Source organism: Lathamus discolor, chromosome W (genome assembly GCF_037157495.1).
Source record: "Lathamus discolor isolate bLatDis1 chromosome W, bLatDis1.hap1, whole genome shotgun sequence".
NCBI lineage: Eukaryota > Metazoa > Chordata > Aves > Psittaciformes > Psittacidae > Lathamus > Lathamus discolor.
The window spans coordinates 24,595,238-24,732,429 of NC_088908.1; the positions used below are offsets into that span (position 1 = coordinate 24,595,238).

The 137,192-nt window shown below is 43.5% G+C and overlaps 1 protein-coding gene and 1 non-coding gene across 5 annotated transcripts; one reads left to right on the plus strand and one right to left on the minus strand.

Annotated features, from left to right (window-relative positions):
* Nucleotides 1–22,933: 22,933 nt before the first annotated feature.
* Nucleotides 22,934–109,386, minus strand: LOC136004311 (sphingomyelin phosphodiesterase 3-like). 4 transcript variants are annotated; one of them, XM_065660693.1, is made up of 10 exons: nucleotides 109,078–109,380; nucleotides 93,019–93,177; nucleotides 77,816–77,949; nucleotides 74,990–76,616; nucleotides 54,844–54,919; nucleotides 41,182–41,337; nucleotides 37,887–37,976; nucleotides 35,740–35,803; nucleotides 28,865–29,027; nucleotides 22,934–27,466 (listed from the first exon to the last, which is right to left on the minus strand). In XM_065660693.1, exons 4-10 carry the CDS (start codon nucleotides 76,325–76,327, stop codon nucleotides 27,365–27,367), a joined length of 1,989 nt encoding a protein of 662 aa, XP_065516765.1. In that variant the 5' UTR covers nucleotides 76,328–76,616; nucleotides 77,816–77,949; nucleotides 93,019–93,177; nucleotides 109,078–109,380; the 3' UTR covers nucleotides 22,934–27,364. The 4 variants fall into 4 exon arrangements, 3 of the variants coding, with proteins under 3 accessions (XP_065516765.1, XP_065516767.1, XP_065516766.1); XM_065660695.1 differs by lacking the exon at nucleotides 77,816–77,949; XM_065660694.1 differs by lacking the exons at nucleotides 77,816–77,949; nucleotides 93,019–93,177.
* TRNAL-CAG (transfer RNA leucine (anticodon CAG)) lies at nucleotides 41,987–42,070 on the plus strand. Its single transcript has one exon. It is a non-coding gene; the product is annotated as a tRNA-Leu (tRNA).
* Nucleotides 109,387–137,192: the final 27,806 nt, after the last annotated feature.

A 137,192-nucleotide genomic window follows, 5' to 3' on the forward strand; every position in this document is an offset into this window, starting at 1 on the left:
ACAACTCCAGGGCTCTAGTCAGGGCTGTTATTTATGCCTTTTGTGCTGAGGTGTTAGAGGGTAATGGTTTAGCTTCTATTGCCTTTGAAGATGTAGTTATGGCATATCCTGCTCTTCGTTTACTGTCTTTAACAAAGCTGCTACCATTGGTGAACCAGGAATCTGCACCCTCCAGAGGCTCCTTCTTCAGGTCTGGTCGGCTTGATTATATTGTCTCTATAGTGGCCAAGCAATCATGACCTAATGATTCAGTAGGGGTTTCCTAAAGGAAAGATGCTGGATTCACAACATTAGTGATCACAATTTTCACATCATCCACTTGGATGACTTGATACTTCAAGAAACGTGATGGCGCAAGTCTTTTTGTTCTAGGACTGTTGATACTGCGTGTGTGTCGTGGTTTAAACCCAACCACAAAAGCTCGTTCACTCACTCCCCCCCCCCGCTTTTCTCTTTCTCCCTCTTTCTTTCCTTCCCCACTGCCCCGATCATCCCCGCTCCTGGAGGGATGGGGAGGAGAATCAAGAGAATGTAACTCCCACGGGTTGAGATAAGAACAGCCCAGTAACTAAGGTATAACACAAATCACTACTGCTACCACCAATGATAATATTGATAAGAGAAAATAACAAGAGAATACGATACCACCGCCGAACGAGTTCGACCCCCCCCGAAGAGAGACCGTGCCCTTCCAGGTAACTCCCAGTTACCTCCCTGGGCATGACGTGCTGTGGTATGGAATACCTCTTCGGCTAGTTTGGGTCAGGTGTCCTGTCTCTGCTTCCTCCCAGCCTCCCCTCGTCCCCAGCAGAGCATGAGACTCACAAAGTCCTTGGCCAGAATAAACATTACTTAACAACAACTAAAAACAATCGGTATTATCAGCTGTCTTCCCAGGCTGGAAGTCAAAACACAGAGCTTGCACCAGTTACTAAGAAGGAGCAAAACGGCTCCTGGTAAACCCAGGACAGTGTGACGCTAACACAGTGATCTTCTGTTGCACTGGAAATTTTCGGGCCTCTTGGATGTTTATGATAACTGCTGCCACTGCTCTCAAGCATCCAGGCCAGCCTTTACTTGGTTCATCCAGCTGTTTTGAAAAACACGCCATTGCTCTTTTATAAGGTCCCAATCTTTGAGCCAAAACCCCTGTTTCTCGTAGAAATATAGCCAAAAGTTTTTTGTTATGTCCAGGAGCCTCAGAGCTGGAGCTCTCATGAGTTCTGTCTTTAAACTTTTAAATGCTTCTTCAGCTTGATCTATCCATTTTATAAAGGCTGGAATTTCTTTTAGCAGCTCATATATGGGTCTTACCAAAACACCATAATCATGGATCCAGAGTCTACACCATCCTGTCATTCCCAGAAACGTACAGAGATATTTAACCATGGATGGTTGTGGTGCTTGACAGATTGCTTCCTTCTGAGCTGCTCCAAGTTCTTGTCCACCTGTTATTTTGTATCCTAAATAAGATACCTGAGTTTGAATTATTTGAGCCTTCGATTTTGATATCTGGTATGCATTTAACCCTAGAAAGTTTAACAATTCTACAGTCCATTGAACACATTCTTTTTCAGCTTCAGTAGTAATTAACAGCTCGTCAACATATTGTAGTAAAGTACCTGTCTGTGTGGGTGCTTCCCAGGATTCTAATTCTCTTGCCAGTTGATTTCTGAAAATGGTCAGACAGTTTTTAAATCCCTGAGGTAAAACAGTGTCGTGGTTTAAACCCAGCTGGCAACACAGAACCACGCAGCCGCTCACTCGCTCCCCCCCCCCCCCCCCTCCGCTCCCAGAGGGATGGGGAGGAGAACTGAAAGAATGTAACTCCCATGGGTTGAGATAAAAGCAGTCCAGTAACTAAGGCATAACACAAAACCACTACTGCTACCAGCAATAATAATAATGATAAGGGAAATAACAAGGGTAGAGAATACAACTGCTCAACACTCACCGACCGATACCCAGCCCGACCTGAGCAGTGATCTAGCCCTTCCGGGTAACTCTTCCCAGTTTACATAATGGGCATGATGTGCTGTGGTATGGAATACCCTTTTGGTTAGTTTGGGTCAGGTGTCCTGTCTCTGCTTTCTCCCGGTTTCTCCTCCTACCTGGCATAGCATGGGACTCAGAAAGTCCTTGGTCAGAGTAAGCATTACTGAGCAAAAACTAAAAACATCAGTGTTATCAGCATTGTTCCCAGGCTGAAAGTCAAACCCACAGCACAGCACCAGCTACTAAGAAGGAGAAAAATGACTGCTACTGTTCAACCCAGGAGAGTATCCATCCCTTACTTCATACCATTCACATCATGTGCAGATCCCACATTTTTCAATATACTATCACTCTTGTCTCATATATATATATATACATCCACACACAGACAGAGATCATGCTTAGTGCATGGACCAATCCCTATAAAGCTGCTGAGTTCATCTGGTCCATGGTGTTGAGCTTCATCTCTTGTAACAGTCTTTCAGAGCAGGAGAGATGGTGTGCAGTGTTGGATTATTTCCTGCTGATGACACCACGGAACTCATCTGGTCACTGCTGAGATTGCCTAGTTTTGTCAAAGTTCATTCTTTGTTGGAATGATGGTTGGAGGGAAGTCAGGGCCAGTCGCTGGTGACCTGAAGACATCTAGTTGGTGGGCTATAAAAGTGCTACATAGCAGGCAACAGCATACAATTGAGTTCATTGGCTCTTTTCCCCTAAAAGCAAATTCCCTTGAGGTATACATCAGACTTCCCCATCTTCCCACATTACCCACCAAGTATATCCGGGTCCCTGAGCAAAAGCAATCCCACGAGTGGGTTTGCCTTTACCTGAAGCAGGAATAACCCAGACTGTCTTCCCCAGCAGATTCTTTATGTGTGCCACAGGAACTTTATCCCCTTCTACAGTATGTAAAAGTCCTGACTGGGCTGGGCCAGCCCAGTTGGCAGATCCTCTGGTGTTGATTAACCAGGTGGCCTTTGGTAAATGTGTATCCCAATGCTTGAATATCTCACCACCCATTGTTCTCAGTGCAGTTTTTAACAACCCATTGTACTGTTCCATTTTCCCAGAGGATGGTGCATGGCAGGGGATGTGATATGCTCAGTCATGAGACAAGGGGGGCACAAAATCACAAAATGGAATAGATATAAACCTTTAGAATTAGTTTTGAGTAATGTTAAGTTTAATGGCTTTGTAACAGTAGCAGTGGAAAATTACTGAGGTGCAGGATACATAGAGAAAAAATAGAGTACAACTAGAGAACACACTGAGAATTCTCTCACAAGATAAATCGTTATAGTTGACATAGTTTTAAGAAAAACAGTCCAGAAAAACAGGACATAGGGATAAGGAGTATCTGGGAACACCAGGTGTCCAGGATGGGCTACAGCTAAACTAACTGATAAGTAGGAGGATAGGAGTCTCTGGTGCTAACAAACCAATTAAACTGGTATAAACATCTACTGCGCATGCTTCAAAGGCTGCCAGAAGTGATGAAGATTGTTGGAAGAAGTAAACGACCCTCAGAGACCACCACCACAATTCTGTACGCATGCGGGGAGCTTTCTGGAAAATGACGTAATGTATGTATGCCCAGGGACTATATAAGGACAGCTTGTGTAGCAACAGGGAGACACACGTTAGGAGGAGCTATCCCCCGTGTCTCCTGGCACCGCAATAAAGAATACCTGCTTGTCAGCTTGAAAACTTTGTTGGCAAGTTTGTTCCTGGAGTTTTCTCCGAATCAATCTGGCGACCCAGATGGGACCCTCTCTGCTCGGCTGCAAGACCCGCTGAGGACAGGGCTCCCTAGGGCCCTTGGGAATTTTTCCCGGAGGGACCCCTTGACTCATTCGGATCACTGCAGGAGCAGACAAGGACCATCGTCATAAAAGGTATTCTTTTCTTTTGTATAGTCTGTAAGGTGCAGGGGGCATCTTGCATAAAGACTAAATTGGTAATTGGGTTGGTTTGGTAAGCGTACGCAAGGTTTGGAAGCCTTCCGTAAATCGAGATAGGAAATCTCGTAGGTAAAGGCGTATACCTGGCTGCTAGCGTCCGTTTGGTATACACCCACAAGAAGCAAGAAATGGTTTTGGATCTTGTGGGTATTTGATTTATTTTGTGGCTTGTTACATTAAGGGTTTTGGTCGTGTGATTTGGTATTGGTGACAGGATGCTATAACTGTGTTATTAACTGTTGTTTGTTTGATAGAATTTTAGTCTCTGTCTCCAGTGTTGTAACTGTGTACAGTGTGTCTGTGGGATCCCATGTGTGTGTGTGAATGTGAGACTGATAATGGAAAGTCAGCAGAGTGAAGAGATCTTGAAAAAGAGTCTTTTAGGGTGCATTTTAGCACACTGGAAGGAACTTGGAGGGTCTCCTGAGGGCTCGGTAAATAAGAAAACATTGTAAAATATTGTAACCGATGGTGGCCTTTGTATATTTTGGAAAATCAGGGAAAATGGCCTAAAAATGGAACTCTGAACTATAATACATTGTTACAATTAATGTTGTTTTGAGGTGGCAAGGAAAATGGGATGAAGTAATGTATGCAGATAGATATGTTTTTCACTTTAAAAAACCACGTGAAGTGACAGACTGAATGCAAAATTAATATAGCTCCGCCAGATCCCTTAATTTTCGCTTTGGAAAAGGACAGGGAAGAACTGAAAGTTAAGATGGAGAGATGCTGTTCAGCCTGTGGTATTGGGGAAAGATGTTTAAAGTTAAAAAACAGTAATCAGGAAGATAGTTTGGAAAATTATGTGTCACAGGTACCTCTGAGAGGAGCACCCTCTGCACCTGTCCTATCTGATATTGATAAGGAGGAAGAGATTGCTGTCACTGGCAAAAAGCGGCAGATTCACATTCAGAGTTAAGAAAGGGTTAAAGCAGAAGTGCTGTTGCAGAGGCAGGCATCTGCAGCCCCTGCAGAGCAGGGTGAGCAACTGTGAGAAAAAAAAAAAGGGAAAACCAAGGGGGAAAGGAAGGGAGCTCGAGCAGCTCCTGTGTTTGAGCCTGGGCTCTTCTTCTGTGGAAGCGGATCGGTGTGCGTGGTATGGGGAGTTTGGACATTGGAAGTGAAACTGCCCTGGGGGGGGGGGGGGGGGGGAGCAGTGCCATGGGGTGGCTCCGGTGACTGAATTACAACTAGACTGACGGGGACCTGGGGAATCTACCCTACCAGATCCACTGGTTAAATTAAAACTAGGGACTAGAGGAAATAAAGTGGAATTTTAGTGGTTACAGGAGTGTCCTGGGTTGAGCAGCAGCAGTCATTTTTCTCCTTCTTAGTAGCTAGTGCAGTGCTATGTTTTCATTTTTTGGCCTGGGAACAGTGCTGGTAACGCCGATGTTTTTAGTTGCTGCTCAAATGTTTAGTCTGGCCAAAGACTTTCTGAGCCTCATGCTCTGGCAAGGAGGAGGGAAAGCTGGGAGGAAGCAGAGACAGGACACCTGACCTAAGCTAGCCAAAGAGGTATTCCATACCACAGCACGTCATGCCCAGGATGTAACGGGGAGTTACCTGGAAGGGCTAAGAGGACTGCAGGGTTGGACGAGGTATCTGTCGGTGCTCGGCTGGGGGGAGTGGGGCGAGTTATCAGTCGGCTGGTGTTGAGGTGTTGTATTCTTTCCTCTTGTTATTTCCTTTAGCACTATTATTGGTGATAGCAGTAGTGATTTGTGTTATACCTTAGTTACTAAACTGTTCTTATCTCAACCTGTGGGAGTTGCATTCTTTTCGATTCTCCTCTCCATCCGTCCAGGAGCAGGGGGAGGGCAAGAAGTGGAGGGAGTGAGTGAACGAGGTTTGTGGTTGGGTTTAAACCACGACAAGGAGCAAGTTATTTGGTATTAAATCAGAGAGAAAAGAATTCGTTACAGATATGGGAGCCAATGGCCACCAGGAAAAAAAAAAAAAAAAAAAAAAAGAAGAGAGGCATTCTTTCTGAAGCCTTTAAAGTACAAATTGGGAAAATAAATAGGAATGCATAAATTTTTAATCATGCCAAATTCTCTAAAATTTTTATTAGGGTGAGAAGCAACATTTAAAGAAGGCAAAATGGAATTTAGAGTTAAAAATAATCAATTAATTGCAGTTTTGAGTTTATCTTTAATTCAGCAGAAAAGCAAACAGGAGGACCTCCCTGAAATAGAAGAAAACCTTAATCAGGTATATCTGGGAGTATGGGCATCTGAAGTTCCAGGTAAGGCGAAAAATGCTTTGCCTCTTAAAGTGTAAATAAAAAAGGGAGCTTGCTCAATTAGAATGAAACAATATCCCTTAAAATTAGAAGATCAAAGGGAATCAACAATAATTGACAAATTTTAAAATATAGATTATTAATTGAATGTGAATTGGAATATAACACTCCTATCTGGACAGTAAAGGAATATGATGGGAAAAGTTGCAGATTGGTTCAAGATCTCAGGGCAATCAACAAAACAGCAGAGGATATTTGTCCAGTAGTAGCTAATTTGTATGACTTATTGACTAAATTGAATAATAATCAGAAATGGTTTGCCGTCCTGAATTTAAAGAACGCTTTCTTTTGCTTACCATTGGCCAAAGAAAGCCAAAGTTATTTGCTTTTGAATGGGAAAATCCTGACACAGGAAGGGAAACTCAATTAACTTGGACAGTATTATCTAAAGGGTTTAAAACAGTCCAGCAATTTTTGGAAATCAGCTAGCATGAGAACTAGAATTATGGAAGCCACCTACTCAGACGGTGGATGACCAATTAATTGCTACAGAAACAAAGGAAGAATGCATCCAGTGGACAGTGGAATTATTAAATTTTCTGGGACTGAATGGTTATTGGGTATCCAAATGAAAGGCCCAACTAATCCAAACCTGAGTTTCCTACCTAGGATTTGAAATAGCAGGAGGACAGACAGAACTTGGAGCTGCTAGAAAAGAAGCCATTTGTCAGACTCTATGATTGTCCACCACCAAGGAGCTCCGGACATTCCTGGGAATGACCAGATGGGTGCAGACTTTGGATCCATGATTATGGTGTTCTGGTAAGACCACTATATGAACTGTTGAAAGGAAACCCTCCCTCTTTAAAATGGACTGATACAGCAGAGGGGCTTTTTAGAAATTTAAAAAGAGAGCTAATGAGAGCTGCAACTCTGTGACTTCCGGATGTGACTAAATCCTTTAGGCTATATTTCTATGAAGAAGAACAGAGAGTAGCTTTGGGGGTCTTTTCTCAGAAACTAGGACCCTATAAGAGGGCAGTGGCGTATTTTTCAAAACAGCTGGATGAAGCGAGCAAAGGATGGCCCGGATGCCTAAGGGCTGTGGCGGCGGTTGTCATGAATATTGAAGATGCTCACAAATTCACCTTGGGACAGAAGATTACTGCGCTAGTGTCCCATGTGGTATCAGCAGTCCTGGAAAAGGAAGGAGCCCACTGGTTATCTCCTTCACGTTTTTTAAAATACCAGGCCACCCTTGTGGAACGGGATGATATAGAAATTGTGGTCACTAATGTTGTGAATCCAGCATCCTTTTTGCAGGAACAACTGACAGAACTACTAACACACAACTGCTTGGCCACCATAGAGACTGTGTATTTGAGCTGACCAGACTTGAAAGAAAAACCTCTGGAAGGTGCTGATTCTTGGTTTACTGATGGTAGTAGCTTCATGAACGAAAGCAGGTGAACGAAAGGCAGGATATGCCATTACCACCACTTCACAGGTAATAGAAGCTAAACCTTTACCAGCAAACACCTCTGCCCAGAAAGCAGAAATAATAACATTAACGAGAGCCCTGGAACTGGCTGAAGATAAAAGGATAAATATTTGGACTAATTCTAAATACGCATTTGGTGTGGTCCATGCAAATGGTGCTATCTGGAAAGAGCAAGGACTTTTGAACACACAAGGGAAACAGATTTAACATGCTGCAGAAATTCTACAATTACTAGAAGCTGTTCAGCTACCTGAAGAAGTAGCTATTATGTACTGTAAAGGAAATCAACAAGGTGACTCTGATCAGGAAATTAGAAATAATTTGGCTGATTTTGAAGCCAAACGAGCAGCTGCACAATCTCAAATCATGTCCTTAATCCGTGACGACAAATTAATAATTGAAAAATCTAAACCTAGATATTCAAAAGAGGATAGAAAATTGATTGAGGATCTAAAGGGTCAGGAAAATAAAGAGGGTTGGGTTGAAATACCTGATGGGCAAATTGTAATCCCCTATAACCAACTCTGGAAGTTAGTTTAGGAAGAACATAATAAAACTCATTGGGGTAGCAACTCTTTGCATAAATATATAGACAAATAAATTGTAGGAAGGAATCTATACACCACAGTTCAATTAGTAACAAAACAATGTCAGCTATGTCTTAAGAATAATCCTAAAACTGAAAATAGAAATCAAATTTGGACAATTGGGAAAGGAAGTTATACGGGACAGCAGTGGCAAATAGATTTTTCTGAATTACCAAGAAAAGAGGGCTATTGATATTTGTTGGTGTTAACGGATACTTTTTCAGGCTGGCCAGAAGCATTCCCTTGTAGGATAAATAATGGAAGACAGGTGATTAAGACATTATTAAATGAAATAATACCTCATTTTGGAATACCAGCGACAATTTCTTCAGACCAAGGTTCACACTTTAGTGCAAAATTGTTACAACAAATTAGCAAAAAATTAGAAATTGATTGGCAACTACATGTTCCATACAGGCCTAAGGCCTGTGTGCAAGTAGAAAAGATGAACCATCTGATTAAACAGCAGATTAGTAAATATGTCAAGAAACAAATTTATATTGGTACCAGGCATTACCACTGGCTCTATTAAGAATTCGAACTAAACCTCGGTCTAAAGAAGAGGTTAGCCCATTTGAGATTTTGTATGGAAGACCATATCAGTCCCAGTTTAAAGGAGAAAGTCTTCAGGAAGTAGGGGAAGGCTATCTCCAACAGTTTCTGATCCATCTGGGAAAACAGTTGGAGGAGATAAATAAGAGAATAGTAGGGACAAGAGCAAGACGTTTGGATTATCTGATTCACCCTTTCAGATCTGGAGACTGGGTTTACGTTCAGAATTTTTCAGGAGATCCTCTACAGGAGAAGTGGAGCGGACCATACTAGGGATTACTGACCACCTTTACAGCAGTGAAGATAAAGGAACAACCTGCTTGAATACATTAAAGAATGTACCATAGTCAGAGATGACATGGCAGGTCAAACTTTCAGGACCCTTGCGTATGAAATCTCATAATTTGGACTCATATGATAACTGGTGCACAAGCTTGGGACCAGAATTTATACCTGAAATTAGTGCAGAATGTCACTAAGGTTTTCAATCGTAGTGACTGTTGGGTGCATGCACAATTGCCTAAATCAGGAGAAAGCCTGTATCTCCCATTAATTGGAGTTCCAATTCCTAACACTGTCTCATGGACAAATTTGTGGGTGAACACTAGCAATCTGTATTCAAAGGAAAGGTTAAAATTTGGAATAGTTAATCCTAATGCAGGTAATAAATATTACACCTGTGCACAAAGATGTATTACACCGGGAACCAGGGTAGGAGATCATGCTTGTTTAAATGCCACAGATGTAGATCACCATTCAAATTGCAATCACACTATTAATATAGATGGTATCGTAGTTCAGTGGTGGCCCGTTCCTAAAGGGAAAGGATGGTATTGGTTATGTGGAGAAAATGCTTATAAGACTCTAGCCCCCAACTAGAAGGGGGCATGCACCTTAGGTGCTGTAATACCCGATTTCACTATTGACAGGCATCCTTCCGGGACCTCAATTAGTAGTTTTGCTAAACAGATTAAGCAAGGGTTTAACCCTATTATTGAACAGCACACTGCATTTCATAGTTTTTTAAGAGGGCTAATTCCATCTTTGGGAATAAGTGAATTAGAGAAGGCAATTATAAATATCTCAGCAACCATAGAGGAAATGGAAAGTAAAAACATTGATATAATCCAGGCAGAACGAGAGATAACTAGCCTATCTAAGGTGGTATTACAAAACCGAATGACTCTAGACATGTTATTGACATCACAAGGAGGGGTTTGTTCCATAATCAATGAAAGTTGTTGCTCCTATATAGACCAAAGTGGCAGAATTGAAACAGATCTGGATGAAATTTGGAAACAAACTAAGATATTTCATGAAATGGCCATGAATGACATCTCCTGGGGTTTTGAAAAAAATATGGAAAAAGTTAACTTCATGGTTACCTGATCTCTCCTGGTTGAGGCAACTGGTTGCAGGTATATTGGTGTTAATTATTTTAATATTGATTACTCGTGGTATGATACAATGTTTCCTCTGGTGTTTTAAATGATCTATGATGAAGACTGGAAAAGGAATGAAATTAAGCACCAAGTAGAAATGGGAAATAATTTCAAAAAGACTTTTGATGGCAATGGTAATATATAAAATGTTGCAAAAAATTTGCAAACGGACAGAAAAAGGGGGGCTTTGAGACAAGGGGGGCACAAAATCACAAAATGGAATAGATATAAACCTTTAGAATTAGTTTTGAGTAATGTTAAGTTTAATGGCTTTGTAACAGTAGCAGTGGAAAATTACTGAGGTGCAGGATACATAGAGAAAAAATAGAGTACAACTAGAGAACACACTGAGAATTCTCTCACAAGATAAATCGTTATAGTTGACATAGTTTTAAGAAAAACAGTCCAGAAAAACAGGACATAGGGATAAGGAGTATCTGGGAACGCCAGGTGTCCAGGATGGGCTACAGCTAAACTAACTGATAAGTAGGAGGATAGGAGTCTCTGGTGCTAACGAACCAATTAAACTGGTATAAACATCTACTGCGCATGCTTCAAAGGCTGCCAGAAGTGATGAAGATTGTTGGAAGAAGTAAACGACCCTCAGAGACCACCACCACAATTCTGTACGCATGCGGGGAGCTTTCTGGAAAATGACGTAATGTATGTATGCCCAGGGACTATATAAGGACAGCTTGTGTAGCAACAGGGAGACACACGTTAGGAGGAGCTATCCCCCGTGTCTCCCGGTGCCGCAATAAAGAATACCTGCTTGTCAGCTTGAAAACTTTGTTGGCAAGTTTGTTCCTGGAGTTTTCTCCGAATCAGTCAACTCCATGCTCTTTTGCTCAAATTTGTTCTGCAAATGTGTGGGTGATAAGATTTGCATGGAAAAGAGTTTGAGAATGAGCCCTGAGGCCTTCGTTCTTGACAAGCCCTGGGGAGATGAGTTGGAACCTTGAAGGACAGGAAAGGTAAAGAAGCAAGCCTTGGGAGGATGGGCCAGCATGTAGTTGTGGTGGGAATCTCAGTTGGAGGCCAGAGGATGTGGGGCTTGTGAGAGGGTCTCCAACATTGTGATTGGACTATTTACCTGGAGAGTTTTACAGTGGCCAATGAAATTGAAAGTTGTATGTATGTGCAGGTTGGGAAAGTACTGAGCAAGGGGATAAAAAGGGCTTGGTAATAAACGAGGATTTGAGTCTCTGCATCAACTTGAGTCTGTGTCGTGAAATGCCACAGAAATGAGTCTCATTGTCTGACTCATTTCTTTCTGGGGTGCCGTGTCACCACAAAATCTATTTCTCAAGGGCCAGGACAATGCGCGTGGGGCACTGCATAAATTTCCAGCCATCCAGTGTTTGCTTCCACCATGGTAAGCATATGGCGCTTGCCTTGGTGGGTTGGTGGGAATGTGCTATAATCAATCTGCCAGGCCTCCCCATATTTGTACTTCAGCCACCATCTTCCATACCAAAAAGGCTTTAACTGCTTGGCTTGTTTAATTGCAGCACATGTTTCACACTCATGAATAACCTGGGCAATAGTGTCCATTGTTAAGTCCACCCCTGGATCATGAGCCCATCTGTATGTTGCATCTCTGCCTTGAAGGCCTGAAGCGTTATGGGCCCACCGGGCCAAAAATGATTCACCTTTATGTTGCCAATCTAAGTCCATCTGAGCCACTTCAATCCTAGCAGCTTTATCCACTTGTTGGTTCTGGTGTTCCTCAGTGGCCCGACTCCTGGGTACATGAGCATCTACATGGCGTACCTTCACCACCAGGTTCTGCACCCAGGCAGCGATATCTTGCCACAGTGCAGCAGCCCAGATGGGTTTACCTCTGTGTTGCTAGTTGCTCTGCTTCCATTTTTGCAACCACCTCCACAGGGCATTTGCCACCATCCATGAGTCAGTACAGAAATAAAATACTGGCCACTTTTCTCATTCAGCAATGTCCAGGGCTAGCTGGATGGCTTTCACCTCAGCAAACTGACTTGATATACTCTCTCTTTCAGCAGTTTCTGCAACTTGTTGTCGGGGACTCCATACAGCTGCCTTCCATCTCCGACGCTTCCAAAGCACTGCAGGGACCCACTGGACTAGATACTTGCCCATACTGTCCCACATACCCTGCCACTCATGGCTGTCCATCCTTAGGAAAATCTCTTGGTGGTCCACATATATCTTCGTTTAATCCTAGACAAGAATTAAGCCGGACCCTGCTTAGCTTCCACGATCGGACAAGATCGGGCGTTCTCAGAGTGGTCACACCATAGGCAAAATATAGAACGCATATGCAGCAACATGCTGCTTCCCATCAAGAGGAGCAGGGTGATTTCAAGGGCACTGAAAGGATATTCAAGATCTTTAAATCTTCCGGAATATACTCCCACAGTAAATAGTCTGGTGGGGGAGCAGAGGGTGTGAGGGAATGTCTCCTTCATAGGCTGAAAACACAAGGAGGAAAAAAAAAGATGTGTAATTGCTAAACACTTCCGTTATATACCTCTCAAAGTGTAGAGGTGATGACCACACTGGGAACACATACCAGCCCAGATTCATTATCAATGAGCCTATGGCATTACAAGTCATTGCCATGAAGTACAGCAAAACTTGATCACAGATCACAGAATCCCAAGGGTTGGAAGGGACCTCAAAAGATCATCTAGTCCAACCCCCCTGCAAGAGCAGGGTAACCTACAGTACATCACACAGGAACTTGTCCAGGTGGGCCTTGAATATCTCCAGTGTAGGAGACTCCACAATCTCCCTGGGCAACCTGTTCCAGTGCTCTGTCACTCTTACAGTAAAGAAGTTCTTCCTGATGTTAACGTGGAACTTCCTATGCTCCATTTTACACCCATTGCCCCTTGTCCTATCACTGGATATCACTGAAAAAAGCCTAGCTCCATCATCCTGACACCTACCCTTTACATATTTGTAAACATTGATGAGGTCACCCCTCAGTCTCCTCTTCTCCAAGCTAAAGAGACCCAGCTCCCTCAGCCTCTCCTCATAAGGGAGATGTTCCACTCCCTTAATCATCTTTGTGGCTCTGCGCTGGACTCCTTCAAGCAATTCCCTGTCCTTCTTGAACAGAGGGGCCCAGAACTGGACGCAATATTCCAGATGCGGCCTCACCAAGGCTGAGTAGAGGGGGAGGAGAACCTCTCTTGACCTACTAACCACACCCTTTCTAATGCACCCTAAGATGCCATTTGCCTTCTTGGCCGCAAGAGCACATTGCTGGCTCATGGTCATCCTCCTATCCACCAGGACCCCCAGGTCCCTTTCCCCTTCGCTACCTTCCAGCAGGTCACCCCCCAACCTGTACTGGTACATGGGGTTGTTCTTCCCCAGATGAAAGACTCTACACTTGCCCTTGTTAAATTTCATCAAGTTTCTCCCCGCCCAACTCTCCAGCCTGTCCAGGTCTCGCTGAATGGCAGCACAGTCTTCTGGTGTGTCAGCCACTCCTCCCAGTTTTGTGTCATCACCAAACTTGCTGAGAGTATACTCAGTTCCCTCATCCAGGTCATTGATGAAAATATTAAACAGCACCGGTCCCAGCACCGACCCCTGAGGGACTCCACTAGTCACAGACCTCCAGCTAGATTCTGCGCCATTGACCACAACTCTCTGCCTTCTTCCTTTCAACCAGTTCTCGATCCACCTCACTACTTGATCGTCAAGCCCACACTTCCTTAGCTTATCTATGAGGATGCTGTGGGAGACAGTATCAAATGCCTTACTGAAATCAAGAAAAACTACATCTACCGCTCTACCATCATCCCTCCACCTAGTCACTTCCCTAGCCCAGGCCCCTCAGCTGATAAACACTAAAACAGCAAATACCAACTGTAAGGTACAACATGCTGAAACCCCGAGATCAAGAGTAACAACTTTGAGAGCCAATAAATCAGCATCGTGACAAGTAGCAATTAACCTGAAAACAATGAGTGCTTATCACAAATACGATTAGACACACTCCGGTCATATCTGTCATTATCTCAACCCTTCATAACCCACGTTGGGCACCACAAAGGACTGTTGTGGTCTAAGCTCAGCCGGCAACCCAGAACCACGCAGCCGATCGCTCACTCCCCCCCATCCTCCTCCCACTCTCGGAGGGATGGGGAGAAGAATCGAAAGAATGTAACTCCCACAGGTGGAGACAAGAGCAGTCCAGGAACTAAGGTATAACACAAAACCATTACTGCTACCACCAATAATAATAATGATAAGGGAAATAACAAGGGAAGAGAATACAACTGCTCACCACCCGCTGACTGATACCCAGCCCGACCCGCACAGTGATCTATCCTTTCTGGGTAACTCCCCCCAGTTTATATACTGGGCATGACATGCTGTGGTATGGAATACCTCTTTGGCTAGTGTCCTGGGTTTACCAGGAGCCGTTTTGCTCCTTCTTAGTAACTGGTGCAAGCTCTGTGTTTTGACTTCCATCCTGGGCAGAGAGCTGATAACACTGATTGTTTTTAATTGCTGTTAAGTAGTGTTTGTTCTGGCCAAGGACTTTATGAGTCTCATGCTCTGCTGGGGACGAGGGGAGGCCAGGAGGAAGCAGAGACAGGACACCTGACCCAAACTAGCCAAAGAGGTATTCCATACCACAGCACGTCATGCCCAGGGAGGTAACTGGGAGTTACCCGGAAGGGCACACTCTCTCTGCAGGGGGGTCAAACTCGTTCGGCGGTGGTATCGTATTCTCTTGTTATTTTCTCTTATCAATATTATCATTGGTGGTAGCAGTAGTGATTTGTGTTATACCTTAGTTACTGGGCTGTTCTTATCTCAACCCATGGGAGTTACATTCTCTTGATTCTCCTCCCCATCCCTGCGGGAGCAGGGATGGTCGGGGGGGGGAAGTGAGTGTACGAGCTGTGTGGATTGGTTTAAACCATGACAGTTCATTTTGGCGCCCAACGTGGGGCACGAAGGGTTGAGATAACAACAGATCTGACCGGATTAATAGTCACTCGTCACAATGCTGATTTATTGGCTCTCAAAGCTGGTCCTCTTGATCTCACAGGTTCAGAACTCTGTACATTACATACAGCCGGTATTTGCTGTGGTACTGTTTTTCAAGTGTGGGGCTTGGGCTAAGGTTTTTGTCTCATTGTACTTTATTATAATGAGTTGTAATACAATAGAATCATTGATCATGAAACTGATCGGTCTTATGTTCCCAGTGTGGTCACCACCTTTATACTTTGGGAGGTATATAATAAAGGTGCTTAGCAATTTCACATCTTTTTTTCTCCTTCTCGGGTGGTCAACCTGTGAAGGAAACATTCTTTTACCCTCCTAGCCCCCTTCTCAGACCAGCTACAGCATCATTTGAGAGTTTTGAAGTTCTTGAATGGCCTTTAAATATTGTTGAGACCTGTTTGCTGATTGTGATGGGGATTTCCATGTTGGCACGCTTACGGAGTGTGTTTTGCCCACAAACATCTCATCTGATTTCAAGAGTTAAGCAGAGTCAGGTTTGGGCCTTGTCTGGGGTTAAACGACGATATAGGAGGACCAAGAGATTTTCCCTGAGGCTGGACAGCCATGAGTGGCAGGGTGTGTGGGATACTATGGGCAAGTATCTAGGTCAGTGGGCCCCTCCAGTACTTTGGAATTTCACCACCGAACAAGTGCAAAATCCAGAAGAATTAGTAAAACACTTAAATGAGGTGTGTGGTCAGTCTGGCCATAGCAGAGACGGACAAATCATGGCAACGTTCTGGGGCTTGGCCTATGCTTACAGGCCCTTGTTCAACACTATCCAGCACCTTCAAAAGGAAAAAAATGCCCCTGCATCAGAGGGCAAAGCAACAGTCAGCGCAGCTACTCCAGCTCCAAGCACAGGAGCTACAATACCCCCAGCGACAAGTACAGTCGCTACCCAAACTCTGGCTGCAACAGACAGGATGGCTACCCCAGCTCCAAGCACAGCAGCTACACCACCCCCAGCGACAAGTACAATTGCTACTCAAACCACAGTGATAATCACTGCAGCTAAACCAGAAGACCAATTTGTTCCAATATCGGTTGCCCCTGTACACAACAGAAAAAGCAAAAAGGAGGCAAGAAGGGTGAAGCAAGATGAAGAAACAATGAATTCACCACCTGGTCCAGTATCTGAGGAGGAGTCATCATCGCATGATGACAAAGAAGAAGAAGAGGTGACTTCTCAACCTCGGACCTCAACCGAGCTACGGAATATGCGAAAAGATTTTACCCGTCAACCAGGGGAGCACATCATCACCTGGTTGCTCCGACAATGCTGGGACAATGGGGCCGATGTTCACGAACTAGAAGGTAGTGAAGCCAAGCAGCTGGGATCACTTGCTAGAGAAGGGGGAATTGACAAAGCAATTGCAAGAGAGAAAAAGTCCCTCAGTCTTTGGAGGCGGCTCTTGGCAGCTGTGAAAGAAAGGTTTCCATACAAGGACGATGTTATGATTCGTTCGGCCAAGTGGACTACTTTAGACAAAGGCCACCTGGTTGGTTAACACTAGAGGATCTGCCAACAGAGCTGGCCCAGCCCAGTCAGAACTTTTACATATTGTAGAGGGGGACAAAGTTCCTGTGGTGCACATGAAGACTTTGCTGGGGAAGACAGTTTGGGTTATTCCTGCTTCAGGTAAAGGCAAACCCACTCGTGGGATTGCTTTTGCTCAGGGACCCGGATATACTTGGTGAATAATGTGGGAAGATGGGGAATTCCGATGTATACCTCAAGGGGATTTGATTTTAGGGGAAAACAGCCACTGAACTTAATTGTATGCTGTTGCCTGCTGTGTTATACTTTTATAGCCCATCAATTAGATGTCTTCAGGTCACCAGCGATTGGCCCTGACTTCCCTCCAACCTTCATCCCAACAGCGAATGAATTCTGATAGAACCTGACAAGTTCTGCAGTGAAGGAACAATCAGCATCAGCAGGCAACGATCCAACACTGCACACAGCCTTTCCTGTCCTGAAAGACTGTTACAAGGGATGGAACCTGACATCATGGACCGAATAGACTTGACAGCATTATAGGGATTGGTCCATGCACTGAGAAATTATTTCTTTGTCTCTGTGTGTATGTGGATGTATATATATGTAAGAGAGATGGTATATTGAAAATGTGGGATCTGAGCACGGCGTGAATGGAATGGAATAAGGGGTGGATACTCTCCTGGGTTTACCAGGAGCCGTTTTGCTCCTTCTTGGTAACTAGTGCAAGCTCTGTGTTTTGACTTCCAGCCTGGGAAGACAGCTGATAACACCGATTTTTTTTAATTGTTGTTAAGTAGTGTTTGTTCTGGCCAAGGACTTTGTGAGTCTCATGCTCTGCTGGGGACGAGGGGAGGCCAGGAGGAAGCAGAGACAGGACACCTGACCCAAACTAGCCAAAGAGGTATTCCATATCACAGCATGTCATGCCCAGGGAGGTAACTGGGAGTTACCCGGAAGGGCACACTCTCTCTTCAGGGGGGTTGAACTCGTTCGGCGGTGGTATCGTATTCTCTTGTTATTTTCTCTTATCAATATTGTCATTGGTGGTAGCAGTAGTGATTTGTGTTATACCTTAGTTACTGGGCTGTTCTTATCTCAACCCGTGGGAGTTAAATTCTCTTGATTCTCCTCCCCATCCCTCCGGGAGCGGGGATGGTCGGGGGGGGGTGTTGAGTGGACGAGCCGTATGGATCGGTTTCAACCACGACAGCTAGCTTGGGTCAGATGTCCTGTCTCTGCTTCCTCCCAGCTTCCCCTCCTTCCTGACAGAGCACGAGACTCATAAAGTTCTTGGTCAGAGTAAACATTACTGAGCAACAACTAAATACATCGGTATTATCAGCGCTGTTCCCAGGCTAAAAGTCAAAGCCACAGCACTGCACCAGCTACTAAGAAGGAGAAAAATTACTGCTACTGCTGAACCTAGGACAAGTGAGCTGTGTCCTTCTTCCTGTTTCAGGGTTTTCCCATTCAAAAGCAAATAAATTTTGACTTTCTTTGGCCAGGGTTAGACATAAAAATGCATCCTTTAAGTCCAGAATGGTAAACCACTTCTGATTATTATTCAATTTAGTCAATAAAGTATACGGATTAGCTACTACTGGATGAATATCCTCCACAATTTTGTTTATTGCTCTGAGATTTTGAACTAAACTATAACTTTTCCCATTTGATTTCTTTACTGGCAAGAAAAGAGTATTATATTCCCATTCACATTCAATTAATAATCCATATTTTAAAAATTTATCCATGATTTCTTTGATTCCTTTCCAATTCTCCAATTTTAAGGGATATTGTTTTATTCTAACTGGGCATGCCTCCCTTTTTATTTCTACTTTAATAGGCAAATCATTTTTTGCCTTACCTGGAATTTCAGATGCCCATACCCCCAGATATACCTGGTTAAAGATTTCTGTTTCAGGAAGTTTCTCATTAATTTTCTGATGGATTAGAAGTAAGCTCTGAATTTTAATCAGCTGATCATTTTCTACCTTCAATTCAATTTCTCCTTCTTTAAATGTTATTATTTCCTCCAAATGTTCTAATAAGTCTTGTCCCAATAAGGATTTCAGTGAATTTGGCATATATAAGAATTTATGCACACCAGTCTGTTTTCCCAATTTATATATTAACGGTCTCAGAAAGAATGCTTTTTCCTGGCTGCCAGTAGCTCCCACAACTGTAACAAATTCTTTTCTAACTGGAGTTAAATTTTGATTTAGTACCGAATAAGTCGCCCCTGTATCTATAAGGAATTCTATCTCCTTTTTTCCTTCCCTTAGCTTTAATTTAGCCAGTGGATCCGCTAGGGTAGATTCCCCAGGTCCCCGTCAATCTAACTTTAGTTCAGTCACTGGTTTTTCCTGTTGTTTCCGTTGAGGACAGTCTCACTTCCAGTGTCTGAATTCCTTGCATTTTAGACACTGATTCAGTTCTACACTGGGAGAGAAATTTGCTCTCTCCCCTTGTCATGGTTTAAGCCCAGGCTGTAAATCAGAACCATGCAGCCCTCTCGCTCACTCCCCCACCTTCTTCCCCCCCCAGCTCCTGGAGGGATGGGGAGGACGAAAGAATGCAACTCCCACGGGTTGAGATAAGAACAGTCCACAAACTAAGGTATAACACAAACCACTACTGCTACCACCAATAACAATAATGATAAGGGAAATAACTAAAAACATCGGTGTTATAAGCGCTGTTCCCAGGCTGAAAGTCAAAAACCACAGCACTGCACCAGCTACTAAGAAGGAGAAAAAAATGACTGCTATTGCTGAACCCAGGACACCCCTTTACTGAACATATCGCCTCTGCCTCTAACTGCCCCATCCTCTGCTTCCCCTGCAGGTCCTTGCGTGCCCTAAAGCAGCTGCTGTAGCAGTTGGTATCATTCTTCCTAGCTTTTTCTCTTTTATCTGTTCCCAATTTCTATAAACTTTCCATGCCTCATCTACTAATTTTTCTATATTTTGACTGTCAGGTCCTGATAATTTCTGAAGCTTTCTTCTAATATCTTCTGTTGTCTGTCCTAGAAATGAGTTAGCAATTTGTAATTTCCCTTCGGTAGAAGAAGAGTCTAAGGTAGTATATTTTTGCATTGCTTCTCTTAATTTTCTAGGAATTTGGTCGGTGTTTCTTTTGGTCCTTGTTTTATTTCAAATAGAACCGACCAATACGGCTTTTGGTATCGCATTTTCTAGCCCAAATTTAATCAGATTCTGATATGGCTTTAAAGCAGCATAATCTGCTGGATCGCAGCCATAGTCCCAGTCTGGTATAGTCAAAGGAACATGTTCTTCCATTCTTCCTGCTAATGCACCAGTGATTATTTGGGCATTAATCTGAGCACAAGCTGTTTTTATCACCAGTTGCTTTTCAGTTAATGCATCTAATATTAAGTCTATATCTCTCCAGTCAGGATCCTGACTTTTGACAATCAATTCGAATTGTTTTGCTACTCCTATTGGATTGTTTCGATAATTTTTTGCACTCTGTTTTCAAGCATCTGAGTCTCCCATTGAAATATTTACTCTTATTCTGGTTTGTCCCTCTGGTCCCATTGCTTCCCTTAAAGGTGCCTGTGTCACGGGTCCTGTTTTACTACAGACACGAGCAGTGATCGGGGTACCTTTACATTCTTTTCTGCTATTATCATTACTATTCATTCCTTCCTCCTCATCAGAATCAGGAGGACTTGCAGCAGGGGTTACCAGATTTATTGGACCTTGCAGGTTTTGTGTCGCAGATCTCGGGGAGACATAATCTTCTATCCTATCTTCCTCCCTTTTTCTCAATTTCAGATACATTTCACCTATGTCACATCCTGAACAACATCTTTCTAATTTGGGTTTCAGTCTTTTTCTGTCCTTTTCTAAGGCTAGCAGATGGTGCTCTATTTATTCCACATTCTTTCTGCCACTCTGGATGACAATGTGAAAAACATATCTGCATACATTATTTCATCCCATTTTCCTTGCCACCTTAAAAATATCATTAATTGCAACAACATATTATAATTCTAAGTCCCATTTTTGCGCCATTTTTCCTGATCCTCTAAGGTCTATAATGGCCACCACTGGTTACAATATTTAATTAAAGTCTTGTTATTTACTGAGCCCCTGGGGGATCCTCCTAATTCTTTCCAGGGAGCCAGAATACATCCCAAAGGGCTCTTTTCTATTATTTCTCTGCTCTGTCGATTTCCCATTATTTTCTTATACACACTATACACATACACACTCACACGGGATCAAAAATATTCCACTCGCTCACAATTTTGAAAACAAAGAAAAAACATACATGAAGTACACAAATAATAATTAGCAGCACAATGAAACAAAAGCAAAAACATATGTCAAGTATATAAATACTAATTATCAGCATGATAAAAGTAAAAACGGTTCGCCATTCATTCATTACTCAAGCATAGCATCAAATACCAGTTTACAGAAATTGGGTCAGATACCCGAAAAATACAACCGCATTCCCGCATATGACATCTCCTATGCCTTACAGAACAATTCAGAATGTATACCTGTTGTCGTGGTTTAAACCCAACCACAAACCTCTTTTACTCACTCCCCCCCCCTTCTTGCCCTCCCCCTGCTTCTGGAGGGACGGAGAGGAGAATCAAAAAGAATGCAACTCCCACGGGTTGAGATAAGAACAGCCCAGTAACTAAGGTATAACACAAATCACTACTGCTACCACCAATAATAATAGTGCTAAAGGAAATAACAAGAGGAAAGAATACAACACCTCAACACCAGCCGACCAATAACTCACCCCACTCCCCCCAGCCGAGCACCGACCGATACCTCCTCCAACCCTGCAGTCCCTCTACCCCTTCCGGGTCCTTCTAAGTTACATCCTGGGCATGACGTGCTGTGGTATGGAATACCTCTTTGGCTAGTTTGGGTCAGGTGTCCTGTCTCTGCTTCCTCCCAGCCTCCCCTCCTCCCTGGCAGAGCATGAGGCTCAGAAAGTCCTTGGCCAGACCAAACATTCGAGCAGCAACTGAAAACATCAGCGTTATCACCACTGTTCCAAGGCCAAAAGATCAAAACACAGCACTGTACTAGCTCCTAAGAAGGAGAAAAATGACTGCTGCTGCTCAACCCAGGACACCTGTATACCAAACAGACGCTAGCAGCTGGGTATACGCCTTTACCTACAAGATTTTTCTATCACAATTTATGGAAGGCTTTCTTATTCCTGTGTACACCTTATGGAATATTAACCATGTTCCTGCATTCCTGTGTTGGACGTCTCCTATGCCTTATGGAACACTAATCGGTGTTCCTGCATAGGACGTCTCATATGCCTTACGGAATACCATAAAATAAAACAACCAAAAGAATACCTTTACAATGATGGTAATGGTCCTTGTCTGCTCCCGCAGGGATACGAATGAGTCAAGGGGTCTCTCCGGGGAAATTTTTCCTGGGGGCCCTAGGGAGCCCTGCCCTCAGCAGGTCCTGCAGCTGAGTAGAGAGTGTCCCACCTGGGTCACCAAATTGATTCAGAGAAATCTCCAGGTGCTTGCCAACAAAGTTTAAGTTGACAAACAGGTATTCTTTATTGCAGCGCCAGGAGACACAGGGGATAGCTCCTTCAAGTGTGTCTCATCCGAGCATCAACCAGGCTGTGATTATATTGTCCTTAAACATACACGTTCATTAGCTTACATACATCATACTTCTAGAGAATCCCTCCCACATGCGCACTAAAATGTGGTAGTGGGCTTTGGGACCCCTGGTGGTTACTTCATCACATTGTTTTAGGATTGTTGTCATATCAGTAACCACCAGGTGGTTCTGGCAAAGCTTATCTTAGTCATTTCCTTTTCTCTACAGTTGCTAACAAAGCCTAATGTCCTTGAAGTTACATATTTACAACCCTATTCTTGAATCAACCCCATTCTTCAATCCGCCCTATTCTTCAATCAACCCCATTCTTCAACAGTGTAACGATAAAAACCTGCTCTCATTAGTTCAGGGACTAAGTAACTGTTGAGATGTCAAGATGTACAACAATAAAAGACAAAAAGCCCTCCCTATTGTTCAAAATACCTTGGGTTTATCAGGTCTGAAGTTGTGGTTTTCTTGCAGGTAAAGAAACCAATGAAAATATATTTCTTTATTTATTTTTTTTATACATGTATAACAAAATGTCAGAAGGTGTGTGCTTACCATATAAAACCATTAGGTTCCAGAAAGATACAATACCAAAAAATCATTGAAATAAAAAAGGTTATTAGTAGTATAGGATTTCTAAACCTCAGCAATAATACAAGTCTTTTAAAGCATCAAGATTATATTTAAAACAAGATGGCATGGAAAAATGAGACCTTCAGTAACAATTTGAGCCTCATTGCAATGGATGATAAAATTGGGAGTTTTTCAAAGTGCTTGAACTTTATTTCTGTTCTCCTGTAGTGTCAAAAGAATGTAAAAATGCTTAATTTCTGAGCTGATGATATGTGCTGACATTGATGTGCTGATGCGTGATCCCAGGGTAGCTCAGAGACCAAACTGGGGACAGCCAATTGGCTTAATCGGGAACACCAAACAAAAGCCATTAAAAAACAAACAAAAAAAACCACAACAAAAAAACCAAATAGGTCTGAGGGTCTAGTCAGGCTGGCTGAATGCTTCCTGGACAAAACCTTGTCATACTACTAGCACAAGACAGATAAACTCATTATACCAGGCAGATTTCTACAGAGTTTCTCTACAGCAGGCCACAGCTCAGTGGGCTGCATGTTGGAGCCAGTCTGTGGCACAGTTTGGTTGTTTAATACAGCTGCTATTAAGCATCCAGTTTGTGATGGAATAAAACTAGCTGGCCACCACTTGAATTGGTTATAGTGATGTAGTACACTAGGTATTACTACTGGTCCTCAGTGACTGCAAAGCAGGTGGATCACATGTTCCTCAGACAAACGGTGAACAGATTAACTGGATCTGGATGTGACCAAGAGTCTATGTTCTGTAGGGTGTGTTTTTGAAGTGACTGAAAGGTACTGACTTTGTAAGGACCTGACATCCTTGAAAGTTCTGGGAGTTCTTTGGTTTTGGCAATCCTTTTTTGTGTATTCTGTTCACTTGTTCTAGCAGTGTTGTTGTAAAATGCAAATGGAACATGAGAAACATGTTATCTAGCTTTTATAAAAACAGATGACGCTTCATCTACAGTATCCCTGTTGAGTGGCAGCTATTAAACCAAGAAGAGTGTTATCACCCACTTCTTGAAGATACCTGAAATTCCTGTACAAAGTGGAACCAGCATAGTTGAGTAAGCCTAATTCAAACTTCTAATAAATAACATCCTACTAATAACTTGGGTCATGCTATCCTTAAGCAAGGTGGGATTTACATCTGAAAAAGCTATCCAGGGTTTGATTTCCTGGGCATGTTCTCCTTGACACTTCACACACACACCCTTTTTTTTCCTGTTTTTTTTTTTTTTTTAATGTAGATATTCTATTACATAGTATTTGTCTAAGGCTTGTAATGATCGATACCTGCTGGTACAGGCATTGTCTGAGTTATTCTCTGCCAGTCAGTCTACGGAACTCTGGTAGTAGTGATGTAGGCAAACTTGCTTTTCTCCAGGAGGCTGCTCCCCTGGAATGGAAAGCCTGTTTGTTACAGTTTAGCAGTACATATGCTCTCTGACTCCTTGAAGCATACCAAGGCATCAGAAGGCACAGGACTGATGCAAAAAAGCAAGGAGCATCTGTACAGTGGTGCCCCAATGCTGTACCTCCCAGCATCATGCTCTTGCAAGGCTGATCCTTAAGACAGTAAATTAGTAAGAACTACCTACACTGATTAAATGTACATGTATTGTATCGAGAGAACATTTTACAACTATCCATTTCATGATCACTGAGAAACTAAGAACATCAAAATCTAAAACATAGTTCAAATTTGAAAAAGTATTTCCCAGCATATCTCAAAAAGCTGACAAAAGTGCCTGGTTTTTAGTCAGTACAAAGCCACAGAACTGATTTTGAAGTAATTTAGACCATGTTAGTTTTACCGTAAATAACATAACATTGTTTGCAGTAGTTTTAGGATTATATCCTATGCAGTGTCAAATTCAACTCCTGCAACTGATACTTAGAGAAGTGGATATCAAATTGCAATTTACATTGATAGGAAAGCTATTAAAAATACTGCACCTTACATTTAATTACATTAAATTACATTTAATCTTACTATTGAGAAATAGCTGCTGGACAGCACACAAATTGCTACGGATACTGTTTGTTTTTTTAAAAAGGTTAATAAAACACAAGCAAGGTAGAAAATAGGGTTAAAAGCATTATTTTAGGTACAAGTTTTCCTGAATTGGGTGGGGAGATAAGAAACCGGAAAAAAACATTGCACATATGTGCACTCTCTGTATAAAGAGAAACATACAAAGTGGGAAACTGGTGGTGCACTGGGACAGTACATTTGAGTCTCTGATGCTGTAAACTTGAATTCCTAATTTTATCAAAAAGGGGAATTTGGTCTGGTTTCATTTTGGAGTCCCCATGGTTATGCTTGCAGACTACCCCATGGTTTGGCACAGTATACTGTTTAGTCAGTCTCTGCTGAAGGGATGCTGGGACTGGAAAAAAAAGGCATAAAACATTTTGAGACCAGGTGCTGTGGGAGTGTGTGAGCAGTGGTCTACTATCTACTTGGGATTAGGTAGTACTGTCAGTCCAGTACTCTCATGACTGTTAAAGAGTTTCTCTACTTGCAAAATCAGACTGACCTAAATGAAAGTTCCACTGTTTACTGCAGCTAATTAAGCCAGTATCAGAGGCTGCACAGACTGGGATTTCTAATTTAAATCTGTTCTGATTTACCTCAAGATGATTCCTGGCAGGTGTAATCTAAACCAAAACAAGAGTATCCTCATGAGTTTGTGGCCAGCATAACTAGAACAGTTTATTTAATGGAGTAAGTCTAATAGATTAACTCTTCTCTTTTTAGCTCAGGGTATTTATAATGTAAGAGGAAATAACACTAAAACTGAACAGGAAGTAGGCAGAATAAACTAAGTATCGGTGGAAACACAAGGGGTCTCCTTGTTCTCCCAGCAACACAAACCTTTCTGAATTTAAATCCCTAAAGAAACACCAAGTCTCACCATGGACCTGATCCTTAGCTCTTCTTTTTTTTTTTTTTTTGGTTAATGTTACAGAGGCTGGGTAGGTCAGGTCATAGGGATAAGATGGCAGAGGGGAAAGAACATACAAATTAGCTGGCAAATACCCCTATTAAAGCCTGTGAGTGCATGACATATGGAGAACTCTGTCTCACAGACAGAAACAAACCCTCTGCTCCTAGGCAGTAGTTACCTAAGGGTGAGAGTCACAATCCTATTCTCTACTCTCTAGTTAGTCATGCTACATTTTCCTTTTAAGTGCCCTGATTGATTCCTTTAAAAAACTGTTAGGTTATCCTGCCTTATCAGTCATACACACTTCTACATTAAAAAAAAATAAAATTTATTTTAACTCTACATCTAGCACGCATTTTACAAGCTATTTCCCACTTAACTCTTTCTAGCTAAGGCAGAAGGTTGGCTCCGGTGTTACCAAGGGTATTACACGAATCTATTCACTCTACTGTAACATACATATCATCCCATACCATAATTCAGAACCATCCCATGTATGGGGAAGAAAGAAAAGACATTACAAGGGAACTGTATCCCTTTTTAAGGGAATAACTTGCACTTAGAAAGCTAAAGGTCCAATTCTGGAGTAGTTTTCCATACAAAACACTTAATAATTTCAGTGGGAACACAGCTGGACTAAGGGTAGAACTGGGTTCTTAACATCTTAATTGCAAATCTTTTAAGTATCCTTAAATAGGACAGGAAGATACTGGTCTGCAAACTGAATACAGGTTCTGTTTATTTGCTTTAAGGTCTATCTGTAAAGACAGAAGGGTTTGCCAGTCCCAGAATGCCTTGCTTTGGCTGGTATCTTTTTTTAACTCACTTCCATTCTGATATTCCCCATGGTATCTTACTGACTTTTATCTCAAAGCGGCATGCAGTGTGGGCACATGCTACTGATGCAAGCATGCTACTACAACTTTTAACAGGCTAAAAAAAAAAAAAAAGCTTTAGCTTATTAGTTATACAAGGAAATGATGCAAAAAAAAAAAAACATTCAGCAGCACTAACTCACAGACTAATTATAAACTAAATTATGCTATATATTAACATAAAAACATGTTTTAGTGAGAATGGCACTGATTCAGAAGGAATTGGGACTTCCATCTCGGTTCCGTTTGGTCCACAGTGAAAGCATTGTAGTACAGGCCTGTCCTGTTGCCTGAGCAACTTGTGACAGTGGATTTTGGCCACAACCCCTTATATTTCTTCCCTTTTTATATCCGCCTTTGTTTGTACATTCTGGAAATAGCCCAGGTCAGGTCTGCTCATCTTTCGTAACGTGGCACCAGAACAGTTTGTTCTTATCCTGTGATACTTTCTTAATATCGTTAACATTTCCCTCTTCTGATCTCTCAAAGCTGGTCAGTTTTTAAGGGTCATCTTCTCCTGTAGAAACCATGAGACGCATTGCTACTGGTAGGTGGTCTGTCAAGCTTGCTAACTGGGTAATAAAGCTGAACTCTTCCACTTCCTGCAGAGGAAAAACAAAAGAAAGAAGAAATTGGAAAACTGATCTGGTATAGCACACACTGTACTTGGGGTTTATGCCTCTCTCTAGTTTACTTTGAACTTCCTTTCTGCATTAGTAGATGTATGGGACCGGCCTAGACTGGCTGGGCTCATGGTAAACTATCTTCCACACAGGGCACGTCAGTGTGGTGCAGTTGATGAGGTGAACCATTTATATGATACCAGTTAAGCTAGTCTGGATGGAATCTGTTGCAACTTTTCTTTCCATTACAGCTGTGCTGTTTCAGACACTGATCTACAGTGCTGCAGTAGGCGATCCATGTGCATAAGGAGGGGCTGGCTGTACCGTACTAGCCATGGCATGCAGCTAAAAAGGAAGCCTGTCTTCCAGACTGAGGTGTTGAATTTCCTGGGGACTTGAGGAAATGAGGAACCCTGCTTCTCATGTCTCCAAATTCCAGACTTTGTTCTGGTAACATTGTATAAGAACAAATTGAAGTTCTGTAGGAAATACTGTGTGGTTCCCAGCTTCTAAAAGCTGGATGGAGCCATACTAATGCTCACCTGATGCAATGCAGCTGACCCCTTCTGCCAGCTAGGTACTTATACTTCACCAGTACTTTGGGAATTGCTTGCAGGAAGCATGTACATTTTAGTTGTGCTGCCAGCATGAACCTTATCAATGACTTAATCTGGGTCAAAACTATTCAAATATTGGCTTTATTGATGTTTGTGCAAAATGTAAGATGGGTTTATCATACAGATGTACCATAGGCATTTTGTGTGTCTGAAAAGAATTTAACTGCTAAGCTGCCATGTCCACAGAGTGCACACAGAGCATAGGGAGATTGAGGTACTGTGCACTAAGCTATAATGAACTGCTCTTTTGCCTGCTCTTCTGCAGAAGCTACAGCAGGGTATGGTAGATAAATATGAACTAGTGTCTCTTTTTCATCATGGAATTCTGTATAAGCTAAAGTCCTACACCAGGAAGCAGACAGTGCACTGCAAGGTCTTGCTCTAATTAGCTCATGTCAATGTCTGCCCGTGTATCACACGCTTGTAACTTAGGTAGGTTTTAATAATCATAATAAAAGAGCATCCAAATGCTTGAAAAGATGAAAAAACATTCAGATTGCTGGCATCGCCAAAACACCTAGTCTGGCAAGACTTTGAAACAAGGTTTTTTGTTTGTTTTTGAGGAGCAGGATATCTACCAGTGCTACTACTCCTCTCAAATTTGTTTACAAACTCTATACTTGCTTGCAGAAGTAGAAAATAACAAAGCAGTAGGTTCCCCTTGACATATGAATTTGAACCCAAGCAGAACAGGCTGCAGTACCATCCAGACAAGTTTTCTGTGCAAGTTACAGCTCTTTTTGTCAGCTCTGAAACTCACCACTTTCCATTCCAGGTAGAGACCTTCTTCTGTATAGAGCATGTAGTCAATCCTCCTCCCGTTTCCTTTCAAGGATGCCTTCCTCCCCTTCTGACTGGAACTGTGGTTCTTGCTGGTGGGGTAGACCAAGTATCCTTTCCTTCCTTCTTCAGTTTCCAGCACCCTATTTCATTAAAAACCAAAACAAGTGCTTTAAATGTTTGCTTGTTCTATCCCTTCATGCATTGCACTAGATTTTCTCCAAATCCCCAGTAAGGATAATGCCTGTCCAAAAAGATCGTTAAACTTGTAGAGCACATCTTCCACATGTGTTTTCCTGTATGAGGCTGTGCTAATTGCTAACAGTGCTCTTAAAGCTTCATGGTGGTTTTGGCATCACTGGTGGACCTACCCTTGTAGCCAGAAACACAGACACCTGTGAGGAGGACCCTGTCTGCCTGTCTGTTATCTGTAGTATATTGCAGTCCACAGCCCCTCTGTTGATTCCCAGCACTGCTGAGTCTAGCAGAGGAGGAAACTTTTTCATGGGTTACTTCAGAATAAACCTGAGTACTTCAATGCAAACCTCTCCATTCTGACCAGAGCAACTCTTTCTGGGATTTACAGACAGGATGTGGATGAGGAATGGCTTTCTGGAGCACACACCTGGGCAGGTGGTAGCTGGTTTTGAGCAAGCCTCAGCATCAGATTACTGTGTCTTGGACCTCAAGCTCTTACTTCATTAGTAACGGCAGCCTAATCTACTTGATTCCTGTATGTGACACTCTCCAAACTCCTCTACAGAGACTGACTTACTCAGTAGGTGTGTTAGTCCTGCCCCCATCTTGCAAGGAGAAGCACTCAAAATTAAGAATCAGTTGTCTAGGTACCAGTTCTGTGTTCAGGCAAAGCTGCAGCTCTCCCATTAAAACTTTTATTTTGTGTGCTTAAACCTTAACAGTGGGTTTTATACAGAAGACTATTGAGGCCCTGAGCAACTTGATCTAGCTTTTGAAATTAGCCCTGCTTTGAACATGCTACCACAACAGTCCCTGTCACTCTATTTTACAGTAATTTTATGTTGCTGTGCTGTTCTGTATTATTTTGCTGTTGTCTTGGATTTAAAAGGAAACTTGGTTTCCCTTGTGTTCTGTTTAAAAGATCTGCCAACAACTGACACAACTGTGCATGCTCCACTCAATAACTGCCTGTGTAGGGTATTATGCAGACAATTGATATCAAGTACAGTTGCAGCTGGTTTGAGTGATAACTATGCATGCAGAGAGGGACAGGTTAGGCTGTGGTTTTGCTCTCTTACTCAAAACACAAACTACTTTCCAAACCACCTCCTTGAAAATCATTTTCCTTTACTTACCTGCCAAAACCTGAGATCAAAGTTCTGTGGTTTCCCTTTTAAGAGTTGATTACGCCATTAAGCTACATGAACTGTCGCAGGAGAAACACTGAGCCATGAACTTGGGTCCTAGCAGGTAAAAAGCCTTTAATTTCACCTCGGGGGGGGGGGGGGGGGGATAAAGTATTTTTGATCATCTGATTTTTAAGACTTGACTTTGGATGGATTTTATGGGGTTGGGTTTAGGAGTTTTTTTAATGCATGCATGTGAGAGTACAGAATGAAGAAAAAACATGAGACAAACGCCAGACTCTCATGATGTGTTTTAATGGTTGAGATTTAAATGGTTTCTTTGTCAAATTTTGTCTCTTTGGAGGAATCTGAATGGTGGCACAGGGGACACAGCACTTGCTGGAGTTGATTAGGTCTCAGTAGTGTTATAGTCTGTATATTTGGGTCTGTTGAGACATACAAAAAGTACTACATGTGTCCTCAAATATAACAATGACAAAATTCTGGTCATATACTTATTTAATCACAACATTTAACCCCCTTTGGACGTGATGAGGTATTGAAGGTTCTTGGAGTTTATTGTAACCAGTTTATGAAAGTAAGCTTCCTTTTATGTATTATTCTCTTAGCCCATCAACTAATAACTTACATTAAATTAGCTTGCTGTCTGCACGCCATTTGCAAGCTGATCCTACAGAGAGCTACTGCAAATGATTCACTTACTGTAATTCTTTTTCTAGGTTCAAGAAAGCAAGCTCTTTGATGGGACTGACCTCTTTCAAAAATTGTGCTTATATTTGGCAAAGCTAATTAAGTAACAAAGTAGAAGAAACTGCTGATTAGCACTGCAGTGCTACTGCCAAAAATCTTATTTGCATTAATTTAAAAGATGAGTTTGTTTTAGCTTCAGTTATGTCCTTTCAAAACTCTCTAAATGATGGGTATTCACTCAACCTGCACAACTGCTCATGGAAGGGAAATGTTAATTTTAAATACATGACAAAACCAAACTGTAAATGTGCATGCATCTGCTTCTGCCTAAAATTCATAGCACTTCATACACAGTGGTTTTCTGTTTGTCTCTGCAGGAAGCAGACACCAGTACTGGACATCTGGCATGTGCTGTGAAACATTTACATGCTAACAATTTAAGTGAATGTAACTAATTATGACCAAGTTGCACAACTAAACCCGAATTTTGTCAGAGTAATTGGCTTAATTCATTGACACAAAGAAAGGGAGGATAGAAAATAATTGGAAATTCACTTTTTTTTTCTTGAAAGACTTTCAGTGCCAAATAACCTTGAAGTTTAAGTATGAACATTCTGTCAGGCAGCTTTCTGGCTTCTGGCTGGTTGGTAGTGCTGACTGTAGCTGCAGTGAACACAGGAGGAGTGTGAAGAGCAGTGTATGCAAGGGAGACTTAAAGCAGAACTCCCTCATCATAAAGCTTGAGGGACCATCCCTCATTCAGGCAAGAAGCACCTGAATTAAGGAGGACTTTTCTTACTGGTGCTGCAGCCTGTCACCCAGAAGTGTGAGCAACTGTCCAGCAGCGGAGACTGGAAAAAATATTTAAATCTTGTTTTTTATCTGTGCTCTCCTGTGCTCCAGTCAGAGCTTGGAGATGAAAATGGCCTTACTCCAGTGCTTTGCTCTAAGGCCACAATCATATGTGTGAGATGAGATTGTGTGCCTTTCATGAAGCCTTGCTGAGCAGAAGCTTGTGCAGCTTCCAGCACTGAGGCAGGGCCCAGACTGTGACATCTAGTTTATTAATTGTAATAATTACAGCCACATACAATTACTGTTCCACAATTGTGACTGGTTTATTATTTGTACCACGTATGTTCTTCTAGTCCAATGTTGTATGCATGCTGTACTTAACATGAAAGAGATACTTAAGAACTAGTTGTTCTACTGATTTTATGGCCTAATTAGTTTAGTAATGTGAAGTACTTTATTTATAAACTAGAGAAGAGTGCTGATGAACTAATTTTCTAGATAGCTTATGCTGCCAATTTAAATGTCTGTTTGAACAGTCTGTAAAGCTTGATCAAGGTTTATTATTGAAAAACTTGAGAACAGATCAATTTTAGGCTGTACCCTGTTTTGCTGTGTAGATGAACAATGCTTGTTAGATACACGGCGTTCCACAGCTTCTGTGCTATTTAGCATTTAAACATCTTTAAATCTCAGATTCCATTAGTGGCTTTAAATTTTACTGAATTTATTGGCAATTTTTATGTTTACCAGTCCCTTGCAGAGATGGGAGGACAGGCTTGCCTGGCCTCTTGTGGAACTGGTTTCTCCAGTATCTACATAAGTTACTTCTACATAAGGTACACATGCAGATCCCTGCTTCCCTGCACATCTGCATAAAAAAAAATAGTGGAAACTGAGGTCGAAGAGAGGGGGTTTTCATGTGATTAAGAGAATAATAACATATTGCAGAAAACAAAACCACACTGAGTAGGCAAAAGGTGTCATGTGTATTCTGTTGCCAGCACTCAGGAAAATCTTCCAGTTATCTCAAACTGAGGTGCTGTATGTACACATAGCTAGTGAAGGAATACTCTTAAATCATTATTGATCATTTCATGGCTTTTATCTATCAGTCATGTATTTGTCAGTGGAACTTTACTACTGAATGCAAGGAACTCTTCAGGTGAGCAGTTTACAGAGAGTTTGTGGGTCAGGGTTAAAGGGAAAACAGCCGTTGGAGACATTACTGTGGGGATCTGTTACAGGCCGCCTGATCAAGGAGAACCAGACCAGTCAGTCTCACATCTGTGCCTGGTAAAATCTTGGAGCACATTCTCCTGGAGGGCATGCTAAGGCACATGAAAAACAACAAGGTGCTTGGTGGCAGCCAGCATGGCTTCACTAAGGGGAAATCCTGCCTGACCAATTTGGTGGCCTTCTATGATGGGGCTACAGAATTGATGGATAAGGGTAAAGCAGTTGATGTCATCTACATGGACTTGTGCAAAGCGTTTGACACTGTCCCTCACGACATCCTTCTCTCTAAATTGGAGAGATATCAATTTGATGGATGGACCACTCGGTGGATAAAGAACTGACTGGATGGCCTCACACAAAGAGTTGTGGTCAATGGCTTGATGTCCGGCTGGAGACCAGTAACGAGTGGTGTCTCTCAGGGATCGGTGTTGGGACCGGTCTTGTTTAACATCTTCATCACTGACATGGACAGTGGGATTGATTGCGCCCTCAGAAAGTTTGCCGATGACACCAAGCTGTGTGGTTCGGTTGATATGCTGGAGCGAAAGAATGCCATCCAGAGGAACACTGACACACTTGCGAAGTGGGCCAAGCCCAACCTTATGAAGTTTAACCATGCCAAGTGCAAGGTCCTTCACCTGGGTCGGAGCAATCCCAGGCACAGCTACAGATTGGGCAAAGAAGTGATTCAGAGTGGCCTTGCAGAGAAGGACTTGGGGGTGCTGGTCGATGAGAAAATGAACATGAGCTGGCAGTTTGCGCTCGCAGCCCAGAAAGCCAACCGTATCCTGGGCTGCATCAAAAGGAGCGTGACCAACAGGTCGAAGGAGGTGATCCTGCCCCTCTACTCTGCTCTCGTGAGACCTCACCTGGAGTATTGTGTGCAGTTCTGGTGTCCTCAACATAAAAAGGACATGGAACTGCTGGAACAAGTCCAGAGGAGGGCCACGAGGATGATCAGGGGACTGGAGCACCTCCCGTATGAAGACAGGCTGAGAAAGTGGGGGCTGTTCAGCCTGGAGAAGAGAAGGCTGCGTGGAGACCTAATAGCAGCCTTCCAGTACTTGAAGGGGGCCTATAGGGATGCTGGGGAGGGACTCTTTGTCAGGGACTGTAGTGACAGGACAAGGGGTAACGGGTTAAAACTTAAACAGGGGAAGTTTAGACTGGATATAAGAAGGAAATTCTTTCCTGTTAGGGTGGTGAGGCACTGGAATGGGTTGCCCAGGGGGGTTGTGAGTGCTCCATCCCTGGCAGTGTTCAAGGCCAGGTTGGCTGAAGCCTTGGGTGGGATGGTTTAGTGTGAGGTGTCCCTACCTATGGCAGGGGGGTTGGAACTAGATGATCTTGAGGTCCTTTCCAACCCTAACTATTCTATGAATCTATGATTCTATGAGTAAAACAAAATATCCTAAAGGTAATTTGGTTGCAGGTTGCCTGCTCCTGGAACCATAAAATAGATTGTTACACCCACATACAGATTTGCATTTGCAAACTTGATTGTGGGGCCAAATTGCCTTACTTTTGCTTTCCAGAAATCTCTTTCACATGTACCTAGTTCATGTCTTCAACATGTGAATAGAAATGGCTGGAAACTTTGCAGGCTCTTGAATGCACAAAGCATGACTTGCTGTAACAAACCCTTGTTTTGAATATCAACTAAACCCAGACCTTATGTCTAGAATTCAATTTCTTTGTTCAAAACTGATACAAAGATGACTTCAAGGGGTAGCATCACCTAAATACATTCAACTAAGTGTCCATCTATACCATAACATGTTCTGTACTTGGTGATTAAAAAGAAACTGCCTATGTAATGTGCCATTTCCTTTATGTGTGTTAACTGAAGCATCTGCACAAATGCATTAATTTTAATAACTTTACCTCTTCAGGATATTTTGGTAATGAACAGCTACGGCATCTTTATAGTTAGAATAATAATGTAGTTAGTCTATTAATCTAGCCTTCAAGATAGAGAAGGTTCAAAAAGGATTATCACATGTACAAAGCTTATTAATATCTCTCCACTAGCATATTATTTGACAAGCAGCACAAGTATTCAAGAGATTTATCTGAAGACTTCTGCAAATTAAGGGGGTTTTGTATTTCTCATAAGTCTACTAGCTCAAACCAAAGATACCTGTTTCTCAATATCAAACACTCCTTAAAAGTGGTAATGCTGCAATAGTATCACTGATAGATCTTAAGCTGTGGCTGATGTGCTATTTAATTCCTCTCTATTTGTGAGCTTGCTTTGTTAGGTATATCAAATTCTGTAAGCTTTCTAGAATAGGTAATTAGTTGTTGGGTTGGGGTGGTGTTTTAAACTTTACAGGGTTTTTTATTTGAGGAAAATAACATTTCCTTCTGTTGCTGCCCTTTACAGAGCCATGACCACAGAGCTGGCTTCCTGCAGAAGCACTTCCAGACAAGCTGTTCATGTACCCTTTTTGGTAGTGCTTGGAGTTTCTTGTCCTATGGGGCTGTCCAGGTAGGACCAACTTTAGAGACATAAAAACACTAACTGCAGTTGCTCTCATCTTCTCACCCACTGAAGCCAATTCTGTTAAGACTTAGGGAAGCAGTCCTTTTCCCTTTTCTCCCTCTTCCCCAAGTATCACTGTGTAAAAGCGATTGGTTTGTTGGATTTTGGTAGTGGGTGTTTATTTTATGTTTTATTTTGCAGTCTATAAAACACCCCTCAATATGTGAAATGTTAAATAGCAAGCAATGAAATGGCTTTTGAAGGAATTGTCTAAAGCATGTGGGAGAATTAGTAATTGCATACGTCTGTAGGTTATCTGGAGTGCACACTTCTTCATCATACAGTCCTTCAGGATCCAACAAGGTACCTGTGAAGAGAAAGGAAGATGTGACTGTCCCAGGACACCTCCTGTGACCTGCCTTGGGAAGCTTTTGGGGGCAGAGGTGTGTGAAGACAGCATGTGTGGGGAGAGGGGACTGCACTGCGAGCACATTGTGTTCACTGTTCCTCTATCCAGACCTCCCTGCTGCCTGCCACCTTCCAAAACACTGCCCTTCCAGCATTGGGGCAGTTTCTCAGACCCAGTGTCTGATTTTTTATTTTTTATTTGTTGCTTGTTTTCCTGCTATAACAGAGTAAAGCCATGATAGGGCTACAGAACTGATGGACAAAGGTAAAGCAGCTGATGTCATCCACCTGGACTTGTGCAAAGTGTTTGACACCGTCCCACACAACATCCTTCTCTCTAAATCGGAGAGATATCAATTTGATGGATGGACCACTCGGTGGATAAAGAACTGACTGGATGGCCTCACACAAAGAGTTGTGGTCAATGGCTCAATGTCCGGCTGGAGACCAGTAATGAGTGGTGTCCCACAGGGATCGGTGTTGGGACCGGTCTTGTTTAACATCTTCATTGCTGACATGGACAGTGAGATTGAGTGCGCCCTCAGCAAGTTTGCCGATGACACCAAGATGTGTGGTCTGGTTGATAAGCTGGAGGGAAGGGATGCCATCCAGAGGGACCTTGACACGCTTGTAAGGTGGGCTGATGCCAACCTTATGAAGTTCAGCCATGACAAGTGCAAGGTCCTACACCTGGGTCGGAGCAATCCCAGGCACGGCTACAGATTGGGCAAAGAAGAGATTCAGAGCAGCCCTGCAGAGAAGGACTTGGGGCTGCTGGTAGATGAGAAAATGAACATGAGCAGGCAGTGTGCGCTTGCAGCCCAGAAAGCCAACCGTATCCTGGGCTGCATCAAAAGGAGCGTGACCAACAGGTCGAAGGAGGTGATCCTGCCCCTCTACTCTGCTCTCGTGAGACCTCACCTGGAGTATTGTGTGCAGTTCTGGTGTCCTCAACATAAAAAGGACATGGAACTGTTGGAACAAGTCCAGAGAAGGGCCACGAGGATGATCAGGGGACTGGAGCACCTCCCGTATGAAGACAGGCTGAGAAAGTTAGGGCTGTTCAGCCTGGAGAAGAGAAGGCTGTGTGGAGACCTCATAGTAGCCTTCCAGTACTTGAAGGGGGCCTATAGGGATGCTGGGGAGGGACTCTTTGTCAGGGACTGTAGTGACAGGACAAGGGGTAACGGGTTAAAACTTAAACAGGGGAAGTTTAGATTGGATATAAGGAGGAAATTCTTTCCTGTTAGGGTGGTGAGGCACTGGAATAGGTTGTCCATGGAGGTTGTGAGTGCTCCATCCCTGGCAGTGTTCAAGGCCAGGTTGGACCAAGCCTTGGGTGGGATGGTTTAGTGTGAGGTGTCCCTGCCCATGGCAGGGGGGTTGGAACTAGATGATCTTGAGGTCCTTTCCAACCCTAGCTATTCTATGATTCTATTAAACAGTTCCACATTCTTACCTTTAGTATCTTCACAGTTTTATACTTGCTCCTCTAGAGAATGTCTAATTCCTGAACTAAAGCTTTACCAAGTTCAACTGAGTTTCACCAGGTACGAATAGCTCACAGTTCCATGAAACCTTTTATAAGATGAATCCTACAAGTTCATAGTGTTGTTGAACTGCTTTGTTCCATCCGTGCTTACAGTATTTATGGAACACCAAATGGAACATTCTGATCAAAAGCTGCAGGCTTTCACTGCATGCAGAAAGTCATGCAGAAAGTACAGAAACAATAATTTAGCTCCTCCCCACGTAATCTGGAAATTATTTTATAAGTAGAATAGGTGTGGGAAGGCATTGAAGGAATTTGATGCTTAAGTTCTAGAATGTGGACTGAAGTTTGAGATCTCTGTTTGGTTCTTAATTATAATTCAACAAGACAGTTAAGGCTTATAAAATACATGTTACAGAAAAAAACCTTTGTAAATATTTGTTCTCCATCAAATTCTTACTTGCAGTTAGCTCAGCTATCTGCTGCTTATATATGTTGTGTCAGTGAGATAAAGAAATGTTCATACACTTATGGTTAGAGAAGGTCTTACCTATTGCCCATGGTTTATCCTCCCCAGGACCAATTCGGCATGGGTCTTTGTATTGTATAAACAGAGGATGCTGTTGCTCCAGCTTGTCCTCTGCAGGGAAAGCACAAGCCCAAAAGGCACATCAGCTATGTGTGGTGAACCTTGGACAACCACGTGTCCTGCCACAACAAAGGCAAGTCCTCCTTCCTGCTCAATACACATACACATGGTTGATTTGAACCAGTTCAATAGCAGCTGTACTGCACAACAGTCTTGTCTTGATCAGAAATCCCAGCAAATGCTTGCTAGTAACAGTGCTTTCCTACAAAGTCTTTCATAGAAAAACATTTTCAGTAGTGTCTAGCAGTAAACTGAAGTGAGTTTTCCAGCGCATTTCATCTCCCTGCCATTGACACTGCATGACTTACACTGGGACAAAACTTTAGCTGAGATATATCATCCCATGGAGGATTGGACCGACTCCACAGTGGCAATGTGAATGGCTGTTGTGGGTGTATATACACATCTTGGTAAGTTCGAAGGTAAAAGCTTGTGCTTTACTTGCTTCAGAAAAATTCACTGAATGTTTTCCAAGCTATAACAGATAAGAGAAAGGGCAGACAATTGATAATTTGCTTGGAATATCTACAGCATTAAAGTAATTCTAAACATAATCAGCATGACCTATCAACTTTAAACTAATTTCTTTCTAATTGCTGCTGTGCTCCTTGCATTAAGCACACCAAGTTCCTAGGATTACTTAGTAACAGATCCTACAAAAATGTATATAGCAGAATTTCAGACACTGAACAAATAAGCAAGTTCTAGTTCCATGCATGCTGTTTGACATACTAGGGAAACAAGTACAACCAGAACTTAGACACACCAGCTGCTACAATTCCATTTGTGTTAAATGGCAAAGAAACTGGCAACAAGTCCTGTTAACTTTCTTGCAGCACTAACACCTTTTACAAGGTTAAAACTTCTTAGCAACACTTGAAGGTTTTCTCTTGGGACCAACAGAATATTCACCTGTGTTTGGAGCTGCTGCTGTAACATGTTGCTGTCTATTGCCAAGACAATAGCATATGTAAGTACACATGAAAATAGACTCCTCTGAAGTGGGAAACTAAACTGTGAGCTGTGTATCTTGGCCAGAATGCAGCTCACACAATGCAGGAATCACATTAGATCTCCTTGTGTGAAATGCTATTCTTGCCAAAACAGCTCTTGACCTCTCCCTGTTAAGAGGGAAGCAGAGCACAAATGTGGAGTGCAGTAGTACTGCATCCATAGCTGTAGGCATGTTTGCCATTTTCTTACTAGTAGTTATTAATAGAGCTGACTGTTCTTCAGTTACTGCATTCACACCAGCTGATCTATCTCACTACATGCTTCTAGCTTCCCCCCACCTCCTCTAATTATCTCATGACCTTGAGAACATCCTCATAATCACAGGGAGATTGAAAAATTAAGATGGCAGGTGTCGTGGTTTAAGCCCAGCTGGCAACCCAGAATCACGCAGCCGCTCGTTCACTCCCCCCTCTTCCTCTCCCCGCTCCCGGAGGGATGGGGAGGAGAATCAAAAGAATGTAACTCCCATGGGTTCAGATAAGAACAGTCCAGTAACTAAGGTATAACACAAAACCACTACTGCTGCAACCAATAATAATAATGATAAGGGAAATAACAAGGGAAGAGAATACAACTGCTCACCACCCTCCAACTGATACCCAGCCCAACCTGAGCAGTGATCTAGCTCTTCCGGGTAACTGCCCCTAGTTTATATTGTGGGCATGATGTGCTGTGGTATTGAATACCTCTTTGGCTAGTTTGGGTCAGATGTCCTGTCTCTGCTTCCTCCCGACTTCCCCTCCTCCCTGGAAGAGCATGAGGCTCAGAAAGTCCTTGGTCAGAGTAAACGTTACTTAGCAACAACTGAAAACATAGGTGTTATCAGTGTTGTTCCCAGGCTGAAAGTCAAAACCACAGCACTGCACCAGCTACTAAGAAGGAGAAAAATGACTGCTACTGCTGAACCCAGGACAGTTAGAGTGCTAGAACTTCCTGGGTGGAGAACGCTGGCCATATGTTCTGCCTCTCGGTTTCACTCCCATCTCTTTCCTTATGCTGCACAGTCCTATTCACTTTCCATTTGCCATCTGGCTAGGCAGTCTCCCCCTTGCTATGCAGCAGGTTGTTTATTTCCTTGATGGACACCTTTGCCTCCAGGCCACTCCATCCACATTACTGCAAGCGCAACAGCCACATCACAGATTTGACAGCAGATCTGGCCATTTGTATCCCCCAGATTCTGTCTCCCTTCACCAGCACTGCTCCAGTTGCCTCCTCAGCCTGTCCGTATAGCAGTTTGGCTAGCTCAAGGCCTCTTACTGAGCACATTTCTTCCTGCCTTCCCTAAGAAACCTCACTATTACAGCTGCCATTCTATTTTGTCCTAATACGTGTTAGTTTAACTACAGTATTCTGTAGCCATTACCACTTACTGTTCACCTCCACAGTGCATAATGGGTTTTTCTACCATTCAGAGCACTTGCCAGCACCTTGTTGGACCATTCTGAGTTTACTTTGGATCATACAGTTGTGACCCATTTAATTTTTGGTACATACAAGCTAGAAATGAACACCAGAAGGGCTGTGTTTTGGGTTGATGATATTTTCTACCCTGTTAAATGTTTCTCCAACTGTGCTAAAGTCTTCTGTTACAAGTGTCCACCATCTCCAAGACATTGTGTAAGGCCAGCAAGGAGCTCTGCTGGCTGCCTGAGCTGTACTGAGCAGGAAAGCAGAAGGGATACACAATGATCTGCACTCTATATTGGCAATTTAACTGTTAGCAAAATGTAATATTTATGTTTGGAAAAGGCTACCATCTCTGTGAACTAACCACCCATTAATTATGGCTTTGTGGAATTCTTTTTTCTGGTACCCTTAGCATCCAAATATAGAAAAAAAAAAATAAAATTTAAAAACTCCCAGAAGTACACAGCATAAGTTAATTTTTTCCAAGACTGATTCAGCAATGTTTAGTTCTCTCTGCAGCATTAATCTCCTGTCTGTGTATTTGCACTATGAAATTATTTTTAACTGCATGAATTTACTTTTATCTCCACAAAAAATCCCATAACATCCATGTCTCAGACTCAAGGCTAGTACCTATTTTAGAAGTATATGTAGCAATTAAGTCTTTCCTTGCAAAAGGCAGTCACAAGTTCAGATACTGCTGTAGCCCACAGGAACTTTCCTGTTTCTTTTTGGAATAGTCAGACACCAGGAAAACAAAACCTTGTCTTACCAGAGGAGCAGTTATCAAAGTTGAGATCTCCACAGATGACATCAAAAGCCACCAGCTCCTCTGGATTGGCTGTACTGGAGGAGGAGGTAGATTTTCTGAATTCAGACAGCCAATCTTGAAGCATATCCAGTTGCTCACACTGAACAGTAGTATCTCCTGTAGCAAATAAATAAACAACCAAATAACCAAACCAAGAAGCAAGACCTCCTGTTAGCAGGTTACTCAGCCACATGTTAGTTACTAAGCTATTGCTAGACATCTTGAGAGAAAGGGTGCAAGATAAAAATGGTGTGGTTAATAGGATACTTAGCACGTGGTGTGTAGCCCCTTATGGAGTTCATTAGGAACTATTGGGAATCTGAGGAGGATATTGACCGTTTGACCCACACTCTACCATCCCTGAGAGTAGCAAGCCAACTACCCAAAACAAAAGAACTTCAGGATCCCCTACCTCCTTGCCATCAGGCAGATGGAAGGAACCTAGGAAACAAGGGAGGTTGGAAATGGGTTACTCCTCAGACTAGACAGTGTATTACCCCCCATCTCATGTCACCTTCTTAAGTACCACTTTACAGTAGATTCGAGATCCTGATACTTCAGGATCAGAAAAGTGGGGAAGATGATGATGATAAGGGATCATGCAGGTTAGAAGAGTTCCCACAGAAAAGTTGGGGAACACCTTGTTTTTATGACCAGCTGTGCTAGAAAAAAAGAGTGGTGGTAATTGGTGACTCCACCCTAAGGGGAACAGAGGGACCCATATGTTGGCCTGACCAGACTTTCAGAGAAGTCTGCTACGTTGTAAGTCAGGATGGCCGAGCGGTCTAAGGCGCTGCGTTCAGGTCGCAGTCTCCTCCTGGAGGTGTGGGTTTGAATCCCACTTCTGACAATTGTGTTTGAGGCCTTGTGTGGGATGGTTTAGTGTGAGGTGTCCCTGCCCATGGTAGGGGGGTTGGAACTAGATGATTTTGAGGTCCTTTCCAACCCTAACTATTCTATGATTCTATGACATGACCTCCCTGGGGCCAGGGTAAGGGACTTGACCAGAAAATTCACTCACCTGGTATGGCCCTGAGACTACTGTCCTTTATTAATCTTCCAGGTGGGCAATGAGGAAATCTCTTCAAGAAGCCTGAGGGGACTCAAGAAGGACTTCAGGGCCTTGGGGCAACTGGTTCAGGGTTTGGGAGTGCAAGCAGTGTTCTCGTCCCTCCTGACAGTCACAAACAATGTCAATGATAACATCAGAAAAGTCTCATTAATTAATTCTTGGCTCTGTGACTGGTGTCAGCATCAGAATTTTGTGGGGTTTGACCATGGGTCAGTTTATACAGCACCAGGCCTGCTGGTGGCAGATGGGGTACAGCTGTCCCAAAGGGGGAAAAGGATTCTAACCTAGGAACTAGCAGGGCTTGTAGAGAGGGCTTTAAACTAGGTTTCAGGGGGTAAGGGGATAACACCAGGCTTGCCAGACATGAGCCATGGGGTAGCATGCTGCTGTTGGAGTCCAGATCCACAGGGCAACTTAAATGCATCTATGCCAATGCCTGCAGCATGGGCAACAAATAAGAGGAGCTGGAAGCCATTGTGCATCAGGGAAATCATGACATAATCACCATCACAGAAATGTGGTGGAATCATTTGCATGATTGGAGTGCTGGAGTGGCTGGCTACAGGCTTTTCAGAAGGGATAGACAAGGAAAAAGAGGTGGTGGAGTTGCATTGTATGTCAGGGAGTGCATCGACTGTCTTGAACTTAGTGTTGTGAGTAAGAAGGCTGAATGTTTGTGGGTAAAGATCAGGGGTAAGGCCAACCAAACTGATATCATGGTAGGAGTCTGTTCTAGACCACCCAGCCAGGATGAATCTACAGATGAAGTGTTCTTCAAACAACTGGGAGAAGTTTCACGATTGCTTGCCCTTGTTCTCGTGGGGGACTTCAACCTACTAGATGTCTGCTGGAAGTACAACACAGCAGAAAAGAAACAGTCCAGGAGGTTCTTGGAGGCTGTGGAAGATAACTTCTTAACCTAGCTGGTTAGCGAGCCAACTAGGGGAGATGTCTGGCTAGATGACAGAATTTTCAGTCCTTGGAGAAGTCAGGAAGAAGATGAGCAAAACCTCTACCTTAGACTTCCGGAGGGCCGACTTTGTTCTGTTTAGGACACTGATTGGCAGAATTCTTTGGGAAACATTACTGAAGGACAAAGGAGTCCAGGAAGGCTGGACACTCTTCAAGAATAATATCCTTAAGGCACAGGAGGAGGTGGTCCCCATGTGCCGAAAATCAAACTGGTTGGGAGCAGACGAGTTGAACTGGGAGACTTTGCTAGAACTCAGGAAAAAAAAAATAAAAAAATTTAGCACCTGTGGAAGAAGGGACAGTTACCCCATGAAAAGTACAAGGATGTTGTTAACTTATGTAGAGAGAAAGTTGGAAAGGCAAAGGCACAGATAGAACTAGAATCAGAATAGTTAGGGTTGGAAGAGACCTTAGGATCATCTAGCTCCAACCCCCCTGCCATGGGCAGTGGCACCTCGCAATAAACCATGTCACACAAGACTCCATCCAACCTGGCCTTGAACAGTGCCAGGGATGGAGAATTCACAACTTTGTTCGGCAACCCATTCCAGTGCCTCACCACCCTCACAGTAAAGAACTTCTTCCTTATACCTAACCAAAGATTCCCCTGTTTAAATTAGAACCTCTTGTCCTATTGCTATAGACCCTGATGAACAGTCCCTCTCCAGCATCCTTACCGGCCCCCTTCAGATACTGGAAGGCTGCTATGAGGTCTCCACACAGCCTTCTCTTCTCCAGGCTAAACAGGCCCAACTTCCTCAGCCTATCTTCATACGGGAGGTGCTCCAGTCCCCTGATCATCCTCGTGGCCCTCCTCTGGACTTGTTCCAACAGTTCCATGTCCTTTTTATGTTGAGGACACCAGAACTGCACACAATACTCCAGGTGAGGTATCATGAGAGCAGAGTAGAGGGGCAGGATCACCTCCTCGACCTGCTGGTAACGCTTCTTTTGATGCAGCCCAGTGTTGGCTTTCTGGGCTGCGAGTGCACACTGAAGCTGGCTCATGTTCATTTTCTCATCGACCAGCACCCCGAAGTCCTTCTCCACAGGGCTGCTCTGAACCTTTTCTCCACCCAACCTGTAGCTGTGCCTGGGATTGCTCCGAGCCAGGTGTAGGACTTCGCACTTGGCGTGGTTGAACTTCATAAGGTTGGCATCAGCCCACCTTATAAGTGTGTCAAAGTCTCTCTGGATGGCACTCCTCCCTCCAGTGTATCAACCGAACCACACAGCTTGGTGTTGTCAGCAAACTTGTTGAGGACGCACTCAATCCCACTGTCCATGTCACCGACAAAGATCTTGAACAAGATCGGTCCCAACACCAATCCCTGAGGGACACCATTTGTTACTGGTTTCCAGCTGTTGACCACAACTCTGCATTCACCCATCCAGCCAGTTCTTTATCCACCAAGTGGTCCATCCATCAAATTGATGTCTCTCCAATTTAGAGACAAGGACGTCTCTAAACAAGGTTACAAGATAGCATCCAGCATGCTACATCATCTACACATGGGCTGGAATAGCTGGAGGCTTGCTCTGTTTTGATGGTTTGGCAGGGTATCTGAAAGGCATGACTCCAAGGGAGGCAGGTGGATTTTGGGCAGCAAAACCTGTCCAAAACATTAATCACTGACTAATTGAAAGACATAAAAGAGCCATGTAAACTTAACAGCCCCTTGGAAAATAATTATATTCAAGCCTCATTAAAGGATCCCTTCATTTGTCACTGAAATGCAGCTATTTCCACAGTGGAAATGAAAAGCCGCTTCATCACAGCATTCAGTAATGGGTAGAGAACTGAGAGGATAAGCTACATTTTATTCTCAAATTTTATTGAAAAAGGTGAATGTCAGATCTGAAAACACAGTAATTGCTCAGAACACAGATGAGCCAGCACATCTCTTGAGAAAAGCATTAGTAGTTCATCTCTAACCATAATTGCTGAGGTGAGTAGCTCGAGAGAGGACGCCTTTAACACCAGAGCGGGGGAGAGATCAGCGTCCAGGAGCCTCAACTCAGAGCAGCCAGAGCTACCGAGGGAGCTTCAAGTCCTCGACAGGACCTGCCCAGGAGCCGGCAGCTCTGCGGACACGAGCCACTGACTCACAGGGGGCGGAGCCAGGAGCAGCAGCGCCAACCCTGAGTGGTTAAAAACTTGCCCCAGGGAGCGCGAGCGACCAGGAGCGTGGCGAACAGAGCGGGCAAACAGAGCGGGCAAACAGAGCGGGACGAGGCAGTTCGCGCGGGCAGGCGAGCGGGATGGTGAGCACCCGTCGTATGGCCAGGGCCCGCTCAGGGAGCTCTGCTCTGGCTGCCCCGGCGGTGGCCAGCATAGGCACCCAGAACAGAGCAGATGACAGGGTAGGCTGCAGTGCAGAGCTCGGAGTGTAGAGGGTGCTTGCACTGGTCTTGTGAGGGAAAGGTGCATGATGGGCAGGGCTGCGCTCGGTGCTCCCTGGTGGAGGCCCTCCTGCAGCAGGTGGCTGAGCTGTGGAATGCTATTAGCAGGCTTCAAGATGTCAGGGTAGCTGAGAGGAAGCAGGGCTGCTTGCTCCAGCCCCATACTGTGCGGGGGCCTCAAGCTTCCCCTCCAGCTCATGAGGGAAAGAAGGAGGCCACCAACCCGGGAAATTGGGAATTAGTGACAAAGAAAAATAACAAAAGAAGGAGGAAAAGGACAATTAAAAGCAAGGAGCTTCCTCCTAAATCTGTTGTCCCCACGCAGAACCGATTTACTGTCCTGCAGGAGACTAACGAGGAAACGCACTTGCACCACAAACAGCCAGATTATGCATGGGTAAAGATCTCTACTGGCACTACAAAGAAAAAGCGGCGGGTCGTAGTAATAGGGGACTCTACTTTGAAAGGGACGGAAGCACTCGTCTGTCGGCCTGACCCCATCTCGAGGGAGGTGTGCTGCCTACCAGGGGCACGGATCAGGGATGTTACAGAGAGGCTGCCTGCTCTAGTAAGTTCCATGGACTATTACCCGCTCCTGGTGATCCATGTGGGTGCTAGGGATATAGGTAGTAGTAGACTGGGGACCATAAAGAAAGACTACAGAGCCCTGGGAGAGGTGGTTAGGGGCTCCGGTGCTCAGATAGTCTTTTCGTCAATTCTCCAGGACACAGGGGAGGACCAAGAAAAAGCTAGGAGGATTGGCCAGGTTAATAAATGGTTAAAAGGGTGGTGTCATAGTCAGGGGTTTGGGTGTCTTGAACATGGGACTGAAGTTAGTAGGCCAGGTCTACTGGGGGCTGGTGGAGCTGCTCTGGTAAAGAAGGGGAAGAACAGTTTTGGTAGGAGGCTTGCCAGACTGGTCAAGGAGGCTTTAAACTAGATGTGTTGGGGGAGTGGGGCATCATTCCATCCCAACACACCCAGTCAGTTGTCAACACCTATAATAAATGCTCGGAACAATGTAGAGATATTCCAGCTGCTCCAGCCAACGAGCCGGCTTCAATTGGAGCTCAGCTCAGATGCCTCTATACAAACGCCCGTAGCATAGGGAACAAACAAGAGGAATTAGAGATGTGTGCATATCTACGGAGTATGATATAATAGGCATCACAGAAACATGGTGGGATGGCTCCTATGACTGGAGTGTTGGAATGGAAGGTTACAGGCTCTTTAGAAAAGACAGGCCTGGCAGGCGGGGAGGGGGAGTTGCCCTTTATGTTAGGGATAGGCTGGAGAGTATGGAACTCGGTCTGGGGACAGGTGAGTAGTTTACAGAGAGTTTGCGGGTCAGGGTTAAAGGGAAAACAGTTGTGGGAGACACTATTGTGGGAATCTGTTACAGGCTGCCTGATCAAGGAGAACCTGTGGATGAAGCACTCTACAGACAGATAGGAAAAGCCTCACTCTCGCAGGCCCTTGTTCTCATGGGGGATTTCAACCACCCTGACATCTGCTGGAACGATGGCACTGCACGGCACAAGCAATCCAGGAGGTTCCTCGATTGTGTGGAAGACAACTTCCTTCTGCAAGTAATAGAGGAGCCAACAAGGAGAGGTGCCATGCTTGACCTTGTGCTCACCAACAGGGAAGGGCTTGTTGAGAATGTGGTACTCCAGGGCAGACTTGGATGCAGCGATCGCGAGATGGTCGAATTTGAGATCCCCAGGACAGTGAGAAGAGCGTGCAGCAAGCTCACTGCCCTGGACTTCAAAAGAGCAGACTTTGGCCTCTTCAGGAGCCTGCTTAGTAAGGTTCCATGGGATATAGCCCTGGAGGGCAGGGGGGCCCAAGACTGTTGGTTGATATTCAAGGATCACCTGCTACAAGCTCAGGAGTGCTGCATCCCAACTAGAAGGAAGAGCAGCAGGAGGGCCAGGAGACCTCCTTGGATGGATAAGGAGCTGCTGAGGAAAAATCAAAGGAAAAAAGAGGCTTATAAAAAATGGAAGCAAGGACAGGCAGCCTGGGTAGAGTACAGGGATGTTGTCCGGGAAGCTAGGGACCAGGTTAGGAAGGCTAAGGCCCAGCTAGAATTAAACCTAGCCAGGGATGTTAAGGATAATAGGAAGGGATTCTACAGGTACATAGCAAAGAAAAAACAGACTAGGGACAAAATAGGCCCCCTGAGGAAGCTTTCGGGAGAACTGGCTACTCTGCATTTGGAGAAGGCTGAGGTTCTGAATGACTTCTTTGCTTCGGTCTTCACTGGCAAAGGCTCTGACTGCACCACCCAGTTCTTAGAAGGAAGACGCGGGGACTGTGAGAATGAAGACCTTGGGCCCACTGTAGGGGAGGATCTGGTTCGAGACCATCTTCAAAATCTGAACGCTCGTAAGACTGTGGGACCTGATGAAATCCATCCTCAGGTCCTGAAGGAGCTGGCGAATGAAGTTGCTAAGCCACTGGCCATCATATTTGAAAAATCATGGCAGTCAGGTGAAGTTCCCGATGACTGGAAAAAGGGAAATATAACCCCCATTTTCAAGAAGGGGAAAATGGAAGACCCGGGGAATTACAGACCAGTCAGTCTCACCTCTGTGCCTGGTAAAATCTTGGAGCAGATTCTCCTGGAGGGCATGCTAAGGCACATGAAAAACAACAAGGTGCTTGGTGGCAGCCAGCATGGCTTCACTAAGGGGAAATCCTGCCTGACCAATTTGGTAGCCTTCTATGATGGGGCTACAGAACTGATGGACAGGAGTAGAGCAGTTCATGTCATCTACCTGGACTTGTGCAAAGCGTTTGACACTGTCCCGCACGCCATCCTTCTCTCTAAATTGTTGAGATATCAATTTGATGGATGGCCCACTCGGTGGATAAAGAACTGGCTGGATGGCTGCACACAAAGAGTTGTGGTCAATGGCTCAATGTCTGGCTGGAGACCGGTAACGAGTGGTATCCCTCAGGGATCAGTGTTGGGACCGGTCTTGTTTAGCATCTTCGTTGCTGATATGGACAGTGGGATTGAGTGCGCCCTTAGCAAGTTTGCCGATGACACCAAGCTGTGTGGTCCGGTTGATATGCTGGAGGGAAGGGATGCCATCCAGAGGGACCTTGACACGCTTGTGAGGTGGGCTGATGCCAACCTTATGAAGTTCAACCACAACAAGTGCAAGGTCCTACACCTGGGTCGGAGCAATCCCAGGCACAGCTACAGACTGGGCAAAGAAGAGATTCAGAGCGGCCCTGCAGAGAAGGACTTGGGGGTGCTGGTAGATGAGAAAATGAACATGAGCTGGCAGTGTGCGCTCCCAGCCCAGGAAGCTAACTGTATCCTGGGCTGCATCAAAAGGAGCGTGACCAACAGGTCGAAGGAGGTGATCCTGCCCCTCTACTCTGCTCTTGTGAGACCTCACCTGGAGTATTGTGTGCAGTTCTGGTGTCCTCAACATAAAAAGGACATGGAACTGTTGGAACAAGTCCAGAGGAGGGCCACGAGGATGATCAGGGGACTGAAGCACCTTCCGTATGAAGACAGGCTGAGGAAGTTGGGGCTTTTCAGCCTGGAGAAGAGAAGGCTGCATGGAGACCTCATAGCAGCCTTCCAATATCTAAAGGGGGCCTATAGGGATGCTGGGGAGGGACTCTTCGTCAGGGACTGTAGTGACAGGACGAGGAGTAACGGGTTAAAACTTAAACAGGGAAAGTTTAGATTGGCTATAAGGAGGAAATTCTTTCCTGTTAGGGTGGTGAGACACTGGAATCGGTTGCCCAGGGAGGTTTTGAGTTCTCCATCCCTGGCAGTGTTCAAGGCCAGGTTGGCTGAAGCCTTGTGTGGCATGGTTTAGTGTGAGGTGTTCCTGTCCATGGCAGGGGGGTTGGAACTAGAACCAGGGGCGCCGCGGAGAAAGCGGGGTCTGGGGCCGTCTGGGCTAGACCACCGCCATATGTGCCCCAAGATGGCGTCGAGCAGAAAGGCGGAGGGCGGGGTGAAGATGCCCGAGGCGGGAAAAAGGAGGAAGTGCTAGCATTACCATGCGCATGCATACAGGAAGGGGAGGAGAATGGGAAGGAGAGAATTGGTGCGGGAATCCGGAAAAAGGAGGAGAGTTTGAGTGAAGGTAAGAAAACCAATCGGAGCAGCCACCTGAAGCAATGTCCCTGCAGAGCAAACACCCTGCCGAGTAGAGGGCGGGGCGAACCAAGAGGGAGGGAACGGCCCGCCTGCAAGGAAAGTGATTCGGAGAAAACTCCAGGAACAAACTTGCCAACAAAGTTTTCAAGCTGACAAGCAGGCATTCTTTATTGCGGTGCCGAGAGACACGGGGGATAGCTCCTCCTAACGTGTGTCTCTCTCTGTTGCTCCACAAGCCGTCCTTATATAGTCCCTGGGCATACATACATTACGGCATTTTCCAGAAAGTTCTGCGCATGCGTACAGAATTGTGGTGGTGGTCTCTGAGGGTTGTTTACTTCTTCCAACAATCTTCATCACTTCTGGCAGCCTTTGCAGCACGCGCAGTAGATGCTTATACCAGTTTAATTGGTTCGTTAGCACAGGAGACATAATAATCCTCCTATCCTCCTACTTATCAGTTAGTTTAACTGTAGCCCATCCTGGACACCTGCCATTCCCAGATACTCCTTATCCCTGTGTCCTGTTCTTCTAGCCTGTTTTTCTTAAAACTCTGTCAACTATAAAAATTTATCTTGTACAAGAATGCTCAGTGTGTTCTCTAGCTGCACTCTATTTTTTTTTCGATGTATCATGCACTTCAGTAATTTTCCATTGCTACTGTTACAAAGCCATCAAACTTAGCATTACTTAAAACTGATTCTAAAGGTTTTTATATTCCATTTTGTGATTTTCTGTCCCCCTTGTTTCAAATGCGGGCGGGGCCGGAGCCCGACAAAAAAACCGGAAGTAACCAGTCAGTCGAGCTCTGACTCTGAATCAGACACCAGCTGGGATGAGTGGTTCACAACCAATCCAAGCTTAGAGGCGGAGGAAACGAAGACGGACAAAGGGGGAGAACTCCCCCTCATGGACTGGAGGAAAATAAAGATTGCGTGTGTCGACTGGACTCCATCAGCCAAACTAGCGTTCCCGGTCTGGGTGACAGATGGGGGACAGAGGGTCCACTTGCCAATAAACCCTAAGGATATACAAGCGATTGTTAAGGCAATCGCGGACAAAGGGCTTAATTCTGCCATGGTCTCCACTCTCATAGATGGTGTTTTTGGGGGAGATGATATGCTCCCATTCGATATAAAACAAACTTGTAGAATGATCTTTGACAGGGCGAGGGTATGTTGCAGTTAAAAAGGATGGTAGAGTTAAGTGGTGTCCACTTAAGTCCATTAAATCAGACATCCAAAATAAAGCTAACGAAAATTGTGAGGTTTTATCTGCAGGATCTCATCATCGGCTGCCCCTGTAACCCGTATTTCCCGTTGGCAAGAAAGAACGACAGCTTGACAGAATCCAGAGAAGGGCAATGTGCCAGGACATGGGATGATTTGGGGACCTCCCGGTTGAAACGACTTCAAGGTTCTGGACAGAAAATAAGTACGAACCAGGTTGCTTTGGGACAGGGAAGGAAGCTATACCCTTTCCGGTGTGTCCTGATTATTTTGTTTTTGGTGTCATCACGAACAGGGGGCGAAATAAGTCACCAGGCTCACCAGCCATTTAAATGGACATTATATCAAGGAGAAAGTATTAAGGTTGTATAAACTATCATAACTCCAGGGGCTCTCAGTTTTACAGCCACTCTGTGCCAGCTAGCACCTATAGAGCCATGTCTAAACTTAATAGGCTACTATATGTGCCCTGCTTCCAACCCTGGAAAAGGATATTGCAACCATCTAAATCACTACTATTGTGCTTATTGGGGTTGTGAAACAATTGCCTCCTCATGGTCTCCTTTGATGAAAGATAAGTTCATAAAAACAAGTTGGGGACCTGATGGATGTAAGTTGCCTAAACATGATTCTCTTGGAGGCGTCCTGAATAGTAATTGTCGGCATATAAGACTTGACATTTTGCAGCCTGAGGATCCAGGATGGTCAATAGGTAGAGTCTGGGGCCTTAGGTATTGGGAACCAGGAGCGGATAGAGGTGGATTATTTCTTATTAAAAAGGAAATGGTTCCAAATGATCCATTACCAGTAGGCCCCAACCTAGTATTGACTGATGATTTAGTCGAAGAGATATCAGATGATGTAACAATAGTTTCTGAAATGACTGATACCAAAAATATCCCCACCCCCACTCAAAACTAATATCTTGGGCGTAATTCCCTTTGGAAATTGATGCAAGCCAGTTATCTGGTATGGAATAGAACTAACCCAAATCTTACTGAACATTGCTGGTTGTGTTATGGAATAAGACTGCCCTTTTATGAGGCTGTAGGAGTCATTAAAAAACCCAGACTCTCAAATGCCACTAATCCAGCGCAGTGTACATGGGGTTTAGAAAAACAAGGACTTACATTAACTCAAGTGACAGGAAGAGGTATGTGTGTAGGGAAAGTTCCTGAACACAAAAGACATTTGTGTGTCAATAAGGAAAAGAGACCATTGCCATCTAAAAGACCAGCAAGATGGTTATTACCGGCTAGTGATACCAAGTGGGTTTGTTCCACCATAGGAGTCACACCTTGTTTGTCATTGAAACTTTTTAATGAATCTTCAGATTATTGTATACAAGTGGCAATAGTTCCTAGAATTTTCTATCATTCTGAAGAGTTTGTTTACCACTCACAGATTACTTCAGAACATCATTTATCCAAACGAGAACCTTTTACAGCACTAACAGTAGCTACATTAATGATCTTAGGAGGTGTGGGAGTAGGTACAGGAGTAACCTCATTAGTGCAGCAGAGCAAAGAATTTAAAGCACTAAGGATGGCTGTAGATGAGGATCTGGTAAGAATTGAGCAATCAATAACTGCTTTAGAAAAATCCATCAGAGCACTGTCCGAAGTAGTGCTGCAAAACCGGAGAGGATTAGATTTAATGTATTTACAGCAAGGAGGGGTGTGTGTAGCGCTTAGAGAGGAATGTTGCATATATGCAGATCACACTGGAGTCGTCAGAGATACCATGACTAAACTTAGAGAAGGTCTAGAAAAAAGAAAAAGGGATGGAGAACCTCAACAAGGGTGGTATGAAACATGGTTTAATCATTCACCATGGTTGAACACCCTGATATCTACCCTGGTGGGGCCTAATGTAATGATCGTGATGGCACTGATTTTTGGACCCTGTGTCCTGAACAAGCTTATGTCGTTTGTCAAGAGCCGGCTAGAACGAGTAGACATTATGTTGGTAGAACGCCGACAACTGCTTTAAAAATATTCTTATTTGAAGTCTTTTTTCACCATCTTCAATTATACCTCACTGATCCTAGTTACCCTCAGGGTACTTCTTGCTCTATGTGTCTTATGTTTTATATTTAAGTTTGTCTGTGATACATACCTCAAGATAAGTAGATAATGATATACCTCCTCTAGAACTTATTAGATTTTAGTTAATTTTATTGTTATTATGAAATTATGGTGCATGCTTTTATACTTTTATATTTTGGCTTATTTAGTTGAGCATAGGGAGGGGGGAAATGTGGTAGTTAGGGTTCGGCGGTCGGAAGATGTCGTGTTGTACTGAAAGATAAAGAGATAAGGCCCCTCTCTCTAGAGCCAATAACATTTGGTTTGTGGTGTAAGTAGACGGAAGTGGCGTTGTAAATTCAGGGTATATAACGCTGTGTCACCTATCATTAAACGCCATTTGCCGTTCACCACATTGGTGTCTGTGAGCAGATGGACCGAGTGGGCTGGGGTTGGTCGCCGTGCCGTTCCTGAGATAGGTCGCTACGCCACCCAAAGGCAACAGACACCACTCGTCACTGGTCTCCAGCCTGACATCGAGCCATTGACCACAACTCTTTGTGTGCAGCCATCCAGCCAGTTATTTATCCACCGAGTGGTCCATCCATCAAATTGATATCTCTCCAATTTAGAGAGAAGGATGTCGTGCGGGACAGTGTCAAATGCTTTGCACAAGTCCAGGTAGATGACATCAACTGCTTTACCCTTGTCCATCAGTTCTATAGCCCCATCATAGAAGGCCACCAAATTGGTCAGGCAGGATTTCCCCTTAGTGAAGCCATGCTGGCTGTCACCAAGCACCTTGTTGTTTTTCATGTGCCTTAGCATGCCCTCCAGGAGAATCTGCTCCAAGATTTTACCAGGCACAGAGGTGAGACTGACTGGTCTGTAATTCCCCGGGTCTTCCATTTTCCCCTTCTTGAAAATGGGGGTTATATTTCCCTTTTTCCAGTCATTGGGAACTTCACCTGACCGCCATGATTTTTCAAATATGATGGCCAGTGGCTTAGCAACTTCATTCGCCAGCTCCTTCAGGACCTGCGGATGGATTTCATCAGGTCCCACAGTCTTACGAGCGTTCAGATTTTGAAGATGGTCTCGAACCAGATCCTCTCCTACAGTGGGCCCAAGGTCTTCATTCTCACAGTCCCCGCATCTACCTTCTAAGACCTGGGTGGTGCAGTCAGAGCCTTTGCCAGTGAAGACCGAGGCAAATGACCTTAGAAAATACTTTTTCATGAAACAAATGGGATATAGCATGCTGTGACGTGCTGTAGTAAATGTTACAGTGGGATTGCTTTTAAACATGACCAGCAGAATTTTTCAATGAATGTATTAACTTGCTCACCATTTATGTATGAAATTTACAGGTCAAAACCCAGAGAATGTGGGCTTATTCCAGCTTCTGATTTCTGCTGTCCCAACTTGTATCTTCTGATAATTCCCTAGTTACATACAAATAAATGTTTTTATATTGATACTCACAGTATGGGCTGTTAAATGCTATTGAGTAATGATGATAGTAGTGTATATGCTAAAATAACAGTATTTGGTTAAGAGGGAGCAAAGAGAAGGAAACCTCTCAAGGGATATTTTTTGTTTGTGTCCTATAATACTTAACTACTCCAGTAGTGGAAAGGGGAAGATTTGAGGATATACTTGTCTACCCTTCTTCACTATTTCACTATTTGCAATGCAGACTGCACTGTGTCAGAAATACTGGAGGAGCAAGAACACCACCACTAGGAATAGTGAACAAGTAGGATATGCAATGTAGGACAGTACCTTCAATATCTTGCAAGTGAGTGCAGGAAATGTATCCCACAATTCTTTGGTCCTGAGGTGTACTTCCCACTTGCACCTGGGAGGGAAGGAAGAAATAAAAAAGTGATTAACGGAAGAGTTCATACAAATCCACTTCCACCCCAGCCATGCAGCCTCTGTACATGGTATTGTCTTTTTTCCATGTCTTTCCATCTTGGCTCCATTTTGAAAACACACACACATGAAAGTCCACTGGAGACACACACTGGGGCTTCCTCAGTCCCACTGCCACTAGCACACTGCCTCCCTCATGATCACCACTACATGAACCTTTCCATTTTGATCTGTGACACATGCAAAATGTGACAACTCTTTGCAACCCCACTGGTTCTCTGTCCCAGTTGCACTGCCACCCTTTTGTATCCCAGCTCTTGTTCACGTGCAGGATTCAGGCCCACCACTGAAGTGCCACGTAATACTGATATTATCAGCAGTCTAATTTTTGCTCACTGTGTAAGACCAGAATGCAGAAGGAAAAAATGCCAGGGGAGGCTGGGGAAAAGGATGAAATATGAAATAAATACTGGTTTTGACCATGTTTTCTTCATTCTACAGAAAGATTTGGATTTTGATGGATTTTTTTCCATTCTTCTACAAAGGTGCTAGGGATTTTTGCTATGTCTCAGCAAAGTGTTTACATTCTTCAGCACCCAGCAGCAGCCCCCATGTCTGTCAACCAGATGAAAACAAAGTGTGCTGCTGCTCTTACTCACAGAAGAGGCAGGGCTTCCAGGGAAGTTGGAACAGTCCTCATCTATATCATGTGCTACAGTCTTTTAAAAATGTATTTGCTGGTGAACACACAACCAAATCAGAATCAAGTTCTGGTTTAGGTTTTTAACTCTATTGAAGGGTTTGGCAGTTCAGGGCTTGACTTGCAAATCAGAAGTCACAATGATTTGAGGATCAAGATTTGGTTTGAGACAAGAAACAAGCTTGAGCATATGGTTTTCCTGTTGTCAGTTAATATGGCAGCACTGTATGGACTACTAAAGGAAATGCCCATGGAGGAAAGTTGAACCCACGGCTCAGAAAGCAAAACCACAGATTACTCTCCTTCGCAAGGCTTAGTGCAGATTTCATCTGACACCTCTAAATAACAAGCAGAGCTCCATTTTATACAGACAGTTTTGTCAGCTTCATTGGTTTTCTTGTTTTTCAGTTATCCAAGAACCATACAAATCATTTTATAACTGGAAAGTCAGCTCTGCAGTGAGAGAATTTGGAAGTCATTTGTACTCTACAATACCCTGTTAACTTTCAGATTTTATTCCAGCTAGCAGAGTATGTAATAAACAACTTGCATTATTCTGTCCTCAGCCTGTTCAGTCCTTTTTTAGACAGCTTTCCAAAGGGATCCTGATGGTGTTATTTTCTGTGCCCATACAGTTCACCTGCTCCAGGGAGTGTGAAGGCAGAGGAAGACAAAGAAAATACACATAGTCACTAGGGGATCTACCCGTAAGCCAGAGGATTCTCCTGAACTTACAAGACTTTAGAAGAGTTGCAGAGGACATCCTGATCTGCTGGATGGCTGCTAGTGACTACTGCAGAAGCTTCACTACGCAGACCTCTTTCTTCCACCCCCATAGAATCATATAATAGTCAGGGTTAGAAAGCACCTTAGGATCATAGACTAGTTAGGGTTGGAAAGGACCTCAAGATCATCTAGTTCCAACCCCCCGCCATGGGCAGGGACACCTCAAACTAAACCATCCCACCCAAGGCTTCATCCAACCTGGCCTTGAACACCGCCAGGGATGGAGCACTCACAATCTCCCTGGGCAACCCATTCCAGTGCCTCACCACCCTAACAGGAAAGAATTTCCTCCTTATATCCAGTCTAAACTTCCCCTGTTTAAGTTTAACCCGTTACCCCTCGTCCTGTCACTACAGTCCCTGACGAAGAGTCCCTCCCCAGCATCCCTATAGGCCCCCTTCAGGTACTGGAAGGCTGCTATTAGGTCTCCACGCAGCCTTCTCTTCTCCAGGCTGAACAGCCCCAACTTCCTCAGCCTATCTTCATACGGGAGGTGCTCCAGTCCCCTGATCATCCTCATGGCCCTCCTCTGGACGTGTTCCAGCAGTTCCATGTCCTTTTTATGTTGAGGACACCAGAACTGTACACAATACTTCAAGTGAGATCTCACGAGAGCAGAGTAGAGGGGCAGAATCATCTCCTTCGAACTGCTAGTCAAGCTCCTTTTGATGCAGCCCAGGACACGGCTGGCTTCCTGGGCTGCGAGCGCACGCAGCCAGCTCATGTTAAGTTTCTCATCGACCAACACCCCCAAGTCCTTCTCCACAGGGCTGCTCTCAATCTCTTCTTTCCCCAAACTGTAGCTGTGCATGGGATTGCTCCGACCCAGGTGCAGGACTTTGCATGGCTGAACTTCATAAGGTTGGCATCAGCCCACCTTACAAGCGTGTCAAGGTCCCTCTGGATGGCATTCCTTCCCTCCAGCCTATCAACCGAACCACACAGCTTGGTGTCATCAGCAAACTTGTTGAGGACACACTCAATCCCACTCTCCATGTCAGCGATGAAGATGTTAAACAAGACCGGTCCCAACACCGATCCCTGAGGGACACCACCTTGTTGTTCTTCATGTGCCTTAGCATGCCCTCCAGGAGAATCTGCTCCAAGATTTTACCAGGCACAGAGGTGAGACTGACTGGTCTGTAATTCCCCGGGTCTCCCATTTTCCCCTTCTTGAAAATGGGGGTTATATTTCCCTTTTTCCAGTCGTCGGGAACTTCACCTGACTGCCATGATTTTTCAAATATGATGGCCAGTGGCTTAGCAACTTCATTCGCCAGCTCCTTCAGGACCCGCCGATGGATTTCATCAGGTCCCATGGACTTGTGTGTGTTCAGATTCTTAAGATGGTCTAGAACCAGATCCTCTCCTACAGTGGGCCCAAGGTCTTCATTCTCACAGTCCCTGCATCTACCTTCTAAGACTTGGGTGGTGCAGTCAGAGCCTTTGCCAGTGAAGACCGAGGCACAGAAGTCATTCAGAACCTCAGCCTTCTCCAAATGCAGAGTAGCCAGTTCTCCCCATAGCTTCCGGAGGGGGCCTACATTGTCCCTAGTCTGTCTTTTATTCACTATGTACCTATAGAATCCCTTTCTGTTACCCTTAACATCCCTAGTCAAGTTTAATTCTAACTGGGCCTTAGCCTTCCTAACCTGGTCCCTAGCTTCCCGGACAACATCCCTGTACTCTTCCAGTCCACCTGTCCTTGCTTCCACTTTTTATAAGACTCTTTTTTAATTTGAATTTTCCTCAGCAGCTCCTTATCCATCCAAGGAGGTCTCTTGGCCCTCCTGCTGCACTTCCTTCTAGTTGGGATGCTTGTAGCAGGTGATCCTTGCATATCAACCAACAGTCTTAGGGCCCCCTGCCCTCCAGGGATATCCCATGGAACCTTACTAAGCAGGTTCCTGAAGAGGCTGTCCTGGGTTGAGCAGCAGCAGTCATTTTTCTCCTTCTTAGGAGCTAGTACAGTGCTGTGTTTTGATCTTTTGGCCTTGGAACAGTGGTGATAACGCCGATGTTTTCAGTTGCTGCTCGAATGTTTGGTCTGGCCAAGGACTTTCTGAGCCTCATGCTCTGCCAGGGAGGAGGGGAGGCCGGGAGGAAGCAGAGACAGGACACCTGACCCAAACTAGCCAAAGAGGTATTCCATACCACAGCACGTCATGCCCAGGAGGTAACTTAGAGTGACCCGGAAGGGGTAGAGGGACTGCAGGGTTGGAGGAGGTATCGGTCGGTGCTTGGCTGGGGGGAGTGGGGTGAGTTATTGGTCGGCTGGTGTTGAGGTGTTGTATTCTTTCCTCTTGTTATTTCCTTTATCATTATTATTATTGGTGGTAGCAGTAGTGATCTGTGTTATACCTTACTTACTAAACTGTTCTTATCTCAACCTGTGGGAGTTGCATTCTTTTCGATTCTCCTCTCCGTCCCTCCAGGAGCAGGGGGAGGGCAAGAAGGGGGGGAGTGAGTAAACGAGGTTTGTGGTTGGGTTTAAACCACGACAGAGGCCAAAGTCTGCTCTCTTGAAGTCCAGGGCAGTGAGCTTGCTACAAGCTCTTCTCACTGTCCTGAGGATCTCGAATTCAACCATCTCGTGATCACTGCATCCAAGGCTGCCTTGGAGCATCACATTTCCAACAAGCCCTTCCCTGTTGGGAAGCAAAAGGTCAAGCTCGGCACCTCTCCTTGTTGGCTCCTCTATTACTTGCTGAAGGAAGTTGTCTTCCACAAAATCGAGGAACCTCCTGGATTGCTTGTGCTTTCCCGTACCTTCCTTCCAGTATATCAGGGTAGTTGAAGTCCCCCATGAGAATAAGGGCCTGCGATTGTGAGTCTTTTCCTATCTGTCTGTAGTGTGCTTCATCCACAGATTCCTCTTGATCAGGCGATCTGTAACAGATCCCCACCGTAACGTCTCTTCCCTTCCCAACCTGTAGATGTGCCTGGGATTGCTCTGACTCACGTGTAGGACCTTGCACTTGGCATTTTTTTTCATGTTTTTTTGCTCAGGCTGACTTGGTCTGAAAAATGACTGCAACAGGTGAATTGAAAGAGGTGTTATCTCCAACTTTTTCTGCAGTATATGCCTTTCCAATATAAAAGTAAGAAACCAGTAGTTTATATCCTCTCCTATCTAGGGGAGGCAGGTTTAGCAATTATATTTTCTAAACTTAGTAACTCAGAATCAGATTTCTCTTCAACACTGAAAACTACATATTGTAATGTCTTTGCTAGTTTACAAATGTGCAGTGTCTCCTGCCACAGAGAAAAGTGTGTATTTTATGTCTTTCCATGCCACCTACTGTAACCACACTGAAAAGAAAATACTGCACGTAGTTTCCTGCCTTAAAGCAAGAATGTGCTGCTTTTAATCCTCTTATTAAAAACAGCAGATGGAATAATATTCAGTGTCTCTATCCAAAAAACATAAAATATTTAAGTCTAAAAGCTGAACATCTGAACATAGGTTATAATCAGTTGAGAATAAGAAGTCAACTCAAATTGAGACCTGGACAGGCTGGAGAGTTGGGCGGGGAGAAACTTGATGAAATTTAACAAGGGCAAGTGTAGAGTCTTGCATCTGGGGAAGAACAACCCCATGTACCAGTACAGGTTGGAGGTTGACCTGCTGGAAAGTAGTGAAGGGGAAAGGGACCTGGGGGTCCTGGTGGATAAGAGGATGACCATGAGCCAGCAATGTGCTCTTGCGGCCAAGAAGGCAAATGGCATCTTAGGATGCATTAGAAAGGGAGTGGTTAGTAGGTCAAGAGAGGTTCTCCTCCCCCTCTACTCAGCCTTGGTGAGGCCGCATCTGGAATATTGCGTCCAGTTCTGGGCCCCTCTGTTCAAGAAGGACAGGGAATTGCTTGAAGGAGTCCAGCGCAGAGCCACAAAGATGATTAAGGGAGTGGAACATCTCCCTTATGAGGAGAGGCTGAGGGAGCTGGGTCTCTTTAGCTTGGAGAAGAGGAGACTGAGGGGTGACCTCATCAATGTTTACAAATATGTAAAGGGTAGGTGTCAGGATGATGGAGCTAGGCTTTTTTCAGTGATATCCAGTGATAGGACAAGGGGCAATGGGTGTAAACTGGAGCATAGGAAGTTCCACGTTAACATCAGGAAGAACTTCTTTACTGTAAGAGTGACAGAGCACTGGAACAGGTTGCCCAGGGGGGTTGTGGAGTCTCCTACACTGGAGATATTCAAGGCCCGCCTGGACAAGTTCCTGTGTGATGTACTGTAGGTTACCCTGATCTTGCAGGGGGGTTGGACTAGATGATCTTTTGAGGTCCCTTCCAACCCTTGGGATTCTGTGATTCTGTGATTCTGTGACTTTAGAATTTAGAATTTAGTGCAGCCTTAATGGAGTGCCTGACAAGGCCTGTAACAATTTACTTTAACAGGTATATAGAAAGTGGTGTTCTCTCCAACTTTTTGAATGATACTCTTCAGCTTATTAACGCATAGGATCATCCTCATTTGCATTAAGCATAAATAAATACATAGCGTGCAGTGTCCCTGTGTGCACAGATCTATACTGAAATGGTCTTGGGAAATTTCACTCTCAAAGCATGACAAGAAAAGGCCTAGAAGAAAAGACTGATTTCAGCTACAGGCAGCTGGGTGACTTCAACAAATGCCCCTTTGGGTTACTACCACCAAGGAACAGTGTCCCAGGTCTCTGCATTTGCTGGGAACAAGGGCTGCTTTACACACCCCCTGTGGGGGAAAAGGAGAGGGCCTTTCCTAAGGACTCTGATAATTAAAAAAACTGAGACAACTCAAAAGCAAGAGCTGAAGGCATTAGAATAATTAGAATTTCCTTGGAAATGACAGTATGGAAGTACATCCAAAACAGCTTGACTCACACATTTCACATTTCCTCCAATGTTTTTGACTTCTGGTGTGGGGTTTTTTTATTGTTTATTTTGAGTGTCACTATTGATGTAAACCACCAAGCAGAGTCCTTTTGAGTATAATCACAATGGAGGCAAATATTTGTGACAACTACCAGGAGAGAAAAAAAAAAATATCCTCACAGCCTCTTAGTCAATTCCTACCTACAGCAGAAGCACTAGTGAATTAAATATGGTCTGAAATAAAATAGTAAGGAAAATGTGATTATGCAGCCTAATTTGGTATTTCACAGATGGACTACTCTTCATTGGGGACTGTAGTGATAGGACAAGGGGTAATGGGTTCAAACTTAAACAGAGGAATTTAAGGTTAGATATAAGGAAGAAGTTCTCTACTGTGAGGGCGATGAGGCACTGGAATAGGTTGCCCAAGGAAGTTGTGAATGCTCCATCCCTGGCAGTGTTCAAAGCCAGGTTTGATGGAGTGTTAGGTGACATGGTTTAGTGTGTGATGTCCCTGCCCATGGCAGGGGGGCTGGAACTAGATGATCTTAAGGTCCTTTTCAACCCTAACTATTCTATGATTCTATGATTCTATGACAAGGACTATGGGATGTGCAGTCAGGAAAACTACTTGATCTCTGGAATATTACAATCCCTGTATTTCTGCATAAAACCATTCCTTTGTGTGGCCAAGGAGTATAGCTACTTTTAGACTGTTCCATATTCAAGGGCATATTATATTGTTGTGACTCGGCCCGAGCAGCTACATAGCAGTCTTGCAGAATGGCAACACTGAGCGTTAACTTCAGCCTGCAACGGGGATTTGCCAGAAAGGTTCCACTTCTATCAACCTAGGTCAGCACTTCATAAATATAATATAATTTTTTCTGCTTAATACAGAAAAAAACTTCTAAATTCATATCTGCAACAAAAATATATGTAAGCAAAAAAACCAGAGTGACTCCTTCCCCATAAGCTTGACTTAAGTTCACCTCAAATGTTTGACATGTAGCAGCAATGTGTCAATAATACATTCACTGAATTACACTTCTGCAGGGAAGTACTTCAGATACAACTTACTAAAAATAACTGTATAATCTTAGTTGTGTCATGAAGTACTCTTCTATTTCTATGGAAATTTACGTAAAGGTAATGTCGTGGTTTAAACCCAACCACAAAAGCTCGTTCACTCACTCCCCCCCCCCCCCCCCCCCCCCCCCGCTTTTCTCTTTCTCCCTCTTTCTTTCCTTCCCCACTGCCCCGACCATCCCCGCTCCTGGAGGGATGGGGAGGAGAATCGAGAGAATGTAACTCCCACGGGTTGAGATAAGAACAGCCCAGTAACTAAGGTATAACACAAATCACTACTGCTACCACCAATGATAATATTGATAAGAGAAAATAACAAGAGAATACAATACCACCGCCGAACGAGTTCGACCCCCCCGAAGAGAGACCATGCCCTTCCGGGTAACTCCCAGTTACCTCCCTGGGCATGACGTGCTGTGGTATGGAATACCTCTTTGGCTAGCTTAGGTCAGGTGTCCTGTCTCTGCTTCCTCCCGGCCTCCCCTTGTCCCCGGCAGAGCATGAGACTCACAAAGTCCTTGGCCAGAACAAACACCACTCAACAACAATTAAAAACAATCGGTGTTATCAGCTCTCTTCCCAGGCTGGAATTCAAAACACAGAGCTTGCACCAGTTACTAAGAAGGAGCAAAACGGCTACTGGTAAACCCAGGACAGGTAATATCTAAATATATTTATAACTTGCCTATATTTTAAGCCAGGATAATTATTATAAAAGGAAAACGTTGTATGTGATATCCTGTTAAACTCTGATATTACCTAGAGGTAAAATTAAAACAGAGAGAACATGTTTGTGCTTTAATAAAGTGTCTAATTATATAACTTTGACAGAAACAAATGAACATTTATCCATATTACGCTGAAATATGCAAAATCTATTCCAATTCTCAGTACATTTGTAAAAGTTAAGTAATCAAACTAGTCAAATATTTGGAAGCTAGGAGTGGATTTGCTACTGCTATATATTTACATTTGACCCCTGCCTATAAATTAGTGTAAAAATAACAGCTCTGAACTTTTATATATAATATCAACTACTTTTCATTAAAAGATTTCATCTTTCTGCTGTAGCACTTTAGTACAAGCTGTTGGGAGAGACTGTGCCGATACTGTGCTGTACTACACAAAACGGTGCATATTCCTATAGTTGTGTATCAAAAACATGCTCTGTGTGTACTAAGGAGGAGACTGGTATCAGGCTCACGAAAGACAGCAAGCCCTCAGGGCTACAGCAGGAAGATTCTTGTTGACAAGGAGAAAAAAATGCAATGAGTAGCAACAGTTGAAATTTTAGAGCTACAGTGAAGGAAATAAATTGAAATTCAATCACATTACTTGCTGACATAGGAATTTTCTGAGTTAAAGGGAAAAACATGCACATCTCATGTTTACCATGCTCTAGTATAATAAGTTGTCCTGGGTTCAGCAGTAGCAGTCTCCTTAGTAGCTGGTGCAGTGCTGTAGCTTTGACTTTCAGCCTGAGAACAGTGCTGATAACACCAATGTTTTTAGTTGTTGCTCAGTAATGTTTACTCTGACCAAGGACTTTCTGAGTTTCATGCTCTGCCAAGGAGGAGGGGAAGCCAGGAGGAAGCAGAGACAGGGCACCTGACCCAAACTGACCAAAGAGGTATTCCATACCACAGCATGTCATGCCCACTATATAAACTGGGGACAGTTACCCAGAAGGGCTAGCTCACTGCTCGGGTCAGGGTGGGTATCAGTCAGAGGGTGGTGAACAGTTGTATTCTCTTCCCTCGCTATTTCCCTTATCATTATTATTATTGGTGATAGCAGTAGTGGTTTGTGTCATACCTTAGTTCCTGGACTGCTCTTATCTCAACCTGTGGAAGTTACATTCTTTCAATTCTCCTCCCCATACCTCCGGGAGGGGGGGGGGGGGGAGGAAGGAGGGGGAGTGAGAGAGAGGCTGCGTGGTTCTGATTTACCAGCTGAGCTTAAACCATGACAGTTCTTTTTGGCACCCAATGTGGGGCACGAAGGGCTGAGATAATGACAGATCTGACTGGAGCGTGTCTAATCATATTTGTGATAAGCATTTATTGTTTTGGATTAATAGTCACTCTTCACAATGCTGATTTATTGGCTCTCAAAGTTGTTGCTCTTGATCTCACAGTTCCAGAATTCAGCAGTAGCAGTCATTTTTCTCCTTAGTAGCTGGTGCAGTGCTGTGGTTTTGATTTCATGGGATGAGTCCAGTAACTAAGGTATAATACAAAACTACTACTGCTATCACCAGTAATAATAATGATAAGGGAAATAACAAGGGGAGAGAATATAAAACTAAAAGGGGAAAAGGAAAAGCAAACAATAAACATAAGTGATGCACAATACAACCACTCACCGCCTGCTGACCGATACCCAGCCCAACCCAAGCAGCGATCTAGCCCTTCTGGGTAACTCCCCCCAGTTTATATACTGGGCAGGACGTGCTGTGGTATGGAATACCCCTTTGCCTAGTTTGCGTCAGGTGTCCTGTCTCTGCTTCCTCATGGATTCTTGTGCCCCTCCTCACTGGCAGAGCATGAGACTGAAAAAGTCCTTGATCAGAGTAAACATTACTTAGCAACAACTAAAAACATTGGTGTGTTATCAGCACTGTTCTCAGACTGAAGTTGAAAACACAGCACTGCACCAGCTACTAAGAAGGAAAAAAATGGCTGCTACAGCTGAACCCAGGACACCCTCCATTTCTTGTGCAATTGCAGAGCAGAAGTTGCCCTTTCACTTGCAGCCACAACACACACAAGATGGCATGGGACAGTAAAGGCAGCTTAATTACCCGAGCGACCTGCATCTGCATCAGTAACATCAAAAAGGAGAATCACAGAAGTTGGTTCAGGGAACCCTCACTTTATCTTTCAGAGCAGGCACCTCGAGACCAGCAAACAGTAAAAGTGCTTCAAAGCAGCTTTCCGGTCAGAGCTCCTGCTCCTTCTCCCATCTGCAAAACCCACAAAGACATTTTTTCCTTTTGATTCCTTTTGATTTTGTTAGAATACTACTAGCTGTTCAAACAACCCACATAAGACTGTGGTTTTGATCTATGTTCACATAACTGTTTTAAGCAAGATGTTTTATTTTTGCTAAAATTCTCTCTCTTAGCAGATGCTAAAACCCAGAATAATTTCCTACTAAGAATGGTAGGAAGAACAGCCTTCTATGCAACATATTTCCATATCTCCCAGTCTCATTCCAAAACCATTTTGGGAATGATACCTGTTTCATTCACCTCCTTACCCCAAGGACACATTTACATGTTGTATAGCTCAGGTTTACATTACAGCTACAGCTATTTCAATTTAAGGATAAGAGAGAAGCAGAATTTGTCAGCACAAATGGCAGTTTTTATTCATAGAATCACAGAATCCCAAGTTGGAAGGGACCTTGAGGATCATCTGGTCCAAGCTTTATAGGCAAAGCATGACCTAGACTGGATGCCCCAGCACCCTGTGCAGCTGAATCTTTAAAGTATCATTAGATGTATCAAACTCTTATTAGCTCTCCAGTAACTCACCACGTCGAGTTAAGGATGTTTTCTAGTTTTATTGCACTACTGCTCAAAACTTTCACAGCATCCCTGAAAGACAGCGTAACTAAGGCTCCATACTACTCCCTCCATGTAAGGATAAATGTTGACATTTTGAAACTTTATAGTAAATTACAAACAGGTTGTGCATCATATAATTTCTGCTCAGCATTCATTGATACCTTTTAAACTTGATTTGACTGCAAAATCATCACCCATTTTCTGAAAGGGACATGTATTTTAAAACTTGCTTTAAATTCATCAAACCCCTGTGCGTCAAACCAACAGCTGCAGAGTAACCAAGAACACTGCAATCTGCATCGTGTTACATGCAGACACATATAAGCCAGCTTTTTAGTTGGCATCACCAGCACAGGATAGCACATCAGTCCCACTTCCCTCTTCTCTCTTACTGTAGCAGAGCAGCAGTAAGAGACAGTTGGAGTTATAAAACCTACAGAGTCAAGGGTTCTTTTTGTAGCCATTTTAAATTAACGTGACATGCAGTGCTAGATTGGTGTCACACCAGAGCCTCCCAAGGGCCTGGGCTATCAAAGTATGAAAATGGATTGGCTGATTTATGTATTTGCTAACTCCTCCTCTGAGTCTTCAACAGCAACTGGGAACAGTGGTTTAAAACTTCAAACATGAAACTGTCACTTAGGTACAAGTGACATTTCCTGCCTTCTTACAAGCTATTTTTTTCTGTGACTGTGTCCCTCTAAGTCTGAATGAGACCCTCAGATTGGCAACAGAAACATTGTTGAAGTCTGAAGAGATCAAAGTGCTGAATGTAGCTTAGTCTTCCAGTTATGCAGAAAATGGCCTTTACACAATAGCTACTCACAACTATGTCATCCTCACGCCTTCATCCTGACCTTCATCAGCCTATACAGATGGAAAAACCCATCTCTGACTGTGATCTCTGTCAGGAATTGCCAGCAGCAGTACCTTTTGTGGCAGACATCTTTAGGAAGAGAACAGACTAAGGCTAGCAGAATCCCTTTGCACAGGTAGCATGAAAGTGTTAAAAGCCTCTGTAATTTACTTCCAACTTCTTTCCTTGGTTGTCACACTCCAGTTGCTAAGCCGCAATCAAATCACTTTACCTTCTTGTGCTTTAGTTTCTCCTATTAAGCAGATACTGATCTTTATTATGCACTCTGAGACATGCGAATGAAAAGCAGTACATAAGGGGTGATTGTTATTACAGCTACTAACTGTAACCCTTGAGCTCTGGAAGTCTCTTGGGTAAAATAACTCTGTACAACTAAGCAAATCTCTCAAATCCTTCCAAATCTCCACCTGAACTTTACAATCTAGATGATGAAGGCAGGGCAGGGAAAAGGGTGGGTAATGGAAAATCATTTCCTCTTCACTGGAAACGGAACCTATTCTGAAAAGAAAACATGTGAAACGCTTGTACCTTGGCATTAGGGATCTGCTCTGTGACACAACTCCCTCAAAATAGTTTTGCCATTTCTTCAAAATAATTCAACTTTCACTAAATGTTTAGTTCTGAGACCTTTAATTTATCTCCTTTTCAGTTACATTTGTAGTAAGGAGACAAGTTGTACTCTTTAATGAGTGACAGTTTCTTTCTCTGAACAATTCTTCTGAATCTGGATGTTGGGCCTTTCCTTATGTCCTGGGTTCAGCTGTAATAGTTCTTTTTCTCCTTCCTGGTAGTTGGTGCGGTGCTGTGTTTCGGCTTTACTCTGAGAACGATGCTGATAACTCACCAATGTTTTAGTTGTTGCTAAGTAATGCTTACTGTGATCAAGGACTTTTCAATCTCTCATGCTCTGCCAGTGAGGAGGTGCACAAGAAGGAGTGAGGAAGCAGAGACAGGATGCCAGATGCAAACTAGGCAAAGGGGTATTCCATACCACAGCACATCATGCCCAGTATATAAATTACCCAGAAGGGCCTGATTGCTGCTTGGGTCAGGCTGGGTATCGGTTAGCAGGTGATGAGCAGTTGTATTGTGCGTCACTTGTGGTTATTTTTTTTCTTTCCCCTTTTAATTTTATATTCTTTCCCTTGTTATTTCCTCTATTATTATTATTATTGTTGGTAGTAGTAGTAGTTTTGTATTATGCTTTAGTTATTGGTCTGTTCTTACCTCAACCCGTGGGATTTACATTCTTTTGATTCTCCTCCCCATCCCTCCAAGAGTAGAGAGGGAAGAAGTGGGGAGTGAGCGAGCAGCTGCATGGTTCTTAATTACTGGCTGGGCTTAAACCATGACACCTGAGGTTCAGAAAGATTTGAATACAGGTTTCATCCTCCCAATAAGTGGAAACATTAAGTGATTTTCTTCCATATTTTCAAAATATGCAAGTCTTCTCCCCTCATTCTTATTTTTTTAAACAACATAAGGAGCAATTGCTCCTTTGCAGAGATGTAACCTGTGCAAGGAGAGCAGCTTCATAAGCGCACTTCCAAAACAAAGCTTAACTGATGTGCTTGCTACTTCAGGAAAAGGAACACTGTGCTTTTCACAGGAGTCAGGAACTTACACGGAGTTTGCATAGGACAGAGGCCTAACTCTACACCACTGCTGCATGGACAACAATTAGGAGACTCCGGCTCTGCGAGTCTCTCTTACTATCTTTGGAACCACACTGAGATGAACTCAGATGAAGGACTGAATTGCATGAGATACATATAAAATCTTGTAAGAGCCAGTAAAAGAAGTGTCTGAAAGCAGTGATAGAAGCTGTCCATTCGGAAGGGCAGAGGAATGGCTAGAATAACACCTTTAGCCACAGTTAGAATAGGCTTTGCTGGCTCACTGCTATCCCAGTGTAAAACCTGGAGACTTCTGAAATTAATGGATTGATTCTTAGTGACTTGAAAAACAAACCTGTCTTTTACTTACTGTAGCATTTGTCTCCAGAGTCCACGCATCCTCGGTTGCTCATTAAGCACTACATCAAGAAAACCTTCAAACCTACTTTGTTTCAAAGCTAAAATTTAATAGGTGTCCTGGGTTCAGCAGTAGCAGTCATTTTTCTCCTTCTTAGTAGTTGGTGCAGTGCTGTGCTTTCGACTTTCGGCCGGGAAACAATGCTGATAACACCAATGTTTTTAGTTGTTACTAAGTAATGTTTACTCTGACCAAGGACTTTCTGAGTCTCATGCTCTGCCACGGAGGAGGAGAAGCCAAGAGGATGCAGAGACAGGACACCTGACCCAAACTAGGCAAAGGGGTATTCCATACCACAGCATGTCATGCCCACTATATAAACTGGGGGCAGTTACCTGGAAGGGTGAGATCACTGCTGGGGTCGGGCTGGGTATCGGTCAGCGGGTGGTGAGCAGTTGTATTCTCTTCCTTGTTATTTCCCTTATCATTATTATTATTGGTGGTAGCAGTAGTGGTTTGTGTTATACCTTAGTTACTGGACTGTTCTTATCTCAACCTGTGGGAATTAAATTCTTTCAATTCTCCTCCCCATCCCTCCGGGAGTGGGGGGAGGAAGAGGGGGAGTGGGCAAGTGGCTATGGGGTTCTGGGTTGCCAGCTGGGCTTAATCCATGACAATAGGTAATTAATACTTTCTGTGTGTGTGTGCGCGCATTTGTGTGTGTGTGTGAAAGAAATGACCAATGATCACTTACTGTACAATCAAGACAGAAAGAAAGTAGTTTCATATCAGGACAGACTTAACTCAGAAAAAAATAATATTTTAGGTATAAAGTACAGAATCCCAGAATGATACAGACGTGGAAAAATGGACGTTCAGCAGGGCCAAAATTCTGTCATATTTAAAAGAATGTAATCATTTTCAAATCTTCATAATAATTGGTCCCTATTCCCTGCTCAGTGGTAACATTATTTATCAACTTGAATCCCTAATAAAGATCATCATCCCAGTAGAATTTTGAAAAGAGGCTTAATTTTCTACAACAGAAATGGAGACACTGTGGTCTGCCTGGCAGGGTAGCAAAACAGTGACTCAGAAACAGAGATCTGAAAGAAGACTGGTTTTAGTGTCTTAATCCCTAAGGTATGTTGAAGGGCAGTCCGTGTGACCCTGGTAATATTTAGAGTGCACAACGTGCATGTTCAGATTTTGCATGCAGTACTTTATGCAGTAGTGGGGAACAAACGAGGAATTAGACATGTGTGCACGTCTACGGGGATATGATATAATAGGCATCACAGAAACATGGTGGGATGGCTCCTATGACTGGAGTGTTGGAATGGAAGGTTACAGGCTCTTTAGAAAAGACAGGGCCGGCAGGCGGGGAGGGGGAGTTGCCCTTTATGTTAGGGATAGGCTGGAGAGTATGGAACTCTGTCTGGGGACAGGTGAGCAGTTTACAGAGAGTTTGTGGGTCAGGGTTAAAGGGAAAACAGCCATGGGGGACATAACTGTGGGGATCTGTTACAGGTCGCCTGATCAAGGAGAACCTGTGGATAAAACACTCTACAGACAGATAGGAAAAGCCTCACGCTCCCAGTCCCTAGCTCTCATGGGGGACTTCAACCACCCTGACATCTGTTGGAGGGACGGTACGGCTCGGCAGAAGCAATCCAGGAGGTTCCTCGATTGTGTGGAAGACAACTTCCTTCTGCAAGTAATAGAGGAGCCAACAAGGAGAGGTGCCATGCTTGACCTTGTGCTCACAAACAGGGAAGGGCTTGTTGAGAATGTGGTACTCCAGGGCAGCCTTGGATGCAGCGATCACGAGATGGTCGAGTTAGAGATAACCAGGACAGTGAGAAGAGCGTGCAGCAAGCTCACTGCCCTGGACTTCAAAAGAGCAGACTTTGGCCTCTTCAGGAACCTGCTTAGTAAGGTTCCATGGGATATAGCCCTGGAGGGCAGGGAGGCCGAAGACTCTTGGTTGATGTTCAAGGATCACCTGCTACAAGCTCAGGAGTGCTGCATCCCAACTAGAAGGAAGTGTGGCAGAAGGGCTAGGAGACTTACTTGGATGGATAAGGAGCTGTTGAGGAAAAATCAAAGGAAAAAAGAGGCTTATAAAAAGTGGAAGCAAGGACAGGTGGATTGGGAAGAGTACAGGGATGTTGTCCGGGAAGCTAGGGACCAGGTTAGGAAGGCCCAGTTAGAATTAAACTTGACTAGGGATGTTAAGGGTAACAGAAAGGGATTCTATAGGTACATAGTGAATAAAAGACAGACTAGGGACAATGTAGGCCCCCTCCGGAAGCTATGGGGAGAACTGGCTACTCTGCATTTGGAGAAGGCTGAGATTCTGAATGACTTCTGTGCCTCGGTCTTCACTGGCAAAGGCTCTGACTGCACCACCCAAGTCTTAGAAGGTAGATGCAGGGACTGTGAGAATGAAGACCTTGGGCCCACTGTAGGAGAGGATCTGGTTCGAGACCATCTTCAAAATCTGAAAGCTCACAAGACCGTGGGACCTGATGAAATCCATCGGCGGGTCCTGAAGGAGCTGGCGAATGAAGTTGCTAAGCCACTGGCCATCATATTTGAAAAATCATGGCAGTCAGGTGAAGTTCCCGACGACTGGAAAAAGGGAAATATAACCCCCATTTTCAAGAAGGGGAAAATGGGAGACCCAGGGAATTACAGACCAGTCAGTCTCACCTCCGTGCCTGGTAAAATCTTGGAGCATATTCTCCTGGAAGGCATGCTAAGGGACATGAAAAACAAGGTGCTTGGTGACTGCCAGCATGGCTTTACTAAGGGGAAATCCTGCCTGACCAATTTGGTGGCCTTCTAGGATGGGGCTACAGAACTGATGGACAAGGGTAAAACAGTTGATGTCATCTACCTGGACTTGTGCAAAGCGTTTGACACTGTCCCACACAACATCCTTCTCTCTAAATTGGAGAGATATCAATTTGATGGATGTACCACTCAGTGGATAAAGAACTGACTGGATGGCCTCACACAAAGAGTTGTGGACAATGGCTCAATGTCTGGCTGGAGACCGGTAACGAGTGGTGTCCCTCAGGGATCAGTGTTGGGACCAGTCTTGTTTAACATCTTCATCGCTGACATGGAGAGTGGGATTGAGTGCGCCCTCAGCAAGTTTGCCGATGACACCAAGATGTGTGGTTCGGTTGATATGCTGGAAGGAAAGGATACCATTCAGAGGGACCTCAACACGCTTGTGAGGTGGGCTGATGCCAACCTTATGAAGTTCAACCATGACAAGTGCAAGGTCCTACACCTGGGTTGGAGCAATCCCAGGTACAGCTACAGATTGGGCAAAGAAGAGATTCAGAGCAGCCCTGCAGAGAAGGACTTGGGGGTGCTGGTCGATGAGAAAATGAACATGAGCCGGCAGTGTGCACTTGCAGCCCAGAAAGCCAACTGTATCCTGAGCTGCATCAAAAGGAGTGTGACCAGCAGGTCAAAGGAGGTGATCCTGCTCTTGTGAGACCTCACCTGGAGTATTGTGTGCAGTTCTGGTGTCCTCAACATAAAAAGGACATGGAACTGTTGGAACAAGTCCAGAGGAGGGCCATGAGGATGATCAGGGGACTGGAGCACCTCCCATATGAAGATAGGCTGAGGAAGTTCGGGCTGTTCAGCCTGGAGAAGAGAAGGCTGTGTGGAGACGTCCTAGCAGCCTTCCAGTACCTGAAGGGGGCCTATAGGAATGCTGGGGAGGGTCTCTTCTTCAGGGACTGTTGTGACAGGACAAGGGGTAATGGGTTAAAACTTAAACAGGGGAAGTTTAGATTGGACATAAGGAGGAAGTTTTTTCCTGTTAGAGTCGTGAGGCACTGGAATGGGTTGCCCAGGGAGGTTGTGAGTGCTCCATCCCTGGCATTGTTCAAGGCCAGGTTGGATGAAGCCTTGGGTGGGATGGTTTAGTGTGAGGTGTCCCTGCCCATGGCAGGGGGGTGGAACTAGATGATCTTGAGGTCCTTTCCAACCCTAACTATTCTATGATTCTATGATACTATGATGAAAACAATAAACTTTAGATGTTTATAAACAAAATGTAAGTGTACAGTGTAGAAAGCTTTGACCCTGTTTTTGCAAACCTGTATTCAGATATGGATAGGCTTTTGTTTATATCAAATGTATGTGAAATACTAAGCTATCATCAGACTGCTGATTCTAATATTTTCTTTCTATATGCAAGCCACAATACCAACAGGTTTTGTTTTCTTTACACATTAAAAACTGTAGGTAAAACCCCCATCCTGATCCTTATTAATAATCCGTATTCTCATTTGCTGTTGATGGCTTTTGTTGAGGATTCATTGGTATATACACTTGAAAGTATGTATAATGTGAGCACCTGCTGTATTTTGCTAGCAATAGGAAAAGAAGTTCAGGTTTTACTTAGTGAAACCCATTCCAAACCGTGATAAAATCACAAAATCCAAAATCCATTATTCTAGGAGATTGTCACATCTTTTTTCTTATTTACTCTTCTTTGTATCTCTCCTTAACAATTTTGGAACCAGAAGAGAGGGGTAGCCATACATTTCAATGCAGTTCTTTTGGTTTTATCCTATTTGCATTTAGACTTTTGATTGTCTATCCTGGGTTCAGCTGTAATAGTTATTTTTTCCTTCCTAGTAACTGGTACAGTGCTGTGTTTCAGCTTCAGTCTGGGAACAATGCTGATAACACACTGATGTTTTTAGTTGTTGCTAAGTAATGCTTACCCCAATCAAGGACTTTTCAGTCTCTCATGCTCTGCCAGTGAGGAGGGGCATGAGAAGTTGGGAGGAAGCAGAGACAAAACACCTGACCCAAACTAGCCAAAGGGGTATTCCATACCACAGTTCGTCATGCCCAGTATATAAACATGGGGGAGTGACCCAGAAGGGGCAAATCTCTGCTTGGGTTGGGCTGGGTATTGGTCAGCGGGTGATGAGCAGTTGTATTGTGTATCACTTCTGTTTATTGGTGGTTTTTTCCCTTCCCTTTTGTCGTGGTTCAAACCAATCCACACAGGTTGTCCACTCACCCCCCCACCGACCCTCCCCACTCCCGAAGGGATGGGGAGGAGAATCAGGAGAATGTAACTCCCACGGGTTGCGATAAGAACAGCCCAGTAACTAAGGTATAACACAAATCACTGCTGCTACCACCAATGATAATATTGATAAGAGAAAATAACAAGAGAATACGATACCACCGCCGAACGAGTTCAACCCCCCCGAAGAGAGAGAGCGTGCCCTTCCGGGTAACTCCCAGTTACCTCTCCGGGCATGACGTGCTGTGGTATGGAATACCTCTTTGGCTAGTTTGGGTCAGGTGTCCTGTCTCTGCTTCCTCCCAGCCTCCCTCGTCCCCGGCAGAGCATGAGACTCACAGAGTCCTTGGCCAGAATAAACATTACTTAGCAACAATTAAAAACAATCGGTGTTATCAGCTCTCTGCCCAGGCTGGAAGTCAAAACACAGAGCTTGCACCAGTTACTAAGAAGGAGCAAAACGGCTCCTGGTAAACCCAGGACACCTTTTTAGCTTTATATTCTCTCCCATTGTTTTTATATTATACTTGAGTTATTGGACTGTTCTTATCTCAAACTGTGGGGTTTACATTCTTTTGATTCTCCTCCTTATCCTGCCCGGAAGGGAGGGGGAAAAGGGGGGACATTGTCTTTTAATTCCTACATAAACACACAACATAGAATCATAGAATAGTTAGCGTTGGAAAGGACCTTAAGATCATCTAGTTCCAACCCCCCTGCCATAGGCAGGGACACCTCACATTAAACAGTCACCCATGCGTAAGCTGGTTTCCAACAGTAATACCCATTGTACTATGCTGGTGTTACAAGGCTTAGAATTTGTGCAATTATGAAAGAGGTTTCTGTAGAAAATGAAACTAAAGTTACATTAAAACTGCTTCAGTATTTTGACAACTGAAATGATACTCAAGTTCTATCTCCAGAAGTCCTTCATTATTTCATGCACATCCATCACTTTAGCACAGTATCTAGGTCACAAAACCTATATATAGGTTATATCAGGTAATCTAAATCTGATAGCACTTCTTTGAACTCTAACAGAAATGACTGAGAGAAAACAATGTAACTTTACAACTTGTCCCATATACATAGTCAATATTTATGGCTTCAAAAAGGCTCTTACCTTGAGAAACAAGGCTCCCTTGGAAGCCAAGGAGTCTGTCCCTCTTCCATTGGGGTAACAGTGATAGGCAGCATCCATAACAGGATAGCGGCTGGCAAAAAGTAGACCACTGTTCACAAACTTAAAGCTACAGCAGCTGTGGCAACTGTAGACCCCAACATCATAGACAATGTATTCAAAATAGTGATGAAGCTGCTCTTTCAATTTCTCTGCAGCTCTTTTGTCAAACACTTCCTGCAAACACAGAAAGTCCAAGTTGGCAGGGAAGAAAGCAGAGATCTCATGATCAAAGGTCTCATCTGTATGTTTTTTTTTCCACACTGAAGTCTTATTCATGATTGAAGCTTTGTAGAGGAGCTTGTTTTTGACAGTGCTTTGGTCCACTGTACCATCTCTAGCATGAGCTTTAACTAAGGATTCTCGTGAGGCAGAGCAGCTGTATAAATTCCCATAATCTCTTTCCTTATGTTTGTGGTTAGGTGTTTTTGAGATCTCTGCATCACCTTCCAGCGAGGGCTCTGTTTGGCCGCTGGCATGAGCCTGGCCATTGACGGTTTCTGTTTCTGTATCTGACATGTGGCCATTATCCTCTCTGTTTATGCAGATGATGTAAGAGTTTTCTTCCCCCTCATTTGGCTCTCTGGTTCTACCCTTATCTTCTCTACTATCTTCACCACTGTTTGAGCCAGAATTGTCTCCTTTATACTCCATTGATGTTGTCCTTTTGATGAAAGAATTAACAGTATGATTAGGGCTATCTCCACCCTGGGGCGAGACTAAGCTGCTAAAACTTGCTGCACTGATGGAGGTGTTGGTAGGAGAATCAATGTATATTTTGATCTGTGGTCTGCTCGCCCCATTTTGGATCCTCCGGCCAATCTCTTTAGCCCTAGCCTGTGTATTGAAAACATTATTAAATCTTGCCAGAGAATCTGGCAGCAGGCAAACATTGGCGCTGCTGAAGCAGAAGCTCTTCCCATTCCCTGCAGCCTTCCATTCAGTGAGCAGTGTGGCTCCATTGGCATGGTTCTTGTCTTCTAGTCTGGAGTAGATATATGGCCTTCTGGCTGACTGGAGCGGGGACCATAACAAGAAGCCAATCAGAGCAAAAGGAAGAGAGGCTACCAACAGTGCCAAGTAGATGGGAGTGGTAATAATGATGCAGAGGGCATGAAAATAGCATGGATCATCCGCTCTTTGACGTTTTTCATAGGTGGTTGGAACAAAAGAGGCCACAAGCCTATCTGCTAACCAGTAACATGGGAAAATCAGGCCCCAGGAAAAAGAATGCAGAACTGAGAGAAAGCTGTTGGGAAACGGGGAAGTGTATAAAACCATTGCAACTTAATTATGACAACACTTCAGGGCCTACTACATGATGTCACTGGGTCAATCATCCATAAGAAGACTGGGAGAGCGCTGGGGGAAAAAGGTCCAGTCAAGAGTTTGTTTTTTTTCCCAGTGAGAATCAGTAACAAAACTTTAAGAGCACCATTTCACTGTGTTGAAGTAAAAATGAAACAAAGCCACTGTTTCTGTCTGGCTTTTTGGCATCTAGATTTGTCAGAGGATGTCATTGTTCACTGGAGGCTGCCATAACGGAACACTCCAGAGGCAAAAAGGAAATCTGTAAGAACAAAAAAGACAAAATATATGTAACAGTTATTGGAAGTTTAAAGCAGTTTTTCTCACGCTGATTTTGCTTTACAGTCCAAATTATTACCCTTTTTTTTTTTTATTTTAGTGTTTTTGATAGTCTGTTAAAGACAATGGATCTAGGGCAAGTCCAATGACAGGGGACTGGTATTTCTGCAAAAAGTGATGTGATGGAGATGCAAAGGCACCTTGTATTTAAGAACAAAAAACATTTGCTTACTATAAAATATTATTTGTGTTGCTGTGCTTTATAACAAAATGGGCTGATCTAAATCACTTAAAATACTCTTTGCATGATTGAATATAGTTTCAAATTTTTAATTTTCAGTTAAAACCAGTAAGTCAAACTGTTGCGTTAATATTTACGTATTTAATACTCATTATTTATTTCAAGCTGCAGTTCAATTTCATTCATCTACAGTTCACAAAACCTCCTGATATGATCTCCTATTACAGGCTTCTTACATAGGGTGAATAATTAAGCAAAATATAAATCAATCATAATTAATATTGTTGGTTTTAAATTCCATTTTTCAGCTTTGGAGGAAACAATACTAATAGAATAAATCAAATCTGAAAAAGTTTCACATCTTTCCTCTGAAGACAGATGATGTCTTTCAGAAATTGTCTTACCAGTTGAGAAATTATGATCTGAGGTATTTAGCAATTGTCATGATTAACTGTTCACCAAATAAGCAAAAGAGGGGATGTACACTGGATCACGCTTCAAAACCTATCTTTAGTTTTGACATCTTGGAGAGATGAAAATTACATACGAATATTTATTGGCAAAAGTTCAATTAAAGTTTGGGGCTCTCAAAGAGACAAACTTAAGGAAACAGTAGTTTGATATTTACTTTAAAACATTTTGCAGGGCACACAGAGATAGAAGGACATTTCTGTTTCTAACAGAAAATAATACAATATGGGACACAGAAGAGAAATAGCTTTACAAAGCAATGCCACCTGAGAATAAAAATGCAATTCTTCAGTTTTCTCTCATCTCTGAGATTTCTGCTTCTTCAAACCTAGCTGTCACAACTAATTTATACCCCTACTGTCATATTTAATTATGGTACACATGCAATACCAGAAAGGGACACAGAGAATATTATACAGGTCAGAAGCAGTAAGTAAGGCATTAGAATACATGTCTTAACTAGCTCTCACCTTACCACTTCTTTGTCTTCTTTTTTTTTTCTTTTAATCAACGCTAAGAAAATTCTTCCCTCAATCTAGATTCCCAATCAGCAGGACTAGTCACAGTACATCAGGTTTGCAGCCATACATTTTTGGTAGGCACCCTGGCAAAGAAGAATTTTAATACAGGAACAGATGAGGATGAGAGAGTTTGGCAGATATTTCTTCCCAGAAGTAAAAAGCAACCTCAAGGCCCTCATCAGGGCAAGCAAGCGTTAGCCTGAAAAATCTAATAAGATGGTGAAAGGGGCTCACAACAAAACCTGACTAGAGACAGGAATCAAATTATAAAGCAGAATGAGAAAAATCAGGTTGGGTGGGGGCAAGATTTTGAAGACCTTCAAAAGCAAAACTAAGTAGATGGTACCAAATACTACAGAGAAGGTGACGTGGTTTAAGCCCAGCCGGCAACCCAGAACCACGCAGCCGCTCACTCACTCCCCCCCTTTCTCCCGCCACTCCTGAAGGGATAGGGAGGAGAATCAAAAGAAAGTAACTCCCACAGGTTGAGATAAGAACAGTCCAGTAACTAAGGTATAACACAAACCACTACTGCTACCACCAATAATAATAATGATAAGGGAAATAACAAGGAAGAGAATACAACTGCTCACCACCCACTGACCGATACCCAGCCCGACCCGAGCAGTGATCTCACCCTTCCAGGTAACTGCCCCCAGTTTATATAGTGGGCATAGAATCCTAGAATCATAGAATAGTTAGGGTTCGAAAGGACCTCAAGATCATCTAGTTCCAACCCCCTGCCATGGACAGGGACACCTCTCACTAAGCCATCCAACACAAGGCTTCATCCAACCTGGCCTTGAACACCGCCAGTGATGGAGCACTCACAACCTCCCTGGGCAACCGATTCCAGTGTCTCACCATCCTAACAGGAAAGAATTTCCTCATTATATCCAATCTAAACTTCCCCTGTTTAAGTTTTAACCCATTACCCCTTGTCCTGTCACTACAGTCCCTGACAAAGAGTCCCTCCCCAGCATCCCTATAGGCCTCCTTCAGGTACTGGAAGCCTGCTATGAGGTCTCCACGCAGCCTTCTCTTCTCCAGGCATGCTCCATGTCAGCAATGAAGATGTTAAACAAGACCGGCCCCAACACCGATCCCTGAGGGACACCACTCGTTGCCGGTCTCCAGCCGGACATCGAGCCATTGACCACAACACTTTGTGTGTGGCCGTCCAGCCAGTTCTTTATCCACCGAGTGGTCCATCCATCAAATTGATATCTCTCCAATTTAGAGAGAAGGATGTCTTGTGGGACAGTGTCAAACGCTTTGCACAAGTCCAGGTAGATGACGTCAACTGCTTTACCCTTATGCATTAATTCTGTAGCCCCATCGTAGAAGGCCACCAAATTGGTCAGGCAGGATTTCCCCTTAGTGAAGCCATGCTGGCTGTCACCAAGCACCTTGTTGTTTTTCATGTGCCTTAGCATGCCTTCCAGAAGAATGTGCTCCAAGATTTTACCAGGCACAGAGGTGAGACTGACTGGTCTGTAATTCCCCGGGTCTTCCATTTTTCCCTTCTTGAAAATGGGTCTTATATTTCCCTTTTTCCAGTCGTCGGGAACTTCACCTGACTGCCATGATTTTTCAAATATGATGGCCAGTGGCTTAGCAACGTCATTCGCCAGCTCCTTCAGGACCCGCGGATGGATTCCATCAGGTCCCACGGACTTGTGGGCGTTCAGATTTTGAAGAGGCGAAGAAGTCATTCAGAACCTCAGCCTTCTCCAAATCCTGTGTAGCCAGTTCTCCCGAAAGCTTCCTCAGGGGGCCTATTTTGTCCCTAGTCTGTTTTTTCTTTGCTATGTACCTGTAGAATCCCTTCCTATTCTCCTTAACATCCCTGGCTAGGTTTAATTCTAACTGGGCCTTGGAATACCTCTTTAGTCAGTTTGGGTCAGGTGCCCTGTCTCTGCTTCCTACCGGCTTCCTCCCTGGCAGAGCATGAGACTCAGAAAGTCCTTGGTCAGAGTAAACATTACTGAGCAGCAACTAAAAACATCGGTGTTATCAGCACTGTTCCCAGGTCGAAAGTCAAAACCACAGAACTGCACCAGCTACTAAGAAGGAGAAAAATGACTGCTACTGCTGAACCCAGGACAGAAGGAAAGTCAGAAAGCAGATGCATCAGAACTGACGTTCCACAACAGAAAGCTGCTTTTAACTGCTGTGTCCTGAGCATGCAAGGAAAGCTGTATATCAGAGATCTGATGTAGCATCTTCCAAGACAGCAAACAATACATAATAAATATGCATGTCCTGATATCAGGGAAAAGATCACCAAAACCTGACCACCAAGCTGTGCTACTGCAGCCACACACACCGAGCCTTCAAATGTAAGGATAACACCCCTGCAACTGCTCAGAGCCCACTGCACCCTCTGCCAAGACCAGGCAGGCCATTCAGTTTAATGGGATATAAGGTCTTGTGTATTTTTGCCCTGATGGTAATATTTAGATGGAAATCGTAAAGGTTGGATCAAGGGAGGGTAGTGGTTTTTTTGGTTTTAATTATTAGCTTAGCATAACTTTCACAACCTTATGCAACATGTTTGAGTTTAAAGAAATGAGTGACTCGTCAAGTGCCAAATAACAAATGCTTGGCATTTACTCATTGCCAAAGGTATTTTGGGATGCTGATAATAGAGGGAAGCCTAGCAGATTTGTTTTCCTTAATGACTTTTATGACTCCTGTCCTGGGTTGAGCAGCAGCAGCCATTTTTCTCCTTCTTAGGAGCTAGTACAGTGCTGTGTTTTGATCTTTTGGCCTGGGAACAGTGGTGATAACGCCGATGTTTTCAGTTGCTGCTCGAATATTTGGTCTGGCCAAGGACTTTCTGAGTCTCATGCTCTGCCAGGGAGGAGGGGAGGCCGGGAGGAAGCAGAGACAGGACATCTGACCCAAACTAGCCAAAGAGGTATTCCATACCACAGCACGTCATGCCCAGGATGTAACGGAGGGTGACCCGGAAGGGCTGGGACTGCAGGGTTGGAGGAGGTATTGGTCGGTGCTCTGCTGGGGGGAGTGGGGAGAGTTACTTGTTGGCTGGTGCTGAGGTGTTGTATTCTTTCCTCTTGTTATTTCCTTTAGCATTATTATTATTGGTGGTAGCAGCAGAGATTTGTGTTATACCTTAGTTACTAAACTGTTCTTATCTCAACCCATGGGAGTTGCATTCTTTTCGATTCTCCTTTCCGTCCCTCCAGGAGCAGGGGGAGGGCAAGAAGGGGGGCAGTGAGTGAACAAGCTGTGTGGTTTGGGTTGAAACCACGACAGTTCTTTTTGGCGCCCAACGTGGGGCACGAAGGGTTGAGATAACGACAGAGATGATTGGATTAATAGTCGTCACAGTGCTGATTTATTGGCTCTCAAAGTTGTTTCTCTTGCTCTCAGAGCTTCAGAATGTAGTACATTACTTAGAGCCGGTATTCCCTGTGGTAGTGTTTATCAAGTGTGGGGCTTGGGCTAAGGTTTTTGTTTCACTGTACTTTATGGCAATGACTTGTAATACGGGTGGGCTCCGGCAGCAGGGAGAGATGGACGTGGCCGTGGACTTGTCCCTGGCCGTCCCGCTGCTCTTCACCGCCCTGGCCCTTGTCCTCGCCTCTGTCTTTGTGAAGCTGCCGGGAGCCGAGGGGGAGCGGCCCCGGGAGCCTGCGGCGGCCGAAGCGAGGGGGAGCGGCCCCGGGAGCCTGCGGCGGCCGAAGCGGCGGAGAGCGGCCCCGGGGAGCAGGCGGCGGCGGGAGCGGGGCCGGAGGCCGGGAGGAAGGCGGCTGCCGAGCAGCGGGAGGAGGCGGCCGAGAAGCCGAGCCCCGCGGAGGAGCCGAGCCCCGCGGAGGAGCCGAGCCCCGCGGCGGCCGAGAGCGTCCCCCGGCAGCCGCCCGCCGAGCCCCAGGAGGATGCAGGAGTGCACGCGGCATTTCCCAGCAAGGCAGAGGAGGAAGAGCTGCACCCAGGAAAAGAGGAGCTGGTGGTGGGAGAGCCGGCAAGCACAGCAGCTGCACCAGCCCCAGGGACAAGCACAGCAGCATCATTGGAGAGTTCTGAAGGGTTTGAATCGCCTTTGGGTACCCTTGGGACCTGCCTGCTGGTTGTGATGGGGATCGGCGTGTTGGCACACACACAGAGGGTGTTCTACCCACGGCCATTTTGTCTGATCTCAGAAGTCAAGCAGAGTCAGGTTTGCTTCTTGTCTGGGGTTAGACAACAATATGGGAGGACCAAGAGATCTTCCCCAAGGCTGGACAGCCATGAGTGGCAGGGTGTGGGGGGCAGTATGAGCGAGTATCTGGTCCACTGGGCCCCTCCAGTGCTTTGGAAGCATCGGAGATGGAAGGCAGCTCTATGGAGTCCCCAGCAACAAGCTGAAGAAATTGCTGAAGGGGACAGTGAATTATTTTGAGCCTGGTGGGCCCATGGCACTTCAGGCCATCAGGGCAGAGATGCAACATAGAGATGGACTCATGATCAAGGGGTGGACTTAGCAATGGACACTATTGCCCAGGTTATTCACGAGTGTGAACACTGCACACAGCCTCTCCTGCTCTGAGAGACTGTTACAAGAGATGGAGCCTGACATCATGGACCAGATGGACTCAGCAGCTTTATAGGTCCATGCACTAAGAAATGATGTTTTTCTCTGTGTATATGTAGATGTATATATATATGTAAGAGTGATGGCATATTGAAGATGTGGGATCTGAGCATGACGTGAATGGTATGGAATAAGGGGTGGATAATGTCCTGGGTTGAGCAGCAGCAGTCATTTTTCTCCTTCTTAGGAGCTAGTACAGTGCTGTGTTTTGATCTTTTGGCCTGGGAACAGTGGTGATAACGCCGATGTTTTCAGTTGCTGCTCGAATGTTTGGTCTGGCCAAGGACTTTCTGAGTCTCATGCTCTGCCAGGGAGGAGGGGAGGCCGGGAGGAAGCAGAGACAGGACATCTGACCCAAACTAGCCAAAGAGGTATTCCATACCACAGCACGTCATGCTCAGGAGGTAATTTAGAGTGACCCGGAAGGGGTAGAGGGACTGCAGGGTTGGAGGAGGTATTGGTCGGTGCTCTGCTGGGGGGAGTGGGGAGAGTTACTTGTTGGCTGGTGCTGAGGTGTTGTATTCTTTCCTCTTGTTATTTCCTTTAGCATTATTATTATTGGTGGTAGCAGCAGAGATTTGTGTTATACCTTAGTTACTAAACTGTTCTTATCTCAACCCATGGGAGTTGCATTCTTTTCGATTCTCCTTTCCGTCCCTCCAGGAGCAGGGGGAGGGCAAGAAGGGGGGCAGTGAGTGAACAAGCTGTGTGGTTTTGGTTGAAACCACGACAACTCCTTAGTAAGAATGCTCAAAAGAGACTTTGGCATCTACATATCAGAAAAAAAAAAACTTAAAACCTTTTCAATTACGTAATTAACATTAGAAAAGAAAAAACTATAAAGATGTTATTCTATTCTTTTAGGTTCTTAAAATGCTTTCTAAAAGCCCTGTCAATTTATGTTATTGATCATCTGACCAGAACAATTCCCAGATGCCAACAGTGCCAAGGGTAAACGGAACACTGTGGTTTGGGTATGTGAAGATAGACTGCAACTTCCAGGCTAACTACCTTTCTGGTGAAAGCTGCACTTATGTTGCAGACTATAAAATTGATTTGATTTTTACTATTTTAAGATAATACACTGGAAAAAAATGCAGATCCATAGAATCATAGAATCAACTTGGTTGGAAAAGACCTTTGGTAAAATCAAGTCCAACCATTACCTCAGGGCTGCCAAGACCACCACTAAACCATATCACTGAGGGCCTCCTCTACACGGGTTTTGAACACTTCCAGGGAAGGTGATTCCACCACTTCCCTGGGAAGCCTGTCAATACTTGATCACCCTCTCGGTGATCAAGTTTCCTAATATCCAGTCTAAACCTCCCCTGGTGCATCTCGAGGCTGTTATCTTGTCCTATCACTTGTTACTTGGGAGAAAAGACTGATCCCCACCTCACTACAACCTCCTTTCAGGTAGTTGTAGAGAGCAATAATGTGCCCCTGAACCTTTTCTTCTCCAGACTAAAACCCCCCGGTTCCCTCAGCCATTCCTTATAAGACTTATTCTCCTGACCCTTCACCAACTTTGTTGCCTTTCTCTGGACCCACTCCAGCACCTCAATGTCTCTCTGGTAGTGAGGGGCCCAGAGCTGAACACAATACTCGAGGTGTGGCCTCACCAGTGCTGAGCACAGGGGGATGATTGGCCATGATCCTTGGCCATGATCCCTGGCCATGCTGGCTATGCTATTTCTGATATAGGCCAGGATGCTGTTGGCCTTGGCTGCCTGGGCACACTGCAGGCTCATGTTCAGATCCATCAATCAGCACCCCCTGGTCCTTTTCAGCTGAGCAACTTTCCAGGTGCTCCTCCCCAAGCATGGAGCATTCCATGGGGTTGTTGTAGCCCAAATGCAGGACCCAGCACTTTTCCTTGTTGAACCTCATGCCATTGGCCAGAGCCCATCAATCCAGCCTGTACAGATCCCTCTACAGAGCCTTCTCATCCTTCAGCTGACCAGCACTCCCGGCCAACTTGGTGTTGTCTGCAAATTTACTGAGGGTATATTCGATTCCCTCATCCAGATCAAGAAGATATTAAACAACAGTGGCCCTAACACTAAGCCCTGAGGGACACCACTAGCAACCAGTCACCAATTAGATGTGATGCCATGTACTACTACTCTTTGTGCTTATCCATCCAGCCAATTTAAATAAAGATTTTTATGATAATAATAATGCCCAGAAGTATGATAGCGACATCATAGATAAAAAGAGACATTCCTAGCTCCAACATAGCTGGCAAACTAAATAAAGAACAATACAAGTCAACAAATGATAGAGAAACAAAAGTAAAACAACACATGGTGCAATATTGAGGTTACACAAACAGTCCAGAAATGGTCAGAGAATTTTTAATTTCCTTTTTCTAAGAAAACTAAAATATACTTTCAAATTCAGGCAACTCAAATTTCTTCAAATTTGCTATTAATATCTCAACAGATTTTTAAAATACATGTAAATCACTGTAAGAACAGTTATACTGTTTTTAAGAAAAGAATTACTGAAGTGACTGATTAGGAAAGTCACTTTATGGATAACTAAGAATCATAGACTAGAATCATAGAATAGTTAGGGTTGGAAAGGACCTCAAGATCATCTAGTTCCAACCCCACTGCCATGGACAGGGACACCTCTCACTAAACCATCTCACCCAAGGCTTCATCCAACCTGGCCTTGAACAATGCCAGGGATGGAGCACTCACAACCTCCCTGGGCAACCCATTCCAGTGCCTCACCTCCCTAACAGGAAAGAATTTCCTTCTTATAGCCAATCTAAACTTCCCCTGTTTAAGTTTTAACCCATTACCCCTTGTCCTGTCACTACAGTCGCTGAAGAAGAGACCCTCCCCAGCATCCCTATAGGCCCCCCTCAGGTACTGGAAGGCTGCTATTAGGTCTCCATGCAGCCTTCTCTTCTCCAGGCTGAAAAGCCCCAACTTCCTCAGCCTGTCTCCATACGGGAGGTGCTCCAGTCCCCTGATCATCCTCGTGGCCCTCCTCTGGACTTGTTCCAACAGTTCCATGTCCTTTTTATGTTGAGGACACCAGAACTGCACACAATACTCCAGGTGAGGTCTCACAAGAGCAGAGTAGAGGGGCAGGATCACTTCCTTCGACCTGCTAGTTACCCTCCTTTTGATGCAGCCCAGGATACAGTTGGCTTTCTGGGCTGCGAGCGCACACTGCCGGCCCATGTTCATTTTCTCATTGACCAGCACCCCCAAGTCCTTCTCCGCAGGGCTGCTCTGAATCTTTTCTTTGCCCAATCTGTAGCTGTGCCTGGGATTGCTCCGACCCAGGTGTAGGACCTTGCACTTGTCATGGTTGAACTTCATAAGGTTGGCATCAGCCCACCTCACAAGCGTGTTGAGGTCCCTCTGGATGGCATCCCTTCCCTCCAGCATATCAACTGGACCACACATCTTGGTGTCATCGGCAAACTTGCTGAGGGTGCACTCAATCCCACTGTCCATGTCAGTGATGAAGATGTCAAACAAGATCGGTCCCAACACCAAACCCAGAGGGACACCACTCGTTACTGGTCTCCAGCCGGACATTGAGCCATTGACCACAACTCTATGTGCAGCCATCCAGTCAGTTCTTTATCCACCGAGTGGTCCAACCATCAAATTGATATCTCTTCAATTTAGAGACAAGGATGTTGTGTGGGACAGCGTCAAATGCTTTGCACAAGTCCATGTAGATGACATCAACTGCTTTACCCTTGTGCATCAGTTCTGTAGCCCCATCATGGAAGGCTACCAAATCGGTCAGGCAGGATTTCCCCTTAGTGAAGCCATGCTGGCAGTCACCAAGCACCTTGTTGTTTTTCATGTGCCTTAGCATGCCTTCCAGGAGAATCTGCTCCAAGATTTTACCAGGCACAGAGGTGAGACTGACTGGTCTGTAATTCCCTGGGTCTTCCATTTTCCCCTTCTTGAAAATGGGGGTTATATTTCCCTTTTTCCAGTCGTCGGGAACTTCACCTGACTGCCATGATTTTTCAAATATGATGGCCAGTGGCTTAGGAACTTCATTCGCCAGCTCCTTCAGGACCCGCGGATGGATTTCATCAGGCCCCACGGTCTTGTGCACGTTCAGATTTTTAATATGTTCTCGAAGCAGATCCTCTCCTACAGTGGGCCTAGGGTCTTCATTCTCACAGTCCCTGCGTCTACTTTCTAAGACCTGGGTGGTGCAGTCAGAGCCTTTGCTAGTGAAGACCAAGGCACAGAAGTCATTCAGAACCTCAGCCTTCTCCAAATCCTGTGTAGCCAGTTCTCCCGAAAGCTTCCTCAGGGGGCCTATGTTGTCCCTAGTCTGTTTTTTGTTTGCTATGTACCTGTAGAATCCCTTCCTGTTATCCTTAACATCCCTGGCCAGGTTTAATTCTTGGGTGGGATGGTTTAGTGTTAGGTGTCACTGCCCATGGCAGGGGGGTTGGAACTAGATGATCTTGAGGTCGTTTCCAACCCTAACTATTCTATGCTTCTATGATTACTATGACCCGCTGCTTTTCCTTGGTAGCGCCAGTAGAGATCTTTACCTGTGCATCATCCAGTTGTTTGTGGTGCAAGTGCGTTTCCTCGTTAGCCTCCTGCAGGACTGCAAAGCGGTTCTGCATGATGACAACAGATTTAGGAGGAAGCCCCTTGCCTTTAATTGTCCTTTTCCTCCTTCTTTTGTTAATTTTCTTTGTCACTAATTCCCAACTTCCCGGGTTGGTGGCCTCCTTCTTTCCTTCATGAGCTGGAGGGGAAGCTTGAGGCCCCTGCACAGTTTGGGGCTGGAGCAAGCAGCCCTGCTTCATCTCAGCTACCCTGACATCTTGCAGCCCATTATTAACATTCCGCAGCTCAGCCACCTGCTGCAGGAGGACCTCCATCAGGGAGCACCGAGTGCAGCCCTGCCCATTCTGCACCTTTCCCTCACAAGACCAGTGCAGGCACCCTCTACACTCCGAGCTCTGCACTGCAGCCTTCCCTCTCATCAGCTCTATCTGGATGCCTACGCTGGCCACCGCCGGGGCAGCCAGAGCAGAGCTCCCAGAGCGGGCCTTGGCCATACGACGGACGGGTGCTCACCATCCCGCTCGCAAACTGCCGCGCTCCTGGTCGCTCGCGCTCCCTGGGGCAGGTTTTTAACCACTCAGGGTTGGTGCTGCTGATCCTGGCTCCGCCCCCTGTGAGTCTGCGGCTCTCGTCCGAGGAGCTGCCGGCTCCAGGGAGGGTCCTGTCGAGGACTTGAGGCTCCCTCGGTAGCTCTGGCCGCTCTGAGTTGGGGCTCCTGGACGCTGATCTCTCCTCCGCTCCGGTGTTGAAGGCATCCTCTCTCGAGCTACTCACCTCAGCAATTGACCCTTCACACAATAATTCACGTATAACCATTACGACAAGTTTTCCTTGAATCCTGACTATTGCTAGCTCTTCAGTGAAAGTCATGGCAGTATGTATCTAAACCTGGATTACAGAAAAACATTATTTAGACTACATTGACTTCCTGTGAGCTTCATTTCATTATTGCCATTGAAATTTGAAGCAGAGAAGTACAGCTTACAAGAATGCTACCACTGCACTATGCAAACCAGCAAAAAGTAGCACATTTAACTGGTGAAATGAAGATCTGAAGGAACTGAGAGAATTCTCACTCAGGCTCCATCTTGGGTTCAGCTGTAGCCGTCATTTCTCTCCTTTTAGCAGCTGGTGCAGTGCTGTGTTCTTGACTTTAGTCTGGGAACAGTGCTGATAACATACTGATGTTTTTAGTTCTTGCTAAGTAATGTTTACTCTGATCAAGGACTTCCTCAGTCTCATGTTCTGCCAGTGAGGAGGGACATGGGAAGCCGTGAAGAAGCAGAGACAGGACATTATCCAAATTATCCAAAGGGGTATTCCATACCACAGCACATCATGCCGCCTATATAAACTGGGGGAAGTTACCTGAAAGGCCCGGATCGCTGCTTGGTCGGGCTGGGTACCAGTCGGCGTGTGGTAAGCAATTGCATTGTGCATCACTCTGGTTTGTTTTCCTTTTCCCCTTTTAGTTTTATATTCTCTCCCCTCATAGCAGCCTTCCAGTATCTGAAGGGGGCCTATAAGGATGCTGGGGAGGGACTCTTCATTAAGGACTGTAGTGATAGGACAAGGGGTAATGGGTTAAAACTGAAACAGGGGAAATTTAGACTGGATATAAGGAAGAAGTTCTCTACTGTGAGAAGTAACTCCCCTTGTTATTTCCCTTATCATTATTATTATTGGTGGTAGCAGTAGTAGTTTTGTATTATACCGTAGTTACTGGACTGTTCTTATCTCACCTAGTGGAATTTACATCCTTTCAAATCTTCTCCCCATCCCTCCAGGAGCAGGGGGGATAGAAGAGGGAGAGTGAGCAAGCAGCTGTGTGGTTCTGAGTTACGGGCTGGGCTTAAACCATGACAACTGTAATCAATTTGAGGGAATGAACAGATGCTAATACAACCTCCTCACCATTCTTAACTGCAAATTGCTAGGAAAAACAGTATTGACCTGTGGAGTAATCATGTATTATACCAGATCATGCTTGTGAATCTGTATCTTTCTCAAAATAAATTTTGAAGAGGGCATGAGCAGGACAGAAAGCAGAATCAAGCAGACATAGCACTGTTCTTTCCATCATGCAAGTAATTTTTCAGGAGCGGAATACAATGAACCGGAAAGAGGTATTTAAAGGAGCTATCTCACTATTATGAACTACAGTGAAAGAACCATATAGTGTAAAGAACATACATTTCACTGCAGAGATAAATTTGTTCTGTACGGTTGTTCGTACAGTTAAGTATTATTTAGGACATAATGAGCACTCTGTTCTCACTGAATATCATTTTGTACAGAGTAGCACTGGAAAGAATTTTCATCATTAATGAACCATGATGGGGAGAAGAATGAAACTTAAGACAGCTCATTTTTCCAGGATGATAATGTTCTTCAGTTTTAGGTCATTTGACTTCCATATTAATTATAGAGAAATGGAGGACTTACAATCCCCCTACTCCCTCTCTCATTACATATGTAAATGTAAAAGCTACCTTGCTGTAATATAACATTAATCTCTGTACTTCTTATGGGATCACAGACTCGTAGTAATGGATGACCATGTCTCAGAGCACATTTTCACAGTACACTGTAATATTACTGAGTTATGACTTTGGAATGTCAAAGCACAAGTCCAGAAACTTAGCTAGACTACACCCACAATCTATAAATACATCTGAACGATACATGTACCTATTTAAAATAGCTACTTACAGCTTTTCTAGATCTAAAAAAAAACCCCAAACAAACCAACCAAACAAAAAAAACCCAAACAAAAGTACTCCCCAAACCCCAAAATCATACTAGACTGAAAACGTGTGTCAATCAGCAGCTTTCACTAAAAAGTAGTAAGTAAAAGGAAGCAAGCAAACACTTCATTCCCAAGATCTCAGAAGCTTGGACTGGAAGCTAGAAAAGTCTAGGTTCAGAATGACTGCATTTTCTCAACCTAAGATTCCTAAATCTTTAACTAAGAGCAACTCATTTTAATAGACAGAGATGATCTAACATAGGCCAGATGCTGGGAATGTAGCTGTAGGTCCAGATGCAGTTGAATGTACACGACCTATGTGGTAGAAACTTAAATGGAGTATGTCATCCTCGTATCTGCAGCAGGAGGGGCAGGAGACCTCCATGGATGGATAAAGAGCTGCTGAGGAAACTTCGAGGGAAAAAAGAGGCTTATAAAGGGTGGAAGCAAGGACAGACAGCCTGGGAAGAATACAGGGAAGTTCTCTGGGAAGCTAGGGAACAGGTCAGGAAAGCTAAGGCCCAGTTAGAATTAAACTTGGGTAGGGATGTGAAAGATAACAGGAACGGATTCTATTGTTACATTGCAAATAAAAGACAGACTAGGGAAAATGTGGGCCCTCTCCGGAAGCTATCAGGAGAACTGGCTACCCTGGATTTGGAGAAGGCTGACGTTCTTAATGAGTTCTTTGCCTCAGTCTTCACTGGCAAATTCTCTGATCACACCACCCAAGTCTTGGAAGGCAGATGGAGGGACTATGAGAATGAAGACCCTAGGCCCACTGTAGGAGAGGATCTGGTTCTAGACCATCTTAAAAACCTGAACATACACAAGTCCATGAGACCTGATGAAATCCATCTGCGGGTCCTGAAGGATGTGGTGAATGAAGTTGCTAAGCCACTGTCCATCATATTTGAAAAATCATGGCAGTCAGGTGAAGTTCCTGATGACAGCCCAGGGAGGTTGTGAGTGCTCCATCCCTGGCAATGTTAAAGGCCAGGTAGGATGAAGCCTTGGGTGAGATGGTTTAGTGTGAGGTGTCCCTCTCCATGGCAGGGGGGTTGGAACTAGATGATCTCGAGGTCCTTTCCAACCCTAACTATTCTGTGATGCTATGACTAGAATAAGGGTAATATAAGCCCCATTTTCAAGAAGGGGAAAATGGATGACCCAGGGAATTACAGACCAGTCAGTCTCACCTCTGTGCCTGGCAAAATCTTGGAGCATATTCTCCTGGAAGGCATGCTAAGGGACATGAAAAACAAGGTGGTTGGTGACAGCCAGCATGGCTTCACTAAGAGGATATCCTGCCTCACCAGTTTAGTGGCCTTCTATGATGGGGCTACAGAACTGATGGACATGAGTAGAGCAGTTGATGTCATCTACCTGGATTTGTGCAAAGTGTTTGACACTGTCCTGCATGACATCTTTGTCTCTAAATTGCGAAGACATCAATTTGATGTATGGACCACTCGGTGGATAAAGAATTGGCTGGATGGCTGCACAAAAAGAGTTGTGGTCAATGGCTCAATGTCCCGGGGAATTACAGACCAGTCAGTCTCACCTCTGTGCCTGGTAAAATCTTGGAGCACATTCTTCTGGAAGGCATGCTAAGGCACATGAAAAACAACAAGGTGCTTGGTGACAACCAGCATGGCTTCACTAAGGGGAAATCCTGCCTGACCAATTTGGTGGCCTTCTATGATGGGGCTACAGAATTGATGGATAAGGGTAAAGCAGTTGATGTCATCTACCTGGACTTGTGCAAAGCGTTTGACACTGTCCCACAAGACATCCTTCTCTCTAAATTGGAGACATCAATTTGATGGATGGACCACTCGGTGGATAAAGAACTGGCTGGACGGCCACACACAAAGTGTTGTGGTCAATGGCTCGATGTCCGGCTGGAGACCGGTAACGAGTGGTGTCCCTCAGGGATCGGTGTTGGGACCGGTCTTGTTTAACATCTTCATTGCTGACATGGACAGTGGGATTGAGTGCGCCCTCAGCAAATTTGCCGATAATAGCAAGTTGTGTGGTTCGGTTGATACGCTGGAGGGAAGGGATGCCATCCAGAGGGACCTTGACACGCTTGTGAGGTGGGCCAAGCCCAACCTTATGAAGTTTAACCATGCCAAGTGCAAGGTCCTACACCTGGGTCGGAGCAATCCCAGGCACAGCTACAGGCTGGGCAGAGATGACCAGACCTGTGGAGAAGGACTTGGTGGGTATTGGTCAATGAGAAACTTGACATGAGCCAGATTCAGTGTGCACTCACAGTCCAGAAAGCCTCTTGGGCTGCATCAAAAGGAGCATGGCCAGCATGTCAAAGTAGGTGATTCTGCCCCTCTACTCTGCTCTCGTGAGATCTCACTTGGAGTATTGTGTGCAGTTCTGGTATCCTCTACATGAAAAAGAAAATGGAACTTTTGGAACAAGTCCAGAGGAGGGCCATGAGGATGATAAGAGGACTCAATCACCTCCCGTATGAAGATAGGCTGAGAAAGTTGGGTCTGTTTAGCCTTTAGAAGAGAGGGCTGCATGGAGACCTCATAGCAGCCTTCCAGTATCAGAAGTGGGCTTATAAAGATGCTGGGGAGGGACTCTTCATTAGGGTCTGTAGTGATAGGACAAGGGGTAACGGGTTACAACTGAAACAGGGGAAGTTTAGATTGGATATAAGGGAGAAGTTCTCTACTGTGAGGGTGGTAAGGCACTGGAATGGGTTGCCCAAGGAAGTTGTGAATGCTGGTGGTGTTCAAGTCCAGGTTGGACAGAGCCTTGGGTGACACAGTTTAGCGTGAGGTGTCCCTGCCCATGGCAGTGGGGTTGGAACTAGATGATCTTAAGGTCCTTTCCAACCCTTACTATTCTATGTTTCTGTTCTTTTATATGCCCACTCATTGTCATAAGTGACCTGGAGTGAGGCAGCATCACCAACAGTGGATGAAGTGAGTCGTCAACTCCAAGTGTTCATAGACAATCTCACCCCTTCCATCATTCCAGCTATGGAAAATCTCCTGACCCAAGAGTTCAAACAATTGAGAGACAATCTATCTGATCTATTCAGCTCCCCACATGTACCATCCTTCACCTCAGCTTTTAACGGAAGGCATCCTATTGCCCGAGAGAGAAGACAGTGGATGTTCACGCCATGGACCACCCTATGGTTTTGCTTGTTGGATCATGAAGAAGACATGAGAAAGTGGGATGGAAAACCTACCTCAGTTCCGGAGGAACGGGTGCGTGTATTGGAGAACAGAGGTTCAAGGATGATTCTCCCAAGAAAGTTGCTGCTACAGTCTTGGGTGAGCATCTTCCCAGACGGAGTGGAAGAGCTGATTTTACTCCAACTCCTTTGATAAGGAATACAAATCCCTTTCTGCAAGATATAAGTGGAGAATCTTATGATCACTATTAGAGGGGCCCTGCCTCCAGCCAGGTGGAGTAGAGGGACAACCGGGTTTACTGGACTCTGTGGATCAGATGGCCTGGCACAACAGTCCCACAGGAGTATGAGGCTCTATTAGACACCAGTGTACAGTGTACCCTGATGCCATCAAGCTGTCAAGGGGTGGAACCCATTTATATTTCTGGAGTAACAGGAGGATCCCAAAAGTTGACTGTACTGGAGGCTGAAATCAGCCTGACTGGAAGGAAATGGCAAAAGCACCCCATTGTGACTGGTCCAGAGGCTCCATGCATCCTTGGCATAGACTACCTCAGGAGAGGGTACTTCAAAGACCCAAAAGGGTACCAATGGGCTTTTGGTACTGCTGCTTTGGAGACAGAGGAAATTGAGCAGCTGCCCACCTACCCTGGTTGAGGGATCAGAGGGAACAGAGGATCCTTCTGTTGTGGGGTTGCTGAAGGTGGAAGAACAACAAGTACCAATCGCGATCACAACAGTGCACCGGTGGCAATATCACACCAACCGAGACTCCCTGATTCCCATCCATAAGTTGATCCATAGACTGGAGGGCCACGGAGTGATCAGTAGGACCCACTCACACTTTAGTAGCCCCATATGGCCAGTGCAAAAGCCTAACATCGAGTGGAGACTGAGACAAGCGGGGCACAAAATCAAAAAATGGAATATATAAACCTTTAGAATTAGTTTTAAGTAATGTTAAGTTTGATGGCTTTGTAACAGTAGCAATGGAAAATTACTGAGGTGCATGATACACAGAAAAAAAATAGAGTACAGCTAGAGAATATACTGAGAATTCTTGTACAAGATAAATCGTTAGAGTTGACATAGTGTTAAGAAAAACAGTCTAGAAGAACAGGACACAGGGATAAGGAATATCTGGGAATGGCAGGTGTCCAAGATGGTCTACAGTTAAACTAACTGATAAGTAGGAGGACAGGAGGATTATTATGTCTCTGGTGCTAAAGAACCAATTAAGCTGGTATAAGCATCTACTGCGTGTGCTTCAAAGGCTGCCAGAAGTGATGAAGATTGTTGGAAGAAGTAAACGACCCTCAGAGACCACCACCACAATTTTGTACGCATGCAGGGAACTTTATGGAAAATGATGTAATCCACACGTAGCCTCATGAACATGTATGTATGCCCAGGGACTATATAAGGTTGGCTTTTGTAGCAATACGGATATACACGTTAGGAGGAGCTATCCCTCGTGTCTCCCAGTGCCACAATAAAGAATACCTGCTTGTCAGCTTGAAAACTTTGTTGGCAAGTTTGTTCCTGGAGTTTTCTCTGAATCAATTTGACGACCCAGATGGGACACTCTCTGCTCGGCTGCAGGACCCGCTGAGGACAGGGCTCCCTAGGGCCCTTGGGAATTTTTCCCCAGGGGGACCCCTCGACTCATTCGGATCGCTGCGGGGCAGACAAAGACCGTCTTCATAAAAGGTATTCTTTTCTTTTGTATGGTCAGTAAGGTGCAGGGGGCATCTTACATAAAGACTAAATTGGTAATTGGATTGTTATGGTAAGTGTACGCAAGGTTTGGAAGTCTTCAATAAATCGAGATAGGAAATCTCGTAGGTAAAGGCGTATACCCGGCTGCTAGCGTCCTTTTGGTATACACCCACAAGAAGCAGGGACCATCTTGTGGTTTGGGTCCTACAAGACGCAGGGGGTGTCTTATAGAAAAGGTTTTGTATTTTACTGGTATACACCCACAAGAAGCAGGGGGCTTCTTGTGGTTTGGGTCCTACAAGAAGCAGGGGGTGTCTTGTGGAAATGGTTTTGGATCTTGTTGGTATTTGATTTATTTTGTGGCTTGTTACGTTAAGGATTTTGGTATCGGTGACAGACTGTTATAACTGTGTTATTAACTGTTGTTTGTTTGATAGAATTTTAGTCTCTGTCTCCAGTGTTGTAACTGTGTGGAGTGTGTCTGTGGGATCCCGTGTGTGAGCGAGAGATTGATAATGGAAAATCAGCAGAGTGAAGAGATCTTGAAAAAGAGTCCTTTAGGGTGCATTTTGGCACACTGGAAAGAACTTGGAGGGTCTCCTGGGGGCTCAGTAAATAAGAAAACATTGATAAAATATTGTAACCGATGGTGGCCTTTGTATACTTTGGAAGATCAGGAAAAATGGCCTAAAAATGGAACTCTGAACTATAATACATTGTTAGAATTAATGTTGTTTTGAGGTGGCAAGGAAAATGGGATGAAGTAATGTATGCAGATATGTTTTTCACTTTAAGAAACCACATGGAGTGAGGGACTGAATGCAAAATTAATATAGCTCTGCCAGATCCCTTAATTTTGGCTTTGGAAAAGGACAGGGAAAAACTGAAAGTTAAGATGGAGAGATGTTGTTCAGCCTGTGATATTGGGGAAAGGTGTTTAAAGTTAAAAAACAGTAATCAGGAAGATAGGTTGGAAAATTATGTATCACAGCTACCTCCTAGAGGAGCACCCTCTGCACCCATCCTATCTGATACTGATAAGGAGGAAGAGATTGCTGTCACTGGCAACAAGCAGCACATTCACATTCAGAGTTAAGAAAGGGTTAAACCAGAAGTGCTGTTGCAGAGGCAAGCATCTGCAGCCCCTGCAGAGCAGGGTGAGCAGCTGTGAAGAAAAAAAAAGGGAAAACCAAGGGGGAAAGGAAGGGAGCTCAAGCAGCTCCTGTGTTTGAGCGTGGGATGGGTGCTAGGGCAGGCAAACAAGTGGGAACAGACATGTTGGCAGATGGGACTGAGGGGTTGTTGAATAAATGCGGACGAGAGTGAAGGAGGAAGCATAGAGAGTGTATAGGAATTGGGAACAGGTAGAAAAGAAAGAGATGAGTTGTGCTATAGCCACGGCTGCTGTGGTTGCTTTGAAACTGGTGGAGGAGGAATGTCGGGCAGAGGTGGGGGAGTGGGCTCCTCTTCTGTGGAACCGGATCGGTGTGAGGAGTTTGGATGCTGGAAGTGAGACTGACCTGGGGGGGGGGGGGGGGGGGGGGGGTGCCATGGGGTGGCTCTGGTGACTGAATTGGAACTAGACTGACAGGGACCTGGGGAATCTACCCTAGCAGATCCCCTGGTTAAATTATAACTAGGGACTAGAGGAAATACAGTGGAATTTTAGTGGATACAGAAGCAACTTAATCGGTCGTAAATCAGAGAGAAAAGAATTTGTTAGAAATGTGGGAGCTACTGGCCACCAAGAAAAAGAGAAAAAAAAAAAAAAGGAGGTATTCTATCTGAAACCCTTAAAGTACAAATTGGGAAAACAAATAGGAATGCATAAATTTTTATGCATGTCAAATTGTCATTCACATTCAGAGTTAAGAAAGGGTTAAACCAGAAGTGCTGTTGCAGAGGCAAGCATCTGCAGCCCCTGCAGAGCAGGGTGAGCAACTGTGAGATAAAAAAAAAAGGGAAAACCAAGGGGGAAAAGAGGGGAGCTCGAGCAGCTCCTGTGTTTGAGCCTGGGAGGAGGGATGTCGGGCTCTTCTTCTGTGGAAGCAGATCGGTGTGCGTGCTATGGGGAGTTTGGACGTTGGAAGTGAGACTGCCCTGGGTGGGGGGGCAGTGCCATGGGGTGGCTCTGGTGACTGAATTGCAACTAGACTGACAGGGACCTGGGGAATCTACCCTACCAGATCCACTGGTTAAATTAAAACTAAGGACTAGAGGAAATAAAGTGGAATTTTAGTGGTTACAGGAGCAAGTTATTTGGTATTAAATCAGAAAGAAAAGAATTCATTACAGATGTGGGAGCTACTGGCCATCAGGAAAAAGAAAAAAAAAAGAAGAGAGGCATTCTTTCTGAAACCTTTAAAGTACAAATTGGGAAAACAAATAGGAATGCATAAATTTTTATGCATGCCAAATTCTCTAAAATCTTTATTAGGGCGAGAGGCAACATTTAAAGAAGGCAAAATGAAATTTAGAGTTAAAAATAATCAATTAATTGCAGTTTTGAGTTTATCTTTAATTCAGCAGAAAAGGAAACAGGAGGACCTCCCTGAAAGTTGAGATAAGAACAGCCCAGTAACTAAGGTATAACACAAAACCACTACTGCTACCACCAATAATAATGATAAGGGAAATAACAAAGGAAGAGAATATAATACCACCCGTCGATACCCAGCCCGACCCAGCAGTGAACTAGCCCTTCCAGGTAACTCTCAGTTACATACTGGGAATGACGTGCTGTGGTATGGAATACCTCTTCGGTTAGTTTGGGTCAGGTGTCCTGTCTCTGCTTCCTCACAGCTTCCCCTCCTCCCCAGCAGAGCATGAGACTCAGAAAGTCCTTGGTCAGACTAAACATTTGAGCAGTAACTAAAAACATCAGTTTTATCAGTGCTGTTCCCAGGCTGAAAGTCAAAAACACAGCGCTACACCAGCTACTAAGGAGAAAAAATGACTGCTACTTCTGAACCCAGGACACTTTTGAAGCAGTATTAAATCATTCGATAATACATATGTAATTTTTATGGACTCTGCCCCCTATTGACAGTTATTATCCCTCTGCTTCCTCTAATTCTTTTAGTTTAGTGTGGAAAATTCAGAACAACCCCACTGAAATGTTCCTACAGCAGGCAGGATTTTCTCTAACAAAGGTATCCTTTAATATTCTGTAACAGTCAGTCTCACAAAAGTCTACTCACAAGAGAAAGGATATTTTGGAAAGGCACACAAAATTAGTTTCTAATAGCTTAAATGACAGAAGATAGTTACATTGATTTTATACCAATGCTAGTAAATACTTGTTTTCTGGAGCACAAATAAGTCATTTGATAATAAGTATTTGATTTTCAAAACTGAAAGCACATTAAACACTAAAGCAGAAAATACAAATACACTTCCATGTTTGTTAGATATTTTTAAGTGTAGCTTAGATGTTATTCTCACAAATTAAACAAATATCCTCATACCAAACGGCTTGACCTTGCTTCATTACAAGTATTATGCAGTACACAGAATTACAGAAATTGCAGATCTCTGCATCTGAGAAATTCCAGTCTGTAGCCTGGATAAGCAGATAATGGCACAGTAACATTTAGCACTAACACTTCTTTGGGACTCTTTCAAAGTTGCCATTTATGAAAAATGGCCTTTTGATAGATATCAGTGTAGTAGATAATTCTGTCTTCCTTTTGCCTCATTTAAAATTTTTGCTACACTGCTCTGGGCATGTACCTTTCATTACTAGGCCATTTCTTACCTTCATGCCTCTAATTGAAGAGTAATAATGCCATAATGGGCTCACAGTGTCAGCAAGGTGTGAGCTGAATCAGATTCACTATATTAGTCTCACCAAATTAAATCTTCATTTACAGAAGGACATTCAAGGAATACACATGTAAAACAGAGCTAAGTGATCCCCCCCCAAAAAGCATGACAAAGAAAGATTAATCTAATTATTTTTAAGCACATGATATATTCTTTGTCCAAAATGAGGCTTGTGACTGCTGTGAGATTTCTCTAGCCTTCTGTGATAGGTTTTTGGTTGTTTGGTTGGTTGGGTTTTTTTTTAATTTTGAGCATCTTCAGCTTTTAGATTTATAAACATGCCCCTTCTCAACCTTATGTATTTATCACTGTGACAACTGTGTATATAGCATAAAAGACAGAAATATAGTGACCTAACGGTGCATCTGGGAAAAGAGCTTTCCCTTATCTACAGAGTCCATACAGGTAATGCATTGCAATTTTAGTGTTTAAGTTCTGCATTAAATTAAAACAAAAACAAAAACCAAACAGCAAACCAAAACCAAGATGAAACCTTAGCAACTGCTACATTAAATTGATATCAGTAATTTTAGAAACTATGTCACTCTGACTTCAAATCCCATATTACATGGGATTTTTAGCATGCATGCATATAACACTAGAAGGATAACTGAAACTCCAGAACTGTGTCCACACTAACAAGAATATTTCTCAAAGCCCAATCAAAATCTTTTACATTAAACTTGCTTGCACTTGGCACAAACACAACAGAATAATGTCCTATCATCACAGCTACATTGCAAGTAAAATACTGTCTCCATTCAACCACATAGTCTCTGAAGCAAAACGGAAGGACCTGTACCTGGATCTCACAGAGTTGTGACAGTGCTTATGGGCAGTCCTACTCATGTAAGTTCTTTTCATCTGTACAATCACCACACTATCCCAACTTACTTAGTTTTATAAAGCCTAGAATTTGCTCCAGCTAACACTGAAAACAGCATGATGTCCTAAGTTTCGAGTTCAATTTTATGAAAGGTCAGTAAAGCAGGTATCTTAACAATTCTTCTCTTTTCCCTTATCACCTTTATTTGAATGTTTCCTAATCTTACTGCTCTGAGAGTTATTGACTTAAATTTAGCCATTTTGAGTTTATTTTCATTTGTTTACCTGAGGCTTACACAGCCATTCTATAAGTGCTAGCATATAGACAGGTATCCCATGCTTCCTATACAAGAATTACAGTATTAGAGTCTGCTTAATCTGGATTAAAGTCCATATTTAATCCGTGCAAACACAGCACAAAAGAAGTACAATGCGTGTAAAAAATGCAGCTCTGTTTCGATTTGTTTTGTCTTTTATTTTTTCCCCTCAAAAGACCACAGAAAATTACTGGTTTGTTTCTTCAGATGCAACAATTAATAACTAATTTCCACAGGGTTTATGGTGGCATCAAGTGACAGAGATTGTGTATAAGAAGATTTGTACAAAGGCATACTAAATTATTATAAAACAGCCATGCTAGTATCTTCCACATTTAAGACAGGTGATTTACTTTGTCCTCAACAAACAATTTTCTATCAAATAAAGCTGATCAATATTTGTTTTTTGGCTTCTACGGAAGCAGGACCAATAAATTTTTTTAAGGAATCTTGCACTACATTCTCACTTGGCAAAACAGGCACAACATGCACAGGTTCTAATCACCAATAAGGCATCACGAAGTCTGTGATACTGCAAACTAAGTAAGAAATATATATATATATATAAAAACCTAAGTGTAAGGAAACTAGCAGCACAGAAATTACCTCCAAATAAATTTACAAAAACTTTGCATATCGATAATTATAATTTGTGTCCTGATAAGAATAAAAGAAATCCTTCTACAGAAATCATATAACTACAGTAAGTACTTCTCATAAATGCAAATTAATCTCCAAGCATGTAAAATGTATTTAACTATGCAATATCTAATCAGACATAGTAATTTTTAAAGGACCAAAGTCAAAGCCAAAACACTGCACAAATAGACAACTGAAATGATTTAAAATTAAAGGAATTATTAAAAAAACAGAACTAAAAATCTCTTACAGTGCCTGAATCTGCAATATCATCACATAACTAGCCAGAAAGACTACTTAAAAAAATATTACTACCCTGTAATAGCTCTGCCAGTAAAAAAATGAACAATTGAAATACTTTTTTTCAATGCAACACATGAATATTGTTTGTACTGCGACTATTTTAGTGCAGGACTAAACACTGCTAATTCAAACTGTCCGGGGTTCAGCTGTAGAAGTTATTTTTCTCCTTCCTAGTAGCTGGTGCAGTACTATGTTTTCAACTTCAGTCTGAGAACAGTGCTGATAGAACTGATGTTTTTAGGTGTTGCTAAGTAATGCTTACCCAGATGAAGGACTTTTTCAGTCTCATGCTCTGCCAGTGAGGAGGAGCATGGGAAGCCGGGAGGAAGCAGAGACAGGACACCTGACCCAAACTAACCAAAGGGGTATTCCATACCACAGCACATCATGCACATATAAAAACTGGGGGGAGTTACCGGGAAGGCCCAGATCACTGACCGGGGTCGGGCAGCAAGAAATTGTATTGTGCATCACTTGTGTTTATTGTTTTCTTTTCCATTTCCCCTTTTAGTTTTATATTCTCTTCCCTTATTATTATTATTGGTACTGAGTTACCAGCTGGGCTTAAACGACACAAACTCAGTAGGAATTACACCACTGATTATATAGAAAGGGAATCAAAACATTTATCTCAGCTTCTAGGACAGGAGGCAGCACAACTCTAGAAGCAGGTGGTTATCTTGGAACTCACAGTATTATAGATGGCTACTTGAGCAAATTTTAATTAAATCATTTCATTCCTGTACCATCCCAAACACATATGACATTTTGGATTCGTAACTAGCACCCTCCCTTCACAAAAGCTTATGCTTGAAATAAACACACAGGCCAAATACAGGCAGCAAAACAAAATTTATGTTCATTGCTAAGTTTAGTCTCATCCTAGAAAATTATTTGGCTGCTGTGATAGCTTAATCTCAGCCGGTAACTAGGAACCACGCAGCCACATGCTCACTCCCCCACTTCTTCTTCCCCCTGCTCCCAGAGTGATGGGGAGGAGAATCGAGAGAATGTAAATCCCACAGGCTGAGATAAGAACAGTCCAGTAAATAAGGTATAATACAAAACTACTAATGCTACCACCGATAATAATTGATTAATGGCTTGGCTTCACGAGCGAAGATTTGGGAAGGGCTTTACCTATGCTTACTGCAAGCATGATGACCAAGAGCATGTGGGATATGCAAATCTGGTTGGAAAAAAAGGGTGGCAATCACCCTTATGAAAGGCCAGGGATGTTAAGGATAACAGAAAGGGATTCTATAGGTACATAGTGAATAAAAGACAGACTAGGGACAATGTAGGCCCCCTCCGGAAGCTATGGGGAGAACTGGCTACTCTGCATTTGGAGAAGGCTGAGGTTCTGAATGACTTCTGTGCCTCGGTCTTCACTGGCAAAGGCTCTGACTGCACCACCCAAGTCTTAGAAGGTAGATGCAGGGACTGTGAGAATGAAGACCTTGGGCCCACTGTAGGAGAGGATCTGGTTCGAGACCATCTTCAAAATCTGAAAGCTCACAAGACCGTGGGACCTGATGAAATCCATCGGCGGGTCCTGAAGGAGCTGGCGAATGAAGTTGCTAAGCCACTGGCCATCATATTTGAAAAATCATGGCAGTCAGGTGAAGTTCCCAACGACTGGAAAAAGGGAAATATAACCCCCATTTTCAAGAAGGGAAAAATGGAAGACCCGGGGAATTACAGACCAGTCAGTCTCACCTCTGTGCCTGGCAAAATCTTGGAGCACATTCTTCTGGAAGGCATGCTAAGGCACATGAAAAACAACAAGGTGCTTGGTGACTGCCAGCATGGCTTCACTAAGGGGAAATCCTGCCTGACCAATTTGGTGGCCTTCTATGATGGGGCTATAGAACTGATGGACAAGGGTAAAGAAGTTCATGTCATCTACCTGGACATGTGCATAGCATTTGACACTGTCCCACACAACATCCTTCTGTCTAAATTGGAGAGACATCAATTTGATGGATGGACCACTTGGCGGGTAAAGAACTGACTGGATGGCCACACACAAAGAGTTGTGATCAATGGCTCAATGTCCGGCTGGAGACCAGTAACAAGTGGTGTCCCTCAGGGATCGGTGTTGGGACCAGTCTTGTTTAACATCTTCATCGCTGACATGGACAGTGGGATTGAGTGCGCCCTCAGCAAGTTTGCCGATGACACCAAGCTGTGTGGTCCGGTTGATAAGCTGGAGGGAAGGGATGCCATCCAGAGGGACCTTGACACGCTTGTGAGGTGGGCTGATGACAACCTTATGAAGTTCAACCACGACAAGTGCAAGGCCCTACACCTGGGTCAGAGCAATCCCAGGCACGGCTACAGATTGGGCAAAGAAGAGATTCAGAGCAGCCCTGCGGAGAAGGATTTGGAGGTGCTGGTCAATGAGAAAATGAACATGAGCTGGCAGTGTGTGCTCGCAGCCCAGAAAGCCAACCGTATCCTGGGCTTCATCAAAAGGAGCGTGACCAGCAGGTCGAAAGAGGTGATCCTGCCCCTCTACTCTGCTCTCGTGAGACCTCACCTGGAGTATTGTGTGCAGTTCTGGTGTCCTCAACATAAAAAGGACATGGAACTGTTGGAACAAGTCCCAGAGGAGGGCCATGAGGATGATCAGGGGACTGGAGCACCTCCCGTATGAAGACAGGCTGAGGAAGTTGGGGCTTTTCAGCCTGGAGAAGAGAAGGCTGTTCAGCCTGGAGAAGAGAAGGCTGCATGGGGACCTCATAGCAGCCTTCCAGTATCTGAAGGGGGCCTATAGGGATGCTGGGGAGGGACTCTTCATCAGGGACTGTAGTGACAGGACAAGGGGCAATGGGTTAAAACTTAAAAAGGGGAAGTTTAGATTGGTTATAAGGAGGAAATTCTTTCCTGTTGGGGTGGTGAGACACTGGAATGGGTTGCCCAGGGAGGTTGTGAGTGCTCCATCCCTGGCAGTGTTCAAGGCCAGGTTGGACGAAGCCTTGGGTGGCATGGTTTAGTGTGAGGTGTCCCTGCCCATTGCAGGGGGGTTGGAACTATATGATCTCCAGGTCCTTTCCAACCCTAACTATTCTATGATTCCATGATTCTAACAACACATCATCAGTAGGGTAAAAATAACCTTTCTACCGATAATAATAATGATAAGGGAAATAACAAGGGGAGAGAATACAGTTGCTCACTACCCGCAGACCGATACCCTAGCCTGACCTGAGCAGCAATCTGGCCCTTCTGGGTAACTCCCCCCAGTTTATATACTGTGCATGTCATGCTGTGGTATGGAATGCCCCTTTGACTAGTTTGGGTCAGATGTCCTGTCTCTGCTTCCTCCCAGCCTCTTGTGCCACTCCTCACCAGCAGAGCATGAGACTGAAAGGTCCTTGATCAGAATAAACATTACTTAGCAACACCTAAAAACATTGGTGTGTTATCAGCATTGTTCTCAGACTAAAGTTGAAAACACCAGCTCCATCTACTAAGAAGGAGAATAATGTCTGCTATAGCTGAACCTAGGACAGCTGTACATACCATAGAACTCAACCCTGTCTTACTCTGTGCTGGGTAGCATCTTTGAGGTACTGAACTTTGTGGGGGCTGCTGTATAGCTTTTTGTGAGTTTGTACATGTATTACTGCCCTCACAGCTTTCTAAAAAATGTCATGCTTGGCAACAGGGACTATATTTTCAACAGATCAGTTCAGTTAAGCACAAGATCAAAATGGACAAATCTTCACAAGAGCTCAGGACAGTGCTAATCTCTTTTGAAAATCTGTCCCCAGTTATAGATGCCAAGTACTTGGAAACCTGGCTCTGACATTTTAAAAATCCAACCCTAACTCTTCTATGATTCTATGTAGTTGCGACAAGCCTTATGATTACATATGACAATGAGAAGCAGATGAATTTTAAAAAATGTCCAGACATCTGCAACTGTGAACTAATAACTAATAAACTTCTCTCATTAAGTGAAGCTGCAGATATCTTTAGCTGAAAAGAGCAACTAGTCAAACCTAAGAAAGCTATGGACAGAAGCTGGTGAGCTACAATTTATCTTCCCTCATTGTTATTAGGATGTAATCTGTAGCCTGGTCTCAAACTAAGCATTATGCCACTGATATTAAGGAATGTCATCACTGTTAGGTGAACACACTGCCTATGTTAATTTACTGTGCTGGAAATACCAAGTAATCTCTCTACAGAAAAATCATAGAATCACAGAATAGTTAGGGTTGGATAGGACCTTAAGATCATCTAGTTCCAATCCTCCTGCCATGGGCAGGGACACCTCACACTAAACCATGTAAAACTATACTTGTTAAACTTCTTACCCCCAGCCCAAGCACTAGATACAAAGTTGAGCAGAACTTAGTCAAGAAGGAAAATGTTGTATTCATTGCATTTCTACGTAGATACTGTCCTCAAACTACATGTTTCTTAAACTACTTCTTCAAGACAAAATAAAATGGAAGTGCACACTTCTGCACAAATCTTTGTCAGCATTGTATTGTCAGCCCAAATTATGGCCTGTTCCTTTTTACAATAATGGCACAATTGAACTGTAGGTTAACATTTTCCCGGAATTTACAGTGAGTTTGACCTGTGATACATAAAAGTACATAAATATATCAATCATGCTTGGAGAGCAGTAACAATTTTCTTCTGTTTACTCTTGAGCGTGTCAGAGAACAATACAAATGCTTAAAATCTATAGTTAAAGATTCACAAGTTAGGAGCTATACCTTAAAAAAAATTAACGAGACTCTTACTTGCTACTTGGAGCAAGTCACTGGGGTTGCTCCTTTTAAGTTATCAGGCCCTCTCTTGTAGGAGGAAGCTATTCAGTAACCGCTCATTGCACTGTGTGTTTAAATATCTTCTGGAAGGGTAGATTTGGGAGTATCCTACTAACAATTTAAAGACATTTATGGGGATAAGTAAAATATAGTTATATTTAATGCCAAGCATTGCTAGAATTCAGATGGAAACCCAGCACTATACAATACATAAATTTTATTTTTTTTCTCCTTTTAGGATTGTAGAAAATACATAGGCCATCTCAATCACAATCCAGGGAACAGAACACCATATTAAGAGAATTTTTTGGTAACATAGGGTACTTTGGTGCTTCTTCATAAAGGTGTGTGTCTTGTCACTTTCCCTCATACAGATAGCAGTAAAAAAGCACTAGCCTCTGCTTTTTAATAGCACACATTGATTTTTAACTGTGTTTTTGTACAGATTGTGCTTATAAGGATTTTTTTTAATCTTTAAAATAAAAATATTCTTGCTGCATTGCTGTGTAGTGGGATCATAACAGTGGCTCTAATTTAAAAAATATTTCCAGGTCTGTTTTTTGTGCAAATCTCTGAAAAATAGACTTTTAAGTGTAATGGAAACATTTCCATGACTTCAACAGTCTACTATAGAAGTTAAAATAAACAATTTCCACAAAGGGATTGCAACTTGATATTTACTGTGCTGAATGAATGATAACTGGACAGGGAAAGTTGCGGTGGATCCTACATCAGAAAGATATTGATTGTTTATTGCCCAAGCTGACATGTAAGTAGTTAACATAAATGTTCTATTTGCAGTAGCCTTTAGCATAAACAATGTCAGGGTATCAGAAGTGTCCTGTTAAAAATAGTTTGGGAAGACCAGATTATTGGCTCTATTAAAAACATGCCACACTAACTTCATTAGCACAAAGCAGCTTTGTCTTTGTCTTAACTGACCAGGTAAAAATATGAATGTGGCAGCAGGCATAGAGTCTCAGTTTATGAATTACGGCAATGTAGGGATGGGGTCAGAGCTTATCTCTTCTGGTATTATAGTGGCTTCTCAAGGGCTGTTGCAGGCAGCATGAACTTAAGATGTACAACTGAAATGTCTACAGAGCTCTTCTGGTATTAATCTTTTTGATTCCTACCCAAAAATTAGAACCTTTTTAAGGTTTAACAGTGTCCTTTTAAATTAGATGCAAACTGCTACTGTGAGATACTCAGGCTGGGTGTCCTGGGTTCACCAGTAGCAGTCATTTTACTCAGTCTTAGTAGCTGGTGCAGTGCTGTGGTTTTGACTTTCAGCCTGGGAACAACTCTGATAACACTGATGGTTTTAGTTTTTGCTAAAAGTAATGTTTAGTCTGACCAAGAACTTTCTGAGTCTCATGCTCTGCCAAGGAGGAGGAGAAGCTGAGAGGAAGCAGAGACAGGACACCTGACCCAAACTAGCCAAAGAGGTATTCCATGCCACAGCACGTCATGCCCAGTATATAAACTGGGGGAGTTACCCAGAAGGGCTAGATTGCTGCTTGGGTCGGGCTGGGTATCAGTCAGCGGGTGGTGAGCGGTTGTATTCTCTTCCCTTGTTATTTCCTTATCATTATTATTGGTGGTAGCAGTAGTGGTTTTGTGTTATACCTTAGTTACTGGACTGTTCTTATCTCAACCTGTGGGAGTTACATTCTTTTGATTCTCCTCCCCATCCCTCTGGGAGCATGGGGAGGAAGGGGGGGAATAAGCAAGCGACTGCGTGGTTCTGGTTTGCTGGCTGGGCTTAAACCGCAACACTGGGTTAGGTAGTGTGTGCTATGGTTACCATCACTAAACAGAGTTAGATTAAAATCATTGACTTGTCACTCTATAGTAATTGTTCCCTGGGGAAAAAATTTCAATAGCATAGCTTAAATCACAGAGATGATCACATGCTCTGAGGCTTCTATGGTACTGAGACTAAAAGGTAGAGAGGTAGGGAGGAGCTCTGTCAGGAAATCTTTTAATTCTACTGGTGGGGGGGAGATGCTTGCCTTGCATGCAGTCATGCACAAATTGATTTTAACTTTATAGTAATGCACTAACTCAGGTCCTAAAAGACTACTTTTGAGGGCCTGATGTTATGCCCCTGCATGTCCAGGGTGCCCATCAGAAGGAGAGATTTTGGATGAGCAGTGACTGTGGGACAGTACCCAATCTTTTTGACTACTTCTTTTTATTACAATAAAGCACAAAACCTGTTAAACTGCAGCCTATAGAAGACAAACGTAACATATGTTATCCTGGTAATGTATTGCATACATAACTCTTAAAATCATTATACAAAAAGAAGTCAAGTCAATGAAATATGAGCAGTACTAAGCTTCTATCCAGACTTGAGAATCTTTAATAACATGGGAACTGACGTGACTCCCATCAACTTGCTTTTAAACACCTGCCTTACTGATTCCAGCAATTGCCCTTCTGTCTCTCTTCCTGCTTTAATACATAAGGAGTAGGTGATGCCTTATACACAAAGAAATTATTTCTTGATACAGTGCAGAAATGTTACAAGTCTGCCAAATAGATTGTATTTGGTTTTCTAAAGAAAGCAAATTTTTAATCTTAGTTTGGTTCTTCAGTTTCTTGTCAAAATTGGTATAGAAGTTGTGCAAGTTCCTGGTCTAGCTGCAAGTGGTCTCCTAGACTAAACTTTTCTTACTGTCTACACCCAAGAAGAGTGCTGAGTTTGTTTTGCCAGCCTCCCCCTTCCCATACTGCTCTGAGAAATTGTAAGTCAACTTGTATTACCAATACAAAAAAAAAAAAAAAAAAAAAGTAAGTACAGCTGCAGCTTACTCTAGGGTAAAACACAGTCTTTTGATAACTAAGAAATGCTTATCAATCCTTTGACAACAAGTTACTACATATAGAAGCACTTAAGAACACTTAAGAACACTTGCTGCTTGATTATGCATGTTTAATACACTTGTTCAATTCCCTGTTCATCACCCAGCTCTGAGGGGAAGCCTGAAGTATCAGGCACTGCAGCACAATGCTGGGCTGTAAATGACTTTATGTGGGATGGAACTTGTCATTTGGCCTTAAACACAGTGGAATTTTGTCCTCCCTTTTGACACCTATTCACAGAAACAGTGCCTGCTAGTCTGTTTCTGCTGCTTGCCTTGGCTCTTGAGGGTTTGGGGGGGGGGGGTATTAATCCACACAGAAATAAGTAAGAAATTACTGCTGTGCAAAATCTATCCAAGCACTACAGCTGAGGAGGTTACTCGAGGAAACCATTTTGTAGTCTTGACTATAGCACTGTCTTACCTGCCTGACAAACACTGCCTTTATTTCTTCCACTGCTGAACTACAAGAATAGGAATATGATTCCAAGAGCAAATTAATACATTTAGATGTTTGGTGGTTTTTTTCCTACATGTAACTAAGCACAGATATTTGCAGTTAACCAGCCATCCTACTCTTCTCTTTCCCACCCACAGGAAATTAAAATAACAAAAACTACTTAAAAAGCATATGCGCTGCACCGCTTTGTTCCTCGTGGTCCACCTCGCGGTGCTCTCTCCCTCCAGACAACTCGTGTCTCCATCAGCCTCCGGCGCTCGGCTGCCAAAAGCCCCTCGTTCCAGGCCCCACCGGCAGCTCAGAGCCGAGGGGGCGGGCGGGGGTGCTATGTGGATGGGCAGGGAGGGAAGGGGGGGCTTTACCTGCCGCGTTCCCCTACGGAGCCGGGGGCGTCTGGAGTTGCTGCGTCCACGGCAGGGCGGCGCTCAAAGTGTCTGGCGGAAGCGGCTGGGCGCCGGGGTTATTGCCGCTACGTGGAGTACCGCCGGAGCCTCTGTCAGCCGGGAAAGACTCAGCACCTAGCCGCTGAACAGTTCCACGAAGCGCCACAGGCTGGACCGGCGCGCCGCAACGCGGCGCTCCGCTCCCCTCCCCGCCTCCCGCCTCCCGCCTCCCCGCGCAGCGCTCCCGCGGCAGGCGGGGACTCGGCCCACGGGCGGGGGCCCTCGAGCAGAAAGGGCGGGAGTGACCACAGTTCCCAGCCGCCCCCGCGGCGGTAACAGATATGTTCCTAGGGGCAGCCGGGAGCTGTATTCCCGTTGCTCATGCAAGTGGCGTCGGGGGTTCGGTTGGGCGGGGTTGACTGCCGGCCTGCCCGGAAGCCCGCGGCCTAGACTTTCTGCCCAGCTGTGGGCCCGCGCGGGGACGAGCCAACGGTGTTCCGCTCCTTGAGGGCGGCTGGGCTCTTCCTGCCTGGAGCTCGGCGGTGCCCAGGCTGCCCCTCACCAGTACGTTGTCAGAGGATCGCTGCGCTCTTTGTGGAGACTGTTCAGAATGTTCTACAATTATTCCGCAGTGTTAGGGAATGTAAAGAATATGAGAATGATTCGTGTCAAGAACTTAGGAATCATTGTTACCAATGTAACTGTGACCAGTGTACCATGTGTGGAATGTATAAAAACTACTTTGATTATAATAAATGTTGCTGTCAATGTAATGAAGGGAAAGAAACAAGGGAATAGACTAGTCCCCTCTTTAATAATTTTTGACTGTTAAAATAATAAGGGTGCTTAATGGCTTTGTTTTACTGCTCGAGTGCTTTAAGGAAGGGATTGGGTAACCAAGAGATACATCCTGTTACAGGGGTTTGTGAAACCTATGCTTTGAACAAATAACCATATAAGGAATGGAACCTATGGTGGTTAAGCTTGTGACAAACGTTTTCCTGTTAATACATTACTAAAGACTTCAGTTTCCTCTTCTAAGAAGTTTCTTCACCGAAAAGCAGACCTCAGCAACAAGAAAAGAACAATGAAAAGGGGCCACGTCGGCATCCGGGTACAGAAGAAGAAGGGATTGGCTGAGACCCAGGACCAAGGAGTATAAGAGACTGGACCCCAAAGCCCCCGATGTGCATCTTTGGTAGAGCAGAGACTCCCCTGCGCACCCAGCGTTGCTTGCTTATTGCCTCTCTATATTAATCAATTGTAATAAAATAATTAAATCAGACCATGGCTAAGACAGAATTTTTATAACAGGGAAGAAAAAGAAAGCGATATTATAGCTCTTAAGGTCTTTAAGAAAGTCCTGAAAGCTGTACTCCTTCCCACCAAGACTTGGAAGCTAGAAGGTACATATAAACAGTTAAACAGAGTGAGAGCTCTGCCTTGTTAATAAAAAGCAAAGCACTACAAAAAATGTAGCAAAAAAAAAAAATGCTGTAGCCCACATGCATCTGGCTTTAAGAGAGGCATCTCTAATACCAGTGTTTATACAGGGCTCTTCAGGTAGTTATTAAGCATTTTATGAAGCAAGGTGTGTTAACTATTAGTTAACATACACGTAAACTGATGCAGTATTTCCAAACAGTTTTTCTGTTACCTTGCTCATCAAAAGAAAAAACAGCTATTCAGGGTAGTTTTAATTAGAAATTAATTTGCATCTTTGGAAATTACCACAATCAAAGAATCTTGCAGGAGTTGTTTGAAGAAAAGAGTTAATTAGTCAATTTAGAAGTTTGAGCACTAGCCCATCTCTCACCGTGAATTAGGTGCTATTGGAAGATAGAATCATAAAATCATAGAATCATAAAATAGTTAGGGTTGGAAAGGACCTTAAGATCATATAGTTCCAACCCCCCTGTTAAGGGCATTGACACCTAATACTAAACCATGTCACCCAAGGCTCTGTCCAACTTGGCCTTGAACACCGCCAGGGATGGGACATTCACAACTTCCCTGGGCAACCCATTCCAGTGCCTCACCACCCTTACAGTAAAATAATTTCTTCCTTAATATCCAAACTAAACTTCCCCTGTTTAAGTTTTAAACCGTTACCCCTTGTCCTGTCACTACAGTCCCTAGCGAATAGTCCCGCCCTTTATTATAAAACAAAACAAGCAAACAAGAATTAGCACATGCCCAGTGCATGAAACACTCTTAAAGCTCAGTTACTAAATTTAAGGGGTTTTCTGATTAGCCCTTTTGTGCTTTTGAGTGATTACTAGTTTGTTGATTTTTTTTTTTTAATGCTTGTACCTTCTTGGGTTTGTTTTTGTTTTGCCTTGCAATTTAATCAGAATTGGAATTAGTAATTAAGTAACAGGTTTAGTCTCCTAACTTGATTTCTGGTAGTTCTCTCCTCTTGTAAGTATTGCTGATTTTTGAGGATTATATCTGTTTCAAGATAATAGGCTACCAGCTTCTTGGCTCAAATTTTATTGATTATTTCTCTTCACTTTTAGTATTTGAGTTTCCCTTGCAGAGAGAAGGGAAAGATTATTACATTAAAGTAATAATTTGTCATCAAATCTCAGAATTTGTCCTTGTATTTGGCTTTAAAGCTCTCCAAATCATGCTTAGTATTTATTTTTCTGGATAGGCCAGTGGTGAGGGAATGGATATGTGCCTACAGATCTATCACTCAACACTGAGGGTGTATACTTTAATAACCTGAAAATTTAAGTGACTGAAAGTGGAAAATTTACATATAAAACAAAGACGTGATTTTTTTTTTTCCAATGAATGAATGAAGTGTGATTGAGTGCGCCCTCAGCAAGTTTGCCGATGACACCAAGCTGTGTGGTTCGGTTGTTACCCTGGGATGCCATCCAGAGAGACCTTGACACGCTTGTAAGGTGGGCTGATGACAACCTTATGAAGTTCAACCACGGCAAGTGCAAGGTCCTACACCTGGGTCGGAGCAATCCCAGGAACAGCTACAGATTGGGCAAAGAAGAGATTCAGAGCGGCCCTGCAGAGAAGGACTTGGGGGTGCTGGTCAATGAGAAAATGAACATGAGCCAGCAGTGTGCGCTCGCAGCCCAGAAAGCCAACCGTATCCTGGGCTGCATCAAAAGGAGCATGACCAGCAGGTCGAAGGAGGTGATCCTGCTCCTCTACTCTGCTCTTGTGAGACCTCACCTGGAGTATTGTGTGCAGTTCTGGTGTCCTCAACATAAAAAGGTCATGGAAGTGCTGAAACAAGTCCAGAGGAGGGCCACAAGGATGATCAGGGGACTGGAGCACCTCCCGTATGAAGATAGGCTGAGGAAGTTGGGGCTGTTCAGCCTGGAGAAGAGAAGGCTGCGTGAAGACCTCCTAGCAGCCTTCCAGTACCTGAAGGGGGCCTATAGGGATGCTGGGGAGGGACTCTTTGTCAGGGACTGTAGTGACAGGACAAGGGGTAACAGGTTAAAACTTAAACAGGGGAAGTTTAAATTGGATATAAGGAGGAAATTCTTTCCTGTTGGGGTGGTGAGACACTGGAATCGGTTGCCCAGGGAGGTTGTGAGTGCTCCATCCCTGGCGGTGTTCAAGGCCAGGTTGGATGAAGCCTTGTGTGGGATGGTTTAGTGTGAGGTGTCCCTGCCCATGGCAGGGGGGTTGGAACTAGATGATCTCCAGGTCCTTTCCAACCCTAACTATTCTATGATTCTATAAGTGTATTAACAAGTCAGATATTTTAATGTAAGGTAGTAACTCTGTAGCTTTTTTAACCTGCTGAGAAATTGTTCTGAGTTCTTTGAACATGGTGGATTTGTGACTTGGATTGTTACTTTCAGTATTTTGGAAAATTTTATAGATGTTGAAATAGGTGTCAAGGTACATGATTTACTTACAGCCATTGGTAAAAAGCTCCTTGTTTTGGAATGCATTACCAGCTCTCTCTGTAAGATGTTTAAAATACTCTTCTGGGTAACCATGTAAATGATGGGTTGCCACAGAAATGATGAGTGTTCATTCTGAGATTATTTTCTCAAGTGGTTCAGCAAAATCTCCATTAAAAGCTTTCATGAAAGGTTACTCACTTTCAAGAAGTTAGAGATTTAAATAAAAAATTCTGTTATGATTTTCTAAAGTCTGCCCAAATGTTTTACTTAAGAAGACATCATAGAGGTAAAACGTTTAAAATGTCCCAAAGTTCAACATAATTGATGTGCTGTAATATGAGTAACTAGATGGGAAGCTTTTCAGTTAAACTGGATGAATGACCAATTTTATAAATGAGTTTGGTAGTGCCAATATCAGAGATCAATATGTAAGACATGGACTGCAAAAGAGGTTTTTGGCTTTTGCTCAGAGAAATTAAAAATATTAAGATTTAGTTTGTGACTTGTCATTGAAACCATTCTAAATGATTGGGCCTTCCCCGTAAACTGGGGCTATGAGGTAATTTCTGCCTTACTTCATGGCTTCCCAAAGTCTCTGTAGCACAACTTTTTGGAGGTTATTTTTTTGAACTGTGTACCAGATACTTTTGTGCAGCTGTACTGCTTTTGAGAGAAAGAGAAAACGGGGTCACACAGGCAGATAGGAAAGACAAAACATTCTACATTTGATACACAGTGCTGTCCATGCTGGATAGACATAATTTATGATTTGGAACACAGAGGAGGAAAATAATTATTGAAACAACTTAGCATAAATTAAGCAAAAGGACCATGAATACAGAAATACTTCAAGGGGAAAAAATGGTTCCCAAATAAAACCTTAACAATGATTGTATCACAAGTGATTTGTCTGTCAGAGAACAAACACAATGTGAGCATGCTATGCAAATACTCTGTAAACATGATATCCAAAGAGAATATCCTAAGATTTTACAGGAGTTTTAAAAAAATATCAAGGAGAAGGTTTAATCTGTCACTAGCCCTTAGAAGGGCAAATATCTAATACTATTATAGAATCATAGAATCATAGAATAATTAGGGCTGGAAAGAACCTTAAGATCATCTAGTTCCAACCCCCCTGTCATGGGCACAGACACCTCATACTAAACCATGCCACCCAATGCCCCCTTCAAATGCTGGAAGGCTGCTATGAGGTCTCCACGCAGCCTTCTCTTCTCCAGGCTGAACAGCCCCAACTTCCTCAGCCTGTCTTCATACGGGAAGTGCTCCAGTCCCCTGATCATCCTCGTGGCCCTCCTCTGGACTTGTTCCAGCAGTTCCATGTCCTTTTTATGTTGAGGACACCAGAAGTGCACACAATACTCCAGGTGAGGTCTCACAAGAGCAGAGCAGAGGGGCTGGATCACCTCCTTCAACCTGCTGGTCACACTATACCACTGAAGTGAAATAATCCATAGAATAACAGGGAAGTAATTATCACTGAAATGCAGCTTTTCTATCAGATGTCAGTAGTGCTCTAATACTAACAGAGGCTGAAAATTCAATCTGAATATTTATTTTTAGATTTTGCATATTTTCACCTCTGAAATCTGCTTTTATTTGAATGCTGTTCTGCTAACAAGCAGGGTATCACAGAATCACAGAATCACAGAATCCCAAGGGTTGGAAGGGACCTAAAAAGATCATCTAGTCCAACCCCCCTGCAAGAGCAGGGTAACCTACAGTACATCACACAGGAACTTGTCCAGGCGGGCCTTGAATATCTCCAGTGTAGGAGACTCCACAACCCCCCTGGGCAGCCTGTTCCAGTGCTCTGTCACTCTTACAGTAAAGAAGTTCTTCCTGATGTTAACGTGGAACTTCCTATGCTCCAGTTTACACCCATTGCCCCTTGTCCTATCACTGGATATCACTGAAAAAAGCCTAGCTCCATCATCCTGACACCTACCCTTCACATATTTGTAAACATTGATGAGGTCACCCCTCAGTCTCCTCTTCCCCAAGCTAAAGAGACCCAGCTCCCTCAGCCTCTCCTCATAAGGGAGATGTTCCACTCCCTTAATCATCTTTGTGGCTCTGCGCTGGACTCCTTCAAGCAATTCCCTGTCCTTCTTGAACAGAGGGGCCCAGAACTGGACGCAATATTCCAGATGCGGCCTCACCAAGGCTGAGTAGAGGGGGAGGAGAACCTCTCTTGACCTACTAACCACTCCCTTTCTAATGCACCCTAAGATGCCATTTGCCTTCTTGGCCACAAGAGCACATTGCTGGCTCATGGTCATCCTCCTATCCACCAGGACCCCCAGGTCCCTTTCCCCTTCACTACTTTCCAGCAGGTCACCCCCCAACCTGTACTGGTACATGGGGTTGTTCTTCCCCAGATGCAAGACTCTACACTTGCCCTTGTTAAATTTCATCCAGTTTCTCCCCGCCCAACTCTCCAGCCTGTCCAGGTCTCGCTGAATGGCAGCACAGTCCTCTGGTGTGTCAGCCACTCCTCCCAGTTTTGTGTCATCAGCAAACTTGCTGAGGGTGCACTCAGTTCCCTCATCCAGGTCATTGATGAAAATATTAAACAGCACCGGTCCCAGCACCGACCCCTGAGGAACTCCACTAGTCACAGACCTCCAGCTAGATTCTGCGCCATTGACCACAACTCTCTGCCTTCTTCCTTTCAACCAGTTCTCGATCCACCTCACTACTTGATCGTCAAGCCCACACTTCCTCAGCTTATCTATGAGGATGCTGTGGGAGACAGTATCAAATGCCTTACTGAAATCAAGAAAAACTACATCTACCGCTCTACCATCATCCCTCCACCTAGTCACTTCCTCATAGAAGGCTATAAGGTTGGTCATACATGACTTCCCCCTCATAAAACCATGTTGGCTGTTCTTAATGACCCCCTCATCCTTGATATGCCTAGTGATGGAGTCAAGAATAAGTTGTTCCATCATCTTTCCAGGGATGGAGGTAAGGCTGACCGGTCTATAATTACCCGGGTCCTCCTTCTTGCCCTTCTTATAGATTGGTGTGACCTTTGCCATCCGCCAATCCTCAGGCACCTCGCCCATTTCCCACGACTTACCAAAGATGATGGAAAGTGGCCTAGCAATGACCTCCGCCAGCTCCCTCAGCACCCGTGGGTGCATTCCATCCGGACCCATCGATTTACAGATGTCCAGTTTGCATAGCTGATCCCTAACCCAATCCTCATCTACCAAAGCAAACTCCTCCTTTGTCCTGACTCCTTCTGGGGCTATAGAAATCCGGGGCCCTCGGGGAGAGTCTGCAGGAGTAAAGACAGAGGCAAAGAAGGCATTCAGCACCTCTGCCTTCTTTATATCCTCTGTCTCCAGGGTACCCACTTCGTTCAGCAGTGGGCCTATATTGCCTCTTGTTTTAGTTTTATTTGTGACACACAAATAAAACTAAAACAAGAGGCAATATAGGCCCACTGCTGAACGAAGTGGGTACCCTGGAGACAGAGGATATAAATATGTCACAAAGTGACCACACACTAGCTGTATAATATGCAGAGCTTATTAAACAAGCACACTAATGCAAATCAGGTGTGTGTGTATATATAGTAAATAAGTACAATAAAACAAATCAGAGATATAAATAAAGTACAAAGGAAAATTAGCAATTCATCAACTCATTACTACATAGAGGGAACAGAGATTAAGAAGAAATATATCACTAAATACCAGTGAATCATCATCCAGGCCCACGCTTCCAGCTGGGAAGCCCCATTGCAGCCAATGCCAGGAGTCTCAGATATTTGGGAAAATTCCTACATGGTGCATCCACCCATAGGTGAGGCTTCTCAATGTGCACAAGTTCATGGGACCTGATGAAATCCATCTGCGGGTCCTGAAGGAGCTGGCGAATGAAGTTGCTAAGCCACTGTCCATCATATTTGAAAAATCATGGCAGTCAGGTGAAGTTCCTAATGACTGGAAAAAGGTCCTTTGCAACCCTAACTATTCTATGATTCTATGATTCTATGGCCAGAGGGTCCCACTTTTATACCCTTAGAAAATCAAATGGCTTTATGCCAGATCTCTAATTGTTTACTCGTGGGCCTGTGCAGTTTCTCATGATCTTGCCATTGTCCACTTTGAGAACATTAGCCAAGTGCCCCAGTGTGGGCAAGTATGAAGGTCATAGAACAGCCGCACACCTATGTTTTCTTGCCTTTCTGACAAACAGTCACGATGAACATATAAATACTCTACCGAATACACTGTGGCAAACAAGATACTTTGTTATGTCTCTCAGTCATAAGAGGGCATCAACTCGCAGCTAGGTTCCCATCCATTACATTCGGTCCTTTGATTCCCAATCATGACAGAGACACACAAGACACAATGTTTCATGATTGGTACCATAGACAGCAATTCCATATTGTTAACAAAATTATTGTAATAACTATTATGCACATTGAGGGATGCTAGAGTTATATCCCTAAATACTGATACTCAGGTTGTATACATTTTCAGTACTATCCACACAGTGAATATAAGATCATGTGGTAGCAACAACATTAGCATTAGCTATAGTTACTACATCTTAATCTGTTTGATTTTGTACAAACAAGTATTAGTAGCATTTTTCTGACAAACTGGCTGTCTACCTATGTACTCCTGAGAAAAATGTTGAACTTGCTACAAAGGCAAGGTTCATTCGCATTACAGATGCAATTCTCTTGTCTTCAAGATCTGGTGCCACTCTTTCATCTCCAGCACACAAGCAGGATCTCAGTCCTTTTCAGATATCTTCCTAAGGCGATGGCATTGCCCAAAGGGCCATAAGACATTTGAGGATGGCTAGGATCTGTAGTTTCTGTAAAATACAAGCCTAAAACATAATAATATCATTCTCTCAAATAACATTTATTTGCAGGGACATATTCCGGTTTTTCTTGTCTGGATTTAATCACTAATACCGCATTGTATTTTCAAGTGGCACTATATGCAATACGGTCATTTGCTGTGTATGTTGGCAAATGGAGCACTGGGCTAGCACCATTTTAATGATATCCAAATTTATAGCAATTCCGTGGTCTTGGGCCCACCTGTAAATGGCCTTCTCTCCAAGAGGACCACATTTCTGGTGTGCCCATTTGTTCCAGGTTCGTAGGATTCCCATGTACAATGACTGGACACCAAACATAATATAAATAATTAAATGCTGTAGTCTATTTATTGAGTTATTAATGTGAAGGAAATATATATGTATATTAATGCAAAGCAGGTTACATACATACTGACCCCTGGTTGAACGGGATACTGCCTAGCAGAAGGAGATGGAATATGTTGCCCGGTCGGAGGGGTGGTAGGCAATGAGTCGTCAGGGCATCCCCCGAATCAAGATGCACATCTAGCCTTCTCACCTGTCCATCCCTGCACAGGTCCTTATATCCCCTCTCGGGTTGGAGTGGAAAATTACCAGTTGCAACATCAGTGCACACGTTGTCAGCATGTGAACAGATGTTTATTGGTATAACACTCTCTTTCACTAACAGCAGTGTTAACTCCCTTATTTTCAAGGTTATGTTCCCACAACCTGTGCCAAACAGTACTTTTCCATTTTTGCATGTTTCACCACGGACCATTATCTATTTGTCACTGACACACTTTGGCCAAACCCATCTGTTGTTCATGATGAGGGCCTTCCACGATGACCTGGGAGATTTTTCCTTGTCCATCTGCAACAGAATTATACCATCGTTCTAGGGTGTCAGTTCCACAGTGGGCATCTACACGGAACACTGTGACTCGATTTTGCTGGACAAATGCCCAAATATTTTGCCACAATTCCTTCCTGCATACTTCTTTGGAAAGAATTTTCCAGCCATGTTTGGCCCAAGTTGGGAGACAGATAGCTAAACCAGTAGCAATTGACCACGAATCTGTAAATGTATGACATTGTCCTAGTTCTTCATGTTTAATTGCCACATATATGGTATATAATTCAGCATAGGCAGTAGTAGCTTGTTTTAACACTCACATATCTAATAAATCATAGTCTATAATAGTCTCTTCATGTCCTCCTGGTATACGATATTTTTTCATTGTGATTACCTTGGTGGCAGATGGGATTTGTAGCGGAGGCATTTTAACTTTCCCAACCAGAACTGGCTGAGCTGAGACATATGTCCTGGTTCTGAATTGATACTTGCCATCAGGTAAGCATAAAGTCAATCCTTTTAAAATGTCAATTCCAATTATATATTCAGGGATAGGAAAAATCATCACTGAATAAGTTTGTTTAGGCAGAGTGCCAATTTTCATCTCAATTTTTATCTATGCTGCTTCAGTTTGTTTGCCACCTAATCCTGTAATCAAAACCTTTTGCCCTTTAAGTTTTTTAGGATTACCATAAATTAAAGAGGCCTCCACTCCAGTATCAGTGAGGGCCTTAACCATTTGAGAAGATCGATTTTTTTCCAATAAATTTGAAGCTCTACATGAGGACAATGGTCAGTCCTCTCCCATCCTTGTGCTGGAGCTTGGCCCTCACCTCAGTCCATTTTTAATTCTCTCATTTTTTTTTAACAGTTTAACATCCGGCCACAGATAAAGATTGGCGTACTGATCCCATCCCTTTTCATCCCCTGGAACTGTTGACTTGTCAGTGGGAGGCCCTCCATTGGTAAATGTACTGTCGTGCTGAGGCTCGAAGGGGGGAGCAGAAGGTTGAATTACTTCATCCGTCGTGTCATCAACTTTGAGCTTGAATTGTTTACCCTTTTCACAGATTTATGCAACCTGGGTTGCTTGTGCAACTTCCACATTTCATTGGTGAGAATCCCATCAATCTTATCTCAAGCCATCCCATCTTCCAGGAAGGCAGAAAGCATATCTCTCCAAGAGATATCGGTTATCACCTCTCGTGTTTTGTATGAGGCCCCATTCCCCCAAATATCCTAACTGCTGGATTTTCTTTATGATTTGTCCTATGGGGTTTCCAGTTTAATTTATCAATAAAGTCATCACAATGCCTTTATGTGCCTGTGGTGCAGTCCTAATAATCCTGTTCCAAATTGGAACTGATAGTGGAGCCTGCATCTCCGACAAAAATAGCAGTCTTCATCTCTTCCTTAACATGCTGAACACAATCCCGTAATGCATACCAAGGTTGATCTGCACCAGGCCATTCCCCTTCAGTGGGGTATTTTCTGTTACAACCTTCCACCACCACTGCTAATAAATTAGCATCAAGGATCTCACTGTTGTCCACTCTGAGAGCATTGGCCAGGTGCCCCAGTGCGGCCAAGTATGAAGTTCATAGAACAGCTGCACACCTATGTTTTCCTGCCTTTCTCTTTCTGACAAAGTCATGATGAACATAAACATATATACTCTACCGAATACACTGTGGCAGACAAGATACTTTGTTACATCTCTGTCATGAGAGGGAATCAACTCTCAGCTAGGTTCCCATCCATTATAAATGCCTGGATCAGTTTTATTAGCGTACCTAAAAATGGAACTAGAGCTAAATTTTCAGTTGTAGTTTCAGAATTTTGGATGCTTTAATTCTTCGGGGTGCCTGATGAAACTTCTTTATGTTTCTCTTTAAATGTTATCTTTTTAATTAGTCCAACTCAATCACTTCTAGAAGAGTAGCTTTTTAGGCTTGATGTCAAGAACACAAACTGGAAAATATTGGCCGGACTCTATAATTAATATTTCAGTGGACCAGTTAAATTGTTTTACACAATTGGGTGTTTGTCATGTTATCAAAGAACATCACTTGTTAAATGTGCAGCACCTTGTATATTTGAATCTTCTTGTTTCTGGTTCTTGCTTTTTCTGGGAAAAATGCGTGTACCTTTTATCAGATGTGATCTTTTATGTGAATTCTGCTTTCCAACACAACCAGGTATTTTCTTACCCTGCAGACAGAATGACTCAACCTTCTTCTGGGCCCAAGACATGTTTAATAGCAGTAAAGACTGATAAGGTGAACTTGCCCTCTGTGTTGTGACAAACACTTCACAGAAATCATGAACTCCAAAATGTTTTATTGCTTTTTCTCTAATTTTGAAGACTGTTAATAAGATCCAGCTAATCAAACAAAGCTTTAGAGAATTTGAACATCATCCTTCACAAGGAAAAATCATTAAGCTAAATGAGAGATGCTGGGAAATGTTTGCATTGCTTCCCTTTAAAGCAAACAAACAACCAAACCAACCACCAAAACTCCAAATGAATTTAATTTCTGAATGAGTACTTTTGGCTATGTCTCCTATGTCTCGCACTAAGCTTCTAGGAGGATTAGTTTCCACATTAGCCCTAGGAGGAAATCAGATGATTTCTAAGTAAATATTATAAGCATAAATCTGTGCTGAAGCCTTTCATTATCAATTTAAATTAGATGTTTTGGTGCTTAGAAGACAACTTCATTGATGGTATGGGTGGTTTTACTGTTTTGTTTCATGTTTCCTTTATGTTAGCTTATCAAACCACTTATGTTACTTTTTAGTACAAGAACATTAAAATATAATTCTTTTTGTTAGCTATTTGGGAAATTAAACCAAGCATTTTCCACTTTCATAACCCTTCAAAAATATTCAGTTTGTGTAAGATTTAATTAATTAATAAAGATTTAATTAATTAATTTGGATTTGGAGGAGGCTGAGGTTCTTAATGACTTTTTTGCCTCAGTCTTCACTGGCAAATGATCCAACCACACCACCCAAGTCTTGGAAGGCAGATGCAGGGACTGTGAGAATGAAGACACTAGGCCCACTGTAGGAGAGGATCTGGTTTGAGATCATCTTAAGAACCCGAATGTGCACAAATCCATGGGACCTGATGAAATCCATCTGCTGGTCCCAAAGGAGTTGGTGAATGAAGTTGCTAAGCCACTGTCCATCATATTTGAAAAATCATGGCAGTCAGGTGAAGTTCCCGATGACTGGAAAAAGGGAAATATAGCCCCCATTTTCAAGAAGGGGAAAATGGAAGACCCAGGGAACTACAGACCAGTCAGTCCTACCTCTGTGCCTGGCAAAATCTTGGAGCAGATTCTCCTGGAAGGTATGCTTAAGGCACATGAAAAACAACAAGGTGCTTGGTGACATCCAGCATGGCTTCCCTAAGGGGAAATCCTGCCTGACCAATTTGGTGGCCTTCTATGATGGGGCTACGCAACTAATGGACAGGGGTAGAGAAGTTGACGTCATCTACCTGGACTTGTGCAAAGTGTTAGGAAATACTTAGCATATTTGAAAAGCCAGGCCATTAATTTAGGCACCTAAGCATAGATCAAGCTGCCCATAATTTGGACAGCCAAGTAAAAAAATTTCAGAATCCTTTGTCATTCAAATTAGTTTAATATTGAACTGTTGCCATAAACAGTTTGCCTTATTAGGTTCTATTAGAAAATTTACTATGATTCTCATATTAATTTTGTATAACAGATTATGTCAAGTAAATATGATCTTAGTGTAGATTGTTATCTATTGCAGGGAGGGGGAAAAGGCTTGAGCCAATTAAAACAGGATTCATCAGTATTAGTCTATACTGAAGTCATATGCTGCCTATCTGGTGAAAAATATTCTGTAATAAAAAGTTAGGAAAAAGTTTAACGAGATTCACAAAACAGGCTTCATTATCTGCAAAACCAGAAACCAGAAAAAAATATTATTAGAGAGATGAGATGCAATTAACACATTGCACAGTGAAGCAAAACAAAATATCAGACCAATGTCTAGATTTGAGCAGCTTCTCTATTTCCTTCTAATTTTCTTAATGGAAGAAAAAATACATTTGAAGATATTTGAGGTTACTTTGTTTTGGCTGATATTGCTAGTTTCCTTTCTTGGCAGATTTGTTTGTTCATTGAAGATTAAAAAAAGTTAAGTTAAAACTGCAAGCTGTCCTCTACCACCCAAATACTCTCTATTATAGGATTCTTTCCTTTTTTTGGAAGAAAGATTTCAGCATTTAAACCTGTATGTTCTACGAGTTTTTCATTTAAAATGTTCCCATGATGTGATTATTTAAATCCCAGTTCCTCAGGAGGTAATTCAACAAGGTAATCAGGAGATATAATGAATGTGAACTTATGCATTTGATTGAAATCTCATGGACTTGCTGACTCAGAATTTCAGAAAAGCTATTTTTTTTCTGACGTGACATAGCATTATCTTCCAGTGACATTTTTCATTTGTACTATCAGAGAGATTTCGTTTTCAAATTACAAACTCCCAAGTTCCTTGCTTTTACCTCCTGCAGACACTTGAGGGCCTTTTCTGAAACTGTTAGCTGTGGTATGTGCAAAACTACCTCCAGCTGTACAGTAGGTACAAGATCATCTCAACTGCAGAATATTATTCAGGTTAAATGCTAACTGAAGAATAAAAACTTGTTCCAGACTGGATTTCTGTGCTAAATACTTCCTTTTCCCAATGCTAACTAAAAGAATCTGAAAATTATATTGAATACCCTAATTTATTTTTCAGAGTTCTTTTTCTATGCGACATCCTCCTCGAATTTCCAGTTTGGGTATTTTAAAAGTTTCACACCCTGTGACATCAGAAATTGATTGTGTCAACAAAACAGTTACTTAGTTCCTTATGATTTTATGATGCTTTCCAAAAAGTATCTTCAGTTAATCAAAAAATAAAATGGATTTGAACAGCGGGCAAATTGTTATTAAAGGATTATGAAATTCTATCTATGCTGAGCATTTGACACAAGCCATTTAGTTGTGAAATTGAGAATGAACAGAAATGTAGTTTCATTTAAAGTCATTTAGATAACTCATTTCTTCTAAACACCACTTCCTATTTTAAAATTGTATCTTCACTGAATTCTGAATCAAGAATTGCACTGGGAGGGGGGCAGGTTATTACCCCAAGGAAAATTTCCTCCAGTCTATTACTAATGGCTTTCATAAAGGCATACACTCTGGAAAAGTAACAAGTCAGCAGTTCAAAGCAATATGACAGCAGAAGTGCCAGAAATTGTATTCTATTTAATCACCATTGCTATCATACTTCCTGCTAAAACCAAGCTTTCCGATACTCAAGTTGTATAAAATCTAGAAGTTCTTATGATACATTTCTGCAATTTTAGAAGAAATGGTTACTTACCCTCTACTTTAACAGGTGGACAAGATTGTCAACCTTTAATAATAACTTTAGTAAGAAATGGGCCCTTTCATAATTACTTTAACAAATTTGCCTATATCAACCAAATACAAAGATGTGATATTTATATGTACACACTCTAAGTGTTTTAATTGATGTTTTAAAAGTTTATGTTCTGCAATAATTTTCCAGCTACATTTTAGGTAAGTTGCTGTTTAACTGGATGACTGTTTCCTAGATATAACACGAGTCTTCAAGCTGTAGAGCTTTCATAGAATAATAGAATAGTTAGGGTAGGAAAGATGCTTAAGATCATCAAGTTTCAACCCCCCTGCCATGGACAAGGACACCTCATACTAAACCATGCCACCCAAGGCTCTGTCCAACTTGGCCTTGAACACCGCCAAGGATGGAGCATTCACAACTTCCTTGGGCAACCCATTCCAGTGCTTCACCATCCTCACAGTAAAGAACTTCTTCCTAATATCCAATCTAAACTTCTCCTGTTTAAGTTTGTACTTAGCCCCTTGTCCTATCACTACAGTCCCTAATGAAGAGTCCTTCAGTAGCATCCTTATAGGCCCCCTTCAGATACTGGAAGGCTGCTATGAGGTCTCCATGCAGCCGTCTCTTCTCCAGGCTGAACAGCCCCAACTTTCTCAGCCTGTCTTCATATGGGATGTGCTCCAGGCCCCTGGTCATCCTTGTGGCCCTCCTCTGGACTTGTTTCAACAGTTCCATGTCCTTTTTATGTTGAGGACACCGGAACTGTACACAGTACTCCAAGTGAGGTCTCACGAGAGCAGAGAGGCAGGATCACCTTCTTTGACCTGCTATTCACGCTGCTTTTGATGCAGCCCAGGATACGGTTGGCTTTCTGGGCTGCAAACACACGCTGCCGGCTCATGTTAAGTTTCTCATCAAGCAACACCCCCAAGTCCTTCTTCACAGGGCCGCTCTGAATCTCTTCTCTGCCCAACCTGTAGCTGTGCCTGGGATTGCTCCGACTCAGATGTAGAGCCTTGCACTTAGCAAGAGCCACCGAAGGAGCCTCAAGTCCAAGACAGGACTTGCCCAGGAGCCGGCAGCTCAGCTGACAAGAGCAGCTGACTCACAGGGGGCGGAGCCAGGAGCAGCGCCACCATTTCTGAGTGGTTAAAAACCTGCCCCAAGAAGTGTGGCGAGGTAGATTGCCCAGGCAGGTGAGTGGCATGGTGAGTGCTCCCTGTATGACCAGAGCCCAGCCTGGGAGTTAGAATCATAGAATAGTTAGGGTTGGAAAGGACCTCAAGATCATCTAGTTCCAACCCCCCTGCCATGGGCAGGGACACCTCACACTAAACCATCCCACACAAGGCTTCATCCAACCTGGCCTTGAACACCACCAGGGATGGAGTACTCACAACCTCCCTGGGCAACCCATTCCAGTGCCTCACCACCCCAACAGGAAAGAATTTCCTCCTTATATCCAATTTAAACTTCCCCTGTTTAAGTTTTAACCTGTTACCCCTTGTCCTGTCACTACAGTCCCTGACGAAGAGTCCCTCCCCAGCATCCCTATAGGCCCCCTTCAGGTACTGGAAGGCTGCTATGAGGTCCCCACGCAGCCTTCTCTTCTCCAGGCTGAACAGCCCCAACTTCCTCAGCCTGTCTTCATACGGGAGGTGCTCCAGTCCCCTGATCATCCTTGTGGCCCTCCTCTGGACTTGTTTCAACAGTTCCATGTCCTTTTTATGTTGAGGACACCGGAACTGTACACAGTACTCCAAGTGAGGTCTCACGAGAGCAGAGTAGAGGGGCAGGATCACCTTCTTTGACCTGCTATTCACGCTGCTTTTGATGCAGCCCAGGATACGGTTGGCTTTCTGGGCTGCAAACACACGCTGCCGGCTCATGTTAAGTTTCTCATCAAGCAACACCCCCAAGTCCTTCTTCACAGGGCCACTCTGAATCTCTTCTCTGCCCAACCTGTAGCTGTGCCTGGGATTGCTCCGACCCAGGAAGTTCTGCTCTGGCTGCCCCGGTGGTGGCCAGCGTAGGCACCCAGACAGAGCCGAGGAGAGGGGAAGCTGCAGTGCAGAGCTTGGAGTGTAGAGATTGCCTGCATTGGTCTTGTGAGGGAAAGGTGCAGAATGGGCAGGGCTGCACTCGGTGCTCCCTGGTGAAGGTCCTACTGCAGCAGGTGGCTGAACTGCCTAATGCTATTAATAGGCTGCAAGATCTCAGGGAAGCTGAGAGGAGGCAGGACTGTTTGCTCCAGGACCAAACTGTGCAGGGGTCTCAAGCATCCCCTGTAGTTCATGGAGAAAAGAAGAAGGCTGTTAACCCAGGAAGCTGGGAAATAGTAACAAAAAAAAAAAAAAAAGAGGAAGAAGACACTTAAAAGCAAGGGGCTTCCTCCTAAATATGTTGTCCCCACCCAGAACTGCTTTGCTGTCCTGCAGGGCGCTGATGAGGAAACACACTCGCAACATGAACAACTGGCTGAGGCACTTGTAAAGAAGATCTCTACTGGTGCTGCCAAGAAAAAGCAGCGGGTCCTAGTAGTAGGGGACTCTACTTTGAAAGGGACAGAAGCACTCATCTGTCGGCCTGACCCACTCTCAAGGGAGGTGTGTTGCCTACCTGGGGCACGGATCAGGGATGTTGCAGAGAGGCTGCCTGGTCTAGTAAGTCCCACTGACTATTACCCACTTCTAGTGATCCATGTGGGTGCTAGGGATATAGATAGTAGTAGCCTGGAGAACATTAAGAAGGACTATAGAGCCCTGGGAGAGGTGGTTAGGGGCTCTGGAGCTCGGATAGTTTTTTCATCAATTCTCCAGGATAAAGGGGAGGACCTTAAAAAACCTAGGAGAATTGGCCAGGTTAATAAATGGTTAGAAGGGTGGTGTCATAGTCAGGGATTTGGGTGTCTCCAACATGGGACCCAAGTTAGTAGGCCAGGTCTACTGGGGACTGATGGAGCTGGTCTGATAAAGAAGGGGAAGAGTGGCCTTGTTACAGGCTTGCCAGGCTGGTCAAGGAAGCTTTAAACTAGATGTGTTGGGGGAGGGGGCTATCATTCCATCCCAACACACCCAGTCAGTTGTCAACATCTATAATAAATGGTCAGAGCAATGTAGAGATATTCCAGGTGGTCAGTCAACAGAGTTTGTGAGTCAGGGTTTGATTGACAGTGGCTTAGCAACTTCATTCACCAGCTCCTTCAGGACCTCTGGATGGATTTCATCAGGGCCTAAGGACTTGTGCGTGTTCAGGTTCTTAAGATGGTCTTGAACCAGATCCTTTTCTACAGTTGGGCTATGGTCTTCATTCTCACAGTCCCTGCATCTGCCTTCCAAGACTTGGGTGGTGTGGTCAGAGCATTTACTAGTGAAGACTTAGGCAAAGAAGTCATTAAGAACCTCAGCCTTCTCCAAATCCAGGGTAGTCAGTTCATCAAATAGCTTCCGGAGAGGGCCCACATTGTCTGTCTTTTATTTGCAATGTACCTATAGAATCCGTTCCTGTTATCTTTCACATCCCTCCCCAAGTTTAATTCTAACTGGACCTTAGTTTTCCTAACCTGGTCCCTAGTTTCCCAGACAACATCCCTGGATTCTTCCCAGGCTGCCTGGCCTTGCTTCCACCTTTTATAAGCCTCTTTTTTCCCTTGAAGTTTCCTCAGCAGCTCCTTATCCATCTAAAGAGGTCTCCTGGTCTTCCTGCTGCACTTCCTTCTAGTTGGGATGCAACACTCCTGAGCTTGTAGCAGGTGATCCTTGAATATCCACCAACAGTTTTTGGCCCCCCTGCCTTCTAGGGCTATATCCCATAGAACCTTACTAAGTAGGTTCCTGAAGAGGCCAAAGTCTGCTTCCTTGAAGTCCAGGGTAGTGAGCTTGCTGCATGCTCTTCTCACTGTCCTTCGGATCTGTAACTTGACCATGTCATGATTCCTACAACCAAGGCTGCCCTGGAGCGTCTAGCATGAAGACCCCTGTTTTTAATCCCCAAATAACTACTGTATTAAGTAGCTTATTTATGACCAGCTTTGTGTATCTAACTTTTTTCCAACTTAAATTGTGAAGGCTTAGGAGGTTATCACCCTGTAGTCTGGAAAAGAGACAACTAGAGTGAGTAGAATGTAGGTCTAAAACGTTATATTTGTTTGGAAAGAGTGAATAGCTATTGTCTCATTGAGTACAGCAGTCACTCAAACAGCAAGAAATGTATTTAAGAAAAAATATTTTGGGTTGAGCAATTTTTAGAAGGAATTATTCAGTTCTTTGGAACAAGCCTGCCTATTTTATGTTGTGTACCTTCCTAGGTCATTGATGCCAAAGGTTCTGTCACCTGTTTGGCAGATGAGTGAAATATCTTTCATTTTCAAATGCTTGGAATACCCAAGTAATCGAGGGAATTATTCATCTTGTGCAGAACTAAAATATAGTCTTTTGATCATCCTTATGTGTATTTGTTGACCACAATATGAAGTTAATTTATGCAGAGTTTTATAAAGGATAGGGATTGAGGATTGAAAAAACTTTAGTTCATCTAAGAGAACTTTTAAACTTTTAGTGTAGAATTTGCTTTAAAGGTTTGTCTTTAATGAGAGCAGTCTCAATATTAGCCAGAAGAGGTGGACTGACTGGGTTTTTCATTATCTAGTTTTGTACATTGTGTCCAGAAGATTTTTGTCAGGATGCATGTATGATTTTCTCATTAAGTTTATTTACTGCCTGGCAGTTCTACTTCTATGAATGCTATGTGTTTTGCATCATAGAAAACTTGCTTCCCATATCTTGCAAGTTCACTTTTTTCCATGTCACTTCCTCAGGGCTGAACAAATCATAGGTTGTCAAGCAAGTCAGCACAAGAACTTCCCATTCTACAAGCATCTCTTTGTACAAACACCAGACACACAGACTTTGCTCTAGAAGGTCACTTCACAGTAATGCACAGTACTTAGCCAGGAAGAGAAGAGTCTGCGCCCTCAAGAGCTCATCTAAACAAAAGGTCACAGTGGGGTCAATATGAATTAAGTCATACCAGCTTAAGAGCTGGTTTCAGTCTCTTCTGCATCCCAGCGAAGTTCAGCAAATAAAATACATAATATTGTCTTATGTTTTAGGAGTTCACAGATGGGGTTTAGAGCAGAATTTGCTCATCCGTTCACTATGAAACTCTTGCAAGCAGGCGCTCTCCAGTCTCGTGACCAAGATGGGGAAATGCAATTTGTAATTACAGGAATCATAACTTATAATTGCCTTTCATTTCACACCTAAACTATCTTAACATTATATTAAGTCTGTTTTGTATATTTATTTCCTCATCTAACAAAAAAATTTCTTTATACATGATTCTGTCTTCCTTCTGATATGAAAGGTGCTCTTCTGACGTAAACTACCATACAATAGAGTGACAGTGGTTCTCCTAAGCTGGCTGGGAAACTGAACATAGCATCTAAACCATTTCTTTATTTTCTGAATCTAGTGAGGTGGATATGGATACATTTTGTTCCCTTTTTTTCTTTTACTGTGCTTGTGTTTTATGCAATAATAATTGCCATTGTCAGCACTTGTATGCTGTGGCACTGGTAAACTCTTTCCTTAGTTGGTTAAGACTTGTTGGAATTATTTATGCATCATTTAGTTGTCGCTTGTTATTAAAACTTACCAGGAAACACACTTACTATTTAATCTAACTCTGAAATACAGAAGTGGTGCAGAACTAATCATAAGTCCTAAGCTGAAATAAGATAGCTGTTCTTTGTGTCATTATTAAATCACAGGGTTTTTCTGTTTTCTTAGCATCATAATGTTGTCATTAGGCATCATCTGCCAAGATAGATATCACAGTGCCAAGAGAAATGAAATTTTCAGGCAGGAGACTGAAATAAAAATGATAAAAAAATATTTGTACTTTTCTTTAAATGATTCTTGGACATGGTAAACATGTTTGGTGTTTTTTTTCTTTATCTCTACATTCCATACCTACTTACCTTAAAATATTTAAGAATAAGCTATCAAGTACAAAGATTTGATATTCTGTACATTTTCTTGGATAGAAAATTTGAAAATCAGGTATGTTCTCATATGCCCTCCACTCACTGGAAGGGAACCCTGCACAGCTTCAAGTCCCTTTAGTCTGTGTTTATTAAAAAAGAGAATGTGAAGTGGACACAACTTCTGCAAATAAGAGACTGCCAAATGTATTTCTTTCATTCCTTCTTACTGTGTGTATCTTGACAACGATGTATTTTGCATGACTTCTGGGTGCAAAAGCCATGGTAGGCCATGGCACAATTCTTATTTCTTGAAAAATACTGTCTGTGAGCCAAAAAATAAAAAGAGCCGCAATCAACAGGGAACTTCACCTGACTGCCATGATTTTTCAAATATGATGGCCAGTGGCTTAGCAACTTCATTCGCCAGCTCCTTCAGGACCCACGGATGGATTCCATCAGGTCCCACGGACTTGTGAGCATTCAGATTTTGAAGATGGTCTCGAAACAGATCCTCTTCTACAGTGGGCCCAAGGTCTTCATTCTCACAGTCCCTGCGTCTACCTTCTAAGAAATGGGTGGTGCAGTCAGAGCCTTTGCCAGTGAAGACTGAGGCAAAGAAGTCATTCAGAACCTCAGCCTTCTCCAAATCCTGTGTAGCCAGTTCTCCCGAAAGCTTCCTCAGGGGGCTTATTTTGTCCCTAGTCTGTTTTTTCTTTGCTACATACCTGTAGAATCCCTTCCTATTATCCTTAACATCCCTGGCTAGGTTTAATTCTAGCTGGGCCTTAGCCTTCCTAACCTGGTCCCTAGCTTCCCGGACAACATCCCTGTACTCTACCCAGGCCTCCTGTCCTTGCTTCCATTTTTTATAAGCCTCTTTTTTCCTTGGAATTTTCCTCAGCAGATCCTTATCCATCCAAGGAGTTCTCCTGGCCCTCCTGCTGCACTTCCTTCTAGTTGGGATGCAGCACTCCTGAGCTTGTTGCAAACCTTATTATTTTAACAGTCAAAAATGATTAAAGACGATTCTATTCCTTTGTTTCTTCTTCTCTCCCTTCATTATATTGACAGCAACATTTATTATAATCAAAGTCATTTTTATACATCCCATACATGGTACACTGGTCACAGGTGCATTGGTAACAATGATTCCCAAGTTCCTGACATGAATCATTCTCATATTCTTTACACTGGGAAGCAATGGAGAGTAACATAAGCGATCCTGCAATCTGGAAAAATCGAGAAGGATATAATAGGAGGCAGCAATGGATCTTACAAACAAATCTAATTGGAAAAAGTTGTTGGCAAAATTTAGAAAATGATGGCAAACCAGTAGGAAATTTGCTTTGTGAAGGAGGCTATATATGGAACAAAACAAAGAAAGACGGGGAAAAATGGGGAGATCCTATAGAAATGAATCACCAATTCCGTAACTGGACTAATGGAACTAATATACCAAACAGTTGGCCCACTCCAGATGGACATTATTGGATCTATGGTAAGGTAGCCTTTGCATTTTTACCTAAAAAATTGGACAGGATCATGTATATTAGGAACAATCAGACCTAGTTTCTTTTTATTACCTATAAGCCAAGGAGAACATTTGGGAGTCCAGTTATACACAGAAACAGATGAACTAAGAAGGAAACGATATAAAAGGGAACGACAAATTGGTAACTGGAGGGACAATGAGTGGCCACTTGAACGAATAATCTCTTACTATGATCCAGCAACTTGGGCTGAAGACGGGTCCTGGGGATACAGGACCCCTATATATATGCTGAATAGGATCATAAGATTACAAACTGTAGTAGAAATAGTAGTAAATAAAACAGGAGATGCATTAGGATTAATTGCGAAGCAAAATACCAAGATGAGAACTGCAATATATCAGAATCGCCTAGCCTTAGATTATTTGTTAGCTCAAGGAGGAGTTTGTGGAAAATTTAATCTTAGTAATTGTTGTTTAGAAATTGATGATGAAGGAAAGGCCATAAATGAACTTATAAGAGAGATGAAAAAGATAGCTCATGTTCCAGTACAAACATGGAATGGAATCAATTTTGGAGGGCTAGGATCTTAAGGACAATTTTTTTTAACAGGGATTGGATTACTAAAGTTGGTATAGTGCTATTGGGAATATTCGGGGGATTGTTAATTATTCCTTGTATAATTCCATGTTTTACCAAACTTATACATATGGTTGTACAAAATATGCAATTAACTGCCACGCCATTAGAACCAGGAATAGCAAATAAGGAAGGAACCCACCCACTTATGATATTAAAACCCAATACGACTCCAATATTATCTGCCACTCGAAAGGCAGTCATTAGGCTGGAAGCCAAAACACAAATCGATAAGTCACAAAAAACCAAGGTGGGGAATTGTGGAATATACAGGAATGATTCGTGTCAACAATTTGGAACTCCCTGTGATCATTGTACCTTGTGTGAGATGTATCAGAATGATCATGACTATGATGTTTGTTCATATCAATGCAATGATGAAAGAGAAGAAGAAACAAAGGGATAATCCCTTTGTTCAATTACCTAAATGTTTGCATGGTTGGGTGACTGAGCGACACATCCTGTTTCAGGATATTGTGAAACTTGGATATTCGACAGATAAGGAATGAAACAAATAGAACTAGGGCTGTGGTTAAGCTTGTGACAAACGTTTTCCTGTTTATTACCAAGGAGTTCAGTTTCCTCTTCTAAGAAGTTTCTTCACCAAAAAGAAGACCTCAGAAACAAGAAAAGAACAATGAAAAGGGGCCATGTCGACATCCAGGTAAAGAAGAAGAAGGGATTGGCTGAGACCCAGGACCAAGAAGTATAAAGAGACTAGACCCCAAAGATCCCGGTGTGCGTCTTAGGTGGAGAGGAGACTCCCCGGCGCACCCAGCGCTGCTTGCTTATTGCCTCCCGATATTAATCAATTGTAATAAAATAATTGAATCAGATCATGGCCAAGATGGAGTTTTTATAACAAAATTGGTGACCCTGATGTGATATCTGTGGCTGTTCGGGACTATAACTCTTACAAGGGGCGCCCCACAACTTGTGCCTCAGGAGTGGTAGTCCCGGACAGTCTCGTGAGATCAACGAACAGAGAGGCAATAACCAAGGAATACGAGCTCCCAGAAAACTGCAATGTAAAAAACCCATATATTTTTTTATAACAATAGGGGACAATCATAGAATCATAAAATAGTTTGGCTTGGAAGGGACTTTCAATGGACAATGAACAGAGGGTGGGATGAGCATGAAGAGCTGAGGCTGGATAAACAAGGTATGCCTGAAATTTATATTTATATCAAACATTTTACTGTGAAACTCACAACTTAAGAGCACAGTTTGTCATATGTGGCAGGCCCAACCAACTCCTAACTATTCTAATTTCATCAGTGGGGGTATGTTTGTTTATAATGCCTACTAGGCTTTAATCTACCTGAAAAATAAAAGAGTAGATTGGACTCCTCTGCCTCCCTGCTCACACAAAGAAAGCACTAGAGAATGGAAAGGAGTGGTTGAAAGTTTAAGTTATGTCCTAGGCATCTGCTTCACCCAGAGCATGATCAGCTGTTTGCTCTAGTCACTGTGTAGCTGCTCCCAGGATGTGCCAGGCAACCTTCTCTTGTGCATGCCCCAGGGTTCTTTTTTTTTCCTCACCACCATATATTTCAGTGTAGAAAAGGCAAAATTTTAATGTATGTTAACTGTGTCACACTATGATTGAAATAATTACTTGAGAAAACCAAGGAATGACTGAACACAAGGTGACATTTCCTGTCAAACAAGGGTGTGCCACATTAGCAGAGGGCTGTGGAAAGGAGATGTGGTAGTACTGGCACTTATAAAACAGCTCTGTCATGGTACGTTATCACAACTCCAACTTATTGGGAAGGAAAAGGGCAGAACTCATTGAACCTGCTTGCCATGTGCTTAGTTATTATCTGTGTTTATAAAGCAATTCTGTGGCTATTAAGTGATAAAATACACTGAATTGCATCATACAACATCTCAAGTTTAAATTTTCTGCAGCATGACAAAGGGAAGAATCTAGGTAAAGCTTTCCTCTTTGTGTGTGTGCTATTTTTATTTTTTATTTTAATACATTTATAGACCATGCAAAGTGTTTGAGAATGTTTCTTCTCAGGAATTCAGATCACTCTCTAGTAGCAGCCAGGTATATCAGTAAGGACACTACTTCTATCTTACTTCCACTGTATATTCCACAGCATATAAAATCCGTCATCAGGCCAAAGGAAGAAGGATATTTGCTCAACCATGCTCAGAGGTTAAAGTGAAGAGAGGATTTGCTGACTAGAAACAAGGAAATCTATTTGAGTGAGAATCTGATTACTCTACTGACTTAACTGTAACTATATATAATATAGTTCACTGTAAACTAGAGTCTTCGATGCAAGCAATTGTATATAGAGGTTCTGTAGAAAAAATGAGGTCTCTTTCCAAAACCTGTAGTTATCAAGTTAGAAATTATATAGTAGAAAATAAACCCATCTAATCTTCCTAGAAATTGACATATTAATTCTGCTAGTCTGGTAGTAACAAATCAGACAAGAGTTTTTAAAGTCCATGTAATTTCAAGATAAAGATAGTAAAAACAAAAGCACAAAAGTTTAGTCAGAGGCCTAATTCTTTGGAGAAACTGTTCCATCCTTGTAACTGGATAGAAAAGGACACAGCATGTTTGAGATCCCCTTGGCAGATCCTACAAATGTAGTAATTGGTGGTAGAGGTGAAGAGCAGCAAAATAAGCATAATCAAGATGAAAGAACAAGAAGTCATTCAATGATAGGTCTCCCATAATGTCTATTTTGGATGCACAGAATTGCATCCATAAGTTTATTATACAAAATATTTCAATGAAATGTTTTTAAAGCAAAAGTGCTTCAACCGGTGGTTAAGTTCTGCTTAAGTTTTGAATTAATATTTTACTTCTGTTTTTACTGTGGTGAGAAAATTATGTGTATTAGCATATCTGTATGTGGAGTAAGTTTAAATTATAATGAAGAAACAGATTAAGTATCAGAGCAGCTAAATCAAATGGGAATGAAATATTATAGAAACAAACCCTCCTTTTTTTATCAGGGTTGTCATGGTTTAAACCCAGCCACACATCTCGTTCACTCACTCCCCCCCCCCCCCACCCTTCCCCTGCTCCTGGAGGGATGGGGAGGAGAATCGAAAGAATGCAACTCCCATGGGTTGAGATAAGAACAGTTTAGTAACTAAGGTATAACACAAATCACTACTGCTGCCACCAATAATAATAATAATGATGAAGGAAATAACAAGGGAAGAGAATACAACACCTCACCACCAGCCAACCGATAACTCCCCCACCCCACCCAACCGAGCACCGACTGATATCTAGTCCAACCCTGCAGTCCCTCCCTTCCGGGTAACTCCCCGTTACATCCTGGGCATGACGTGCTGTGGTATGGAATACCTCTTTGGTCAGTTTGGGTCAGGTGTCCTGTCTCTGCTTCCTCCCAGCTTCCCCTCCTCCCTGGCAGAGCATGAAGCTCAGGAAGTCCTTGGTCAGACTAAAACATTTGCGTTATCAGCTCTGTTCCCAGGCCGAAAGTCAAAACACAGCGCTGCACCAGCTACTAAGGAGAAAAATGGCTGCTACTGCTGAACCCAGGACAAGGGTTTTTAAGTCAGCTGAGAGCTTGTGGTACAATCTGAATGATACTCTCATGAAGCCAGTATCAGTCAGTTGTCAGTAAAGCTTGAGAAAATGTAACTTGCATAAATTCCTCATTAATTGAGTAATTTGTACAGCTGTTTTTCATTGAGCAATTTGGGCTTCCAATATACAGTCTCTTGTATTCGCTGTGTGATCAGTTCTTTCATCACTGCTATACTGCAGAATTATCAGCTCTCAGTGAATGAGAGCAGTGTATAGCATGCAGATCTTTTGATGTATGTAGTGACATTAACATTTCTTATGTTGTCTTATTGTTTTTTATGTTTGCATGCAAGGTGACTGGAGTTGGATATCCAAAGTTGCAGATGGCTTTAACTGTCTCACTTTGAAACATCAGTGATTTTGTGTTTCAATGAACCTCTGATAACTTTCTAGATCTACAGTGTGAATCCATTTATGTGTGGGAATATGGTGGGCTGAATATCATCAATTCATTGAAGGAGTGAATACAAAGATTCTTTTGTAAAAAGTTAAAAGGCTACTGGGTTTCCTGTCTTGCTGTTCCTATGGCTAGAAGTCTCTGAGTTGGTCTGTTAAAGTATAAAAAGATCCAAACTAAATGCTCCATGTTGACATCAGGTCATCCCCATTTTCTGTTATGAGGAGTTAACCAACTGATCTTTTCACAAGAGGGTATAAGGTTTATCCTGTTGAATTGTAAATGTACAAAGTAATTTAAATTTTATTGTCTATAAATGGATAAGATTATTCTATTTAATTTCATTTAAATAGTAGTGAATAGTGAATGAAAGACAGCATTTTGGCTTTTAGATATTGCAGTGAATTGTTATCAGTTGATATATTTACTCTTTTCACCAAAGCATGGCAGTGGTGGTAACAAGGATAGTGTTAGCAGGTTGTTTTATTCCTTTATAGCTGATCACAGAATCACAGAATCCCAAGGGTTGGAAGGGACCTAAAAAGATCATCTAGTCCAACCCCCCTGCAAGAGCAGGGTAACCTAGAGTACATCACACAGGAACTTGTCCAGGCAGGCCTTGAATATCTCCAGTGTAGGAGACTCCACAACCCCCCTGGGCAACCTGTTCCAGTGCTCTGTCACTCTTACAGTAAAGAAGTTCTTCCTGATGTTAACGTGGAACTTCCTATGTTCCAGTTTACACCCATTGCCCCTGCTTGTCAGCTTGAAAACTTTGTTGGCAAGTTTGTTCCTGGAGTTTTCTCCGAATCAATCTGGCGACCCAGATGGGACCCTCTCTGCTCGGCTGCAGGACCCGCTGAGGATAGGGCTCCCTAGGGCCCTCGGAAATTTTTTCCGGAGGGACCCCTCGACTCATTCGGATCACTGCAGGAGCAGACAAGGACCATCTTCATAAAAGGT

Coding starts and splice junctions, on each gene's coding strand:
- LOC136004311 (XM_065660694.1), bottom strand. CDS start 76,327: ATGGTTTTATACACTTCCCCGTTTCCCAACAGCTTTCTCTCAGTTCTG. Junction 41,338..54,843: donor TCACTTGCAAGATATTGAAG/GTACTGTCCTAC, acceptor TATTTGCTACAG/GAGATACTACTGTTCAGTGT. Junction 27,467..28,864: donor TCTACCTGGAATGGAAAGTG/GTGAGTTTCAGA, acceptor TTTCCTCTGCAG/GAAGTGGAAGAGTTCAGCTT.